At 42.5% G+C, this 144,179-nt stretch overlaps 5 protein-coding genes and 3 non-coding genes across 14 annotated transcripts; 3 read left to right on the forward strand and 5 right to left on the reverse strand.

The window, feature by feature from the left end:
* Positions 1-9,900: 9,900 nt before the first annotated feature.
* On the reverse strand, positions 9,901-11,405 carry LOC121553554 (otoraplin). The gene is made up of 4 exons (XM_041866742.2): positions 11,216-11,405; positions 10,833-10,972; positions 10,288-10,404; positions 9,901-10,111 (listed from the first exon to the last, which is right to left on the reverse strand). The coding sequence occupies exons 1-4, from the start codon at positions 11,340-11,342 to the stop codon at positions 10,088-10,090; spliced, it is 408 nt and encodes a 135-aa protein (XP_041722676.1). The 5' UTR covers positions 11,343-11,405; the 3' UTR covers positions 9,901-10,087.
* Positions 11,406-20,470: 9,065 nt separating this feature from the next.
* On the forward strand, positions 20,471-53,277 carry LOC121553766 (GTP-binding protein 2). 2 transcript variants are annotated; one of them, XM_041867144.1, is made up of 13 exons: positions 20,810-20,857; positions 23,924-23,950; positions 24,092-24,220; positions 26,586-26,770; positions 26,890-26,998; positions 27,158-27,355; positions 27,480-27,654; positions 48,613-48,832; positions 49,014-49,149; positions 49,240-49,298; positions 49,963-50,134; positions 50,312-50,476; positions 50,953-53,277. In XM_041867144.1, exons 4-13 carry the CDS (start codon positions 26,637-26,639, stop codon positions 51,136-51,138), a joined length of 1,554 nt encoding a protein of 517 aa, XP_041723078.1. In that variant the 5' UTR covers positions 20,810-20,857; positions 23,924-23,950; positions 24,092-24,220; positions 26,586-26,636; the 3' UTR covers positions 51,139-53,277. The 2 variants fall into 2 exon arrangements, with proteins under 2 accessions (XP_041723077.1, XP_041723078.1); XM_041867143.1 differs by lacking the exon at positions 24,092-24,220 and having other exon boundaries at positions 20,471-20,857.
* On the reverse strand, positions 42,184-42,266 carry trnal-cag. Its single transcript has one exon. It is a non-coding gene; the product is annotated as a tRNA-Leu (tRNA).
* trnal-cag lies at positions 42,559-42,641 on the reverse strand. The gene has a single exon. It is a non-coding gene; the product is annotated as a tRNA-Leu (tRNA).
* Positions 43,539-43,621, reverse strand: trnal-cag. The gene has a single exon. It is a non-coding gene; the product is annotated as a tRNA-Leu (tRNA).
* A 2,589-nt stretch (positions 53,278-55,866) lies between the features above and the next one.
* Positions 55,867-66,013, reverse strand: polh (polymerase (DNA directed), eta). Of its 2 annotated transcripts, XM_041866466.1 has the most exons (10): positions 65,562-66,013; positions 65,077-65,211; positions 64,732-64,964; positions 59,105-59,271; positions 58,775-58,878; positions 58,465-58,584; positions 58,122-58,245; positions 57,892-57,957; positions 57,549-57,721; positions 55,867-57,333 (listed from the first exon to the last, which is right to left on the reverse strand). In XM_041866466.1, exons 1-10 carry the CDS (start codon positions 65,696-65,698, stop codon positions 56,226-56,228), a joined length of 2,367 nt encoding a protein of 788 aa, XP_041722400.1. In that variant the 5' UTR covers positions 65,699-66,013; the 3' UTR covers positions 55,867-56,225. The 2 variants fall into 2 exon arrangements, with proteins under 2 accessions (XP_041722400.1, XP_041722401.1); XM_041866467.1 differs by lacking the exons at positions 58,122-58,245; positions 58,465-58,584; positions 58,775-58,878.
* Positions 66,014-104,676: 38,663 nt separating this feature from the next.
* LOC121553730 (polymeric immunoglobulin receptor) lies at positions 104,677-117,603 on the forward strand. Of its 4 annotated transcripts, none has more exons than XM_041867077.1 (11): positions 104,677-104,800; positions 105,582-105,902; positions 106,252-106,599; positions 106,969-107,104; positions 114,269-114,357; positions 114,507-114,547; positions 114,929-114,997; positions 115,137-115,208; positions 115,376-115,447; positions 115,601-115,654; positions 115,837-117,603. In XM_041867077.1, exons 1-10 carry the CDS (start codon positions 104,743-104,745, stop codon positions 115,652-115,654), a joined length of 1,260 nt encoding a protein of 419 aa, XP_041723011.1. In that variant the 5' UTR covers positions 104,677-104,742; the 3' UTR covers positions 115,837-117,603. The 4 variants fall into 4 exon arrangements, with proteins under 4 accessions (XP_041723011.1, XP_041723013.1, XP_041723014.1 ...); XM_041867079.1 differs by having other exon boundaries at positions 115,840-117,603; XM_041867080.1 differs by having other exon boundaries at positions 115,379-115,447.
* A 9,600-nt stretch (positions 117,604-127,203) lies between these two features.
* Positions 127,204-135,520, forward strand: LOC121553615 (transmembrane domain-containing protein TMIGD3). 2 transcript variants are annotated; one of them, XM_041866865.1, is made up of 5 exons: positions 127,204-127,283; positions 128,061-128,381; positions 128,946-129,284; positions 129,412-129,484; positions 134,694-135,520. In XM_041866865.1, the coding sequence occupies exons 1-5, from the start codon at positions 127,232-127,234 to the stop codon at positions 134,737-134,739; spliced, it is 831 nt and encodes a 276-aa protein (XP_041722799.1). In that variant the 5' UTR covers positions 127,204-127,231; the 3' UTR covers positions 134,740-135,520. The 2 variants fall into 2 exon arrangements, with proteins under 2 accessions (XP_041722799.1, XP_041722798.1); XM_041866864.1 differs by having other exon boundaries at positions 134,711-135,520.
* The last annotated feature ends 8,659 nt before the right edge of the window (positions 135,521-144,179 follow it).

Consider the following 144,179-nt stretch of genomic DNA (forward strand, 5'->3'; position numbering starts at 1 on the left):
AATTATGGTCAAATTGAAAAATCATTAAATGAAAAAAATAACATTACATCTCACATTCCAGTGTTCAAACTTGTGAACAATGCTGTATGGGATTGACTCTGTGCAGCCAATGGCAATGTCTGCTTTAGGTATAATGCCAGGACCCGCTTGTGGATTTGACAGCTCTAACACAGTTCCACCTCCGACATGTCAAAACAACCGCTATGCTGATGTTGGCTAAAGCTGATCTGATTGAATTGAGCCCTAACAAAGGTACACATATAACCCATGGTATACAAGGATGTACCCTTATTCTCTTGGGACATTCATTGGGACATTTTCATCTGCAGACAGGGTTTCACAGCTCTCTGTATCTGAGGACAGAAAACATCACAAAGAAACAGGCTTCATTATACTCAAATTAGACAGCACTGAATATTATGTTGCTATATCTCTCTGTCCTTGTAGTTTTTATCGCTAGGGACTGGAACTGGAGAATCTTTTCATAATGTCCTCCCACAAATGTACTTGTCCTATCCTGAGTAGCCTACTCTCTCCCTTCTCTGACAGCTGGAGCTGCTAATCCTTTCACCATCTTCCATGCCATGGCTGTTAGCTAGCTAGCTACCTAGCTACAAATGCATTTTGAGTTTGTGTTTTTAATTTACAATGATAAATACATCAAGATAGCTAGCTAGCTAGCTGGTGATATTTAATTCACTTAGTTATCTATCTAATCAAATCAAATCAAGCTTTATTTATACAGCACATTTCAGACATGGAATGCAATGCAATATGCTTTAGAGGGAAAAATTAATAAAAAACTATGAAAATAAAAGCTGAAATATTTACTACACAACAAACATAAGATAAATAAAACAAAAGAATGACACAAACTGAATGACTAAAAAGCAGCCTGAGGAAAAGAAAAGCAAAAATATGTGTTTTAAGATCTATTTGAAATATGTCCAAAGTTTTGGCCCCCCTCAGGTTCTCTGGCAGGCTATTCCAGAGGCTGGGGGCATAGTAACTAAAGGCTGCCTCTCCATGCCTCTTGGTCCTAGGCTTTGGGATGGTTAAAAGGCCAGTGTCAGAGGACCTGAGGGACCTACTGGGTACATAACTTAAAAGCATGTCTTACATATATTAGGGTGCACAATCGTGGATTGATTTAAAAACCAACAGAAGAATGTTAAAATAAATTCTACAACTCACAGGCAGCCAGTGCAGCTACCCTTTCTTGGGTAGACCAGACAGTAGAGCATTACAGTAGTCAAGCCTTCTTGTAATAAAAGCATGGATGAGTCTCTCTGAGAGAGTAACGGCCGCACCTTGGCAATGTTCCTCAGTTGGTAAAAAGCTATTTTGGTCACATTCCTAATGTGTGATTCAAAATTTAGTTCAGAATCTAAAATAACACCTAGGTTTTTTACCTGGTGTTTTATCTTTATTGCACATGAATTAAAATGTGTGGCTAGATTCTCTCTCTGTGCTTTGACTCCAACAATAAGTACCTTGACTGTTATCTTGATTTAGCTGGAGGAAGTTATGAGCCATCCAAGTATTTAAATCACTAATACAGTCTAATAATTTATCCTCAGAGCTAAAATCCTCCCAAATCTATACAGTATGTAAAGTTTGCTAGCTAGCTGGCTAATTATAAATACTTTTTAAAAATCATTTTCAAAATATATTTACTTCCACTGCCACAGTTTTCTGGGTCCTTGGAAAAATGCTCTGCTATAGATGTGTGAGATTATGGCCATTTTGCATTAGTCCTTTGCCTTAGTAATTTTGCTATTGTCTAAGTAAGTTTATTTGTTTTCAAATTAAATATTTCTGTCAACTATTTTTCTTAATTTTTCTTATGTATTTTGTAAATAATCTCTGGATTCAGTGTTCTCATGACTTGCACTGTAAAATTAATTCCACCTATTTTTGCACCTGATCCTCTGACTCCATCTGAACTGTTACTGCACCACACAAACTAAAAAGGCTGCCGGGTCCTCTATCTTAACAACTTCTTCATCTAATAATAATAATAATAATATGCCATTTAGCAGACGCTTTTATCCAAAGCGACTTACAGTCATGTGTGCATACATTTTTGTGTATGGGTGGTCCCGGGGATCGAACCCACTACCTTGGCGTTACAAGCGCCGTGCTCTACCAGCTGAGCTACAGAGGACCACTAATCACCTGAATCTTCACAGAGCACTTGGCTGATTTTATACCAGCCACGCTGTTGTTGCGCCCATATTGATGCAGTAAGCTATTTGAGGAGCAGAGGTTAGGAGGAAGACATATTTGAAGGAGATTTGTGCTGACATACCTGGCCATCCATGCAGGGGAGAGCTGACTAGTACTGGCAATACACACGCACGCATGCACACACACACAGGAAAAGCGAGAGAGGGAAACAAACAGAGAGAGAAACAGAGAGAGGGGGAGTGTAAAGAGAGAGGGGGGTGGAGAGAGAGAGAGATGAGATGAGAAACAAAGCACACACACACACACTTACTTAGAAATCAGTTTATCAGCCTTGTACCCAATGGGAACCTACAAATGGAGTCCTCTCCTTGCCATTGTCCTGGGTAAATATCTACTCTCCTGGGACAAAGGCAGGGATGTTTGCCCGTCCAGAGAAATGAGCAGTTTCAACAACAATAACACCCCCCGGTCATCTCGGGCCCAGGAACCAAAGTGTTTGCACTTCAAATGTTCTGCCCTACTGCTTTAGTCTTTTTCTCATTCCGACTTCAATTCCATCCAATCTGCAGCAAGTTAGGCTTTCATCAAAGGAAGACGTGACTCCCCACTGGGCAACAACTGGTTGAATCAACGTTGTTACATGTCATTTCAAGCCCCAAAAAATCTATGTGATGACGTTGAATCAATGTGGAAAACTGATTGAATTTGCAAAAAGTCATCAATGTAAGGGCATTTCGTATTTTTTTCACCCAACTTTTAACCTAAATCCAATGACATGGTGACAATTTTTTGTAGATTTCACGTTGAATTCATGTTAGTTGACAACTCAACCAAATGTAAATCAAAACTGATGTCTGTGCGCAGTGGTTCAGTTCTGCTCCCCTCTCTTTACTGTACTGAGAGACTCTCTGGAGTGGTCTTAGGTGAGTCCTCCTTTTGAGACTTCTCCCTTCATGAGTTTACATGCAAAGATGGTCTATAATTTCTTTCACATGCATAATATAATACCATAGTGCTCGTTTCATATAACATCTGTCTAACAAAAGTTGCTCAAATTGAATTATTGCTCGTACAATCTGGAACAGTTATAATATCCAGATGTTTATTACACTGCATATTTGATGTGATATTTTTGTGATATTACTTTATCTCTACTGCACATGGCAGGATCAATAACTTTCCCTGACTCCAGATATCATAATGTGGGGGTGAAAAAGCCATAGTCATGTTTCATTTCCCTCCTGTCACACAGTGAGAGACTATCCAGAGCAGAGGCCATTCATTGATTTGGGAGTGTGTGTGTTTCAGGTGGGAGCAGGGTTGCTGCCCGCACACACATACAAACACACACACACACACACACACACACACAATCAGTGAGGTTCTCCCATGACTCTCTGTCACAGCAGCCCTGCCTGTCACCATGGCAACCCCCCAAAGCTAATGTCGTCTGACTGGAGAGTAGAAATAGGGCCCGAGGAGACACTTGCTTTGACATACACACACACACGCATGTACACACATACACACACACACACGCACACACACACATACACACACCCACGCAGACACACACACACACGCAGACAGAGAGAGACACACACAGAAACACATACGTTCACATATTCCTAAAGGAGCACACTGTTTCGGAATAAAAACAACTACTACTTGCACTTGCAACAGTGCTGGTTTTATTCCAGACAAAGTCTATTAATATGTTCTGTAGGGAAATTGTGCTCTGGGCTCCAAAAACTCAAACCAATTTGCAGAACGATGTGGGGAATTATATTGTAGCGACCCTAACCCCACACCTAGTGACCTCACAAAGATCTCTTGGAGTAATGGCTAAGGTGTTGGGTTGACAGTCACGGGACCTGGGTTTGAGTCCCGGCCGGGGCTATCCCCCGAATTTGTTATACTATTAAAATATGTAGCTAGATTAACACACTTCAATCAAATTCACCTCCAAAATATGGACCCTGGTTTTTAACTGCACAAATAATATAATAGGACTCTGGCCATTTCTAAGGACGTAGCTGGAGATTCTTCAGTCCTGTCTTTTCTCATTCATGGCTTAGGCATACAGCGACAGTATGGTAGAAAAGAGACACAGGCAGTGAACAAAGACAAAGGTGCCTGGCCAGATGCTACATCACACCACTGGTACTACATGTACACTGAGTGTACAAAACATTAAGAACACCTTCCTAATATTGAGTTGCGCCCTCTAGTTTTGCCGTCAGAACAGCCTCAATTCATCGGGGCATGGGCTCTACAAGGTTTTGAAAGCGTTCCACAGGGATGCTGGCCCATGTTGACTCCAATGCTTCCCACAGTTGTGTCAAGTTGGCTGGATGTCCTTTGGGTGGTGGAGCATTCTTGATACACACGGTAAACTGTTGAGCATGAAAAACCCAGCAGCATTGCAGTTCTTGACACAAATTGGTGTGGCTGGCACCTACTAACATACCCTGTTCAAAGGCACTTAAATATTTTGTCTTGCCCATTCACCCTCTGAATAGCACACATACAAAATCCATGTCTCAATTGTTTAAGACTTAAAAATCCTTCTTTAACCTCTTGAGGATCAAACACTTTTTTTAAATTTTCGCCTAAAATGACATAAACAAATCTAACTGACTGTAGCTCAGGACCTGAAGCAAGGATATGCATATTCTTGATACCATTTGAAAGGAAACATTGAAGTTTGTGGAAATGTGAAATTAATGCAGGAGAATATTACACATTAGATCATTAGATCAATGCAAGAGAAAGGCCACAATATAATGGCCACAATATAATATTGCAGTTTAGGCACAGTTTATATTTTGGCCACTAGATGGCAGCAGTGTGTGCAAAGTCTCAGATTGATCCAGTGAAGCATTGCAATACTGGACTAGTTTGTATAAAGTCTGCCCAAAGTTGCCGAATTGGTAAATTGATACATTTTCAAGTACATAACTATAGAGAATATACAAAAATGATGGTAATATAAAATGTAAGTTTACACACTCCCAGGAATGTCATACATGATGGATCATTAGCTTATACACTAACTTTCACACATCTAGATGGCCGGGCGGGGTGGGTGTGGAGCCAGAGACAGCAGGGGTTCAAACTGTAGGACCCAGAATATAAAAATTGATTTGATCAAACAAAACTATGCTACATTTTATCTCTGGGGCCCTTAGGATGACAAATCAGAGCAAGATTACTGAATGTAAGTACATGATTTACCTTCAGAGGTGAATGTATCAAACCAGTTGCTGTGATACGTTTTTTGTTGCAGTGCACTCTCCTCAACCAATAGCATGGTATGTTTTCACTGTAATAGCTACTGTAAATTGGACAGTGCAGTTAGATTAACAAGAATGTAAGCTTTCTGCCCATATAAGACATGTCTATGTCCTGGAAAGTTTGCTGTTACTTACAACACTCATGCTAATCACATTAGTGCACATTAGCTCAACCGTCCCGTATACGGGACACCGATCCCGTAGAGGTTAACCTGTCTCCTCCCCTTCATCTACCCTGATTAAAGTGGATTTAACAGGTGACATCAATAAGGTATCATAGCTTTCACCTGGATTCACCTGGTCAGTCTATATCATGGAAAGAGCATGTTTTGTACAAAACACCATGTACTTCACTCACCCCCTACTCTGCTTAAGTGGCTGTTTGAGGTTTCAGAATGAAAGCAACCTATTTCAGTAAGGGATTTTATTTTAGGATGAATGTTTATCAAGACAAACAAAGAATATGGGAGAGTGCTGTTTGTTCTCCCAATGTCTAATGGTGTTGGGCAAATACTGCAGTTTTGAGAGCCATGGGCTATAGCTGTTGATGAATTGAATTCCTTCCCAGCTGTAACAGGGCGGTAGAAATGACGCAGTGCGGGATATGGAGGATTCACAGCCAATCAAACGGAGAGGAGAGATAAATAATGTCCACACATCCTGAGGAGGGAGTCTTAACTGAGAAAGGAAATATCAGGGCACGTTTAATCGTGAAGGAGGCCATTGTATGCAAAAGCATGTATTCTCTGAAAAACCTTTGTGTGTGTGCATGTGTGTGTGTGTGTGTGTGTGTGTGTGTGTGTGTGTGTGTGTGTGTGTGTGTGAGCGCGTGCGTGCGTGCATGTGTGTGTGTGTGCGTGCATGTTTCAAAAGTGAGTCACACTGAGCTTTCACTTTATAATTAGCTCATATATGAGAAATTTCGATCTCTGGTCACGTTACTTTCACATCATGTAAATGATTACCCACTGGGTGAAGATGTGTTCCTTAATAAACAGACTCATTGTCAAACTACTACGAGCATCACAATTTTCTTGTTTTTGAACATTAGAGTTAACTACATGATTGATTCATTTCTAATCTCATTTTTGATTGGAGTCGTCCTGGATGTAACAAGTCTCCGGTGTGAGAGTTCATCCTTTGAAATGTAATGAGGCCCCTGGACGAAAAAGAAAAAGCGTATTTTGTTTCTTAATGATGAAATAACTGCACAAATCCCTCCTTTTGGCCTGGCTCCAAACTGAATCATCAGATTTTCAGAGGTATAGGGTTGCATTTAATTTAAGGGGCAATCTGTGATTTCTACAATCAGTTTTTTTTTACTTTTAAATTAATTATGTATATTGTACATTGATTCTTGAAGAACATAACTTATAAATGCCTCATGAGCAACTCCATCATAACCCCAAATATAAGCGTGTTTAGCTCCGTTGTTTGTAAACAATGTAACTGTAAACAAACACTGTAAAACTTCAAAATATCGTTAAAACTATTGGGCTAATTGCAACCATTATGTGCCAATGTATTACCGCAAGCTCATCTCTTGTTAAACCATCAATACAGGCTAAGACCACCCACGCAGCTGATCTCAGTTGCAACCATTAGGCCTATTGGCCACCGTATTACCATTCCCACTAAAGCCGAGGTCGGTGTTAACTTAAAACCTGCTAATTGAGCAGACTAAGAACAGATGTACAGTATCTATTTGATAGTCATTCTGTAAAAATAAAATACAATATTTCCTTGTTTACCATGAAAATCTACTGCGGCAATTTACCCTACACATTGTATTAATTGAAAACTATTGTTGGTTAGCCTATATTTTTTTATTCAAATTAAATAAGTCTAATACATTTAATTCAAATTGCACAAAAATGGTATTCTATGTTGACATGAAACATTTTATGATGTACACTCCATTATTACAAGCATACAAGTATTTTACATTAATTCATTACAAGCCTTTGACGATTTTCAATGTTCCTAATGTTCGTTATTTAATTGGTGGCGGAAATAGAGAATCTAGACGCAGAACCTAGAAGCAGTTGTCTGGTATCAGAACCATAACAATGAGAGATCAGTTAATCTACTCGTAAATTGTTATGGGTTTTTCATTGGAATCAAGATTATTTTAGCAAGCAGGTGCATGTAATTTCCCATTATTATCGTTTTAAGAAAACCAGCGCTAATACACTGCAGTTGTTTGTTGCAATTTGCCAATCATTTTTATGCTGATCATATGGTTAATGGATAAATGTATGTATATGGAACATAGATTAAATACTCAAATATTAGATATAAGTTTAGCAAAATCGCACAATTTTTCCAGTTAGTATTAATTGGGACTTTATCAAACAGTATTCAAAAGAGGATTTGGGCACCCACTCTTGCTCTGATGCAAATGATTCATTAATAGTCACCAAGGTTTCGGCAGCTGCCTTCCTCGGGGTGTCATTACCAACCCATAAGCAAATGCATTAACATTAGGAAATGAAAAACATGACATTTCAAATTCATATCTTTCAAATTCCAAAGATGATCTGCATTCTCTCTCAAGGTGAGCATGTAGGCCTGGGTTCCATTGCCATGGCAGCAGATGGGTCATTACCATACCTCAGTATCTCACCTCCACCACACATCCCTGATGACCTTACACTGCGCTGCAAGCTAAACCTGCCTTCAACACTCATACACACTGCGAATGTTCATTCACTCTGAATAACACAATCAGTGTGTTCATTCTTTTCTGAGTGTAGGTATGTCTCTATCTGTGTGTGTTCGTGTGTGTGTGTGCTCGTGTGTGTGTGTGTGGTGTGTGAGTGCGAGTGTGCGTGCACAGTAGGTGCATGCATGTGTGGATGCATGCTTGCGTGTATGTGCATGTGACAGAGAGCGAGAGACAAGACTATGCAACCACATTTCGAAATAGCCTCAATGTAAAGGTATACTGGGAAAATTGGTTTTCATGTTTACCTTTCTCACAGTGTTTATAAAATATATGCAAATATGCAAATGTTTATGAAAGAGGAAAGGAAGAGGAAACAAATAATATTTACTACATTTTAAAGTGATCTAATCCTTTTTCCACTGTGACACACAAATATTTTGTGTAAAACACAGTATGCTTACTTTTTTCCGGGTTATGACGACCTTTGCTGGATTAAGTAAATGCAGGTTTGGCACTGCTACAAAGAGCTTCATTCAGGATAACAAATTGAATTAGGTAATATCCATTAATACCACTACAGCAGGAAGAAGAGAATGTGCTCTTAAACATAATTACCTTCAATTTTCAGCCATTCAACATCCACAGACCAGGATGCACCCCAGAGAAATTCATCACCACAGATAAATACACAATTTGTCTGGTGTTGACTCTCCATACAGCCAAACATCACCTCACCTTTCTATTTCCACTGCTTACCTGTTAAATATCTTCTTAACAAATCTTCACATAATATTTTTTCTTGAGGTATTTACTACTCTATAACCTAATATCAACTCATTAGGTTGTTTCTATTAAATGTGTCATACCCAGCCAGATGATGAGGTGTTGCCTCATCAACTGCAAAATCAATGTCACGCTTTCTCCTTCCTCTATCTGTTTCCAAGCATATCAAATTGATATAACCTTCCACTAACATTTTATCAGAATGTTTTCAGTGGTGCTTTTCATAACACCTAATCCTATGAAACAAGGTTTCTGGGCAGGCTTACTCTGCGATCCTGTTTACCAAGGATCTAAACACATCCAAAACATACAGGAGGCTTTCCAACACACACCAGCAGTATCCTACGCTCAACACTGTGACGCTGTTTTATGTTTGGGTACTTGGAAACATAGAATTTCCATTCAGTCAAACTCCAACAAGTGTAAGATAGCCTGTCACACCCTAATCTGTTTCACCTGTCTTGTGCTTGTCTCAACCCCCCTCCAGGTGTCGCCCATTTCCCCCATTATCCCCTGTGCATATATACCTGTTTTTTCTGTTTGTCTGTTGCCAGCTCGTCTTGTCTCATCAAGCCTACCAGTGGGTTTCCCATACTTCTGTTTTCGCTCTAGTCACTGTTTTCTAGTTTTCCTGGTTTTGACCATTCTGCCTGCCCTGACCCTGAGCCTGCCTGCCGTTCTGTACCTTGTGACACTGCCCTGGATTACTGACCTCTGCCTGACCCTGAGCCTGCCTGCCGTTCTGTACCTTTCGGACTCTGCTCTGGATTACTGACCTCTGCCTGCCCTTGACCTGTTACTTGCCTGCCCGTTGTTGTAATAAACTTTTGTTACTTCGAAGTGTCTGCATCTGGGTCTTATCCTGAGGTCTGATAATAGCCTACAGTAAGAAAATACCTTTTAGTCTTATTAGTGATAATTTGATCCCTGATTTGATAAGATACAACATGTACAGTACAGACATTGGGATAAAAGGGGATTTATTTAAACATTTTCTATATCAAAATACAAGAAAAGTATTTGAAATAATAAAAACCTTGCTCCGCAGATCATAGGGATCTCTATTTCCGCATATTTCCTTTGTAATTCTCAGAATAAAGTGAAACAGCTGATCAAAAAAGAGACCTTGTGGTCTACATCATCCAGAGATTCAAAAACAGTAGAAGTCAACATCCTGCAAGAGAGAACAAATGTAACAATGATCAAAACTACAACAATAAGTAATACTTCTGGAACTGTTGATCACCTGTGACTATGCAGCTACTGAGCGAGAAGACAAATGAATGGAGACAAACAACATGTTGTTGGTAGCTATAGTGTTGAATGCGTGGAAGTTGAGGTAATACTCACGGCCGTAGGGATCTCCACAGTATCAGTATCCTTCTTAAATTTGGTAGTCTCCTTCACCAGGTTGCTGGGGAAGTAGCCGAGGATGCCCATCTGGTCCACATAACGCTCACTGTAAACCTGCCAGAGAGAGGAACATGGTGCTAGATAAATGTGCTAAGGTGTTTCATCATGACAGAAAGAAAAAAAAACAGATCATGGGGCAGGTTTAGGAAGAACAGAATAGATGCATTTGTGTGATCGAGTCACATATCTGTGAGTTTCTGCCTGAATCTCACACATTCCACAGCTCGAAACGCTAAAGAAATGTGACAGGCACAGCAACATGCACCTCAACAGTTTTCCACCTCACTACCAACAAGATGGGGCATAGAATCACCTGATTTGGTTGGTTCATGGATCATGTGGAATAATTTCACTAGGTTCTTTACATTTCAACATGAATTGATGTAAAACGGTTTGCATGGACCATTTTCTAAAAACATATTTGAATCGTGATGAAAATGTTCCTGTAACTCTGGAAACAAACCAGTCATCACAGAACGTACACTTCCAGACCAGAAGACTCCAGTGCCCTCCTCTGGTGTGAGTTTGGAGTACACGTAGATCATCTGGCCCTTCTTGATGTTGATGAATCTGCAGTCAGGAGCAGTGAAGTCATCCAGACCCACGGCCATAGAGAGAGCATCTGAGAGGGAACAACAACAAAAACAACATGAAAGCAAATGACCTACAGTATATAAAATAAAACATTGACTGTGCACTCTTGTCAAATCACATATAAAGCCAGCATTGACTGGATTGATTGATGGGTGCATGGTATTGTCACACCCCTCAAAAAATCCAGAATGTCTGAATAGAGAGCACAAATCCATACTCCCCAACAATGGTCTTCTGATCGGTAAGGTGCATACAAATCTACTGTACTCACATGAGCACTCCTCATCTGCACAGATTTTGCTGTTTGCCAGTTTGTCCATAAGAACAGCACTGGTGGTGGTCTGGTCCAGAAATCCCAAGGAGAGGAGCAGGAGAGCGAAATGCAGTGGATGGTTCATCCTGAAGACTGTGTGAGAAAGTGAGTGTACTGACTGAGTGCGAAATAACTCACTACTGTAATCTTCCCCACACTTCTTCTCCTATGTCTGAATGGGCAGAACCCCTACATCACAGCCATTCTGACCAATCAGAGTAGACTGGCTTCACATTCCACATTCCACATTCCCCCCCAAAAAAGAAAACAAGTGGGCTGCAAGATTTATGGGAAAAACCAAAACCCTGCAGTGAGCTCTTATTAAAAACAGACACAGATATTTGTATGTTTTCTTGTTTGTTATTTTTATGTTTGGCAACATGCAGCTGCCTCACCAGGTATCTAATTAGTGCTTATTAGACATTTGAGATTTGAGTATGATTCAACCACATCCACTTGATTTCTCCAGAGTTCCTAAATCAGAGGGTGTTCAGGAAATCACTGCATGTAGGGAATATATTCTTTCTGCCCTTCATTTCCACTAGTTCCATTTAGGCTAATGGGTTTGTTGTTTTGCAGACTACACCTTGGTGATATCCCAGCAGGAGCCTACAACAGATGGGCCCTGTCTTCAAGTTTTACCTACATGGTGGCTGGAAATGCTGTCAGTAAAACTGGATTGATGATGCGTTCTAAAATATCGTAAATTCTTAAATACAACTGGGAAAAATTCACTTGAACGCTGGGAAACTCGTTATCATCTCTGAACTCTGACGTCACATACCAAGGAAATTACCTTGATAACAGTTTTTTCTGAAGTTAAATGCAACAACAAAACATTATTAATAAAAGACAATCTATTAATATACAGTGGGGAAAAAGTATTTAGTCAGCCACCAATTGTGCAAGTTCTCCCACTTAAAAAGATGAGAGAGGCCTGTAATTTTCATCATAGGTACACGTCAACTATGACAGACAAATTGAGAAAATAAAATCCAGAAAATCACATTGTAGGATTTTTAATGAATTTATTTGCAAATTATGGTGGAAAATAAGTATTAGGTCACCTACAAACAAGCAAGATTTCTGGCTCTCACAGACCTGTAACTTCTTCTTTAAGAGGCTCCTCTGTCCTCCACTCGTTACCTGTATTAATGGCACCTGTTTGAACTTGTTATCAGTATAAAAGACACCTGTCCACAACCTCAAACAGTCACACTCCAAACTCCACTATGGCCAAGACCAAAGAGCTGTCAAAGGACACCAGAAACAAAACTGTAGACCTGCACCAGGCTGGGAAGACTGAATCTGCAATAGGTAAGCAGCTTGGTTTGAAGAAATCAACTGTGGGAGCAATTATTAGGAAATGGAAGACATACAAGACCACTGATAATCTCCCTCGATCTGGGGCTCCACGCAAGATCTCACCCCGTGGGGTCAAAATGATCACAAGCAAAAATCCCAGAACCACACGGGGGGACCTAGTGAATGATCTGCAGAGAGCTGGGACCAAAGTAACAAAGCCTACCATCAGTAACACACTACGCCACCAGGGACTCAAATTCTGCAGTGCCAGACGTGTCCCCCTGCTTAAGCCAGTACATGTCCAGGCCCGTCTGAAGTTTGCTAGAGTGCATTTGGATGATCCAGAAGAGGATTGGGAGAATGTCATATGGTCAGATGAAACCAAAATAGAACTTTTTGGTAAAAACTCAACTCGTCGTGTTTGGAGGACAAAGAATGCTGAGTTGCATCCAAAGAACACCATACCTACTGTGAAGCATGTGGGTGGAAACATCATGCTTTGGGGCTGTTTTTCTGCAAATGGACCAGGACGACTGATCCGTGTAAAGGAAAGAATGAATGGGGCCATGTATCGTGAGATTTTGAGTGAAAACCTCCTTCCATCAGCAAGGGCATGAAGATGAAACGTGGCTGGGTCTTTCAGCATGACAATGATCCCAAACACACCGCCCGGGCAACGAAGGAGTGGCTTCGTAAGAAGCATTTCAAGGTCCTGGAGTGGCCTAGCCAGTCTCCAGATCTCAACCCCATAGAAAATCTTTGGAGGGAGTTGAAAGTCCGTGTTGCCCAGCGACAGCCCCAAAACATCACTGCTCTAGAGGAGATCTGCATGGAGGAATGGGCCAAAATACCAGCAACAGTGTGTGAAAACCTTGTGAAGACTTACAGAAAACGTTTGACCTGTGTCATTGCCAACAAAGGGTATATAACAAAGTATTGAGAAACTTTTGTTATTGACCAAATACTTATTTTCCACCATAATTTGTAAATAAATTCATTAAAAATCCTACAATTTCTAGGAGACAGAATGCGTCTCCTTCCTGAGCGGTTTGATGGCTGAATGGTCCCATGGTGTTTATACTTCCGTACTATTGTTTGTACCGATGAACGTGGTACCTTCAGGCATTTGGAAATTGCTCCCAAGGATGAACCAGACTTGTGGAGGTCTACAATTTCTTTTCTGAGGACTTGGCTGATTTATTTTCATTTTCCCATGATGTCAAGCAAAGAGGCACTGAGTTTGAAGGTAGGCATTGAAATACATCCACAGGTACACTTCCAATTGACTCAAATGATGTCAATTAGCCTATCAGAAGCTTCTAAAGCCATGACATAATTTTCTGGAATTTTCCAAGCTGTTTAAAGGCACAGTCAACTTAGTGTATATAAACTTCTGACCCACTGGAATTGTGATACAGTGAATTTATAAGTAGATGTCCCAACCGACTTGCCAAAACTATAGTTTGTTAACAATAAATTGGTGGAGTGGTTGAAAAACAAGTTTTAATGACTCCAACCTAAGTGTATGTAAACTTTCGACTTCAACTGTATGCAGCGTTTACCGTGAATGCACTCTCCGCCAATGCGGAACATCGCCTTTAAATTAGCGTGGATCTTCCGCGATATGGATTGAATCTAGGCCTAGATTTCACAGATATGACTTATTTGCATGTCAATAAAACACACCTTGCTATTGGATAATTGTCTTGTCATGAGATTGGTGCAATGTGTATTTAACAAATAGATGTTAAGTCCCCTATATAGGGGACTTTGAGCGGTTCTGGACTGGTTCCGTCCAATGTTTCTGTGTACAGTGTACACTGTGAACAGGGCAACATCAAGCGCTGGTTGTCCCGATTCATTTGCGCTATTGCAAGCACAGCTGTGAGGTTCACAGACACAGGAAATTGTCTATTTTTATAGGGAGCACGTCACATTTTCTGGCCTATCCAGACAAATGAACGATTTTCTGTGACTGTGAACCTTGTAGCTGTGCTTGCAATAGCGCATATAAAACAGGAGAGTCTAGCGGATGCAATAATAGCAGTTTCATCTAGCTGAGATGTTCTCAGATGGATTTATAGACCTCAACAGGAACAAATACAAAATGATTTTGTATAATTTATCATTTCGTACAAAAGTCTGTGTCATCAGTTATATGAAATGGTGCCAATATTGTACTGTAACTAAGAATGATCATATGTATTTTACAGTTATAAGAAAGGTGAAATTGTATAGTAAGTCATTTATAATTTGATTGTTACTATATTTAGAAATCATTTGAGTCATTTCAAACCCTATTGCCCGACTTTTGTTGAATAGGAAAATAATCACATATGATTTTTCATATTTTCATAATATTTGTACTATGTACTTGAGCTTGTGTCCTAAAAAGTGAGTACACCTCAGCAATGTACAACTATTTTGGTCAGAAAGCTGAGTTACAGACCTTTCTAAAGCTATGCACCATTACCAGTTATTGTTCATATTCTGTTAACTAAAACCCAAATAATGTTGTTGACTCATCTTATACTCGTATTTGTGGCCAAAGTATAAATTAGAGAAAGACAGCTTCAAAACCCTACCTCAAACATATGATTTAAAAAATGTTTGCTATTTCCTCATAGAGTATGATGTCATAGGGATCTCCACAGTATCAGTGTCCTTCCTAAATTTGGTAGTCTCCTTCACCAGGTTGCTGGGGAAGTAGCCGAGGATGCCAATCTGGTCCATATAACGCTCACTGTAAACCTGCCAGAGAGAGGAACATGGTGCTAGATAAATGTGCTAAGGTGTTTCATCATGACAGAAAAAAAAAAAAAGATCATGGGGCAGGTTTAGGAAGAACAGAATAGATGCATTTGTGTGATCAAGTCACATATCTGTGAGTTTCTGCCTGAATCTCACACATTCCACAGCTCGAAACGCTAAAGAAATGTGACAGGCACAGCAACATGCACCTCAACAGTTTTCCACCTCACTACCAACAAGATGGGGCATAGAATCACCTGATTTGGTTGGTTCATTGATCATGTGGAATAATTTCACTAGGTTCTTTACATTTCAACATGAATTGATGTAAAACGGTTTGCATGGACCATTTTCTAAAAACATACTCCTGAGGAGGATGAGCTGGCCAATCAGCGGTTTACTCGCATGACTATTTCTAATGACTGGTATATGCCCACACCTTTTTGTTGTTGGGGTGCACCCATACCATTCCAACACAGAAAAGCTGTTTTTTTACATAATTAATTATCATTTTTTTGGAAAACTATTTAACTCATATTGTAATTAATTATAGGTCATATTTCATAGAAATCTGGAAACACTGGAATGTTACTTTAAACTCGTTTCATGTTGTGTTCAAGGTGGCTGCCCACATGAGGTGATGCAGTCCAGAGGCATGGTGGATCCTTGGTTTCCATAGCACGTTGGCTACTGTGTTTGGTGAATGCATGGCTAATGGAGCTTGTAAGCTGAAATGAGAGAAGAAAATGGATGTGTGCCTCCTGGGCTACACTACTCGGTTTATTGGTTTTGTGTTGATTTTAAGTGTAGCAGATGGGAAAATGTGAAACTCACTCCTCAGCCTGAAGGATCACCACTTGCGCTATTAAATTCAGTAGTGCGAAGGGTTAAAACCTTTCATCAGGGTGTTCACGTGTGTTTGTGAGGCAGAGGTCCCAAGTTCGAGTCTCGATATGAGCTGGATTGGGAGGGAGCAGTATGTCTAAGCAAGCAGCGTGATGTCCTTTACAATGGTGCCATGACCCAGATTTGCAGTTGCGCTCAGCTCAACGCTAGGGTCGCTGTGGAGTGAGTTTGGGGGGTTAATCTAGCAGATGGGGATCTGTGAAACATAAGCAGTATGGTTTCAAAGTTAAAGTAAAACATAGAATTAGGAATTAGAATACTAGAATTGACATGGACCTTCTTGTGATGGTCCGAAGGTCAGCCATGTTGGTCAACCATGATTTGCCAGTTCTGTGAAAAGATATTGTGTAAAACAATGAATGTGAAGAATTGATCTGCACTGTATGTGTCTTAGCTAGCTAGCCAGACAGTTTTAGAGGAATGATTCCATTAATTTTTTCCAATTAACTGCCAATATGCCAACATTCCATTCAAACAATGCAGCCATACACTGGCTCAGATCAGTTGATGATAGGACTTAGACAAGTTGTAAATGCAACAAGTACTGCTATTGTATCATATAACAGCACTCACAGCTTTCCAAGAAAACAAAATCTGAGACATAATTGGTGCAATATATTTTGACTAATTATTTATGGAAATACGGTAAATGCAATAAAAATAGGGTTTTGTAAATCCTGGTGGATTGTAGTATGATATTGAAATAAAAGACATAGGCCTATGTGTTATTTGCTAAATTCTGAAAACAAATTGAGTTAGTCATAATAGAACTTCAAAACAGCATTCGTGGAACAGAAGAAAATGTGCAGCACAATAAACAGTGCCATTACACAGATACAATATTACCATTAGAAGCCAACACAGAGCAAGCTACCAGATATCATTAATTAAACAACCATTATTTCAATGTACTGCATTATTACTGCATTTTAACAGCACTGGATTTTTGTAAGGGTATCCTGTATTATCGGGCATGTTTATCTTTAATGCTGGTAGCCTAGAACAAATGTTATGGAAGTGAATGTGCACTTTTCAATTGGGTGGACTGCACTACGAAAAACACTGCCATAGCCTGTAGTAAAAACAAAAAAAATTAATAGCATTGGAGATTCTCTCAATTAGGGACCATCTCTGATAGCTATAGGACCGCAGAGACTGTCAAAAATGTAAGCTTTTAATGACCTAGCAAATACCCATTACTTGGGGGTGAAATATATCAAATTTCTTCATAAAAAAAAAAAAAAGGTATTTCAACACCTGCCAAATAAAAACCGCAAATGGCCCTACTCCTGAAAAGGTTAATCGGGATGGATAAGCTGAAGTGGACTCGGCCCGGGTACCATTAGCCGGAGCCCAGAGTAATATGATTCTGCCAGTAATAAGATTCGGCATGGATTCGGACTCGGGGGCTCCATGCCGTCTGAGCTCTTCCCGAGTCCGAATCCATGCCGAGTCTTATATGCAATGGGTGCATGGCCCACAAACACTATGCCTATGTTTATATAGATTGATGTCTATCAATTGAGTAGCATTTAGATAACTGGTCAGTAGTTCAATCAGATTTCAACCAAAAACCAGATATCAACCAAAACAAGGCGCATTATTCATGATGTCAAATCATGTCTTAATCTGGTTGTGATCTGGTTATAAGACGTTCTGACCAGATTTCAACCAGTAAAAGACGTCTTTATCATGTTGTATGCCCACTGGGTAGTGGTCAAAACCATTCATCTTTGGACGACTGGGGAGCGGGGTTCTAAAACTCAATCATATCACGCACTTTTACCATTTATAAAATTTTCGTTTTTTATGTACATATAGACTATCGCAAAAATAAGTGAAACTTCACAAATTACCAAATGGATTATGATAATTCGCTGGTAAAAAAGTGTAGGTGCAAAAACATAATTTGCACCATGGCTCAGACAGCGAAGTGTAGCCAGAGACTGAAGAGGAAGCGAGACACCCCACTCTCAGTTTTTTTCTGGTTCAATGAAAGTCAATGAACTAAGTAGACCAGACCCAGCTACTATTGCATTGGTGTCTATGGGAGACCCACCCCATTAAGTAGACCGGAACTGACCATTCTTTTCAATGGTAAACGGCCTGAGGGAACTATCTTAATTTATTCATCATATTTGTTGTAGCCAAAGATTATCTATTACATTGCTCAGCTCAGTCGTGACTAGCAAGCCTTGCAGGTGTTTATGATTAATAAACAATGTCATGCTGGTGGGTGGTACCATTAAAATAAAACCCAACCCTGAAACGAAACGAAACGTAGGCAAAAAATGATTTACACGTCATTTCATAGGAAAATACACGTAATTGGCACGAATTTGTCACTTCAAGCCCAAATACATAATACTTTGACTAAAAAGATGACTTATTGACTTACATCCTTGTTCAACACCATGTGTAAGCTCTGGCCATCGTCTTTCAGCTCAAAAATGTGGATTTCTACTGGTGTGGGCGTTGAAACAGGAAGCAACTTTGCCACAATTTACATGTATACAGTGGATATGTGAAAATGAATGTGATATTTGAGGCTATCCCTCCCCAACTGATAGTACAATGTACACACACACTCAGTGGCCAGTTTATTAGGTACATCGACCCGTTCACAAAAATGGTTCGCTCCTACAGTGAGTAACGTGGCTGTGGCTTGCTTTACTAAGCAGGCAGATAGGCATCGAGGCATTCAGTTACTGTTCGATTGAACATTAGAATGGGCAAAACAAGTGACCTAAGTGACTTTGAGCTTGGTATGATCGTCGGTGCCAGGCGCGCCGGTTCCAGTATCTCAGAAATAGGCTTTCATGCACGATAGTGTCTAGGGCTTTTCGAGAATGGTGCGATAAACAAAAAACATCCAGTCAGCAGCAGTCCTGTGGGTGAATACAGCTCATTGATGTGAGGTTGAAGGAGAATGGCAAGAATCATGCAAGCTAACAGGTGAGCCACAAACAGGCAAATAATGGCGCAGTACAACAGTGGTGTGCAGAACGCCATCTCGGAACGCACAACTCGTAGGTCTTTGTCACTGATGGGCTATTGCAGCAGAAGACCACACCGGGTTCCACTCCTATCAGCTAAAAACAAGAAGAAACGGCTCCAGTGGGCACCCGATCACCAACACTGGACAATTGAGGAGTGGAAAAACATTGCCTGGTCCGACGAATCCTGGTTCTTGTTGCGTCATGCTGATGGCAGTCCTTCACACTCTTCACATACACTGCTGCTACTCTCTGTTTATTATCTATGCACTTTACCCCTACCTACATGTACATACAGTATTGCCTCAATTACCTCGACTAACCCGTACCCCGGCAAATTGACTCGGTACCACTTCTATATAGCTTTGTTATTGTTATTTTATTGTGTTACTATGTTTCCTTTAGTTTATTTAGCAAACATTTCTTACTTATTTTTTTACAACTCTGCATTGTTGGTTAAGGGCTCATAAGTAAGCATTGCACAGTAAGGTCTATGTGACAAATAACATTTTATTTGAGATGGGTGTACCTTATAAACTGGACACAAAGTGTATATTTACAATTTGTGTGTGATATGGGGGTTGGAGACATGCTTGTTTCAACATTACAAAGAAAAACTTTTATAAACAATGACAACACTGCCATGTTGCACTGAGCCTTGCTGTTGGAAAACCAAATCAGTTCGACTTTTGGCTGTCACAGGTGCACCTCCCCGAAAGCCCAATATATTTTTTGGCGTGTGACCACATGGTGGTACTATTGAACAATATACATTTTCATACAAGTTGGTCCCTGCAGTAACAACGTACCTCATACAGTTTAGGCCTATTGGTTAGGTTAAAATAAATATCTTAACTTGTATTAACTCAATATTTCTAACAAATGGTATTGCTACACAATCAGTTGGAAAGTTATAAAAAAGTTTACTTCATCTTCAAATATAGGTAATATGAATGCACCTTTAAGTAGCTCATGCAAAAGACTTGAATCATTTTGGCTGTGTCAAAACCGTGATGTAGCCTATCATGGGTAAAATGTGATTGACTGACTGATCTAAAAATAATAATGAGTCGTTATTTATGATGCAAGGTGATTTGTAGATCAGTCAGTCGGCAGTTGCTTGCACTGTAGGCTGCAATGTCGAACAAGCCAAAATATTTGTATTGTTGAAATATACTGACGTGGCTAGCTACTTTAAATATGTAGGTCTGACGTAGATCCGCTGTCAACTCAAAACGAGTCAATGACGCGGAGTTGTTATTGTCCACTTTGTAGGGGGGGCAGGAACCCTAACCAGCAGGTAGTTGCGTTGGCGTTCTCGCTCTTTTTGAAACTCTCCCCATTAAAAATACGCTTGAATGTCTCGGTTTTAGGAAGTTTTATATTTCAAATCGTACATAGCTAGCGTACACACCGTTCCGAAGTAATGGATTCGCGGGTATCAGAGCTTTTTGGGTCAGGTTCCGGGCAGAAGTCTGGTTGCCAAGGAGTTGGATCTAACGTTAGTTCGGGGAATGGCTTCGTAATGGGTTCTAAAAAGTATTCTTTGAAGAATGCGAAAAAAGGAAAGAGTCGGTCATCCCGAAACTCCAAACCAAGCAATAACCCCCCATATCTTCCCCCGGCTAATCTACCCCCAGAGGTAAGCAGATATGCTCCCATTGAAGGTTCCGTAGCCTGCAGTTGTGTGGTAGCTAGCTAACGTTAGCTAGCTGGCTAACGAGAAATGTCTTGCACGTTTATAAGCCGCCAATTTTTTTTTCTAAAAACTCTTAAGTAGTTTGTGCAGACCATACTTGTATGCATGCATATTGTCCAAATACATGTTTGTAACCATCTTCTGTTGGAAGTTCTGGTGAACTGAAGCAAGTGATTAGCTAGCTTCCTGGCTAGAGGCAGTGACACGTATCAAGTAGCTAAAGCTAGCTACGTTGGCTAGCTCTACAAAATACATTATGTAGCATCGTTGGTTATTTATTTAACTGAATAGTTGCAGTAAAACTATACCCAAGTTAGCCAGATCGTTCCCTTTTAATGTTTTGTTTAGTTTTGTCCAATGGTTTGTTGACCAACGTTAACGTTACTAGCTAGCTAAGCTAGCGAGCTACAAAAACTGGAACAGCTGTGTTTGTAAATAGCAAGGGGACGGGCTTGACTTGCCTCGCCTGCTGAGTGTAGATGACTGAAGCGAATGCAGACGCCAGTTTGACCCTGAAATCCTCTGCAGAGCTGATGAGCTGCTTTCTCCCCCAGAGAGATTGAGAGATTTTGATAGAATAGAGCCTCCTCACAGAATAATTGGCTAGAGTTTATTACTTAGGCTTTTAGCTTTGTTTCCCATTGACTTTAACTTGGGCTGAATATATATATATATATATATATATATATATATATATATATATATATATATATATATATATATATATATATATATATATACGGTATTACATGCATACAATACCAGTCAAAGTTGACACCTACTCATTCAAGGGTTTTTCTTTATTTTAACTATTTTCTACATTGTAGAATAATAGTGAAGACATCAACACTATGAAATAACACATATGGAATCATGTAGTAACCAAAAAAGTGTTAAACAAATCTAAATATATTTTAGGTTCTTCAAAGTAGCCACCCTTGCCTTGACAGCTTTGCACACTCTTGGCATTCTCTCAACCAGCTTCATGAGGAATGCTTGTTGGCTGCTTTTCCTTCACTCTGCGGTCCAACTCATCCCAAACCATCTCAATTGGGTTGAGGTCGGGGGATTGTGGAGGCCCGGTCATCTGATGCAGCACTCATCACTCTCCTTCTTGGTCAAATAGCCCTTACACAGCCTGGAGGTGTGTTTTGGGTCATTGTCCTGTTGAAAAACAAATGATAGTCCCACTAAACCCAAACCAGATGGGATGGCGTATCGCTGCAGAATGCTGTGGTAGCCATGCTGGGTAAGTGTGCCTTGAATTCTAAATAAATCACTGACCGTGTCACCAGCAAAGCACCCCCACACCATCACACCTCCATGCCTCACGGTGGGAACCACACATGCAGAGATCATCCGTTCACCTACTCTGCGTCTCAGAAAGACACGGCGGTTGGAACCAAAAAATCTCAAATTTGAACTCATCAGACCAAAGGACAGATTTCCACCGGTCTAATGTCCATTACTCGTTTCTTGGCCCAAGCAAGTCTCTTCTTCTTATTGGTGTCCTTTAGTAGTGGTTTCTTTGCAGCAATTTGACCATGAAGGCCTGATTCACGCAGTATCCTCTGTTACTTGAACTCTGAAGCATTTATTTGGACTGCAATTTCTGAGGCTGGTAATTCTAATGAACTTATCCTCTGCAGAAGAGGTAACTCTGGGTCTTTCTTTCCTGTGGTGGTCCTCGTGATTTTGGTTACTACATGATTCCATATGTGTTATTTCATAGTTTTGATGTCTTCACTATTATTCTACAATGTAGAAAATAGTAAAAATAAAGAAAAACCCTTGAATGAGTAGGTAAGTCCAAACTTTTGACTGATACTGTATATTTCAAAATTTGAGGTAGGCTATATGATCGCACTGGTAATAGAACAGTTGTTGTATTACTTGTGCGGCACAGCTGAGTGAGCATACGTTTTAAAGAATTTGTTTTTATTTCTCAGTGGAGGGAGAGAGTAGCAGACTGAGGGTCCAGCTCCCTTTCCTCTGCTGACACTGACCAAAAAGCGACAGTCTTCCAGCTGATTGTGAAACTTGAGTCGTGCCAATTCATGTTACTCCTATGAACAGAGAAAGTGAAATATTCCTCGATATTAAAAAATACCCAAACCGCTAATAATAACAACGCAAACCTATCAATACACTTTCCTATTCATTCATTTCAGCTGCAGTGCTTGTTGTAGCGCGAGTGGAAGTAGGAAGAACGTGCATTTTATGACTTATAAAAGTGTTGAATATAAAGTGACAGTACTGAGTAAGAACAAACATGAACTCATTCATAAAAATACAGCAGCTCTTTGCTGTATTCGTTGACAGTCTTTCGCTATTCACGGTTATTCATTTATTTTTATCTCACAGTATCAACTTTGCTGTATTTTTATTTTACACCTGCTACGTTACTGCCGACACTGTACTCTGAGGCGGCCAGCGGTAGGCCTATAGTGCACTTAATTTGCTCTCCAGGCCCACCGGGAAGGCAGAGTTTGTACCTTCAGACACATGAGATGATTCAAAATGGAACACTTCGCCTACCCGGCCGCAGGGCAGCTGAATCGAGTGCACCTACCGCCAACAGCGCAAGAAGCGCTTTATCGTTGTTGTTTTTTACAGAAATATTTGGCGATCGACTAGGAATGCGTGATCGCCCAGTTGGTGACCACTGATGTTGGGCCTATTGTTTTTCATTGACTATGCTATTGGCTGCCTGTATGTGGTGTTTAGTTCACAGAATAATCAGGTAATCTCTACTCAAAGAGCAATTTAAGCCGAAGTTGCATCACCTTGCATCTACAGTTCTATTTGCATATAGACTATTTCATGGCTAGTTGAAACATTGTAGCAGCTTTAAACAGTTCTTCCAACCACCCACTCCATTCATTTACTGTTGGATACTGCTCTTTCAGTCAGATTGGGGTTCTTTGTGCCTTTTTAGAGAACAATAGGCACCATTGTCTCAGTTCTCTTCGGTTCAACATAACAATGCTGTCCTCTCCTCTCTTTCAGGCTGAAGAGGGGAATATAGAGTACAAGGTAAGCTGAAATACATTGTTAAACATGTGTCATGACACACACCTTTGCTCACTCATTACTGGGGAATAGCAGTTGTCAGCTGATGGAAGGCCTGCCAGTTTCCATTAATCTTGCCTCCACCATTGGTTGTCTATATTTCAGCTTTACTTCACAAGTGAAAAGCCTAGCCCTAGTTTATATCACTCCACATCGGAGTGATCTACTCAGGGTAAGGCCAAATGGGAACTTCTCAGAGACCTACAGTAACCAGTTAGTTACTACAGTAACCAGGTTAGTGATGTACAGTTTATTTCACAAGTACCTGGAGGAGCCAGCCAAATAGAAAAAGTGCAGAAAGACCGATATTTTGGTGGCCTCTGGTACATTCTAATGCGTTGATTCCATGCGATTTTACTTCCCAGATTGGAACAATCTGTTGTGGTACTGTGTAGAAGGACGACTATATGATCACAACTATTTTCTAAGAAAAATAACATGAAACCTTTTAACATTTAACCTGTCTTACATTTACATCATTTAGCAGACGCTCTTATCCAGAGTGACAAATCTTCTCTTGAGATCAGTTTTAATTGCCACAATTATTTTCTTCATATTATGGATTTTATTAGAACATAATAATCATTTAAATAGCCCACTGCCCACATTATCTTGAAAAATAAATGAAAGGTGGCTCCTGTATGAAACACGCGAAAGAAAATAAATGTGCCAGAAAACAATAATGTGGATTTTGACTCATCGTTACCACTTAGGCTACATTATATGGGACGTGCAAATTCAAGGCTCTACACTGACAATTTTTACAAGGAGCACATTTAGGAGCACACAAATACAGAATGAAAGTATTTCACAATGTTGACATCCGCAAACCGCTCGCCCACACGACGCTATACGTCTGGGGTGCCGTCCTGGGGTGGCGTGGTTACACATGGTCTGTGGTTGTGAGGCCGGTTGAATGTACTGCCAAATTCTCTAAAATGACGTTGGATGTGGCTTATGGTAGAGAAATTAACATTACATTATCTGGCAACAGCCCTGGTGGACATTCCTGCAGTCAGCAGGAATGTCCACCAGGGCTGTTGCCAGATAATGTAATGTTCATTACTGTGGCATTGTGTTTTGTGACAACTGCACATTTTAGTGGCCTTTTATTGTCCCCAGCAAAAGGTGCACCTGTGTAATGATCATGCTGTTTAATCAGCTTCTTGATATGCCACACCTGTCAGGTGGATGGGGCCCCATGACATGCCATTTTAGGAATTGTAGATTTTCCCTGACTGTTTTTATTTAGGTGATTTGTTAATTCTACATACTTTACACTGAAAACGTTCTACCATCCTGAAAATTATTTAAAATGAATATAGGGGAAACACTGGAAATGACTACAACTTAATGAATAAAAGGTTTTGGGGGTTTTCCATACTCAGTAAAGTACAATGTACCCTCAAATATTTGAGTCACTTGGGTGAGACAAATATTCAGCTGCCACTTTAAGGGCGGGCCTTTACCGTGGTAATGGTGGGATTCATCTGTCTGAGAGATGAGATTCTCCGACATCCCTTTGCTAGTAGCAGTTGAGCAAGCTCAAACTAACATTGGATAACAACCTAGTGTGTGAACAAAATGATGTAAATAGCCAAGAAACACGAGGACAAAGTCACACTTTAGTAGACATTTGGCTAAATTCTACTAACTTCAATGCTGGTGTGCTTCTAAAAAGGAATCTTTCAGCACTTCACTCAGTGCGCACATTGCCACAGGCACTGTTGCTGCACCTGAGGTGGGTTATATGAGACTCTACATAGTTCTTTGCATAGAAATAAGAAATCATTCTTATTTATATGGTTCTTTGTGTGATTAGCTTCCTGCTATGAAACAAAATGGCAGAAATACTTTGAAAATTGCTATGGCAGCAATTCATTTTGGCATAAACAACAACTTGCACATGCTCATATTTTACTTTTTCAGTTCGCACACATCTGTTTTTAGGTGCATATGCAAGTAAAATGGTCAGACTGTAGAGCCATGAAATTCACTCACAGAGAAGATAAAGAAGCATCATGCTCTCCCCCTCCTCCGTGTAAAGAAATTTGACTGCAACCAACCACAGCGCTGACAAATCACACAGGTATCGGGAGGCGGGACACAGTAGTGTTTCCCTGTCATCGCTCGCTTTCTGACTGACCGGCGCCTGTCCTATCTATAGATTGCTAGAAGATGTATATTGTTTCTTCTAGCGGGAGAGGGATCGGCTTACTTTTTTTTTTCTGACTAGCGAATTGAAAAGTAGCTTAGTTAATTTTAAGAGGAAAATTAGCCAGTGGCGCTAGTGGAAAACACTGGATGTAGCTTTGTTTCACTCTTCTGTTCAGTATGTAAAGGTGTATTATGACCGGAGAGCAGTGAATAGTCTGGCTGCAACCCAAACATGTTCATGACCTACCACAGTGGATTAACACTGCCGTTTTTAGGACCAGGAGCAGCTGCTGCCTCCAAACAAATGTACAAAGACATCCTGCTTACATTATCTGTTATTTTCACCACCTACAAAGTGCAAACTAGACATTAGCCTGAACCGAGGTATTAGCCACACCATTCCTTCAGCTCTTTAGTCTCAGCTTCCTCTCTCCCTCTACAGCTGAAGCTGATCGACCCCACGCAATACCGCTTTGAACACCTGGCCACACAGATGAAATGGCGTCTACAGGAGGGGCGGGGTGAGGCTGTCTATCAGATTGGTGTTGATGACAATGGCATGCTGGTGGGCCTATCAGAGGAAGACCTGAGGTCATCGCTAAAGACCCTAGGCAGGATGGCAGAGAAGTACGACCAACAAACCAACTGTTTAGATTGTAAATACACTGGCAGCCTTCTCGTATACTCCTTTTTAAAGATGTGATGAATGTTGTAATTGACTCTCTTCATTTACTTTTGACGTGAAGGGTTGGAGCTGACATCACCATTCTCAGAGAGAGAGAGGTGGACCACGATGCTGACATCCCCCGTAAGATCGCTGAGGTTCTCATAAGGAAGGTGCCAGACGACCAGCAGGTTAGTGACCTCATGAGAAGCTCATAAACCGTTAAGTGTGTTTACCTTGGCTGTAGACAGCGAGAGTCACTACTTGTACTACTACATTTGCTGATAAGTTGGCTATGTGTGACTAGGTCAACATTGATACTATGTTAATACATGTGTTTTTGTATTTAGTTCCTGGACCTGCGGGTGGCTGTGCTGGGTAATGTGGACTCAGGAAAGTCCACCCTGCTAGGCGTGCTGACACAGGGTGAGCTGGATAATGGGCGAGGCCGGGCAAGACTCAACCTCTTCAGACACCTCCATGAGATCCAGACCGGACGCACCTCCAGCATCAGCTTTGAGATTCTCGGCTTCAACAGCAAAGGAGAGGTGAGGGAAAGGACTGGCCATGTCCCAAACTCTCAAATGGCCTTTTCATGGCCACTAATAGATGAAAGGACTGGATAGGTTTGCTTGTGATTTCTAACCTTTGACCTCTTGTGTCACTACTCAGGTGGTGAACTACAGTGAGTCGCGGACGGCAGAGGAGATATGTGAGAGTGCCTCTAAGATGATCACGTTCATTGACTTGGCCGGCCACCACAAGTACCTGAAGACAACCATCTTTGGCCTGACCAGCTACTGCCCAGACTTTGCCATGCTGGTGGTCAGTGCAAACACGGGCATCGGTGAGTCTAACTGCAGCACTTGACCCAGACTCTGTGGTTGTTAGTTAAAATGGCTTTTTGTTGGTTTATATCAGGGGTCGGCAACAGGCTGCCCGCAACACTTGAGCATTGTTGTCTAGACTTGTGGTTTGACAGGTTTTTCCAGATAAGCCAGTCAGTGGAGCACTCCCTGATGAAGCAGGAGTAGGGCTGACCCCAATTAGTCGATTGTTAGGCTGTTGGTTGCCCGAGATTGTTTTAGTTGAGCAGTTTTTATTTATTTTTACTATTTTCTACGTTGTAGAATAATAGTGAGGACATCAAAACTATGAAATAACACATATGGAATCCTGTAGTAACCAAAAAAGTGTTAACAAATCTAAATATATTTTCTATTTGAGATTCTTCAAATACCCACCCTTTGCCTTGATGACAGCTTTGCACACTCTTGGCATTCTCTCAACCAGCTTCATGAGGTAGTCACCTGGAATGCATTTCAATTAACAGGTGTGCCTTGTTAACTTAATTTGTGGAATTTCTTTCCTTCTTAATGCGTTTGAACCGATCAGTTGTGTTGTGACAAGGTGGGGGGGTATACAGAAGATAGCCCTATTTGGTAAAAGACCAAGTCCATATTATGGCAAGAACAGCTCAAATAAGCAAAGAGAAACGACAGTCCATCATTACTTTAAGACATGAAGGTCAGTCAATCAGGAACATTTCAAGCACTGTAAAAAATGTATTCAAGTGCAGTCGCAAAAACCATCAAGCGCTATGATGAAACTGGCACTTTATCACAGGAAAGGAAGACCCATAGTTACCTCTGCTGCAGAGGATAAGTTCATTAGAGTTACCAGCCTCAGAAATTGCAGCCCAAATACATGCTTCACAGACTTCAAGTAACAGACAAATCTCAACATCAACTGTTCAGAGGGGACTGTGTGAATCAGGCCTTCATGGTCGAATTGCTGCAGGATCTCAGCGATCACTACCTTATTGCCTGCGTCCGTAACGGGTCCGCGGTCAAACGACCACCCCTCATCACTGTCAAACGCTCCCTAATACACTTTAGCGAGCAGGCCTTCCTAATTGACCTGGCCCAGGTATCCTGGATGGATATACAGTGGGGAAAAAAAGTATTTAGTCATCCACCAATTGTGCAAGTTCTCCCACTTAAAAAGATGAGAGAGGCCTGTAATTTTCATCATAGGTACACGTCAACTATGAGACATTGAGAAGAAAGAAATCCAGAAAATCACATTGTAGGATTTTTTATGAATTTATTTGCAAATTATGGTGGAAAATAAGTATTTAGTCACCTACAAACAAGCAAGATTTCTGGCTCTCACAGACCTGTAACTTCTTCTTTAAGAGGCTCCTCTGTCCTCCACTCGTTACCTGTATTAATGGCACCTGTTTGAATTTGTTATCAGTATAAAAGACACCTGTCCACAACCTCAAACAGTCACACTCCAAACTCCACTATGGCCAAGACCAAAGAGCTGTCAAAGGACACCAGAAACAAAATTGTAGACCTGCACCAGGCTGGGAAGACTGAATCTGCAATAGGTAAGCAGCTTGGTTTGAAGAAATCAACTGTGGGAGCAATTATTAGGAAATGGAAGACATACAAGACCACTGATAATCTCCCTCGATCTGGGGCTCCACGCAAGATCTCACCCCGTGGGGTCAAAATGATCACAAGAACGGTGAGCAAAAATCTCAGAACCACACGGGGGACCTAGTGAATGACCTGCAGAGAGCTGGGACCAAAGTAACAAAGCCTACCATCAGTAACACACTACGCCGCCAGGGACTCAAATCCTGCAGTGCCAGACGTGTCCCCCTGCTTAAGCCAGTACATGTCCAGGCCCGTCTGAAGTTTGGATGATCCAGAAGAGGATTGGGAGAATGTCATATGGTCAGATGAAACCAAAATAAAACTTTTTGGTAAAAACTCAACTCGTCAAGTTTGGAGGACAAAGAATGCTGAGTTGCATCCAAAGAACACCATACCTACTGTGAAGCATGGGGGTGGAAACATCATGCTTTGGGGCTGTTTTTCTGCAAAGGGACCAGGACGACTGATCCGTGTAAAGGAAAGAATGAATGGGGCCATGTATCGTGAGATTTTGAGTGAAAACCTCCTTCCATCAGCAAGGGCATTGAAGATGAAACGTGGCTGGGTCTTTCAGCATGACAATGATCCCAAACACACCGCCCGGGCAACGAAGGAGTGGCTTCGTAAGAAGCATTTCAAGGTCCTGGAGTGGCCTAGCCAGTCTCCAGATCTCAACCCCATAGAAAATCTTTGGAGGGGAGTTGAAAGTCTGTGTTGCCCAGCGACAGCCCCAAAACATCACTGCTCTAGAGGAGATCTGCATGGAGGAATGGGCCAAAATACCAGCAACAGTGTGTGAAAACCTTGTGAAGACTTACAGAAAACGTTTGACCTGTGTCATTGCCAACAAAGGGTATATAACAAAGTACTGAGAAACTTTTGTTATTGACCAAATACTTATTTTCCACCATAATTTGCAAATAAATTCATTAAAAATCCTACAATGTGATTTTCTGGATTTTCTTTTCTCATTTTGTCTGTCATAGTTGACGTGTACATATGATGAAAATTACAGGCCTCTCTCATCTTTTTAAGTGGGAGAACTTGCACAATTGGTGGCTGACTAAATACTTTTTTTCCCCACTGTAGATCTCATTCCGTCAGTAGAGGATGCCTGGTTGTTCTTTAAAAGTAATTTCCTCTCAATCTTAAATATACATGCCCCATTCAAAAAATACAGAACTAAGAACAGATATAGCCCCTGGTTCTCCTCAGACTTGACTGCCCTTGACCAGCACAAAAACATCCTGTGGCGTACTGCATTAGCATCAAATAGCCCCCGCGATATGCAACTTTTCAGGGAAGTTAGGAACCAATATACACAAGCAGTCAGGAAAGCAAAGGCTAACTTTTTCAAACAGAAATTTGCATCCTGTAGCACTAACTCCAAAAAGTTTTGGGACACTGTAAAGTCCATGGAGAATAAGAGCACTTCCTCCCAGCTGGCCACTGCACTGAGGCTAGGAAACACTATCACCACCGATAAATCTACAATAATCGAGAATTTCAACAAGCATTTTGCTACGGCTGGCCATGCTTTCCACCTGGCTACCACTACCCCGGCCACCAACTCTGCACCCTCCGCTGCAACTTGCCCATGCCCCCCCCGCTTCTCCTTCACACAAATTCAGACAGCTGATGTTCTGAAAGAGCTGCAAAATCTGGACCCCTACAAATCAGCTGGGCTAGACAATCTGGACCCTTTCTTTCTAAAACTAGCCGCAGAAATTGTCGCAACCCCTATTACTAGCCTGTTCAACCTCTCTTTCGTAACGCCTGAGATCCCCAGAGATTGAAAGCTGCCGCGGTCATCCCCCCTCTTCAAAGGGGGTGACACTCTAGATCCAAACTGTTACAGACCTATATCCATCCTGCCCTGCCTTTCGAAAGTATTTGAAAGCCAAGTTAACAAACAGATCACCAACCATTTCGAATCCCACCGTACCTTCTCCGCTATGCAATCCGGTTTCCGAGCTGGTCATGGGTGCACTTCAGCCACGCTCAAGGTCCTAAACGATATTATAACCGCGATCGATAATAGACAGTACTGTGCAGCCGTCTTCATCGACCTGGCCAAGGCTTTCGACTCTGTCAACCACCGCATTCTTATTGGCAGACTAAATAGCCTTGGTTTCTCAAATGACTGCCTCTCCTGGTTCACCAACTACTTCTCAGATAGAGTTCAATGTGTGAAATCGGAGGGCCTGTTGTCTGGACCTATGGCAGTCTCTATGGGTTGCCACAGGGTTCAATTCTTGGGCCGACTCTTTTCTCCGTGTATATCAATGATGTCGCTCTTGCTGCTGGTGACTCTCAGATCCACCTCTACGCAGACGACACCATTTTGTATACATCTGGCCCTTCATTGGACACTGTTAACAAACCTCCAAACGAGCTTCAATGCCATACAATACTCCTTCAGTAGCCTCCAACTGCTCTTAAACACTAGTAAAACTAAATGCATGCTCTTCAATCGAACGCTGCTGGCACCCGCCCACCCGACTAGAATCACCACTCTCGACGGGTCTGACCTAGAGTATGTGGACAACTACAAATACCTAGGTGTCTGGTTAGACTGTAAACTCTCCTTCCAGACTCACATTAAGAATCTCCAATCCAAAGTTAAATCTAGAATCGGCTTCCTATTTCGCAACAAAGCCTCCTTCACTCATGCTGCCAAACATGCCCTCGTAAAACTGACTATCCTACCGATCCTTGACTTCGGCGATGTCATTTACAAAATAGCCTCCAACACTCTACTCAGCAAATTGGATGTAGTCTATCACAGTGCCATCTGTTTTGTCTCCAAAGCCCCATACACTACCCACCACTGTGACCTGTACGCTCTTGTTGGCTGGTCCTCACTACATGTTCGTCGTCAAACCCACTGGCTCCAGGCCATCTATAAATCACTGCTAGGCAAATCCCCGCCTTATCTTAACTCATTGGTCACCATAGCAGCACCCACCCATAGTCTGCGCTCCAGCAGGTATATCTCACTGGTCATTCCCAAAGCCAACACCTCCTTTGGCCGCCATTCCTTCCAGTTCTCTGCTGCCAATGACTGGAACGAATTGCAAAAATCTCTGAAGCTGGAGACACTTATCTCCCTCACTAACTTTAAGCATCAGTTGTCAGAGCACCTTACCGATCACTGCACCTGTACACAGCCCATCTGAAATTAGCCCACCCAACTACCTCATCCCTATATTGTTATTTATTTTGCTCTTTTGCACCCCAGTATCTCTATTTGCACATAATCTCTTGCACATCTAGCATTCCAGTGTTAATACTAATTGTAATTATTTTGCACTATAGCCTATTTATTGCCTTACCTCCATAACTTGCTACATTTGCACACACTGTATATATATTTTCTGTTGTATTTTATGACCTTATGTTTTTTTTACCCCATATGTAACTCTGTGTTGTTTTTATCGCACTGCTTTGCTTTATCTTGGCCAGGTCGCAGTTGTAAATGAGAACTTGTTCTCAACTTTCTTACCTGGTTAAATAAAGGTGAAATAAAAAAAATAAAAAAATAAAAAGAAGAAACCACTACTAAAGGACACCAATAAGAAGAAGAAACCTGCTTGGGCCAAGAAACACGAGCAATCAGCATTAGACCGGTGGAAATGTGTCCAACATGACATAATACAGAACATTTAATAGACAAGAACTCTGGGACAGAACTACATACTTTTTTAAAGGCACACGTAGCCTACATATCAATACATACACACAAACTATCTAGGTCAAATAGGGGAGAGTCGTTGTGCTGTGAGGTGTTCCTTTTATCTGTTTTTTGAAACCAGGTTTGCTGTTTATTTGAGCAATATGAGATGGAACAGAGTTCCATGCAATAATGGCTCTATATAATACTGTATGCTTTCTTGAATTTGTTCTGGATTTGAGGACTGTGAAAAGACCCCTGGTGGCATGTCTCAAATCAAATCAAGTTTTATTTGCCACATGCACCGAATACAACAGTTGTAGACATTACCGTGAAATGCTTACTTACAGCCCTTAACCAACAATGCATTTTTTTCTTAATACAATTTTTAATTAAAACAACAACAACAAAAAAGTGTTGAGAAAAAAAGAGCAGAAGTAAAATAAAATAACAGTAGGGCGGCTATATACAGGGGGGTACCGGTGCAGAGTCAATGTGCGGGGGCACCAGCTAGTTGAGGTAGTTGAGGTAATATGTACATGTGGGTAGAGTTAAAGTGACTATGCATAAATAATTAACAGAGTAGCAGCAGCGTAAAAAGATGGGGTGGGGGTGCAAATAGTCTGGGTAGCCATGATTAGCTGTTCAGGAGTAATGGCTTGGGGATAGAAGCTGTTGAGAAGCCTTTTGGACCTAGACTTGGCGCTCCGGTACCGCTTGCTGTGCGGTTGCAGAGAGAACAGTCTATGACTAGGGTGGGTGGAGTCTTTGACAGTTTTGAGGGCCTTCCTCTGACACCACCTGGTATAGAGGTCCTGGATGGCAGGAAGCTTGGCCCTAGTGATGTACTGGGCCGTACGCACTAACCCCTGTAGTGCCTTGCGGTCGGAGGCCGAGCAGTGCCCTCTTCACGACTGCCCTCTTCACGACTGTCTTGGTGTGTTTGGACCATGATAGTTCGTTGGTGATGTGGACACCATGGAACTTGAAGCTCTCAACCTGTTCCACTACTGCCCCGTCGATGAGAATGGGGGCGTGCTCAGTCCTCTTTTTTTTCCTGTAGTCCACATTCATCTCCTTTGTATTGGTCATGTTGAGGGAGAGGTTGTTATCCTGGCACCACACGGCCAGGTCTCATCGTTGTCCTGGCACCACATAGGCTGTCTCATCGTTGTCGGTGATCAGGCCTACCACTGTTGTGTCGTCGGCAAACTTAATGATGGTGTTGGAGTCGTGCCTGGCCATGCAGTCATGGGTGAACAGGGAGTACAGGAGGGGACTGAGCACGCACCCCTGAGGGGCCCCCGTGTTGAGGATCAACGTGGCAGATGTGTTGTTACCTACCCTTACCACCTGGGGGCGGCCCGTCAGGAAGTCCAGGATCCAGTTGCAGAGGGAGGTGTTTAGTCCCAGGATCCTTAGCTTAGTGATGAGCTTTTGAGGGCACTATGGTGTTATAATAATATAATATGCCATTTAGCAGACGCTTTTATCCAAAGCGACTTACAGTCATGCGTGCATACATTTTTGTGTATGGGTGGTCCCGTCTGGCCCTGCTGCCTTGTGTATTTCCTGTTTAGTTATGGCCTTATACAGCTCATTGAGTGCAATCTTAATGCCAGCATTGGTTTGTGATGGTAAATAGACAGCTATGAAAACTCTCTTGGTAAATAGTGTGGTCTACAGCTTATCATAAGGTACTCTACCTTAGGTGAGCAAAACCTTGAGACTTCCTTAGTATTTGATTTTGTGCACCAGTTGTTGTTTACAAATATACACACCACCACCCCTTGTCTTACCGGAGTCAGCCGTTCTTTCCTGCCGATGTAGCGTATAGCCCGCTAGCTGTATGTTGTCCATGTCGTCGTTCAGCCACGACTAAGATATTACAGTTTTTAATGTCCCGTTGGTAGGATAAGCGTAATCGTAGGTCATCTAATTTATTTTCCAATGATTGAAGATTGGTTAATAGGATTGATGGAAGAGGCAGTTTACTCGCTTTACTTATCTCTTTCTCCTGCGAATGACGGGGATTTGAGCCTTGTCGGGTGTCTGTAGGATATCCTTCTCGGCTGCCTCGTTGAAGAAAAAATACTTGTCCAATACAAGGTGAGTAATCGCTGTCCTGATATCCAGAAGCTCTTTTTGGTTATAAGAGACGATGGCAGAAACATTATGTACAGAATAAATTACAAATAACGTGAAAAAACACACATAATATTACAATTGCTTAGAGAGCTGTAAAACGGCAGCCATCTTCTCCGGCGCCATCATCTGCACACTGGTGGGGTAAGTGTGTGTGTCAGAGCTGTGTGTAAGCTGACTATGCAAACCATTTGGGATTTTCAACACATTTAATGTTTCTTATAAAAAGAAGTGATGCAGTCAGTCTCTCCTCAACTCTTAGCCAAGAGAGACTGGCATGCATAGTATTTATATCAGCCCTCTGACCCTCTGATTATAATGAAGAGCAAGACGTGCCACTCTGTTTTTGGCCAGCTGCAGCTTAACTAGGTCTTTCCTTGCAGCACTGGACCACACGACTGGACAATAATCAAGATTAGACAACTAGAGCCTGCAGAACTTGCTTTTTGGAGTGTGGTGTCAAAAAAGCAGAGCATCTCTTTATTACGGACAGATCTCTCCCCATCTTTACAACCATTGAATCTATGTTTTGACCATGGCATGGTAGTTTACAATCTAAGGTAACACCAAGTAATTTAGTCTCCTCAACTTGTTCAACAGCCACACCATTCATTACCAGATTCAGCTGAGGTCTAGAACTTAGGGAATGATTTGTACCAAATACAATGCTCTTAGTTCTAGAGATGTTCAGGACCAGTTTATTAGTGGCCACCCATTCCAAAACAGACTGCAACTCTTTGTTAAGGGTTTCAGTGACTTCATTAGCTGTGGTTGCTGATGCGTATATGGTTGAATCATCAGCATACATGGACACACATGCTTTGTTTAATGCCATTGGCAGGTCATTGGTGTAAAGAGTAGTGGGCCTAGAGAGCTGCCCTGTGGTACACCACACTTTACATGTTTGCCATTAGAGAAGTTTCCATTAAAGAACTCTGAGTTCTATTAGATAGATAGTTGAAAAGCCATAACACATGTTTTTTCAACAACAGGTTATGGTCAATAATATCAAAGGCTGCACTGAAATCTAACAGTACAGCTCCCAGAATCTTCTTATTATCAATTTCTTTCAACCAATCATCAGTCATGTGTGTCAGTGCAGTACATGTTGAGTGCCCTTCCCTGTAAGTATGTTGAAAGCCTGTTTTTAATTTAAATACCATTGTATTTGGTCAAACACAATTTTTTTCCAACAGCAAGCTTATAGGTCTACTGTTAGATCCAGTAAAGGCCACTTTACCATTCTTGGGTAGCGGAATTACTTTGGCTTCCCTCCAGGCCTGAGGACAAATACTTTCCTCTAGGCTCAGATTAAAGATATAACGGATAGGAGTGACTATAGTGTCAGCTACCATCCTCAGTAGCTTTCCATCTAAGTTGTCAATGCCAGGAGGTTTGTCGTTATTGATCGATAACAATTTTTCTACCTCTCTCACACTAACTTTACAAAATTCAAACTTGCAATGCTTTTCTTTCATTATTTGTTTTTTTATGCATGAATATGATGGCTCACTGTTCACTGTTGGCATTTCCTGCCTAAGTTTGCCCACTTTGCCAATGAAGTAATCATTAAAATAATTGGCAACATCAAATGGTTTTGTGATGAATAAGCCGTCTGATTCAATGAAAGATGGAGTTGAATTTGTCTTTCATTTAAAGTACTACAAAGTTTTTTTTCCCATCATTCTTTATCATTGATCTTGGCTTCATTAATACAGTTTCTTCTTCTTTTTGTTGAGTTTAGTCACATTTCTCAATTTGCAGTAAGTCAACCAGTCATATGTGCAGCCAGACTTATTAGCCACTCCTTTTGCCCCATCTCTTTCAACCATACAGTTTTTCAATTCCTCATCAATCCATGGAGCCTTAACAGTTCTAACAGTCAGTTTCCTAACAGGTGCATGTTTATCAATAATCGGAAGAAGCAATTTCATAAATTCATCAAGTGCAGCATCTGGATGCTCCTTATTAATCACATCAGACCAACAAATACTTTTTTTTACATCATCCACATATGAGTCACAGCTAAATCTTTTGTATGATCTCTTATACACTATTTTAGGCCCAGCTGTTGGAACTTTGGCTTTCCTGTATATAGACCCAGAGTGAACGGATTATCTCCGCTTGTGTATTTCCAACCATACAGCATGGAGGAGGAGGTCTTATGGTGTGGGGGTGCTATGCTGGTGACACTGTCTCTGATTTATTTAGAATTCAAGGCACACTTAACCAGCATGGCTACCACAGCATTCTGCAGCGATACGCCATCCCATCTGGTTTGGGCTTAGTGGGACTATCATTTGTTTTTCAACAGGACAATGACCCAACACACCTCCAGGCTGTGTAAGGGCTATTCTACCAAGAAGGAGAGTGATGGAGTGCTGCATTAGATTACCTGGCCTCCACAATCCCCCGACCTCAACCCAATTGAGATGGTTTGGGATGAGTCGGACCGCAGAGTGAAGGAAAAGCAGCCAACAAGTGCTCAGCATATGTGGGAACTTCTTCAAGACTGTTGGAAAAGCATTCCAGGTGAAGCTGGTTGAGAGAATGCCAAGTGTGCAAAGCTGTCATCAAGGCTAAGGGTGGCTATTTGAAGAATCTCAAATAGAAAATATATACAGTGAGCACCATAATTCATTTGACCATGACCATTTTTTTGTTATTTTTGTTCTGTACTCTAGCACTTTGAGTTTGAAAGGATACAATGAGGGTGAAGTGCAGACTGTCATCTTTAATTTGAGGGTATTTTCATACATATCGGATGAACCGTTTAGAAATTATAGAAGCTTTTGTACATGGTTCCCCCCATTTTCGGGCATCAAAAAACATTGGACAGATTAAAATAATGTAGAATAAAGTAATCATTGTTAATATTTGGTCGCATATCCTTTGCATGCAATGACTGCTTGAAGTCTACGATGCATCGACATCACCAGACGTTGGGTATCTTCCCTGGTGATGCTCTGCCAGGCCTGTACTGCAGCCATCTTCAGTTCCTGCTTGTTTCGGGGACTTATTGCCTTCAGTCTCCTCTTCAGCATGTAAAATGCATGTTCAATTGGATTCAAATCCGGTGATTGACTCGGCCAGTCAAGGATTTTCCACTTTTTGGCCATCAAAAACCCCTTCGTTGCTCTAGCAGTATGTTTAGGGTCATTGTCTTCTTGCATGATGAAATGCTGTCCAATGAGTTTGGAGGCATTTGGTTTTATCTGAGCAGATAAAATATTTCTGTAGACTTCAGAATTCATTGTTCTACTTCTGTCTGCAGTCACATCATCGATGAAGACAAGTGAGCCTGTTCCACTGGCAGCCATACAGGCCCAAGCCATAACACCCCCTCCACTATGTTTCACGGATGAGGTGGTATGCTTTGGATCATGGGCATTTCTTTTTTTCTCTACACTATCGTCTTTCCATCACTCTGGTACATGTTAATCTTTGTCACATCTGTCCACAATACTTTTTTCATAACTCTTGGGGCTCTTTTTATGTGCTTTTTAGCAAACTGTAATCTCACCTTTCTGTTCTTCAGGCTTATCAGTGGTTTGCATCTTGTAGTGTACCCTCTGTAGTCCTGCTGGTGTAGTCTTCTACGTATGGTAGACTTTGACACATCTACACCTGCATCCAGGAGAGTGTTTTTGATCTGTTGGGCTGTTGTCAGGGGGGTTTTCTTCACCATAGAGAGTATTCTCTGGTCATCCACTACAGTGGTCTTCCTCGGTCTACCGGGTCTTTTGACATAATTGAGTTCACCGGTTGTTTTTTTCTTGTTAATGATGAACCAAACTGTTGACTTGGGCATGGCCAGGGTTTTTGCAATGTTCCTGATTGATTGATTTTAATTTCTGAGCCTTATGACGGCCAGCTTCATTTGCATCAACACTGCTGTCTTCCTCATGTTGTCACACCCCAACAACAACCTCCAAAGGCAATAGCAAAGTCTAGAATCAATACTATTCATCAACAGCTCTCCTGCATTCACTAACGACATAAATGAATACACCTGCCTAACAACACACATCTGTGAAGCCAATTTAACAAATACTTGTAGTACCTTAAAATGGGGGGACCAAAAGGTGCTGTCATTTCTAAACGGTGCATCCGATATGTATGAAAATACCCTCAAATTAAAGCTGACAGTCAAACTCAGTATCCTTTCAAACTCAGTGCTAGAACCAAAATAACAAAAAAATGGTCACTGTCCAATGAATTATGGTGCTCACTGTATATATATTTTTTGGGTTTAACACTTTTTTGGTTACTACATGATTCCATATGTGTTATTTCCTAGTTTTGATGTCTTCACTATTATTCTACAATGTAGAAAATAGTAAAAATAAAGAAAAACCCTGGAATGTGTAGGTGTGTCCAAACTTTTGACTGGTACTGTATATATATTTATTGGCGCCCATCTCAGTGAACTAATCCATTTCAGAGGCCTAGACTAAAAGCCAATTTATGCTGGAATGCGAAAATGTGGTCGGAGGCTCCATATGGAGGGTGTGACGCAATTGCGGAGCCTCCAGAGGCATGCAGAGGCCAAATCGAGCTCTGTACAACATCGCCATGCGCCTCCCAAATGTTATAACAATGTGGAGGGCTCTGTATAGCTTCGCATTGACATGATTGGTTGACGGTAGGTGGGGGCGGTACATCCTGTATAAACACAAACTCACTTCCTTGACAACAGCTCTGCACTGCTCTGCGAAGCGCAAGAAGTATGAATGCCCTGACTTCTGAGGCCATATCACCGTAAATGCTGCATGGCCAATGCAGACGTCGGATTGACCATGCGCCCAGATGCACAATGCACTTCTCTCTCCAGAATGTGCGCTCTCCCGCCAATTTGTGCACATTTGTTTCATAACTTCATTGTGTGAATTGTTTGTGTTTGATTGTTAGTGTATATCAATTCCCCATTACATATATCACCAGTAGTACATTTACTGTTAATTCCTATAATTTCTAAACTACAATGTTTGTTTCTTTGGTTACGGTCATTTCTTTTAATGCATTCAATATTATTCCAGTCTTCCTGTTCTCATTGTCAGAGTTTACACATTGTTTGCACAACCTATGCTACGCTTGTGAGAAACAAGTTTTGGTTTATTTAATTCCATTTACGAGTTCTGTCAATTTAGTCATTGTCTTTTGTTTGGAGCGCTCCTGTTAATGTTGAGTAAGGACGCGCACACATAGAAGTAGGCGTATAGGCTACCTGGCCTGCGCGCAAATGTAGGCATATAAATGTGGCCATTTGGGGATCTGATAGTATTTCTGATTGGCTTAATGCACCACCACTAATGACCTGTGGAGCTTCTCAAAATTAAAGTTTTCTTCACCTCAAATAGCAAGCAAACTAAGTCTGTTTTTACGTCCATTGAGTATTACAATCATTCCAGCTCTCTCCCTTTCGATAACCACTCAGCGTGAAAGGGAAAAAGGTCATGCTCTGATCCAGTGGAACGTCATAAAATAGGCTTATCAGTGCTTGACTTGGACTGAAATAGGTTCCGGTACTCATTTTGGGTGCTGGTACTGTTTATATTTAGGTGTAGGAGCTCCACAATACTTTTGCGCTAATATTCTGTAAGAGGAAAAGGAGCTCAAGCAGCAGAACATTTTGAGGTGCCGGTTCTCAGCTCCGGTGAGCTCCTGCCCAAGTCAAGCACTGCTTCTTATCCCTTGCGCAAATAGCCTACAGCTGTGTCTGTCCCGAGCTTACTGGCATGGGAAACTGAGAGCCCAGAATATTTTATACAATGTTGCAATTTCGCTAGTGCAAGCTTTGGGCCGGCCCAAGTTCATAGTTGATACAATGTGATTTATAGGATATTTATTTTTAATCAGGATATTTTCTACCTGCAGGATGCAATGTTTTTATTTGTTGGCTTTATGTAGGCTATTTTTACATAGTTGGCAAAATAAGTTACTTTTTAGGTTTGTTTCATTTAGATTTGGATATAATTTTGATTAACCACATGACCATGATTTTGAGATATGAAGATGTTATAAATTAAACTAAACTGTTTCATGAAAATGTGCATATGAAAACCAAAACTGGCACGCAGATCGGTAGAAATTGTAAAATAAATTGGCATTCCACATGAGAAAGGTTGCCGACTCCTCGTGTAGCCTATTACCGGCAACTTCAGGAGAGTAATGGCAGAAACTGCGAAAGCCAGCAGGAGCGGGAGGAGAATAGTTGGGTCAGGTTATGTTTTTTTTTCTCTGATCTCTGGCGCCCTCTTGAGGCATCAAACCATTAGCTTAAAGCATCAGACAAGCTCAATGCACATAGTTGATTTTATTAAAACGCATATATGGAAAAATACACATTTTAAAAAATGTTGAGCAATCGATTGGTCAAAAGAACAGACGACTTCCGGTCGATCCAATATATTTTTTTTAGTCTGGGACAGCCCTAAGCAGGAGGATCACACAATCTGACTCAAATCTACTCCAGTCCAACCCTCCTCTCTCTTCTGTAGCTGGTAGGCTAGCTAAGTTCCAAGCTGGGCAGTAGGGCTGTACAAACACACTGCAAAAATAAAATAAAAAACACTATCTGGGCTTATGTAACTGACTACCCCTGCCGCCCCCTACCCCAGTCCCAGACTACCCTGCGTTCCTCTGAGCCCCCTAACAGATGCTGGTCTGTAGCTCACCAATGAAACCTGTTGAGTTAGTAAGCAGACACTTGGGCCGTCAGTGCTGACGCTACAGGAAAGGTTCTGATTCTTAAAGTTCACCACTGGCCCAAGGCTTCCAAAGGCATTCTGCCCTTGTTTCTTTTCCGTTCCTTTGCTACTGATACTTGAAGGGACTGGATAGGGGTCCTTAATATTGCTTTCGCCTTTCAAGTCCTCCCAGATCAGTGGTCATGACCTGAGGAATGAGAGGAGACAGTCTAAAATAGCTTTATCGGGACACAGCTGAAATCTGAGCGAAGGAAGGATAGGATACCGTGACACACATGCAGCACCCTTGCTTAGCCTTCTTCTTTATTAAACTTTGGTTACTGAATAGCTCATTACTTTTTTCCTGTTTTGTAACGCTATCCATTTGATCTGTCATTTGCTAGGATTAGCAAAAAAATAGTTGTCAGAAATGGGATTGGAACCCACGCCTCCAGGGGAGACTGCGACCTGAACGCAGCGCCTTAGACCGCTCGGCCATCCTGACATATTTAGCTTAATGTGCAAATGTCATATCTAACAGTCACGTCCTACAAAGACTCCCTCTCTGGGTTTCTAACTCTATAGATAAGCAGTGTTATCTGCTAGTCTGCCAACACCATACTTTACTGCCTGGATATCAGAGTGAGCTTGAGTGCCTCAGGGGGCACGTAGGCAGCCTGCAGAGTTGAAGCCTCTAGCCCTGTTACAGGTTTTGGCTGTTACTAAATACCCTTTGTAAGTGTAGGAGTATGACACTATTGATTTGCACTCTTAGTTGCCGGGAACAACCAAAATGTTGTCAGAAGTGGGATTTGAACCCACGCCTCCAGAAGAGACTGCGACCTGAATGCTGTGCCTTAGACCGCTCGGCCATCCTGACATGTTTATCTTTCCTCCTAACTCGCCTACATGTCTAACAAACAGTCAGGCGCCATGGCTGCTTCTGGGATCTGAGATTATTTGAATACCTTAAGGCAAAGATTATTGACAAGATAGCCGAGTGACCTCTCTAACAATAGAAATACATGTCCTCAATGATTGAAATCAGGCGAGATCAGGTGGGACCATTCTAGCCAATGAGAGGGCAGATACGCTTGTGAACAACAGGCACAACTTAGTAGTTTTTCTCAAAGTTGCGGGAATGCCACGTGCATCCACTTATGTCATTACATTTGTAACAGCCTAAACATTACGCAACGTTTATTAGATCAAATAAGCCTCATGTAATTCGATTCTCTCTCGTAGACCAAAGGGCTTATATCATGTGGACAGATTTTGGGCGGAGTAAATCCTCTCGCTTCGCCTCTTCCTCTCTGCTTAAGGGTACAATAGGCAGAAATCGCTCTGCCATTTCCTGGTTGCTAAAATACGAATGGTTTGCCTAATTTCAGTTGATGTGTCAGAGAATCATTGTACCATCTAAAATGCTGTGAAATCTATTCAATAACCAAAAATATCGTATTTTCTGCTGTTTTGAAGCTGGTGTAAAAAGAGCAAAAACAAAACTTGCCCCCTTGCTTTCAATGAGAATGACAGATCTATAACTCATTTCTACGTGAATTTGTTCAGCTCGCCCATAAAGCTACCTACTGCTCCTTTTAAGTGCTCTTTTGACCACAGTTTTAATTTGTTCACATGTTCATAACTTTCCTGTATGTCAGACATCATGGCTGGTTCTGGGTTCCAGGATTATTGAATACCTTTTAGGCTGAGTGTTATTGTAACAACATTATTAATTTGTTCACCTATTAGTTGCAAGGGTTAACCAAAATGTTATTGTCAGAAGTGGGATTTAAACCCACGCCTCCAGGGTAGACTGCGACCTGAACGCAGTGCCTTAGACCACTCGGCCATCCTGACATGCCTCACCCTGCTTCTATTTCTTCCACAACTGTGACAGGTGGAAACTTTTCAGCTGCAGCTGGTGAATCTGGGCTCTCTCTTCCGTTACTGAGTTAATATGCATGAGATTTGCTTTTGTTGTAGACTGTTTATATGATTTCCTCTGAATTACTTCATTGGTAAATGCAGTGCCTTCTGAAAGTATTCAGGCCCCTTGACTTTTTCCACATTTAGTTAGGTTACAGCCTTATTCTAAAATTGATTAAATTGTTTTTTCCCCTCCTCTATCAACACACAATACCCCATAATGACAAAGCAAACACAGGTTTTTAGAAATGTTTGCTAATTTATTTCAAATAAAAAAACTGAAATAATATTTACATAGGTATTCAGACCCTTTACTCAGTACTTTGTTGAAGCACCTTTGGCAGCGATTATAGCCTGGAGTCTTCTTGGGTATGACGCTACAAGCTTGGCACACCTGTATTTGGGGAGTTCCATTCTTCTCTGCAGATCCTCTCAAGCTGTGTTAGGTTTGATGGGGAGTGTTGCTGCACAGCTATTTCCAGGTCTCTCCAGAGATGTTAGATCGGGTTCAAGTCTGTCTCTGACTGGGCCACTCAAGGACATTCAGAGACTTGTCGCGAAGCCACTCCTGCATTGTCTTGGCTGTGTGCTTAGGGTCGTTGTCCTGTTGGAAGGTGAACATTTGCCCCAGTCTGAGGTCCTTAGACTCTCTGGAGCAGGTTTTCATCAAGGATCTCTCTGTACTTTGCTCCGTTCATCTTTCCCTCGATCCTGAGGAGTCTCCCAGTCCCTGCCGCTGAAAAACATCCCCACAGCATGATGCTGCCACCACCATGCTTCACCGTAGGGATGGTGCCAGGTTTCCTCCAGACGTGATGCTTGGCATTCAGGCCAAAGAGTTCAATCTTGGTTTCATCAGACCAGAGAATCATGTTTCTCATGGTCTTGAGAGTCTTTGGGTGCCTTTTGGCAAACTCCAAGCAGGCTGTCATGTGACTTCCGTCTGGCCACTCTACCATAAAGGCCTGATTGGTGCTCCACAGAGGAACTCTAGAGTTCTGTTAGAGTGACCATCGGGTTCTTGGTCACCTCCCTGACCAAGGCCCTTCTCCCGATTGCTCAGCTTGGCCGGGCGGCCAGCTCTAGGAAAAGTCTTGGTTGTTCCAAACTTCTTCCATTTAAGAATAATGGAGGCCACTGTGTTCTTGGGGACCTTCAATGCTGCAGAAATGTTTTGGTACCCTTCCCCAGATCTGTGCCTCGACACAATCCTGTCTCAGAGCTCTACGGACAATTCCTTCGACCTCATGGCTTGGTTTTTGCTCTGACATGCACTGTCAACTGTTGGACCTTAATATAGACAGGTGAGTGCCTTTCCAAATCATGTCCAATCAATTGAATTTACCACAGGTGGACTCCAGGTTTGTAGAAACATCTCAAGGATGATCAATGGAAACAGGATGTACCTGAGCTCAATTTCGAGTCTCATAGCAAAGGGTCTGAATACTTATGTAAATAAGGTATTTCAGTTTTTTATTTTTAATAAATGTGCAAAAAAATGTAAACCTGTTTTCGCCTTGTCAGTATGGGGCATTGTGTGTAGATTGATGAGCGAAAAAAAAGGTTGCTGAGATTATAAAAAAACATTTTTTAGAATAAGGCTGTAACGTCAGCTTCCAGGAATTGTGTACAGATCCTTGAAACATTGGGCCATGCATTATCATGCTGAAACATGAGGTGATGGCAGCAGATGAATGGTACGACAATTGGCCTCAGGATCTCGTCACGGTATATCTGTGCACTCAAATTGCCATCGATAAAATGCAATTGTTCGTTGTCCGTAGTTTATGCCTGCACATACCATAACCCCACCGCCACATGGGGCACTCTGTTCACAACGTTGACATCAGCAAACCACTCGCCCACACGAGGCCATACACGTGGTCTGCGGTTGTGAGGCCAGCTGGACGTACTGCCAAATTCTCTAAAACGACGTTGGAGACTGCTTATGGTAGAGAAGTGAACATTAAATTATCTGGCAAAAGCTCTGGTGGACATTCCTGCAGTCAGCATGCCAATTGCACGCTCCCTCAACTTGAGACATCTGTGGCATTGTGTTGTGTGACAAACCTGCACATTTTAGAGTGGCCTTTTATTGTCCTCAGCACAAGGTGCACCTGTGTAATGATCATGCTGTTTAATCAGCTTCTTGATATGCCACACTTGTCAGGTGGATGGATTATCTTGGCAAAGGAGAAATGCTGACTAACAGGGATTTAAACAAACAAATTTGTGCACAAAATTTGAGAGAAATAAGCTTTTTGTGCGTATGGAACATTTCTGGGATCTTTTTTCAGCTCATGAAACATGGGACCAACACTTTACATGTTTTATATTTATGTTCAGTTTAGCTTGGTTATCTACATTGACACTTTTTTTACACTCTCTTTGACTATGCACTCACACTGGACGCTACTCACACATACTTACACTGACACTCCGACACATACACACACACACACACACACACACACACACACACACTCAGAACATGTACACACAGGCTCACATTAGCCACACACACACTTTCACACTCATCACATTCACTGCTGCTATTGTCTATTATCTTTCCTGTTGCCTACCTCAATTTCCTCATACCCTGCACAGTGACTCGGTACAACTACTCCATGTGTATATATAGCCAAGCTATCATTGCTCACTGTGTATTTATTCCTCATGTTACAATACAAATACAAAAAAGATATATATATATATAATTATTGTTATTCTGCATTGTTGGGAAAGGCCCTTAAGTAAATATTTCACTGTTAGTCTACACCTGTTGTTTACAAAGCGTGTGACAAAGTTTGATATGACACTGACGCACAGACTCGGACATGGATCAGCTGATCGGGGAAGCTGCAGGCTATCCAAGGCATGCCTCTCCATGCTAGTACATGCTCACACAGATACTTTCCACTCCACTCAGTGTTGAGGTATCATGTTGAGCCAAGACATGCCTCTTGATGGGGCCCATAAAAGCAGAGGCATAGGCTGGGTCATTATGACACCATGTAGCCTTGCCCCCTAACACACACACAGACACATACAGCGAAAGTAGTTATGTTTGTATTTGCATGCTGGCAAGCCAATCTATCTCAGCTGAGAGGGTAGGTTTATTTAGGTCCCGCCAGACTGTTGTGGGTCAGTGTCTCACGTGATGAGTATTTCTCATTTGCCAAGATAATCCATCCACCTGACAGGTGTGGCATATCAAGAAGCTGATTAAACAGCATGATCATTACACAGGTGCACCTTGTGCTGGGGACAATAAAAGGCCACTCTAAAATGTGCAATTTTGTCACACAACACAATGCTACAGATGTCTCAAGTTTTGAGGGAGCGTGCAATTGGGATGCTGACTGCAGGAATGTCCACCAGAGCTGTTGCTAGATAATTTAATGTTAATTTCTCTAACATAAACCACCTCCAACGTTGTTTTAGAGAATTTGGCAGTACATCCAACCGGCCTCACAACCGCAGACCACGTGTATGCGTTGTGTAGGCGAGTGGTTTGCTGATGTCAACATTGTGAACATGGTGGCTGTGGTGTTATGGGATGGGCAGGCATAAGCTATGGACAACAAACACAATTGCATTTTATCGATGGCAATTTGAGTGCACAGAGATACCGTGATGAGATCCTGAGGTCCATTGTCGTGCCATTCATCCGCCACCATCACCTCCTGTTTCAGCACGATTATGCTTGCAAGGATCTGTGCACAATTCCTGGAAGCTGAAAATGTCCAGTTCTTCCATGGCCTGCATACTCACCAGACATGTCACCCATTGAGCATGTTTGGGATGCTCTGGATCGACGTTTACGATAACGTGTCCCAGTTCCCACCATTATCCAGCAACTTCGCACAGCCATTGAAGAGAAGTGGGACAACATTCCACAGGCCACAATCAACAGCCTGATCAACTCTATGCGAAGGAGATGTGTCGCGCTGCACACTAGGTACTGACAGGTTTTCTGATCCACGTTCCTACCTTTCTTTTAAAGGTATCTGTGACCAACAGATGCATATCTGTATTCCTAGTCATGTGAAATGCATAGATTAGGAACTAATGAATATTTTCAATTGACTGATTTTTCTTTATGTAAACTTAAACTCAGTCAAATCTTTGAAATTGTTGCATGTTGTGTTTTATATTTTTGTTCAGTGTACATGGTGATAAGAAGTGTAGAATTGCGTACAAACAGTCTGGCTCCAGCCAGGTGATTTAGATTTGCTGTGTGTGTTTTTAAAAGCGTTTCTATGTGATGTGATTATCTAATGGAATCAGACTGAGATTATTTGAGTCTGCATGTAGTAGCATGTGATGGAATTCTCCAGTCTCTCAACTCAACTCTCTCACAGTCCCTCTAAAAGTCACTCCCAGCAAAAAAATATGCAGAGTGACCTCATCAACTTTATTGAGGTAGCCAACATATGGATAGGGTCAAAGTCATTGTGAAATATGTGTAAAACTTTAGGCTATATCCAAATCAGATGTCTGGGGATCTGAAATTGTTGAGTGCAAAGTAAAATGTGATTATTTCACTGCTCTCGGTTTTCTTGTTATCTGGTCTCACCTTTTGTACGCTTCTTTCCATGACATAACAGTCATAGCCTACGCCATGGCTTGTTTACCTGATGTCATCACCCTGGCCTCATGTCCCAGTCTCTTTCTATGGGATTTAAACACTAAATAAGCAGTGTCATCTGCTGGCCCTCCAACACTAATTTATTACATATAAGCTTCTGAATGTATGCTTTTTAAAATCAATGATGGAAACCCTATAGCTACACCATACATAAACACTTGATAAAACATACTTTATGATTAGAGGGTTAAGAGATCTGTGTTGACACATCAATGAAATGTATGGACAAAACCCATATTACCCTGCGCCCCTCTCTCTGTGTCCCCTTCAGCTGGTACAACGCGGGAGCACCTGGGTCTGGCCATGGCTCTGAAGGTGCCCATCTTCATTGTGGTCAGTAAGGTGGACCTGTGTAAGCGCGACACGGTGGAGCGCACGGTCCGGCAGCTGGAGCGCATCCTCAAACAGCCCGGCTGCAACAAGGTGCCTCTGGTGGTGTCCACTGCTGACGATGCGGTCACAGCCGCACAGCAGTTCGCTCAGTCACCCAGGTACACACACGTGCAGTGTCATGATCTATGTACATGATGAGTACTTAATGTACTGTACGTACACAGCCACCCAGGGTTCCACCCACAATGTTAGTGTCATAATTGGTCATTTGATGTTGGTCATGGTGTGTGTTGTCATGTCCCTGGTCATGTGACAGTGGTGGTGCTGTTTCCTGTGCAGCATCACTCCCATCTTCACCGTGTCCAGCGTGTCTGGGGAAAGTCTGGATCTGCTCAAGGTCTTCTTCAACATCATCCCCCCACTCAGCAACAGCAAGGAGCAGGAGGAGCTCATGCAACAGCTCACTGAGTTTCAGGTAACACACGCACAAACAGACACATGCACAAACTGTAAATAAATAGCATACATGTAAATGTGTGTTTGACAGTGTGTGCTTTCCCTGTAGGTGGATGAGATCTACACAGTGCCTGATGTGGGGACAGTGGTGGGAGGAACTCTATACAGGTCAGTGCACTGATATAGGAGCCCTTTGTCTCTGTCAGTGTCTTGTCCTCTCCTCTCTATAAGTCATGTTCCTTTTCTTACCTAGTTATCCTTCCTTGTAGAGTAGCATCTATCTGACCTTCCCCCGTCGTGTTTGTCTTAATACATTTCTCTCTCTCTCGTTGTAGTGGTGGTATCTCTCGAACTGTCCATCCATTGGTATCTGTCTAACTCTCATCCCTCTCTCCCTCTCCATTGAGATCGAACTGTCATCCCTCTCTCCCTCTCCATTGGTATCGAACTGTCATCCCTCTCTCCCTCTCCATTGGTATCGAACTGTCATCCCTCTCTCCCTCTCCATTGGTATCGAACTGTCATCCCTCTCTCCATCTCCATTGGTATCGAACTGTCATCCCTCTCTCCCTCTCCATTGGTATCGAACTGTCATCCCTCTCTCCCTCTCCATTGGTATCGAACTGTCATCCCTCTCTCCCTCTCCATTGGTATCGAACTGTCATCCCTCTCTCCCTCTCCATTGGTATCGAACTGTCATCCCTCTCCATTGGTATCTGTCAAACTCTCATCCCTCTCTCCCTCTCCATTGGTATCTGTCAAACTCTCATCCCTCTCTCCCTCTCCATTGGTATCTGTCAAACTCTCATCCCTTTTCTCTCCATCCATCAAGTGGTATCTGTCATGAGGGGGAGCAGCTGGTTGTGGGTCCTACAGACTCAGGTCAGTTCCTCAAGTTGACAGTGTGCAGCATCCAAAGGAACCGCTCGGCATGCAGGGTACTGAGGGCCGGCCAGGCCGCCACGCTCGCACTGGACACTTTCGACCGTTCACTGTTACGCAAGGTGAGATGCTCAAACTGTGTACTTGTATTTCACCCAAGCTGCTGCAACTGAGTTGTAAATCTCTGTCCATCCTGGTTTATGCAGTAGTGTTTGCCTTCAGTTTCTATTATCAACATGTTTTCCATTGTTCCGTTTCATTGTGTTTAATGACTGTACTTACTGTGTGTTCCCTCCCAGGGTATGGTGATGGTGAGTCCAGAGATGAACCCCACTATCTGTTGGCTGTTTGAGGCTGAGATCGTGTTGCTGTTCCACGCCAAGACCTTCCACAAGGGCTTCCAGGTCACTGTGCACGTGGGCAACATCAGACAGACTGCTACTGTGAAGGCTGTGCACGGCAAGGTCAGTCCTCTACCTTACCACAATCCTCTCTTTCTGGGGAAACCCTGCAGTCAAAGACAGAACATTTTATGAAGTAGTGTTGCACGGTATACCGAAACTTCGGGACTTTTTCGATACTAGAACATGAGAAGCCGTTTGGTACTATAATTTTTTACAACTTTCGGTACTTCACGGATCAAGCCTGTCTATATTGGCGCAGCTGACCCCTTATTATAGTGAAAACTGTGCCTGCTCCACTTACTCATTGCTAGCCTGCACTGGGAGTCTAGGCTGTATCATGTTAGCTCCCTACTCATGCTGCACATAAGTTAACATACTTGAATAATTCTGGTATTGTGACAACACTAGTTTGAAGGATTTGTAGAATGAATAGTTATGAAGTGTTAACATACAGTGGTAATATTCTATACAAGTCTTCCTCTATGAAATTAATACAAGTCTTCTATGAAACTAATCCATCTATCTGTGTACCACAGGAGGAGCTGAGGACAGGCGAGAAGGCGGTGGTATGTTTTAAGTTCATTAAGCACCCAGAGTACCTGAAGGTGGGGGCCAAGCTGCTGTTCAGAGAGGGAGCCACCAAAGGCATCGGCCAGGTCACCAAGCTACAACCTGTCTCCCAGTCACAGCCCTCACATAGTGAGGAGGAGGACGAGGCCTAGAACCCAGAACCGCCCAGTGGAACAGGAGAACCACAGCCGTCCCAGCTAGATCCCAGGATCTAGAACATCGGAGAAGGTTCCTTCTCTTTCTCCTGTAATCTTCAGCCTTCCTGCTTCTTCCAAAGCCCCTCTCCTGTCATCTCAGCAAAGAACCGACTTTTCCCTCACAACTTTAGTCTTTTACTTTGTTTTTCCAAAGCCGTTGTTGTCACTAAACCTTATCTCAAGCTTTTTCAAGAACTGCTTTTCCGATTGTTTCCTTTTGCTTTTCTAGATACTGAAGGGAAGTTTATTTTGTCTCCTGTGTCACCTGTTCACCTAGCAACAGTCACCACGGTGAGGTTGAGGTGTAAGGAAGACCTGGTTACAAAAGGCATAGAGATCTATCCAATAGTAACTATGGAAATATGAGTGTAAAGCAGCAGTCACCATAAACACATAGTTGATTCACACCTCTGGGTGAAGTGCATGCACACACTCGTCTCTCACTCAAACATACATACACACACTGAAACACAAGAACACAGGTGCGTCCACACACACTGAGACGCCTGTATTTATCACCTGAAAAGGCACTGAGTTCTGTTAACGCGTCTGGCATGTTTACAAACCAAAAATACAGACAGAGGACTGATGGCAGATTGATGTGAGTTTACTTCTATTGCAGCTACAGTACTAGGATGTCAGAGGTTAGAATTGTGATATCTCCTCTGTCAACTTCATAATCCCACATCTTGTTTTTATGACCTGCACAGTGCCTGACTGAAAGTGACAAAAGTCCTCTTATACCATGTTTGAATATGTCGTTCACAATGGCACTTTATGATGATGAGGCATTTCCTGTTAGCTTGTGATGTATGGGTAAAACTTGACCTTGTGATAAACTGGCCAGGATGGCCAATGATCTCACTGACATTCATCCCCAGTAACGTTCTCCTTCCTCTGGCATAGTTTGAGAATTATGTTTGTAACTCTCAGCAATGCCTCTCGATAGTCCAACTAACCAATTAATGGTGTTGCTACCTACTTTTCAAGTGCTTTAGTTACTCAGGTCAGTATAGTTCGTACAGTATAGACAGCATTCCACTCTCTCCCAGAACTACTCCAATGATAAATAGAGAAGGTTTTATTGATCACTTTGAGTATCTTTGAGGAATAATCAGCCATTTCTCCCATAGAGATTGTGACTGCTTTGTGTGTTTTTGATTATGCTTATTGTTTAAAAGCTGCCACTTTGTACTGCTATGTTGAAACTGCCCTGTTCGGCAATCGTGTCTGAGGTTGTCTTTTTCCTGTCGTCTTCTCCCTTATGTTACTGTTGTCTCTGATTATGAAGGGGTAAAACACAGTGCCTAGTGGAACTACTTTTGGAGTACCCTTCCATGACACCCCAAGGTTTTACAACTTTTTAGGTAAATCAACTTGATTTGGTGCTATTCCTTGAAACAACTTTTGATATCTAGAAGATGAATAGGGAAAGGTGTGTTTGTTGCTGAATTTGTTTGTTCAAGGCTGCTGTTGACCTTATAAACTGTCAAGTTATTGCATGTTAGAAAGAATGATGCAGAGAAATCACTCGCTCATTTATGCCACATTCACGTTCTAGTCGGAACTCTGAAATGTCCTACTTGCTAACTGGTTGAACGCGGTACATGTAACTACAACCAGTTAGCAAGTTGGAAATGTCAGTTTCCTATTTCCAACTAGCACGTAAATGCGGCATTAAAACTATTAAGAGGGGCAACTAAAATGTGCCCTTTTTGTTGCACATATGTTATGTGTGGTTCGTGTGCACTCATAGAGGGAAAAAATAACAATGTATTTGAACCAAAATATGAAAAAAGAGCTCATCAGATGTTGTAAATTGATTTTTGTATCTGAGGAATGTTTCTGTTTTTATAGATTTGTAGTGGTTTCTAATTTCAATCAATTATATATCACCTGTTGTTCAGACTGTTTTAATCCAGCACCAACACCATCAAGTGTCACGTTTTCTCTGCCGCGGATGCAACGATTGTTTTAGTTTAAAATAAATAAATGTAAATGCTATTTGAAATGTTTGGGGGGTGAAGTACCACATATTTATGTACAGATCCCGTTTGTATATTATGGTACACATAAATAAAAAGTTGTAGTCAATTTATTTTTGTCTGTGTTTTCTATAGATTCTACACCTCAATGGTGTAGTTAGGCTGTTTACCTGAAGGGTGCCCTGGTGAAAAGCTATAATAAATGGGTCCATGAAGTTCTCTCTCCTCCACCATTTGTTAGCCTCCTCCCTTTCTATTTCTCAGCTGATGCAAGACACTAGAAACTGTGAGTCAGACTGAAACGCCACTGTGTTATGAAAGGTATGATCACTTGATTCCTCACGTAAAGAGAATGTACATAAAAGCATGTGACCCCCAGAAATGGTGCAATGCCACTCAGAGGCAACCAGGACTGTACTGAGGTCAAAGACCTCCTGGTGCGACCTGATGTAAACAGTTGAAATAATGACATAAAACAGGCATTAATATTGAACCTCTGTATTAAGACCCCAAATTCTCATTCCAGTGTATGGGAATAGTTAAATCCACATAATGAAAGAAAGTAGTTGGTTCCCAGGCCTCTTCATTCACGGGACTGGCGCTCCGTGTCTGTCATAAGTTTAGGGCCTCCTTGTAGCACACAGTCTACCTCTGCCATGACCTAGAAGTAAAGCCAACATGAGGTTTACACTTGATTATCCTCTTTTGTTCAAAAAGATTAGGAAAAGAATCTGTGATATGGAATAGTTTTCAAAAAGAGCACTTCAGTATGAGCATTATAGGGTGTTTAATGGCTTTGGAGATGGTGACACTACAACCCAGTTTCTGCAATATAGGCTACTGTTTATACTGATTACACTGACCCATATACAGTGGGGAAAAAAAGTATTTAGTCAGCCACCAATTGTGCAAGTTCTCCCATTTAAAAAGATGAGAGAGGTCTGTAATTTTCATCATAGGTACACGTCAACTATGACAGACAAAATGAGAAAAAAAAATACAGAAAATCACATTGTAGGATTTTTTATGAATTTATTTGCAAATTATGTTGGAAAATAAGTATTTGGTCAATAACAAAAGTTTCTCAATACTTTGTTATATACCCTTTGTTGGCAATGACACAGGTCAAACGTTTTCTGTAAGTCTTCACAAGGTTTTCACACACTGTTGCTGATATTTTGGCCCATTTCTCCATGCAGATCTCCTCTAGAGCAGTGATGTTTTGGGGCTGTCGCTGGGCAACACGGACTTTCAACTCCCTCCAAATATTTTCTATGGGGTTGAGATCTGGAGACTGGCTAGGCCACTCTAGGACCTTGAAATGCTTCTTACGAAGCCACTCCTTCGTTGCCCGGGCGGTGTGTTTGGGATCATTGTCATGCTGAAAGACCCAGCCACGTTTCATCTTCAATGCCCTTGCTGATGGAAGGAGGTTTTCACTCAAAATCTCACGATACATGGCCCCATTCATTCTTTCCTTTACACGGATCAGTCGTCCTGGTCCCTTTGCAGAAAAAACAGCCCCAAAGCATGATGTTTCCACCCCCATGCTTCACAGTAGGTATCGTGTTCTTTGGATGCAACTCAGCATTCTTTGTCCTCCAAACACGACGAGTTGAGTTTTTACCAAAAAGTTCTATTTTGGTTTCATCTGACCATATGACATTCTCCCAATCCTCTTCTGGATCATCCAAATGCACTCTAGCAAACTTCAGACGGGCCTGGACATGTACTGGCTTAAGCAGGGGGACACGTCTGGCACTGCAGGATTTCAGTCCCTGGCGGCGTAGTGTGTTACTGATGGTAGGCTTTGTTACTTTGGTCCCAGCTCTCTGCAGGTCATTCACTAGGTCCCCCCGTGTGGTTCTGGGATTTTTGCTCACCATTCTTGTGATCATTTTGACCCCACGGGGTGAGATCTTGCGTGGAGCCCCAGATCGAGGGAGATTATCAGTGGTCTTGTATGTCTTCCATTTCCTAATAATTGCTCTCACAGTTGATTTCTTCAAACCAAGCTGCTTACCTATTGCAGATTCAGTCTTCCCAGCCTGGTGCAGGTCTACAATTTTGTTTCTGGTGTCCTTTCACAGCTCTTTGGTCTTGGCCATAGTGGAGTTTGGAGTGTGACTGTTTGAGGTTGTGAACAGGTGTCTTTTATACTGATAACAAGTTCAAACAGGTGCCATTAATACAGGTAACGAGTGGAGGACAGAGGAGCCTCTTAAAGAAGTTGTTATAGGTCTGTGAGAGCCAGAATTCTTGCTTGTTTGTAGGTGACCAAATACTTATTTTCCACCATAATTTGCAAATAAATTCATTAAAAATCCTACAATGTGATTTTCTGGATTTTTTTCCTCAATTTGTCTGTCATAGTTGACATGTACCTATGATGAAAATTAAAGGCCTCTCTCATCTTTTTAAGTGGGAGAACTTGCACAATTGGTGGCTGACTAAATACTTTTTTTCCCCACTGTACCTTTAACAATGTTATCACAGCAAAAGCCCAATAGCACATTGTGGCATTTTGCATTTTTGCCTTCTCTTAGATTTGCATTGGTAAAAGTAAGCAAACAATTTCCTTGAACGCAAATACTGTATCTAAGCTGAATAAGCATGAAACTGAGTGCCTTAACTTTGCCTGCGTTTGTCTTGTCATGTGTGATGCTACCATCTAGTGGCAAAAACACATTTCACATGGTTGATAAAAAAGGCCCACAAGCCCTATTTTCAATGTTTATTAAAACATGATCACAGAAATGTACATGCTTCTCAAGACAACATATCCCTTGAAATAGGACATACAGGAAAGCATGGCTTTACCAATATCTGTACAACCATCAAAATATGCTTCTTTTACATAATTAAAAAATATTTATTCTGTACAATAATTGCCATTACAATTGAACAACATCTGGCCATACAATCACAAATTGTTTTTGCAGTGAGTTTAGAATATTGTTGGTCAGTTTACCTAGCATCAGCGGTAGTAACCAGTCCAGCACAGTGAATTCTCTAACTCCTTTCATGGTCGGTCTCTTCTTGTCCTCCACTTCGTCATCAGCTCCTCTTGAAGAAGGAGTCCAGCGTACCAGTACTACCCCCTGTGGAGCGGAGCCGTTTAGACTTGGGTCCTGACTGGCCCCTGGCCCGCGTCTTCCCCTGGGACGACAGCAGGGCGCCTGCTCTGAGAGGTGGGCGGGAGGCGGTCGAAACAGAGGAGGAGAGAGAGGAGGAATGAAGAGAGGCATTGGTGGAGGAGAAAGAGTTCTGTAGGTCCAAGGCAAAGTGGTAGTCATTATGTTCAGGCATCTCCCAGGCCAGCACGTCCTGGCCACAGCACTCACAGGTCAGCAGGTCCTCTTTGGCCACACTGGCCAGGCACTGAGGCGGGTCAGAAGGGGGATAGTAGGGCAACTCTGACCCCCCAGACTGTTTTCCCTCTGATCGGGTACACGTTCCCTCCCCAGACCCCAGAGATTGGTCCTCTGCTTGGTTAGAACCAGTGAATTGAGTGTGATTCGTGTGTTTTACATTTACGTTCACAGTCTGCTCTTCACATGTTTTAGCTCCCGGAGCTGTGTAACTTCCTGCTATTTCACACTCAACTGTGTCTGTTAAAAGTCGGACACTTCCTATTGTATCATTTCCTACTGTGGAACATCTTCTTCTGCCTGTTGCGAAACTGTCGCTGTGTGAGGCTGCGGTTGCGAGCTGCTGGTTTCTCCCAAGAGTCTTCCTCTGAAAGAAGGAGGAAATGGCAGTCTGGGGGCTGGCTGATGAACTGACTACAGAGGAAGGGTGACAAGATCTACTAGGGACAGTTGAGGTTGGGGTTGTATTCTCAGACACACTCCTTTCTACTACAGAGAAAGACACAGGAAAAGATAAAGGCGGGAGAAAGGTTCCATAGCCCCTATCATTCTCTTCTTCATCTCCCTCCTCCTCCTCCTCCTTCCTCTGTTTCTCTGCAGCTCTTTGGAAGAAGGACTGGATGGCGCCGGATCTCTCGGGGGTGGAGTCCTTCTTTGAGCCAGAGCAAGACTGAGTGGAGGCCTGGGTGGAAGTGACATCACTGGACAGGAAGCCAGCGATTCCTCCGGCCCCGGATGAGGGTGCTTCATTAAATTTACTGGCCGAAAGGTGGAGCAGGGTGAGGGGAGGAGTCCTGGATAGAAAGAGACAGAAAGAGAGAGTGAGACAACGCGAACATACAAAAAATAAGAAATACTCTGGCCATGGGAAATCAAAGTCTCTGAAGGTTAAGATTTCAGGGGGTCTATAGCTGTAGTGTTCCAAATAATGGTGTTATATTTGCCATACTGTCTAGATTTGTTTGCATATATAGCTAATGTCACGGCAGACTTAATTTGTGCAACTTGCCATGCTGCCTGATGGTTCCCTGCTGTATTAAGACTCTTGATGATGGCGAAGCTGTCCGAGGAGATCTTGGTGGCATCGTAGCGCGCCAACGCGCAACACCGAGAGAAACTGCTGGGCCTCTTATCACCCAACTGCCTTACACCCACAGTCAACTGCTTAGCCACACGACCATTCTACAGAGAGGGAGAGAGATAGAATGAGTGACAGAAATGGAATGGAGAGGGAGAGGAGTGACATGTATGCAGGTAGATTATCTTTCCGTCCCTTAGTCTCACGAGGGCGTGACCCAGACAGGGAGGGATGAGACAAAGAGAAGATGGTGAGATGAGATGGAGTCCCTCACCATCTCTCTATCCTTTGTCAGTCTCTCCTCCAGCTCCAGAGCCAGCTGATAGAGCCAGTGCTGCACCTGCAGAGATAAGACAGAGGTTTTTATTCAGACATCAACAGACCTAGAAGGAATAGAGCTCAACAAGAATCAACACGGGAGACTGGCCATAATCTACTGAGATGCACCAGAGGAGGCAGACAGAAGAACAGATGGAGAGAGGGCATGAATATAGCTCTGAGTACCCGCTCTCTGGTAGCGAGAGATGTCTTCCCAGGGAAGTTCTTGCTGCAGCCGATGGATTTAGGGAGTTGTCTGGGCTTCACTGCCTCAAAGTCAAACCCCCGACACAGGTCGTACAGCCACTGGCTGAAGAGAGCAATATTTATTTATATCAATATAGGAACTATATTAGTCACCACTGCAAATAGTATAACTACTTTAAGAGAAGTTACTTTTACAACACCAGATTGCAATATAAAAAATTTGCTAATAACTTAAAATGATCCACAGTATTACCTAAGTGTGGTTCACTGAGAAAGAGTGGTTTATATACTTCATGACATGAAGGAAGTGTGTGGTGTTTACCCAGTCTTGTCCCCAAAGTGCTGTCCCAACTGGGCCTGAGAGAAGCGGGTCAGTTCTCCCATGTTCTCTACCTTTAGGGTCTCTGTGATGGACGCCCCCAGCTTACCCCCCAGGTTACGGCTGGAGAGAGGAACAACAGGACTGGATCAGTCTATCTCTGAGTCTGTAAGGTTGATTCTGTATTCATCTGCATAGTTTGTGGTCATGTAGTCCAGGAAAGATCGTATTGTCTGTTGCATGTATAGTGAAGGATATGTGTAATTGTGTCAATTGTCAGCACACAGTTAGTTTTCACTAGCAGTACACTCACATTTTGCTAATGGGAAGTGAGTTGAAGAGCTCTGGAACAGAGCCTAAAGGCAGGATTGTCTGGCGGTTGGGTTTGTTCAGACCACAGGCTAGTTTAGCCAGCACCTGGGGAGACATGATAAGTAAACAGACACTGCCCTAGAACTGACAGCTGAAAGGACTGGCCAAGTTTCCACCATGTTGCTCAGACCTGTCGTGTTCTGCCAAGATTCAGTGATCATGAGGGAAAGGACACAAGTAAAGGAAGCTAGTAGAACTATTGACAGAAAGCCCTATTGACAGAAAGAGGAAGAACACACTGGTTGTGTTGAGAGGGGAAGAGAGTACTGACCTTGTTGTGGGATATCCCTGCTGAGCAGCGGTAGCCTGTATGCTGCTCCACTGCAGCCCTCATCTCCTCGACGATCACAGCCCCCAGAGCCAGCCGCAGCTCTGCACAGCCAGAGCCCTCTGACACGGAGGACAGCCACTGCTGCAGGCCCCTGGACCTTCGCTCTTCTGGGGAAAACCATGGAGAGGAGCACCATGTTTACATACCGTTTTACCCACTTCATATGTACATACTGTATTCTAGTCAAGGCTTATCCTATTTAACTACTGCTGTACACACCTTTTCTATTCATATACTGTCCATACTGTCTATATACACCATCATATACATATACACTGAGTGTACAAAAAATTAAGAACACCTTCCTAATATTGAGTTGCACCCCCTTTTGCCCTCAGAACATCCTCAATTCGTCAGGGCATGGACTCTACAAGGTGTCGAAAGCGTTCCACAGGGATGCTGGCCCATGATGACTCCAATGCTTCCCACAGTTGTGTCAAGTTGGCTGGATGTCCTTTGGGTGGTGGACCATTCTTGACACACACGGAAAATTGTTCAGCATGAAAAACCCAGCAACGTTGCAGTTCTTGACACAAACCGGTGCGCCTGGCCTTTACTACCTTTACTACCATACCCCATTCAAAGGCACTTAAATATTTAGTCTTGCCCATTCGTCCTCTGGATGGCACACATACACAATCCATGTCTCAATTGTCTCAAGGCTTAAAAGTATTTTATTAACTTGTCTCCTCCGCTTCACCTACACTGATTGAAGTGGATTTAACAGGTGACCTCACCTGCACACACTCCGACTCCTTTTAGAAGTAAGAGTTATTTTGTACCTCCAGCCAATCGCAATCGTTCTATTGAGACATATTGCAGACTCGTTAAAAAAGATGTTGATAATCTCCTTAAGAACAAACATGAGTACATATCTTTCCATAATTTACCTAAGGATGAAAAACAAGCTTTGCTTGATTTACAATCCGATACGTCAGTCCTTACCCGCCCTGCTGATAAGGGTGGGTCGGTTGTACTCATGGATAGGACAGCTTATGTAAATGAGGGTCATAGACAACTGCTTGACAACACCTTTTACAAGAAACTCAGAAGTGACCCCACTTCCCAATTTCAGAACACTATCTTTACTGTCCTAGATGGGTATTTAAGTTCTGGTCAAATCAATAAAAAAAGAACACAACTTTTTGGCTATTCAACACCCTAAAATTGCCACTTTCTCTACCTTGCCGAAATTACACAAGAATGTTACAAAACCTCCTGGTCGCTCTACTGTAGCGGGCATTGATGCAGTAACGGCCCCATTATCAACTGTTGTTGAATGTTTATTAGACCACCCGCAGAACAGCTCCCCTCCTATGTAAAGGACACCAGCAGTATGATCTCTATCATTGAATCTCTTGATCCTCTCCCTGAGAATCCTTTTGTTAGTTACTTTTGATGTTGTCGTTATACACAAATATTCCACACGAGGCAGTATTGAAGCCATGGAAAAAATAATTCTGCAACGTGAACCCAATGAACTACCTTCCAGTGCATGCATTATAACATTGGCTGAAATTGTACTCACACACACACACACACACACACAACTATTTCTAAATTATTTCTTTATCCAGACGAAGGGTACTGCTATGGGATCCCCTATGGCTCCTAACTATGCTAATTTGTATGTGGGTTAAATGGAGAAACAGTCAATTCTCAATCCTCTCAAAAATGTTTTCTTGCCTAACATTATTATTTGGAAACAGTACATTGATGATATTTTTGTTCTATGGCGGGGTGATGCAAAACAGCTCCAGGAGTTCCATGCATTTCTTAACTCTTGTTCTGAGCACCAGAGATTTACTATGCAATCTGACACACGTCAAATCAGTTTCACTTTATTTTTATATCTTGTGTGAGGATGATGTTCTATACACTGATCTTTACAGGAAACCTACTGATCGTAATAGTTTGTTGAGGACTGATAGCTGTCATCTGCTTCCCTTGAAAAACTGTTTGCCATGGAGCCAATTCTGTCTAATCAAAATAATTTGTAAAGATCGATCAGATTTCCACAGAAATATGGCTGAGGTGCAAAGAAAGTTCAAGGAGAGGGGGTACAAAAATGGTCAGATTAATACCGCCATTGAGAAAATCCAAAACAAATCGAAACATGATCTCTTTCAAGGACAGTCTGGCAAAAAGAAGCATTCTTGCATTCTTACTACGCGCTATTCAAAGTGCTCTGAACAAATGAAGGGAATGGTTACCAAACATTGGCACATTCTAAGATCCGATGACAATATCGGTAATGTGTTTTCGGACCCTCCCTTGGTCGTATTCTCGCAGGGCAGAAATCTCAGAGATCAATTGGTAAACTCTGATTTACCACCCCAAAATACCCCCGCACAACGTCTATTTGCGCCTCTATTGGATGGAAACTGCAAGTGTAATAGCTGTGCTCAATGCAATGGCACTTACAAATGTAGATCCTTCAAACACCCTCAAACAGGGAAACCAATCCCAATCAAAGGTGTTATCACGTGCTCCACTAAGGCAGTTATTTATCTTATAACTTGTCCTTGTGGTAAAAATTGTGGGGGGAACGAAGCGCAAATTAAAAGTAAGAATCTCTGAGCATCATAGCACCATTAGGTGCAAAAACTCAACGTACCCAGTTGCGGCCCACTTCTTGGAAGCTAACCACTGTTTCATCCCTTCATTATATCGGCATCGAACACATCACCCTCCCTAGGAGAGGGGGTACCCTTGATCATTTATTGTTAAAACGAGAGGCTACCTGAATCTTTAATTTAAAGACCCTCGCTCTCTTCGGTCTCAACGTAGACTTTGATCTGAAGCCATTCTTGTGATTATTGTGTTTTTGCTATCCATTGTAAATGTTTGTTGGCCTATGTAGCCAAATTATATCCATGATCGTATGTTATTCATTTATGCTTTTTATATGTTCTATTTATATCTGTAAATTAACCAATGAAATCAAGCCACACCCAGCCATGATTACAGACACCTGTGTGTCCATTGAAACTACATTTAAGCAATAAGGCCCGAGGGGGTGTGGTATATGGCCAATATAACACGGCTAAGGGCTGTTCTTATGCACGACAAAACGCGGAGTGCCTGGATACAGCCCTTAGCCGTGGTATATTGGCCATATAACACAAACCCCCCGAGGTGCCTTATTGCTATTATAAACTGGTTACACATGTAGTTAGAACAGTAAAAATAAATGTTTTGTCATACCCGTGGTATACGGTCTCATATACAACGGCTTTCAGCCAATTAGCATTCATGGCTCGAACCACCCAGTTTATAAAAAACGAGTGAACCGCAGTGTTTGTCATTATACCCTGATGAAGACAGCTTGTCTGTCGAAACATTGGTTATTAGGTTATTAAATGATTGCATCTGAGCTCCTAGAGTATGCAGCTCTCCTTTTCTTTTTCAAGTGTTCTACTCCACTAGCCAGCACCTCACCTAAACAGGTGTGCGTTTCTTTCTCCTCCAGATTGACCTCAATAAGGGATCATAGTTTTCGACCTGTATTAACCAGGTCAATGTGTCATGGAAAAAGCCGGTGTGCCTAATGTTTTGTACACTCAGTGTATATTTATATTCCGAACTCTGACATTGCTCTTTCTAATATTTTTTTAATCTCTTTTTTTTGGGGGGATTTATATTGTCGGGTATTACTGCACTGTTGGAGCTAGGAACATAAGCATTTTGCTACACCCACGATAACATCTGCTAAATATGTGTATGTTAACAATAAAATGTAATTATACTTTTTTTTATGTGAAAATCTGAAATGACATGGTCTTTTATCAGAAACTCAGGGATGTGGACAGATATAGAATGTCAAGATACCATATACACTGCTCAAAAAAATAAAGGGAACACTTAAACAACACAATGTAACTCCAAGTCAATCACACTTCTGTGAAATCAAACTGTCCACTTAGGAAGCAACACTGATTGACAATAAATGTCACATGTTGTTGTGCAAATGGAATGTAAATGTAATAGACAACAGGTGGAAATTATAGTCAATTAGCAAGACACCCCCAATAAAGAAGTGGTTCTGCAGGTGGTGACCACAGACCACTTCTCAGTTCCTATGCTTCCTGGCTGATGTTTTGGTCACTTTTGAATGCTGGCGGTGCTTTCACTCTAGTGGTAGCATGAGACGGAGTCTACAACCCACACAAGTGGCTCAGATAGTGCAGCTCATCCAGGATGGCACATCAATGCGAGCTGTGGCAAGAAGGTTTGCTGTGTCTGTCAGCGTAGGGTCCAGAGCATGGAGGCGCTACAAGGAGACAGGCCAGTACATCAGGAGACGTGGAGGAGGCCGTAGGAGGGCAACAACCCAGCAGCAGGACTGCTACCTCCGCCTTTGTGCAAGGAGGAGCAGGAGGAGCACTGCCAGAGCCCTGCAAAATGACCTCCAGCAGGCCACAAATGTGCATGTGTCTGCTCAAACGGTCAGAAACAGACTCCATGAGGGTGGTATGAGGGCCCGACGTCCACAGGTGGGTGTTGTGCTTACAGCCCAACACCGTCCAGGACGTTTGGCATTTGCCAGAGAACACCAAGATTGCAAATTCGCCACTGGTGCCCTGTGCTCTTCACAGATGAAAGCAGGTTCACACTGAGCACGTGACAGACGTGACAGAGTCTGGAGACGCCGTGGAGAACGTTCTGCTGCCTGCAACATCCTCCAGCATGACCGGTTTGGCGGTGGGTCAGTCATGGTGTGGGGTGGCATTTCTTTGGGGGGGCCGCACAGCCCTCCATGTGCTCGCCAGAGGTAGCCTGACTGCCATTAGGTACCGAGCTGAGATCCTCAGACCCCTTGTGAGACCATATGCTGGTGCGGTTGGCCCTGGGTTCCTCCTAATACAAGACAATGCTAGACCTCATGTGGCTGGAGTGTGTCAGCAGTTCCTGCAAGAGGAAGGCATTGATGCTATGGACTGGCCCGCCCGTTCCCCAGACCTGAATCCAATTGAGCACATCTGGGACATCATGTCTCGCTCCATCCACCAACGCCACGTTGCACCACAGACTGTCCAGGAGTTGGCGGATGCTTTAGTCCAGGTCTGGGAGGAGATCCCTCAGGAGACCATCCGCCACCTCATCAGGAGCATGCCCAGGCGTTGTAGGGAGGTCATACAGGCACGTGGAGGCCACACACACTACTGAGCCTCATTTTGACTTGTTTTAAGGACATTACATCAAAGTTGGATCAGCCTGTAGTGTGGTTTTCCACTTTAATTTTGAGGGTGACTCCAAATCCAGACCTCCATGGGTTGATACATTTGATTTCCATTGATCATTTTTGTGTGATTTTGTTGTCAGCACATTCAACAATGTAAAGAAAAAAGTATTTAATAAGATTATTTCATTCATTCAGATCTAGGATGTGTTGTTTAAGTGTTCCCTTTATTTTTTTGAGCAGTGTATATAAAATGAGAACACAGCACTAAAAGAGATAGGCCTAAATATTTTTCTGAAATGCTCAAACTCGACACTCATATTTAGAGTTTTTGGGGTAAACGAACCCAATCCCAGCCCAATGACGACTGTGGTTTAAAACTCACCTTTATCAGTTGCGGTGTCCTGTGCTGCCCCTTCCTGGTCAAGAGGAGCCAGTGGGTAGCCCTGGATGTGGCTGGTCTTCAGGAGCTGAGGGTCTACCTGCTGATCAGTCATGCTTTTCAATCTCTGCTGTACCGCAGCAGTCAGGTCCATGTAGGCCTCGTCAATACTGGCCCTCTCGAGCACAGCGAAGCGTGACATCACCTCAATCACATTCACACTCGCCTCCCGGTAACTACACAGGGGGTGACAGTTAGCTGGTTAGCACTGCAGGCTTTCTGAAGGAGTTCCTGGGGATTTACATTTTGGTAACAAGTTACTTAAAATATTGTATAACGGACACGTACTGGGTGAGGTCTGCCTTCCCGTGTGACTCTCTGACCCTTGCAACCTGGAGATCTGGGCACAGTTTCTTGGCATCGTCTGCCCACATGTTCCTGGAGACACCATGGGCCCTGGCCTCGTAACTCACAGCTATGATACTGGGTAAAGATACAAAGTGTGAGTATCATAGTCCAGGTATGTTTTCTGAGCAGTCCATGCAAAAAAAACTGTAATGTATGGGAGAGACAAACGTTTTGTAGAGGTGAGAACCAGACGATGTAGGTATGCATCACAAGTCAGGCCTAGCCCAAGCTAAGGTTTAATTCCACTGACTGTCTCCATTACATTATAATGGACACTGGAGTTAAATCTTAGCCTGCCTGACCCATACAACGAAGAAACATGGGGTAATGGGAAGCACCTACGACTCACTCCCACTGTCTCATTGCCCCTAGGTCTACATATTTTATTCTGGATTGATGTGTGTATGTTAGCTACGTCGACTCACCCGCCTCCCTTCCATGTCTTGTACTGTGCGACCACACACGGGGTGTTTTTCAGCGCGGGGTTCAGCCTCTGTTCCACCTGCACGTAGAAACAGTCCATATCCACCAACGCCACAACCCTCTCCTTCCCATAATCCATACCAGAAGCGATGCAGAACGACTGGACAACACTGGAAGTTAAAAATGAATTGCTATGGTAGATAAAGCCCCAGACCTAGGTTAGATATAAGTTAGTTAGCTAATGGCAGTTAGCCTATCTAACGTTAGTAGCTATCTAGATAACGTTAGCTAACTGTATTGACAGAATAGATAGCTAGCTATAGTAGCTTGAAACACCCAACATTAGATATTACAGTAGCTAGATAGCGAAGTAGAAAAATATAAACAAATTAGATAACGTTTCATAATGTAACAATGCCGCACGACGAATCGTCTTCTTCTTTGGGTGAGTTTAATGGCGGTTGGCATCCAATATTAATGGTGCATTACCGCCACCAACTGGACTGGAGTATGAAGCCTTTATACTTTGTGATACAAAAATGGGAAAATGGAAAAGGAAAAGATTACCCTGCCAACTAACTCTACACTCATTAAAACCCACCACTACTTTGACCCTATCTGATCCTACACCAGGCTGACAGCCTGGGAGGACGGGACACTATCATTCAACACACCCTGTAACTCTTCTGCAGTAAAATATCGTAATCCCAAGTACTGTACTTCTCTGCAGCTGCCACCACAACACCTATTTTCTGTGACTTACGTTCCATTCCTGCGGTAAAGTTGATAACCATGGTAATGAACACTAAAAAGCCAACCTTACTGAAGCACATTTAATTCGTAGGCCTATCACTCTGTCCTGGCAAAAGTCTACTACTCACCAAGAGCCTCTTAGGACCCCTCACCCTTGAACCATCTTCCTTTACTTTCTTCACTGCCTCAGCATACAACACTTTCTGTAAAACTCTGACCCTGGCAACCTCAACCTGCCTCTCTCGCACCAGACACTTCTGATCCCCAGCAACATAGGCACCCCTACAGTTAACACATACCGCTTTCACCGGTACTACACATTCCTTTGTCCCATGCCCTCCTGCACACTTCTCACATCTAGGAATCTCCCTCCTACACACTGCTGCAACATGACCATAAGCTTGGCACCTGAAATATCGTAGTGGATTCGGCACAAAAGCTCTTACGGGATAACTGATATATCCTAACATTACTTTGTCGGGTAACGACTCAGCATCAAAACTAAAAAAGACAGACAGTGACTCTTCTGTTTCACCACCCTCGCCACCGTGTCTGCGTCGCGCCATATGGCGGGCATCACAGACACTGGGAATCTTCAACTTCAGTTCATCCACCTCCAACCTTACCACTACCCCAGTAATCACTCCTTTCAATGGTGCCCTATTCCTGACAGCAAAGCAAATAACAGGTCTTGTCCCCATTCACGTGACGCGGAGCGCCCGCTCCCTCTCGGAGGAAGAAACACAAAAAATCCTCACAAGTCCACTTCGGGTTACCTTCAACGATTCAACAGTACCCAACTGGGTCAGCCAAAAGGCAGGGGTCCACTTTCTCCCAAAATGTCTCTCCTGCTGGACCAGAGTCATCTTTATCATGACCATCATGGTGAGGCTTGAGCTCCAATATCTTCAATACTCCTGCCACCTTATTCTCTTCCAATTCACCTCCAGAGCTACTGGAGTACAGCTCATTCTGTTTGTACTTGACGCCAATCTTCCTCGACTCACCGTCTCTCTCATTGTTGCTAGCTTCATCGGATTCAAACTTGTAACCTACCTCCTTTCATCTCTTCATTGACCCTAAGCCTGGAAATATACTTCCATTAGAATCCTTATCACTTTCACTGTCAGACTCCAGATTCCATGTGTTTCCATCCTTTTCCACTACTACTTTTCGTTTGAGTCTCTTGACCGTGCCACCTGACTAGCCGGCTTTCAAAAATCTCAACCCACTGCACAGCCAGATGACACTTGCCGAATCACCTGAATCAACTTGACTTTTATTTCACGTAATGTTATCAAACATATGTACGGTAGTACATCATCAACAAGCGACGAATAAAGACGTACAAAGTCAGGTATATACAGTGCATTCGGAAAGCATTCAAACACCTTGACTTTTTACACATTTTGTTACGTTACAGCCTTATTCTAAAATTGATTCAATTGCTTTTTTTCCTCATCAATCTACACACAATACCCCATTATGACAAAGCAAAAACAGTTTTTTGTAGTTTTTTTCAAATGTATAAAAAAACAATGAAATATTACATTTACATAAGTATTCAGACCTTTACTCAGTACTTTGCTGACACACTTTTGACAGTGATCACAGCCTCAAGTCTTCTTGGGTATGACGCTACAAACTTGGCACACCTGTATTTGGGGAGTTTCTCCCATTCTTATCTGCAGATCCTCTCAAGCTCTCACAGCTATTTTCAGGTCTCTCCAGAGATGTTCGATCGGGTTCAAGTCGGTTCAAGTCCGGGCTCTGGCTAGGCCACTGAAGGACATTCAGAGACTTGTCCCGAAGCAACTCCTGCGTTGTCTTGGCTGTGTGCTTAGGGTCGTTGTACTGTTGGAAGGTGAAGGTTCTGAGCGCTTTGGAGCAGGGTTTCATCAGTTCATCTTTCCCTCGATCCTAACAAGTCTCCAAGTCCCTGCCGCTGAAAAACATCCCCACAGCATGATGCTGCCACCACCATGTTTCACCGCTTGGCATTCAAGCCAAAGAGTTCAATCTTGGTTTCATCAGACCAAAGAATCTTGTTTCTCATGGTCTGAGAGTCCTTTAGGTGCCTTTTGGCAAACTGCAAGCAGGCTGTCATGTGCCTTTTACTAAGGAGTGGCTTCCTTCTGGCCACTCTACCATAAAGGCCTGATTGGTGGAGTGCTGCAGAGATGGTTGTCCTTCTGGAAGGTTCTCCCATCTCCACAGAGGAACTCTGGAGCACTGTCAGAGTGACCGTTGGGTTCTTGGTCACACCTCCCTGACTAAGGCCCCTCTCTTCCGATTGCTCAGTTTGGTCGCGCAGCCAGCTCAAGGAAGTGTCTTGGTGTTTCCAAACTTCTTCCATGTAAGAAGGATAGAGGCGACTGTGTCCTTGGGGACCTTCAATGCTGCAGGATTTTTTTGGTACCCTTCCCCAGTTCTGTGCCTCGACACAATCCTGTCTCGAAGCTCTACGGACAATTCCTTCGACCTCATGGCTTGGTTTTTGCTCTGACATGCACTGTCAACTGTGGGACCTTATATAGACAGGTGTGCCTTTCCAAATCATGTCCAATCAATTGAATTAACCACAAGTGGACTCAAATCAAGTTGTAGAAACATCTCAAGGATGATCAATGGAAACAGGATGCACCTGAGCTTAATTTCGAGTCTCATAGCAAAGGGTCTGAATACTTATGTAAATAAGGTATTTCTGTTTTTTATTTTTAATACATTTGCAAAATTGTCTAAAAACCTGTTTTCGCTTTGTCATTATGGGGTATTGTGTGTAGATTAATTAGGATTTTTATTTATTTAATCCATTTTAGAATAAAGCTGTAACGTAACAAAAATCGGATAAAGGGAAGGGGTCTGAATACTTTCCAAATGCACTGTACAGAAGACACATATAGTACAATGGATTAATTATATAGATGCGGAAAAGAGGTCAATGGAACTCAACCAAAACAATGTTTATATGTGTATTTCACACAATGTTGAGGTAAAAATCGGAGTAGAACGCTTGTATGGATGTCAACCCCAATACATGTTCATGTTATCGTCACCAATCAACTGCATTACAGTTAAAAACGACTTTGGGACTACCACCACCGATTTCTCTATGCTAACTATGCTAACTTGTACGAATGGGAGTTAGCATTTAGCAGTCATTTCTTCTAAACCTGAAAAGGGACTACTTCTAAATGTTATGCAGCAAAAACAGCCAAATGTATCCAAATCGGACTTTAGTAAACCACATTGTGAGCCTGTTACAATACATCAATCATGACGGGTTAGACGAATATCCACTTTGTTAGATCAGTTGTAGTTATTTTTTACTTTGATTTAGACAAGAGGGGTCACCATTGAGACAAGGGTCTCATTCTTAAGAGAGCCATGTGAACATGAACACACAATTCAATATAACATAAAGCAAAATAACATCAACACAATACAATAAATACAACAACAATAAATACAACAAGATTAATCAAAACAAACACAACAATCACATTTCATCTCCCTCCAAATTGATCTAAACTGTCCAATGGGGACCAGCAACTCTAGCTTCAAGGTGGCCTGAAGGCTATTCCACAAGCTGTGGGCATAAAAACTAAAAGCATTTTTCCCCAGCTCATTGGACCTCCAGAACCAGCCAGCAGAGAACGGGTCTGAAAATTGCTGGATCTCCAATGAATACATGAGCTGAGGTAGTGGGGGAGTCTCTGAAGAACTGCTTTATATTTATTTTTTAAGTAGCCAATGCTGGGCCCTTCTGTTAGTCAGAGACTCCCAGCCAAATGTGCGCCAATCCGGCATCCTTCTTCTATCCCCCAAGGACTGCGTTCCATTGACCTCTTTACTGCATTTATTGATAAGGTCAATGGCATTTGACGACTCAATAAAATGCAATGTTTCATCTCAATCTCACAATCTCAGTTGGCAGTGAAGGGAAATCTTTGTTGTTGCATGCAGGCGGGAAAACAAAGCTTGACCTGCATTAATAAAAAAAAGATTATAATATTATAATCTAATAATCTAATCTGAGTCTGTTGTTCAAAGACACCTTCTCACTGACCCAGGGCACGGTAAACAGCAGATGAATTTGAATAAGACTATTTGGCCTTAATAGATGCAGTCACTTTATTTGAAATACAGTGAGCTCCAAAAGTATTGGGACAGTGACATTTTAGTTTTTGTTTTGGCTCTGTACGCCATGGTACATTGACTATGAGGTTAAAGTGCAGACTGTCAGCTTTAATTTGAAAGTATTTTAATCCATATCGGGTGAACCATTTAGACATTACGGTACTTTGTGTACATAGCCCATACCCCCCACCCCCAGATAGTAAAAAAAAAAAAATCAAAAGGAAGTTTTAAAGTGTCTGTCCTATATCTGAGAGATATAAGAAAGATCAGGACTTTTTGAAATATTGTTTTTTACCCATATTTAACCAACTTTTTTTGCCACTAAACTACTTCCATGTACACTGAGTGTACAAAACATTGGGAAAACGTCCCTAATATTGAGTTCCACAGGGATAATGGCCCATGTTGACTCCAATGCTTCCCACAGATGTGTCAAATTGGCTGGATGTCCTTTGGGTGGTGGACCATTCTTGATACACATGGGAAGCTGTTGAGTGTGAAAAACCCAGCATCGTTGCAGTTCTTGACACAAACCGGTGCGCCTGGCACCTACTACCACACCCCTTAAATAATTTGTCTTGCCCATTCACCCTCTGAATGGCACAAATACACAATCCATGTCTCAATTGTCTCAAGGCTTAAAAATAATGTTTTAACCTGTCTCCTCCCCTTCATCAGTGGTGTAAAGTACTTAATTAAAAATACTTTAAAGTGGGAAAAAGTAAGGAACTTGTCTGTTGGCCCTGTATTAAAGACCAAAATAGGTCCAAGGAAATTGTGATAAATAAAAAAGTATACCAGTTTCATTTAAGGACCAAAAAATTGACAGCTATGCCATATAGATTGCAAAGTAGTTGGGAAGAGATTTGCGATGTACTGAATCCATGGCACATGGTTTATGAACTGATATGCAAAACAACGCCGGATTCAAAATGTAGAATTTTACCATTTAAAATATTATACAAAATTCTTGCAACCAATAGAATGTTATATATATGGGGATACAACCATCCCAGCTCTCCAGATTTTGCTGCAAAGAGACCGAATCATTAGATCATTTGTTTTGGTACTGTCCATATGTAGCTTGTTTTTGGTCGCAGGACCAAGAATGGTTGAAGAAGTGCAACATTTACCTGGAGCTAACTCTGCAGATTGCACTACTGGGTGATTTGAAAAGTCATAGTCAATCGATCAATAATATAATAATACTTTTATGGATGGTGTTAAGAGATATATGGGAGGGGTTGAGTGGAGCTGAAGGGTGGGATTAAAAACAACAAGATAACTCATGTACAATATACTGTGTCCATAAAATTTATATAGGTTCAGAACTTTTGTGAAACAGCACAGTTAAAAATATATGGCAAAATAGAAATCAAACTAGATGGTCTTTAGAGATAGATGGGAGGGGTTGATGGTAGCTGAAGGATGGGATTAAAAACAAACAAAAGATAACTATTGTAAAATACATTGTGTCCATAAAATGTATAGAGTATGTATAAACTGGAAGTAGAAGCCTAAGTGTTGTTTTCCATTAGTTTACTCCAATTAGGGAGGGGTGGTAGGGTTAGGGGAAAATAATAAAGGAAAATATGTTTTTTAAAGATATGTGTAAATATTTACAAAATAATATATAGGGGATTGGAAATGATGCAGACAATTACATTGATGGAAGCTACAATCTATCTGCAGTATTAAAGCTAATCTACCCCCTAAAAAAAAAGACTACTTAAGTCGTTTTTGGGGGTATCTGTACTTTACTTTACTATTTATATTTTTGACAACTTTTACTTTTATTCCACTACATTCCTAAAGAAAATAATGTACTTTTTACTCCATACATTTTCCCTGACACCCAAAAGTACTGGTTACATTTTGAATGCTTAGCAGGATAGGAACAAGGTCCAATTCACACACTTATCAAGAGAACATCCCTGATCATCCCTACTGGCTCTGTGTGGCCCTGGTTAAAAACATTAAAATGGTGCAGTCTGGTTTGGTTAATATAAGGAATTTGAAATGATTTATACTTTTACTTTTGATACTTCAGTATATTTCAAACCAAATACTTTTAGACTTTTACTCAAGTTGTATTTTACTGGGTGACTTTCACTTTTACTTGGGTCATTTTCTATTTAGGTATCTTTACTTTTACTCAAGTATGACAATTGCGTACTTTTTCCACCACTTAATAAGGGATCATAGCTTTCACCTGGATTCACCTGGTCAGTCTATGTCATGGAAAGAGCAGATGTTCATAATGTTTTGTATACTCAGTGTATACTACCATTCATTTTTTAAACTGGTACCGGGCTAACTTCAGACGAGTCTTGTGAGCGTCCTAAAGCAAAACAACCGACATGTACGTGTTCTTGAGAGTCTCGCCTTTCCATAGAGTGTATAGCCTAAACTATTTGGACACTACAGACAGAAGTTGGCAGATCGGCAGTACCGACTTCAGACGCACAAATATCATAGAGCCCCCACCTAAAAAAATAAATATGCAAACCTCCCCTGTTATTTTAATGGTGAGAGGTTAGCATGTCTTGGGGGTATGATATTTGTGCGTCTCTAACTTTCTCACTCATCATTATTCACAATTCATTCAGGATTATCCGTAATCATGGTAGCATCCACGTTAAAGTAGAAGTGTTTAGAAACAGATTCCAAATGATACAATACATTATTTACCATAAATCTTTATTGGGCACATAATAATCTGAAACACAACCAAAACAAACAGCAATGCATCCAACAAATTTGTAGAGTCACAAGCTTGATGTAGTCATTGCGTGCGATGAATATGGAACCAATTACTACTTTAATACACTTAATTTAGAAGTGAATTTGTCCCAATACATTTGGTCCCCTAAAATGGGGGGACTACGCATAAAAAGTGCTGTAATTTCTAAACAGTTCACCTGATATGGATGAAAATACCCTCAAATTAAACAGTCTTCATAATCATTGGATCATTTCAAATCGAAATTGCTGGAGTACAAAACCAAAACAACCAAAAATGTGTCAGTGTCCCGATACTTTTGGACACAATATCACACAAATAGGAAGTCAAGTCAGTTTCAATTGCCTTGATCATCAACACATCTATAGACACATAGGCTTGTGTAACACACAGACAGGCACATGGCTCCTCATCTATCCCTCTCCCTCCTCATCATCATCTCCAGACTCTTACGTAAGTTAACATGCTTCTATGGAATGCTGAAGTCTATCTGGTTCAGAGCAGTGTTCTTTTAAGTCAGAGAAAAGGTACATGATAAAAGTCTGAAGGAAAGAACTGACTTCTACCTTCACGATTCATTCATTATAGACCAACTTACATGTAGTCTAATGTCATTGATTAACTTGTCTTCAAATGGTAGTAGTCTGTGAAAATGTCCAGTTGCAGTTTACTGCATTTCCTTCATTTCTGACTTATTGTGTAGTCTTGTAGACTCATTATAATTTGCCACTAAATGTAAATGGTTAGATTATCATAATCAGAACCTTTAATTTGACAAACTGTAATATTGTTTTATTTCTCAGATGTTTAGTGGTCAAAGTGCCTTCTCCATTCTCGTGGCTGGGTGTGGCTGTGAAAAACATCAGCGTCCAGCCCAGACACTTCTGCAATATAGTCAGAACCTTTGAATTTGACAAACTGTTTGAGCGTCCAGCCCAGACACTTCTGCAATAGCAATGTTTACGCAAGGACTTCTTCTTCTGAAATCTGGAAACATACTGTAACTGCAGATGTGTTTTCTGTTGTTCTTGTTCAGGTACACTCAGTGTGTCCACAGTAAGTCATGTTTCTGTGAGTAAAGGAAACTCCATCACCATCCCATGTCTCTATGATCAGTATTACATAAACCATGTAAAATACTGGTGTAGTGGATGTTATTGGAGTGAGTGCCTTTTTGTGGTACGCACCGACAATCCTATGAGCAATAGAATGGGGGATACAATTTTCCCAGCTCTGCAGATTTGGCTGAAGAGACAGAATCATTAGATCATTTGTTTTGGTACTGTCCATTTTTAGCTTGTTTCTGGACACAGGTCCAGGAATGGCTGAAGGATTGCAATATTTGCATGGAGCTGACCCTGCAGATAGCACTACTGGGTGATCTGAAAAGTCATTGTCAATTATTTATTTCAGCTTGTATTTCTTTTGTCACATTCCCAGTGGGTCAGAAGTTTACATACACTCAATTAGTATTTGGTAGCATTGCCTTTAAATTGTTTAACTTCGGTCAAACGTTTCGGGTAGCCTTCCACAAGCTTCCCACAATAAGTTGGGTGAATTTTGGCCCATTCCTCCTGACAGAGCTGGTGTAACTGAGTCAGGTTTGTAGGCCTCCTTGTTCGCACACGCTTTTTCAGTTCTGCCCACAAACTTTCTATAGGATTGAGGTCAGGGCTTTGTGAAGGCCACTCCAATATCTTGACTTTGTTGTTCTTAAGTCATTTTGCCACAACTTTGGAAGTATGCTTGGGGTCATTGTCCATTTGGAAGACCCATTTGCGACCAACCTTTAACTTCCTGACTGATGTCTTGAGATGTTGCTTCAATATATCCACATAATTTTCCTTCCTCATGATGCAATCTATTTTGGGAAGTGCACCAGTCCCTCCTGCAGCATGATGCTGCCACCCCCGTGCTTCACGGTTGGGATGGTGTTCTTCGGCTTGCAATCAACCCCCTTTTTCCTCCAAACATAACGATGGTCATTATGGCCAAGCAGTTCTATTTTTGTTTAATCAGACCAGAGGACATTTCTCCAAAAAGTACAATCTTTGTCCCCATGTGCAGTTGCAAACCGTAGTCTGGCTTTTTTAAGGCGGTTTTGGAGCAGTGGCTTCATCCTTGCTGAGCGGCCTTTCAGGTTATGTCGATATAGGACTTGTTTTACTGTGGATATAGATACCTTTGTACCTGTTTCCTCCAGCATCTTCACAAGGTCATTTGCTGTTGTTCTGGGATTGATTTTCACTTTTCGCACCAAAGTACGTTCATCTCTAGGAGGCAGAATGCGTCTCCTTCCTGAGCGGTATGATGGCTGTGTGGTCCCATGGTGTTTATACTAGCGTACTATTGTTTGTACAGATGAACGTGGTACCTTCAGGCATTTGGAAATTGCTCCCAATGATGAACCAGACTTGTGGAGGTCTACAATGATTTTTCTGAGGTCTTGGCTGATTTCTTTTGATTTTCCCATGATGTCAAGCAAAGAGGCACTGAGTTTGAAGGTAGGCCTTGAAATACATCCACAGGTACACCTCCAATCGACTCAAATGATGTCAATTAGCCTATCACATGCTTCTAAAGCCATGACATCATTTTCTGGACTTTTCCAAGCTGTGGACCAACAAGAGCTGACTGGAGTTGTAGGAGGGAGTGTCACCGTGCGCTGTTACTATAGTAAACCTGGAGGCAGCGGGAGGTGGTGCAGGATGGGTGGCTCTGACTCTTGTGTGGCTGTGGAACGTTCTAGGATTTTAGATGGAACATTTGTGAAGTTAGAGCAGGAGCAGAGAAAAACCACCAGCGGTTATGTCTTAATGGTGACTATGAGTGCATTGATGATGAAGAACACTGGCTGGTACAGGTGTGAAAAGGGAGACCTACAGATGCCTGTTCATATCACTGTCAATCAACCAAACACAACGCAGAGTAACACCACCACCACAAGTAAGTACAGAGCAATCCCATATAACCAAGTATAATTCCCTTTTTATTTTTCCAGTGTTGTTAGAGATTAAGAAACATTGAAAGGCCTTTTCTAAAACAAAGTGGAAATCTCTAGACCACACATTCTCTTGAGATTATTCTGTCAGTCATGTTAAAGATCATTAAGAAACGGAACATTCTTTATACAACTTTTTCATCAAATCTACCTCCTAGATTTGAAATGAATACTGAAAATGATAAGAATTGGATTTTAATGCGTGTCAACATTAACTAAAAAAGCATGATAGTGAATAGTTTCAATCAACATCACAATTACCTGGTTTTATTCATTTGAATGTCAATGATACACCAGTCAGTTTATTGGAGCTACTTTATAATTTCTGCCTCTCACAGCGACAAAAGCTCCAACTTCTCACCAAACCTCACTAACCAGAGCTGAGTCTAACACTTCTCAACCCAAAGACACCCCTTCTGTTACAATCCGCGACAGTGCGGTAACTGATGGGAACACAGATGATCATGAAAAAACAATTGAGTAAACTCCTGAAATAAAATAATTAACACACCTGTTTAAAAAACTAAAACTACAGTGAGGGAAAAAAGTATTTGATCCCCTGCTGATTTTGTACGTTTGCCCACTGACAAAGAATTGATCAGTCTATAATTTTAATGGTAGGTTTATTTGAACAGTGAGAGACAGAATAACAACAACAAAATCCAGAAAAACGCATGTCAAAAATGTTATAATTTGCATGTTAATGAGGGAAATAAGTATTTGACCCCCTCTCAATCAGAAAGATTTCTGCCTCCCAGGTGTCTTTTATACAGGTAATGAGCTGAGATTAGGAGCACACTCTTAAAGGGAGTGCTCCTAATCCCAGCTTGTTACCTGTATAAAAGACACCTGTCCACGGAAGCAATCAATCAATCAGATTCCAAACTCTCCACCATGGCCAAGACCAAATAGCTCTCCAAGGATGTCAGGGACAAGATTGTAGACCTACACAAGGCTGGAATGGGCTACAAGACCATCGCCAAACAGCTTGGTGAGAAGGTGATAACAGTTGGTGCGATTATTCGCAAATGGAAGAAAAACAAAAGACCTGTCAATCTCCCTCGGCCTGGGGCTCCATGCAAGATCTCACCTTGTGGAGTTGCAATGATCATGTGAACGGTGAGGAATCAGCCCAGAATTACACGGGAGGATCTTGTCAATGATCTCAAGGCAGCTGGGACCATAGTCACCAAGAAAACAATTGGTAACACACTACGCTGTGAAGGACTGAAATCCTGCAGCGCCCGCAAGGTCCCCCTGCTCAAGAAAGCACATATACAGGGCCGTCTGAAGTTTGCCAATGAACATCTGAATGATTCAGAGGAGAACTGGGTGAAAGTGTTGTGGTCAGATGAGACCAAAATCGAGCTCTTTGGCATCAACTCAACTTGCCGTGTTTGGAGGAGGAGGAATGCTGCCTATGACCCCAAGAACACCATCCCCACCGTCAAACATGGAGGTGGAAACATTATGCTTTGGGGGTGTTTTTCTGCTAAGGGGACAGGACAACTTCACCGCATCAAAGGGACGATGGACGGGGCCATGTACCGTCAAATCTTGGGTGAGAACCTCCTTCCCTCAGCCAGGGCATTGAAAATGGGTCGTGGATGGGTATTCCAGCATGACATTGACCCAAAACACACGGCCAAGGCAACAAAGGAGTGGCTCAAGAGAAAGCACATTAAGGTCCTGGAGTGGCCTAGCCAGTCTCCAGACCTTAATCCCATAGAAAATCTGTGGAGGGAGCTGAAGGTTCGAGTTGCCAAACGTCAGCCTCGAAACCTTAATGACTTGGAGAAGATCTGCAAAGAGGAGTGGGACAAAATCCCTCCTGAGATGTGTGCAAACCTGGTGGCCAACTACAAGAAACGTATGACCTCTGAGATTGCCAACAAGGGTTTTGCCACCAAGTACTAAGTCATGTTTTTCAGAGGGGTCAAATACTTATTTCCCTCATTAAAATGCAAATCAATTTATAACATTTTTGACATGCGTTTTTCTGGATTTTGTTGTTGTTATTTTGTCTCTCACTGTTCAAATAAACCTACCATAAAAATTATAGACTGATCATGTCTTTGTCAGTGGGCAAACTTACAAAATCAGCAGGGGATCAAATACTTTTTTCCCTCACTGAATACTGAAACGATTTTCTTTGACTCCAAAGCTAACTCAAATATAATAGAAACTATTATGATTATGTTCAGTTTTAGTTTTTGGGCAAACATTTTATGGGGTTTTCAATGTTGTTTAAAAGCTTCTGAATCTGACGGGTCACATTGAGAATGACTTTCATTTAAACCTATACTCAGCCAGATGTTGTTGCCACCAGCAGCACTGCAGATATTGGTCGCATTACCCTGCTCAGACTTTTATTGCATCAACCAATAGTTGCATGCAACGTCATCGACTGTGCAGTCAGGCACCATATTGCTATAACATGTTGGTCATATTCCTCTGCTCTGACGTTGCTGATGCCTGCCAGATCTTACAACACCTGGATAGTTATTTTACGTATCAGCTGACCACATCATATGTTATAGCAGTCTGGTGCCCGACTGCACAGTCGATGACGTGGCATGCAACCATTGGTTGATACATGCAATGTCTGAGCAGAGGAACGCACCCATTGAGATGAGCGCGATGCAAGAATTTGCTCTCACACAGTCACACATAGTATCTGTGCATGTGCACATGTGCGCTTCACGCTGTTACAACGTCGTAGGACTGACACATTACTACTGTTTACTTCGTGCATCTACGTCATCTCGCTGAGTCTACCTTTCAACACAACCTAACCTATGACCTGACCCATCACCTTGTGCATTACTGCCCCACAGTTGCAAGAAGTGACGTCCCCAAAAACCACAACAAGTATACAACACATAAATGGCTCCTGACCTCCCATGCATTGGCGACTTTCTGTCCCTAACACTAAAACTAAAACTGAAACTAAATAATATAAAAACTAAATATACAATAAACTAAATAAAAACGAGTAAATCAGATCTGAAAACTAACTGAAAGTAAACTGAATTTTAAATAAAAATCTTAAAACTAATAGAAATAAAGATGAATATAAAAACACAAAACTATAATAACCTTGGTGTGGAAACCTATGACTAGCAAGGCTGATCAGATCAGCGACAGGTGTCTGGGTTAACAATAATAACTTTAATTCCCCAAATTACAAAATATTAGGTCTAGTTCATTTTCAGATAAAGAAAAATGTATACAAAACTAAACATCTTCCTTAAATGTTCTTGCTTAAGCATTTACCACTTCCCCATGCATGTGATTGTCTATATACAGTGGGGGAAACAAGTATTTAGTCAGCCACCAATTGTGCAAGTTCTCCCACTTAAAAAGATGAGAGAGGCCTGTAATTTTCATCATAGGTACACGTCAACTATGACAGACAAAATGAGATTTTTTTTTTCAGAAAATCACATTGTAGGATTGTTAATTAATTTATTTGCAAATTATGGTGGAAAATAAGTATTTGGTCAATAACAAAAGTTTCTCAATACTTTGTTATATACCCTTTGTTGGCAATGACACAGGTCAAACGTTTTCTGTAAGTCTTCACAAGGTTTTCACACACTGTTGCTGGTATTTTGGCCCATTCCTCCATGCAAATCTCCTCTAGAGCAGTGATGTTTTGGGTCTGTCGCTGGGCAACCACGGACTTTCAACTCCCCCAAAGATTTTCTATGGGGTTGAGATCTGGAGACTGGCTAGGCCACTCCAGGACCTTGAAATGCTTCTTACGAAGCCACTCCTTCGTTGCCCGGGCGGTGTGTTTGGGATCATTGTCATGCTGAAAGACCCAGCCACGTTTCATCTTCAATGCCCTTGCTGATGGAAGGAGGTTTTCACTCAAAATCTCACGATACATGGCCCCATTCATTCTTTCCTTTAACGGATCAGTCGTCCTGGTCCCTTTGCAGAAAAACAGCCCCAAAGCATGATGTTTACACCCCCATGCTTCACAGTAGGTATGGTGTTCTTTGGATGCAACTCAGCATTCTTTGTCCTCCAAACACGACGAGTTGAGTTTTTACCAAAAAGTTATATTTTGGTTTCATCTGACCATATGACATTCTCCCAATCCTCTTCTGGATCATCCAAATGCACTCTAGCAAACTTCAGACGGGCCTGGACATGTACTGGCTTAAGCAGGGGGACACGTCTGGCACTGCAGGATTTGAGTACATGGCGGCGTAGTGTGTTACTGATGGTTGGCTTTGTTACTTTGGTCCCAGCTCTCTGCAGATCATTCACTAGGTCCCCCCGTGTGGTTCTGGGATTTTTGCTTGTGATCATTTTGACCCCACGGGGTGAGATCTTGCGTGGAGCCCCAGATCGAGGGAGATTATCAGTGGTCTTGTATGTCTTCCATTTCCTAATAATTGCTCCCACAGTTGATTTCTTCAAACCAAGTTGCTTACCTATTGCAGATTCAGTCTTCCCAGCCTGGTGCAGGTCTACAATTTTGTTTCTGGTGTCCTTTGACAGCTCTTTGGTCTTGGCCATAGTGGAGTTTGGAGTGTGACTGTTTGAGGTTGTGGACAGGTGTCTTTAATACTGATAACAAGTTCAAACAGGTGCCATTAATACAGGTAATGAGTGGAGGACAGAGGAGCCTCTTAAAGAAGAAGTTACAGGTCTGTGAGAGCCTGAAATCTTGCTTGATTGTAGGTGACCAAATACTTATTTTCCACCATAATTTGCAAATAAATTCAGTAAAAATCATACAATGTGATTTTCTTGATTTTTTTTTCTCAATTTGTCTGTTATAGTTGACGTGTACCTATGATAAAAATTACAGGCCTCTCTCATCTTTTTAAGTGGGAGAACTTGTACAATTGGTGGCTGACTAAATACTTTTTTCCCCCACTGTATATACAGTGCATTTGGAAATCATTCAGACCCCTTGACTTTTTCCACATTTTGTTATGTTACAGCCTTATTCTAAAATGGATCAAAACAAATCTTCATCAATCTACACACAATACCCCATAATGACAAATTGAAACAGGTGTTTAGACATTTTTGCAAATTTATGAAGTAAAATAAAACAGAAATACCTTATTTACATAAGTATTCAGACCCTTTGCTATGTTTCCATTGATCATTCTTGAGATGTTTCTACAACTTGATTGGAGTCCACCTGTGGTAAATTCAATTGATTGGACATGATTTGGAAAAGCACACACCTGTCTATACAAGGTCCTACAGTTGACTATGCATGTCGGAGCAAAAACCAAGCCATGAGGTCGAAGGAATTGTCCATAGAGCTCTGAAACAGGATTGTGTCGAGGCACAGCTCTGGGGAAGGGTACCAAAACATTTCTGCAGCATTGAAGGTCCCCAAGAACACAGAGGCCTCCATCATTCTTAACTGGAAAAAGTTTGGAACCACCAAGACTCTTCCTAGAGCTGGCTCCCCTGCCAAACTGAGCAGTCAGGGGAGAAAGGCCTTGGTCAGGGAGGTGACCAAGAACCCAATGGTCACTCTGCCAGAGCTCCAGAGTTCCTCTGTGGAGATGGGAGAACCTTCCAGAAGGACAACCATCGCTGCAGCACTCCACCAATCAGGCCTTTATGGTATAGTGGCCAGACGGATGCCACTCCTGAGTAAAAGGCACATGACAGCCCGCATGGAGTTTGCTAAAAGGCACCTAAAGGACTCTCAGACCATAAGAAACAAGATTCTCTGTTCTGATGAAACCAAGATTGAACACTTTGGCAACACAAAGTGTCACGTCTGGAGGAAACCAGGCACCATCCCTACGGTGAAGCATGAAAAGGGTATGAATAATTATATAAATGTTATAGTTCAGTTTTAAATTTCCAAACATTTCTAAAAGCCTGTTTCTGCTTTGTCATTATGTGATATGGTGTGTAGATTGATGAGGAAAAAAATTATTGTGTTTAGATTGATGAGGGGAAAAAACAATTTAATCCAAGTCTGTAACATAACAAAATGTGGAAAAAGTCAAGGGGTCTGAATGCTTTCCGAATGCACTGTAGATATAGGAAAGAGACTTCAAAACCTTATTCCTTATGATTTATTTTTTGACTGTCTGTTTTGCGGTTTATGAATGTGTTATTCAATGCGTTTCTATTGGCTATGGTAGCAAAGATCAAATTCAATAATTTATCAAATAATTGTTTAAAAGTTTTTTGTTATATATACCTAAAGGGGTCCTAAAATTCTAAATTAAATAGCTAGATGATCCTTGGTATGACCATCTTAAAACAATTCCATATGTTAGCTTAGTAGGAAATCTACACTGATGAAGTGGATTTAACAAGTGACATCAATAAGGGATCATTGCTTTCACCTGGATTCACCTGGTCAGTCTATGTCAATGAAAGAGCAGGTGTTCCTAATGTTTTGTACACTCAGTGTATGTGTAACCCATGTATCTGATGCGGTCTGGCCAAAAAGAGTATGGCATGTCATATCTTTTTGGCCAGACAGCATCAGATACACTACATGACCAAATGTATGTGGACACGTGCTCATCGAGCATCTCATTCCAAAATCAATGACATTAAAATGGAGTTGGTCCCTTCTTTGCTGCTATAACAGTCTCTACTCTCTGGGAAGGCTTTCCACTAAATGTAGGACATTGCTGCGGGGACATGCTTCCATTCAGCCACAAGAGCATTAGTGAGGTCGGGCACTGATGTTGGGCGATTAGGCCTTGCTCGCAGTCGGCGTTCCAATTAATCCCAAAGGTGTTTGATGGGGTTTAGGTCAGGGCTCTGTGCAGGCCAGTCAAGTTCTTCCACACCGATCTCAACAAACCATTTCTGTATGCACTTCGCTTTGTGCACAGGGGCATTGTCATGCTGAAACAGGAGAGGGCCTTCCCCAAACTGTTGTCACAAAGTTGGAAGCACAGAATCATCTAGAATGTCATTGTATGCTGTAGTTTTAAGATTTCCCTTCACTGGAACTAAGGGGCCTAGCCCGAACCATGAAAAACAGCCCCAGACTATTATACCTCATCCACCAAACTTTACAGCTGGCACTATGCATTGGGGCAGGTAGCGTTCTACTGGCATCCGCCAAACCCAGATTCGTCCATCGGACTGCCAGATGGTGAAGCGTGATTCATCACTCAAGAGATAGTGTTTCCACTACTCCAGAGTCCAATGGCGGCAAGCTTTACACCACTCCAGCCGACGCTTGGCATTGCGCATGGTGATCTTAGGCTTGTGTGCGGCTGCTCGGCCATAGAAACCCATTTCATGAAGCTCCCGACGAACATTACTTGTGCTGACGTTGCTTCCAGAGGCAGTTTGGACCTTGTTAGTGAGTGTTGTAACCGAGGACAGACGATTTTTACATGCTACATGCTTCAGCACTCGGCGGTCCTGTTCTATGAGCTTGTGTGGCCTACCATTTTGCGGCTGAGCCGTTGTTGATCCTAGACATTTCTACTTCACAATAACAGCACTTATAGTTAACCGGAGCAGCTCTAGCAGGGCAGAAATGTGACAAACTGACTTGTTGGAATGGTGGCATCCTACAGTATGATGGTGCCACATTGAAAGTCACTGAGCTCTTCAGTAAGGCAATGTTTGTTTATGGAGATTGCATGGCTGTGGGCTCGATTTTATACACCTGTAAGCAATGGGGTGTGGCTGAATTAGCCGAATACACTAATTTGAAGGGGTGTCCACATACTTTTGTTTACTGTATATAGTGTACATGAAGTACATATAGTAAGACAGAGGGGAGCTGTTTCGCTTGCTCGGATGCTTTCTCCGTTGAGATAGTTTCAGCCACAAGGGAAGTTGGCGGGTGCACAGTGCACTGTTCGGATGCTGGAGAAGGTGCGAAGGTAACATTCTTTTTAATATGATTTGTTTGACAATCAGATGAAAACAGGTTCATGGCACATTAAAACATTTTTACAGTTAAGTTACATGTCTTTACTATAAAACCCAGACTGGCCTATGTCTGGGGCCTTCAAATCTTTAAGTCTGCCCCTGCCTGTGACTAGCAAGGCTAGAGACAGGTGTCTGGGTTAACAAGAATACTTTTAATTCCCCAAATTATAAATAAATGTCTATTTCATTTTCAGATATAGAAGATTGTATACAAAATGAAACACTTGCTTTAAATGTTCTTGCTTAAACATTTACCACTTCCCCATGGTTAGATATCTTTGTGTGTGTCCTGTGACATATATAAGAATGTGTGGCTTTCTTCTCTTCTCTGGTCAAGTTCCTTAGTATGATACGATTAAAAGGGAAAGGGGTATACCTAGTCAGCTGCACAACTGAATGCATTCAACCATAATGTGTCTTCCGCATTTAACCCAACCCCTCTGAATCAGAGAGGTGCGGGGGGCTGCCTTAATCAACTTCATCGGCACCCGGCGAGCAGATGTTGTTGGGGTTTAACTGCCTTGCTCAAGGGCAAAACGGCAGATTTCTTAACCTTGCTGGCTCTGGGATTCAAACCAGTGAGCTTTTGGTTACTGGCCCAACTCTCTTAACCGTTAGGCTAACTGCCGTTATAATATGATAGGCCATTAAGTATTTCTACTCTATCGCAACAGTTAAAACAAAAATTATGCCTATGACATGTAGATCAATGACAGTGATTATCTAAATATTCTATTCTATTTTATTGTATTTTATATTCCAGTTTGCTGGTAGTCCTGCTCATTCCTCTGAGCCTGTTGGGGGTGGTGATAGCTGGTACCTTGATCACATGGAAGATGTTGAGAAAACATAGTAAGTATTTGTTTTAATTATGTAAAAATTTGTATAATGTTTACGACTGTGATTTGCAGAATATAATAAATACAGGACAGTTGCTACTACAAATGAAAGGTTTGACATCAAAGATCATGTCACGGTTTCGGCCGAGGCTGCTCCTTCTCCTTGTTTGGGCAGGCTTCGGCGGTCATCGTCTCCGGAGTACTAGCTGCCACCGTTCGTTGTTTCTGTGTTTGTTTGGTTTGGTCTGTTTTGGTACACCTGTTTCTCATTTTGTCTTGATTATGTGTCCTTTAAGTTCTCGTTGTTTCTGTCTTGTGGTTGTGTGTAGTTGTTCCTTGTCAGCTGGTGCTTCCAGTCAGTTAGTGCTCTATGTTGTATTAGATAGAGAGTCCGCACTTGTTGTGCGAGTTTGCTGTGTTTTGCATTTATTACGCTGTGTGCGTTATTTTTCTCGTGCCTCCGGCTCTGTTTTGTAGCCGTTCTTTTGTGGACTTTACCAAAGTATTTTTGGACTAGCATCTGTGTCCTGCATCTGATTCCTACACCACACCTACGCCCGCTCTGACAGAACTACACACCACCCATGGAATCAGCAGGAGCAGCAGCAGCGACCGAGTCTTGGGAGGAGCGCGTCCACGGACAGGACGAGCGGATAGCCCAAATCACCAACGCTCTGCAGGGAGTAATGAATACCCTGCATCGCCTGGAGACCAGTTGGGCACCCACGCCTCCTCCCACATTACCACCAGCACCGGTCAGTCCCTTTGTCCACGCTCCGGAACCCAGTGGGATTCGGCTCTCGCTCCCGAGGGCGTATGATGGTACCGCTGCCGGGTGTCAAGGTTTCCTCCTACATGTTGAACTCTACCTCGCCACCGTACACCCGGTGCCCTCGGGACACGAGAGCGTTTCCGCCCTCATCTCCTGTCTCACCGGCAAGGCGTTGGAGTGGGCCAACGCCGAATGGAGGAGAATAGACCCTGCGACGATCACCTATGCGGAGTTCTCCCGTCGCTTCAGGGCTGTATTCGACCATCCACCTGAGGGGAAGGCGGCGGGAGAACGTCTATTCTACCTCCGACAGGGGAGGAGGAGCGCCCAGGAGATTGCACTGGAGTTCCGGACTCTAGCGGCAGACGCAGGGTGGAATGAGCGGGCCCTCATAGACCACTTCCGCTGCAGCCTACGGGAGGACGTCCGTCGTGAGTTGGCCTGCAGGGACACCACCCTTACGTTTGACCAGTTGGTGGACATGGCCATTCGCCTAGACACCCTGCTGGTTACCCACGGACGTCCTGAGTGGGGGTCGTCAATTCCACCCTCCAGCACCTCCGAGCCTAGTCCTATGGAGCTCGGGGGTGCTGGCGCTAGAGAGGAGAGGAGAAGGAGCCCGAAAGGGATCAGCCCCTGTACCAACTGTGGCCGTGGAGGACACACTGCGGCTAGGTGCTGGGGGGGGTCTCCTAGGGGACGAGACGGCAGGCCCCGCACTGGGGAGTCCTTCCAGGTGAGTAGGCGCCCCACTTACCCAGAGCTCTCTGTTGTGCACCTAACCATACCTGTTTGTTTCCCACAGGTTGCACCTCGTTCCCAGCATAAGGCGCTAGTAGATTCAGGCGCAGCCGGGAATTTTATAGATCTGAGATTTTGTGTAGAGTTAGGGATTCCCCTCCTTCCTGTCAACAATCCTTTTCCTGTACATGCTCTAGATAGCCGTCCGTTGGGATTGGGGTTGATTAGGGAGGTCACAGCTCCACTTAGGATGGGGACGCAGGAGGGTCATGAGGAGACTATTCAGCTATATCTTATTGACTCTCCTGCGTATCCGGTGGTGCTGGGGCTTCCCTGGTTAATTACCCATAATCCCTCTATTTCGTGGCAACAGAGGGCTCTTAAGGAGTGGTCTGCCCAGTGTGTAAGGCGATGTCTGGGCATTTCCGTAGGGGCGACCTCGGTGGAGAGTCCAAACCAAGTGCCCGCATTGCACATTCCCCCCCGAGTATGAGGATTTAGCACTTGTGTTTAGTAAGGCGACGGCGACGCAATTGCCACCACATAGACAGGGGGATTGTGCGATAGACCTCCAGGTAGGAGCTGCGCTTCCGCGGAGCCATGTGTATCCTTTGTCTCAAGAGGAGAAGAGAGCTATGGAGACTTACATAGCCGAGTCTCTGAGACAGGGATACATACGGCCCTCCACTTCCCCTGCGTCCTCGAGTTTCTTTTTTGTGAAGAAAAAGGATGGAGGTTTGCTCCCGTGTATTGATTACCGCAGTCTCAATCAGATTACTGTGAAATACAGTTATCCACTCCCTCTGATTGCGACTATGACGGAATCTTTACACGGGGAGCGGTTCTTCACAAAATTGGACCTCAGGAGCGCATACAGCTTGGTGCGTATTAGGGAGGGAGACGAATGGAAGACAGCATTTAGTACCACCTCGGGTCATTACGAGTATCTCGTCATGCCATACGGGTTAATGAATGCTCCGTCAGTCTTCCAATCCTTCGTAGATGAGATCTTCCGGGATATGCAGGGGCAAGGAGTGGTCGTGTACATTGACGACATTCTGGTGTATTCTTCTACCCGAGCTGAGCATGTGCGCCGAGTGTTGAGGAGATTGTTGGAGCATGACCTATATGTCAAGGCAGAGAAATGTCTGTTTTTCCAGGAGTCTGTCTCCTTTTTGGGTTATCAGTTGTCTGCGTCAGGGGTGAAGATGGAGGTTGACCGTGTGTCGGCCGTGCGTAATTGGCAAACTCCAACCACTGTTAAAGAGGTGCAGCGGTTCTTGGGCTTTGCGAATTACTACAGGAGGTTTATCCGGGGTTTTGGACAGGTGGCAGCTCCCATAACGTCCCTTCTAAAGGGAGGTCCGGTGCGCTTGCAGTGGTCTGCTGAGGCTGATAGGGCTTTTGGGAGACTGAAGGACCTGTTTACCTCGGCGCCGGTGCTGGCGCATCCGGATCCCGCGCTACCATTCCAGTTTGAGGTAGACGCGTCTGAAGCCGGTATAGGGGCCATGCTCTCGCAACGGTCTGGCACGCCACCGAAACTCAGTCCCTGTGCTTTTTACTCTAAAAAGCTCAGTCCGGCGGAGCGAAATTATGACGTGGGGGACAGGGAGCTGCTAGCCGTGGTACAGGCCCTAAAGGTGTGGAGGCATTGGCTTGAGGGGGCTCAACACCCTTTCCTCATTTTGACTGACCACCGTAACCTGGAGTACATCCGGGCAGCTAGGAGACTGAACCCTCGCCAGGCTAGGTGGAACATGTTTCTGGCCCGGTTCATTTTTAAGATCACGTACATCCCTGGGTCCCAGAACGGTAAGGCAGATGCCCTGTCCCGGTGGTATGACACGGAGGAGAGGTCCGTTGAGCCCACGCCCATACTACCGCCGTCTTGCCTGGTGGCACCGGTGGTGTGGGAGGTCGATTCCCGAAATCGAGCGGGCGTTGCGTGCCGATCCTAGCCCTCCACAGTGTCCTGTGGGTCGGACGTACGTTCCGCTCGAGGTTCGGGATCGACTTATATATTGGGCTCACACGTCACCCTCCTCTGGACATCCAGGTATTGGCCGGACAGTGCACTGCCTTAGCACTAAATACTGGTGGCCAACGTTAGCCAGGGATGTGAGGGTTTATGTTTCCTCCTGCTCGGTGTGTGCCCAGTGTAAGGCACCCAGACACCTGCCCCGGGGTAAGCTACAACCCCTGCCCGTTCCACAACGACCCTGGTCTCACCTCTCTGTGGATTTTGTTACTGACCTTCCCCCCTCCCAGGGGAATACCACCAACCTGGTCGTTGTGGATCGGTTCTCGAAGGCCTGTCGTCTCCTTCCCCTGCCGGGTCTCCCTACTGCCCTACAGACCGCTGAGGCACTATTCACTCACGTCTTCCGGCATTACGGGGTACCCGAGGATATAGTGTCTGATCGAGGCCTCCAGTTTACCTCTCGAGTCTGGAGAGCGTTCATGGAGCGCTTGGGGGTCTCGGTGAGCCTTACCTCGGGGACCACCCGGAGAGCAATGGGCAGGTTGAACGGGTAAACCAGGATGTGGGTAGGTTTCTGAGGTCGTATTGCCAGGACCAGCCGGAGGAGTGGGCAAGGTATGTTCCCTGGGCCGAGATGGCCCAGAACTCCCTTCGCCACTCCTCCACCAGACTAACTCCCTTCCAATGTGTATTAGGGTACCAACCGGCTCTGGCACCTTGGCATCAGAGCCAGATCGAGGCCCCTGCGGTGGATGAGTGGGTGCGGCGCTCGGAGGAGACGTGGAACGCTGCTCACGTACATCTGCAGCGGGCCATCCGTCGACACAAGGCAAGCGCCGATCTCCACCGCAGTGAGGGACCGGTGTACGCACCGGGAGATCGAGTCTGGCTCTCGACCAGAAACCTGCCCCTCCGCCTGCCCTGCCGGAAGCTGGGTCGGCGGTTCGTGGGGCCTTTTAAAGTCCTGAGGAGGTTGAACGAGGTGTGTTACAGATTACAACTACCTATTGATTATAAGAATATTAACCCCTCGTTCCATGTGTCTCTCTTCAGGCCGGTGGTAGCTGGTCCACTCCAGGACTGTGAGATAGCATAGACTCCTCTGCCCCCGCTGGACATCGAGGGGGCTCCGGCGTACACAGTTCGGTCCATCCTGGATTCGAGACGTCAGATGGGGGGTCTCCAATATCTCGTGGAGTGGGAGGGGTACGGTCCGGAGGAGCGGTGCTGGGTGCCGAGGAGAGATATCTTAGACACGTCCCTTCTGACTGAGTTCCATCGTGGTCATCCCACACGCCCTGCTCCGCGTCCTCCTGGTCGTCCCCGAGGCTGGAGCCGCGCGTCAAGGGGGGGGTACTGTCACGGTTTCGGCCGAGGCTGCTCCTTCTCCTTGTTCGGGCAGGCTTCGGCGGTCGTCGTCTCTGGAGTACTAGCTGCCACCGTTCGTTGTTTCTGTGTTTGTTTGGTTTGGTCTGTTTTGGTACACCTGTTTCTCATTTTGTCTTGATTATGTGTCCTTTAAGTTCTCGTTGTTTCTGTCTTGTGGTTGTGTGTAGTTGATCCTTGTCAGCAGGTGCTTCCAGTCAGTTAGTGCTCTATTTTGTATTAGATAGAGAGTCCGCACTTGTTGTGCGAGTTTGCTGTGTTTTGCATTTATTACGCTGTGTGCGTTATTTTTCTCGTGCCTCCGGCTCTGTTTTGTAGCCGTTCTTTTGTGGACTTTACTAAAGTATTTTTGGACTAGCATCTGTGTCCTGCATCTGATTCCTACACCACACCTACACCCGCTCTGACAGATCATTAGTACCAACATCCTATTTTCTTTATTCCAGAGGACAAGAAGGCAAAGGGCCAACCACCAAACACCTCAGTAGTAAGCTATGATCATGTTATCTTCTCACTCATCTGTTCCTTTCTCTTCTTGATATTCTAGGGTTCTCTTTGATTAATAGTTAGTCATAACTAACATTTTAAATCAACCCGATCTCTTATGTGTAATATTAAAGTAAACAGTTTAAAGATCACTTTTATTTTTCATTTAGTCATGCACTAAGTATGCATCTTTGACCAGAACAGACTTCCTCAAATCTCACACCACAACTACTGACACTTGAACAATAACACATTTTGTGTTATCATTGGAGAAAAATGAAACTGCAAAAAATATTCTATTTCATGTCAGTATGCATGCAGTATCCTTCTATGGCGTATGGTAAAACAGTTTGTAAAGAAGGTTTGTTTCATTCCTTCAGCAGTCTGCTGACCCTGAGCAGGACATTACCTACAGCACTGTGAGTCACATCAGAGGAGCAACACAACAGGTTAAACCAAACCCCTTTGACCCAACCCCCCTTCAACACAACCTAAACCCTCTGCAAACCAACTCAAAGTGAAAGTCCACACTGTCTGTCTATCTCTGAGTTGATGTGATCATGTTGCTCTCGCTCCTCCATCACACAGGGCTTAAACCCTGAGAGACATGTTGACTTGTACAGCAATGTGATTCCTATGCAGCACAGGAAAGCACAAAGGGTAAACATTAAACTAAATGAACATATAAGCATGGTTAGTCTTATAGAAAATGTTTTCTGTCTTGAAAAGCAGAAATTGAATTTGCAGCTCTGATGTGTTGTAGAATGTACAGTGGATTCAAAATGAATGTAAATGTTTTCTGAATAACTCCCTGTGTAACTGTCTACCAGCAGGACCCATTTCCGGATGATGCAGTGACATACAGCACCTTGGTCACCAAGAACAAGACCCAACCAAATGTAGGCCTACATAAAAAGCTGCTCTATTGTGTTGATGATTTGCTTAACTTATTCATACCTGTATGTGTCTACTGTGTACTGTGTCAATACAGAAGGTGCTGTATATCAACATTACAACTGTGTGTGTGTGTGTTCCTCCTCTCTAGCAGGCAGCAGAACCAGATTATGTGGTCAACAGCACAGTGGCCCCAAACCAGAGATAGGTCTGTATAAAGCATAAACATAACATAACTCTTCAGTTATGCAGCATGTTCACCTTTTCATTTGCTGTCATCTTTTAACTGTGTCTGACTACATGTTGGATACCATACTGCACACAAATGATGGTTTTAAGTGAGTGACTGAAGGTTTAATTTCTCTCCAGCAGAAGGTAGCAGCAGAGCAATGGCGCAGGAGAAGATGGCTGCCGTTTTACAGCCCTCAAACCAATTGTACTATTATGTGTGTTTTTTCGCTTTATTTGTAATTTATTCTGTACATAATGTTTCTGCCACCGTCTCTTATGACCAAAAAGAGCTTCTGGATATCAGGACAGCGATTACTCACCTCGTATTGGACGAAGATTTTTTCTTCAACTAGTCGGACGCGAAAGATATCCTACAGACACCTGACAAGGCCCAAATCCCCGTCATTCGCATGAGAAAGAGACGGAGATATCGTGGACGTAGGTTGGGGTGCCTTGTAAGGATCCGAAGGTGAGCGAGTAAACTGCCTCTTCCATCAATCCTATTAGACAATGTTCAATCATTTGAAAATAAATTGGACGACCTAAGATTAAGGTTATCCTACCAACGGGACATTAAAAACTGTAATATATTGTGTTTCACCGAGTCGTGGCTGAACGACGACATGGATAACATACAGCTGGCGGGATATACCCTACATCAGCAGGATAGAACGGCTGACTCCAGTAAGACAAGGGGTGGCGGTCTGTGTATATTTGTAAACAACAGCTGAGGAAGTCTCAAAGTTTTGTTTGCCTGAGGTAGATTATCTCATGATAAGCTGTAGACCACACTATTTACCAACACAAACCGATGCTGGCACTAAGATTGCGCTCAATGAGCTGTATAAGGCCATAAGTAAACAGGAAAACGCTCATCCAGAGGCAGCACTCCTAGTGGCCGGGACTTTAATGCAGGGAAACTTAAATCCATTCTACCTCATTTCTACCAGCATGTTAAATGTGCAACTAGAGGAAAAATAACTCTAGACCACCTTTACTCCACACATAGAGACGCGTACAAAGCTCTCCCTCGCCCTCCATTTGGCAAATCTGACCATAACTCTATCCTCCTGATTCCTGCATATAAGCAAAAACTAAAGCAGGAAGCACCAGTGACTCGGTTAATAAGGAAGTGGTAAGATGACGCAGATGCTAAGCTATAGGACTGTTTTGCTAGCACAGACTGGAATATGTTCCAGGATATTTCCGATAGCATTGAGGAGTACACCACATCAGTCACTGGCTTCATCAATAAGTGCATCGATGACGTCGTGCCCACAGTGACCGTATGTACATACCCCAACCAGAAGCCATGGATTACAGGCAACATCCGCACTGAGCTAAAGGGTAGAGCTGCCGCTTTCAAGGAGCGGGACTCTAATCCGGACGCTTATAAGAAATCCAGCTATGCCCTCCGACGAACCATCAAACAGGCAAATAGTCAAAACAGGACTAAGATTGAATCTTACTACAACGGCTCTGATGCTCGTAGGATGTGGCAGTGCTTGCAAACTATTACAGACTACAAAGGGAAGCACAGCCGCGAGCTGCCCAGTGACACAAAGGGCCTACCAGACGAGCTAAATCACTTCTCGCTTCGAGGCAAGCTACACTGAAGCATGCATGAGAGCACCAGCTGTTCTGGATGACTATGTGATCACGCTCTCCGTAGCCGATGTGAGTAAGACTTTTAAGCAGGTCAACATTCACAAGGCCGCAGGGCCAGACGGATTACCAGGATGTGTACACCGAGCATGCGCTGACCAACTGTGTCTTCACTGACATTTTCAGCATGTCCCTGACTGAGTCTGTAATACCAACACGTTTCAAGCAGACCACCATAGTCCCTGTGCCCAAGAAAGCGAAGGTAACCTGCCTAAATGACTACCGACCCATAGCACTCACGTCTGTAGCCATGAAGTGCTTTGAAAGGCTGGTCATGGCTCACATCAACACCATTATCCCTAGACCCACTCCAATTTGCATACCGCCCCAACAGATCCACAGATGATGCAATCTCTATTGCACTCCACACTGCCCTTTCCCACCTGGACAAGAGGAACACCTACGTGAGAATGCTATTCATTGACTACAGCTCAGCGTTCAACACCATAGTGCCCTCAAAGCTCATCACTAAGCTAAGGACCCTGGGACTAAACACCTCCCTCTGCAACTGGATCCTAGACTTCCTGACGGGCCACCCCCGGGTGATCCTCAACACGGGGGCCCCTCAGGGGTGTGTGCTCAGTCCCCTCCTGTACTCCCTGTTCACCCATGACTGCATGGCCAGGCACGACTCCAACACCATCATTAAGTTTGCAGACGACACAACAGTGGTAGGCCTGATCACCGACAATAATGAGACAGCCTATAGGGAGGAGGTCAGAGGCCTGTCGTGTGGTGCCAGGATAACAACCTCTCCCTCAACGTGATCAATACAAAAAAAATGATTGTGGACTACAGGAAAAAAAGAGGACTGAGCATGCCCCCATTCTCATCAACGGGGCTGTAGTGGAACAGGTTGAGAGCTTCAAGTTCCTTGGTGTCCACATCACCAACAAACTTTCATGGTCCAAACACACCAAGACAGTCGTGAAGAGGGCACGACAAAGCCTATTGCCCCTCAGGAGACTGAAAAGATTTGGCATGGGTCCTCAGATCCTCAAAAAGTTCTACAGCTGCACCATCGAGAGCATCCTGACTGGTTGCATCACCGCCTGGTATGGCAATTGCTCGCCCTCCGACCGCAAGGCACTACAGAGGGTAGTGCGTACGGCCCAGTACATCACTGGGGCCAAGCTTCCTGCCATCCGGGACCTCTATACCAGGCGGTGTCAGAGGAAGGCCCTAAAAATTATCAGCAACCCTAGTCATAGACTATTCTCTCTGCTACCACATGGCAAGCGGTACGTCTAGGTCCAAAAGGCTTCTTAACAGCTTCTACCCCCAAGCCATAACTCATGAACAGCTAATAATGGCAACCCGGACTATTTGCATTGTTGGTAAAGGGCTTGTAAGTAAGCATTTCACTGTAATGTCTACACATGTATTCGGCGCATGTGGCAAATACAATTTGATTTGATTTGATTTGATCAGTGACTGAATAAAGTCCTTGGTCAAAAAGAACCAGACGAGATGTTGGGGAAAATACTGGAGGATCTCAGTGTACTAGGGCATCAGAACAAAAGTGTCCAGATTGACAGTAAAACAAATAATGTTATTTTATTTGTCACCCCCTGCCCCAACCCTTTGTCCTCATTATTTTAATGTTCTATCTATCTTGTTAATCTGCATATTTTATAGACTGAACGTCTTGTACTTACATTTTTACATTTTTACATTTTAGTCATTTAGCAGACACTCTTATCCAGAGCGACTTACAGTTAGTGAATACATCTTTTTTTTTAATACTGGCCTCCCGTGGGGGGGTTACATTTTCCCAATTATGCCCAAGTTGACACTTAACTGTCCATGTGTGTTTTCAATAAAGAATATAAACTAAATAAACAGAATAAACAGTACAGTATATAAACAAAAACTAGCCCACTGAATGCTATTGTTTCTATCTGCCACTGAGGGGGGCATTGGCACCCAAACAAAAGCAGGAAGAGAATTACAGATAATCAGTGATGTCTATGAAGATTAGGAAATAGAGTCATTTTATTTGGTGCCTCAGACCTTGAAACAGGATTGTGCATAGGTACCACAAGACATATAGACTCCAAACCCACAAATGGTTCCTTATATATATCCCCCTCCCTCCTACTTACCATCTTCTCCAGACTCTCAGGTAAGGTTAAAATGTTTACATCAATAAGAAGCAGTAGTGTTCTGCTCTATTCATTCTTTATGCAATGCATTTCTGTCGTTTTTAGATCTGAACACTGTTCCAGTTTTAGGTGGGAAATTAACATTGGCGAAAACACATTGTTTCTGTACTGAAAAAATACAGCAATCATTTATTGAAATCAGAAACAATTTGATTTTGTTTCTTAAATCAATGAATTGCTTAAACTAAAACTGAAAAGTAAATGGTTGTTTTTTATGTTGCATTGTCTGCAGGAAGCCATGATGTGAATGTGGTGCCTATGAAGACAGGAGGATCCATGACCATCCCATGTCTCTATGGTCAGAGATATAGAAACAATGTAATGGAACAGATTCTGTAATGTAGTATGACTGGGTGTCAGCAATATGTGCAAACTGTAGAGAAATGTGTGATTTCATGCATGAGACATGTTTTCCCCATTACAAAAGAGGGACAGTTTATCAAGCAACTCTTACTGTGTGGTTTGACTGTGGTATTGGTGTAACAGAACTAGCTTGGGGAGGTTGAGGCAGCAATTGGTGTAATCCCCCCCTATCCTTTAGTTGACCTTTTGTTATACCTTCAATATTTCATTCCCACTGATACCAACAGCTATACATCTTCAATCTTAAATGCAGATGCTGTGTGCCCATAAATGTGGGTTCTATTCCAAACAATGCATTGTATTTTTCCAAAATAGTTTTAACACCACACATTTGTACTGTACAGTGGCATCAATATAACTTGAATGCGCATAGCTATTCGACTTGAAACCATTTTTATAGTTTCTAAATATCAAAAAAAATGTATCCTAATTTAATATTGTATGTGTACAATGCCTTCGGAAAGTATTCAGACCCCTTTACTTTTTCCACATTTTGTTACGTTACAGCCTTATTCCAAAATGGGTTAAATCAAAACATATCCTCAGCAATCTACACACAATACCCCATAATAACAAAGCAAAAACTGATTTTTAGCATTTTAGCAAATGTATAAAAAAGCAAAAACAGAAATACCTTATTTACAGAAGTATTCAGACCCTTTGCTATGAGACTCGAAATTGAGATCAGGTGCATCCTGTTTCCATTGCTCATCCTTGAGATGTTTCTACAACTTGATTTGTCTCCACCTGTGGTAAATTCAATTGATTGGACATGATTTGGAAAGGCACACACCTGTCTATATAAGGTCCCACAGTTGACAGTGCATGTTAGAGCAAAAACCAAGCCATGAGGTCGAAGGAATTGTCCGTAGAGCTCTGAGACAGGATTGTGTCGAGGAACAGATCTGGGGAAGGGTACCAAAACATTTCTGCAGCATTGAACGTCCCCAAGAACACAGTGACCTCCATCATTCTTAAATGGAAGAAGTTTGGAACCACCAAGACTCTTTCTAGAGCTGGCCAGCTGGCCAAACTGAACAATCGGGTGAGAAGGGTGAAATTGGAGATTTCTGGTTCCAACTGCCGTGTCTTTGTGAGACGCAATGTGGGTGAACGGATGATCTCCACATGTGTATTTCCCACCGTAAAGCATGGAGGAGGAGGTGTTATGGTGTGTGGGGTGCTTTGCTGGTGACACTGTCTGGGATCTATTTAGAATTCAAGGCACACTTAACCAGAATGGCTACCACAGCATTCTGCATCGATATGCCATTCCATCTGGTTTGGGCTTAGTGGGACTATCATTTGTTTATCAACAGGACAATGTCCTAACACACCTCCAGGCTGTGTACGGGCTATTTGAACAAGAAGGAGAGTGATGGTGTGCTGCATCAGATGACCTGGCCTCTACAATCCCCTGACCTCAACCCAATTGAGATGGTTTGGGATGAGTCGGGCCGCAGAGTGAAGGAAAAGCAGCCAACAAGTGCTCAGCATATGTGGGAACTCCTTCAAACTGTTGGAAAAGCATTCCAGGTGAAGCTGTTTGAGAGAATGCCAAGAGTGTGCAAAGATGTCATCAAGGCAAAGGATGGCTATTTAAATTAAATATAAAATATATTTTGATTTGTTTAACACGTTTTTAGTTACTACATGATTCCATATGTGTTATTTCATAGTTTTGATGTCTTCACTATTATTCTACAATGTAGAAAATTGTAAAAATAAAGAAAAACCCTTGAATGAGTAGGTGTTCTAAAACTTTTGACCGGTGGTGTATATTAATTGATTTTGATCTTGTGCTATACAAAGATAAGCAAAATACATTTTTCTAAACGAATCCAATCTGCATGTGGTTGGATTTATTGCAACCGTTACTGAGATGGTTATTCCAATTTACTTGATGTAAACAGTCTCCAACAACAGTATTTCCCTACTTTGAAAGGCATTCTGAATCTGAATACTAGTTATGGATGCTGTAAAGTTTCTGGATATCCTTTAGCTCATTGGATTCGAACTGAGATTGGTTATCACAGGATTTTTCGTATGACTTATGTGTATAAAAGGTTGTTCCACCATTTTGTTGTAGAATTCTCAATGAATAAAGATCTCTGACTATGCAGATCGGGACTCTGTCCGTTACTTAAATCCCAAAAGACTTACAACCTTTTGGGAGACGCACAGAGACACTGAAATAGTTAGTTTAATAATTCACTTAACGCCACCATAAGAAATATGCAAATTAGACTACACGCCCTTATAACTCAAAGGAAGTAAACCGACACAAAACAACTACACTGACAGAGTTGATTGCTATTTCAAAACAACACAGAAAAGTGTAAAATGGCAAGTTAGTTTATAAAAAAATGACACTGAAAGGAGTAAAATGGCAATTGGAGTTATATTTTATCACCTGTCTGAGTGTTGGATATTTACTCAATTTAGTGGCGTTTTAACTCCAAAAATATCAACACCATGACTACAGTAGTTTTAACACAAAATGGGGGTGGGACCATATAAGCCCTGTAAAAGTGGTGCGTGCATATGTATTCACCCCCGTTGCTATGAAGCTCATAAAAAAGATCTGGTTCAACCAATTATCTTCAGAAGTGTCACGCCCTGACTCAGGGGACGTTTATTTGTTGAGTCAGGGTGTGTATATTCCGTGTTGTGTTCTTTCTAGTATGTCTATTTCTATGTTGGCCGGGGTGGTTCCCAATCAGAGGCAGCTGTCGCTCGTTGTCTCTGATTGGGGACCATACTTAGGCAGCCTTTTGGCACGAGTTAGTTGTGGGATCTTGTTCCGCGTAAGGTAGGTTGTGTGTATGCTACCTTGGACTTCACGTTTCGTTTGTTGTTTTGTAGTGGTGTTTATTCGTTAAATAAACATGTATGCTTATCACGCTGCGCCTTGGTCCGTCCAGTCTATAAACGATCGTGACAGAAGATCCCACCAAAATAGGACCAAGCAGCGTGTTCAGGAGGTTACGTTAGTAGATGTCCTCCTCGGTTGGGGGAGAATCACGGAGGAGGAGGCCGTCCGGTACCGGAAGGCGATGAAGGAGGATGCCCAGGTAGGAGAGGAGAAACGGCGCCAACAGTGCCGACGACGGAGACCCGAGAGGCAACATGAGGCTGTGACAGGGCGATTCTGCAGGTTAGGAGAAGAGGCCACCAGGTTAAGGGGTCTATTGGTTTATTTTATTTTTTGTTTTGTTTTTTCACAATTTTTTCTTTGATTTTTTTTATTTATTTATTTTTAGTCATTTAGCAGACGCTCTTATCCAGAGCGACATACAGTTAGTGAATACATATTTTTTTTATACTGGCCCCCCGTGGGAACCGAACCCACAACCCTGGCAATGCAAACATCTATCAACTGAGCTACATCCCTGCCGGCCATTCCCTCCCCTACCCTGGACGATGCTGGGCCAATTGTGCGCCGCCCATGAGTCTCCTGGTCGCGGCCGGCTGCGACAGAGCCTGGATTCTAACCAGGATCTCTAGTGGCACAGTTAGCACTGCGATGCAGTGCCTTAGACCACTGCGCCACTCAGGAGTACAGAGGGAGCAGGAGTTATTTGGTCAGAGGGAGGAGCTACAGGAGGCTATAAGGGAGAAGGAGAGTGTAGAGGCACAGCGAGAGGAGCTGGTTAGGCAGCAGAAGGAGCGGGGGTTTATAAAGGAATCCAGTCCCGCTCCTCGCACCAAGCAAGTGGTGCGTGTCGCCAGTCCGGTCCGGCCCGTTCCTGATCCCCGCACTAAGCCAGTGGTGCGTGTTCCCAGTACGGCCCGACCCATTCCAGCTCCCCGCACAAAACCAGTGGTATGTGTTCCCAGTACGGTCCGGCCTGTTCCTGCTCCTCGCATCAAGCCAGTGGTGCGCGTCGCCAGTCCGGTCCGGTCCGTTCCTGCTCCTCGCATCAAGCCAGTGGTGCGCGTCGCCAGCCCGGTCGTGCCTGTTCCTGTCCCTCGCACCAAGCCAGTGGTGCGCATCGCCAGCCCTGCCCGGCCTGTTCCTGCCCCTCGCACCAAACCAGTGGTGCGCGTCGCCAGCCCGGCCCGGCCTGTTCCTTTCCCTCGCACCAAGCCAGTGGTGCGCGTCGCCAGCCTGGTCCGGCCTGTTCCTGTCCCTCGCACCAAGACAGTGGTGCGCGTCGCCAGCCCGGTCCGGCCTGTTCCTGTCCCTCGCACCAAGCCAGTGGTGCGTGTCGCCAGCCCGGCCCGGCCTGTTCCTGCCCCTCGCACCAAACCAGTGGTGCGTGTCGCCAGCCTGGTCCGGCCTGTTCCTGCCCCTCGCACCAAGCCTGTGGTGCACGTCGCCAGCCCGGCCCGGCCTGTTCCTGCCCCTCGCACCAAACCAGTGGTGGCGTCGCCAGCCCGGCCCGGCTTGTTCCTGCCCCTCGCACCAAGCCTGTGGTGCGCGTCGCCAGCCCGGTCGGGCCTGTTCCTGGCCCTCGCACCAAGCCAGTGGTGCGCGTCGCCAGCCCGGCCCGGCCTGTTCCTGCCCCTCGCACCAAACCAGTGGTGCGCGTCGCCAGCCCGGCCCGGCCTGTTCCTGTCCCTCGCACCAAGCCAGTGGTGCGCGTCGCCAGCCTGGTCCAGCCTGTTCCTGTCCCTCGCACCAAGTCAGTGGTGCGCGTCGCCAGCCCGTTCCGGCCTGTTCCTGTCCCTCGCACCAAGCCAGTGGTGCGCGTCGCCAGCCCGGCCCGGCCTGTTCCTGCCCCTCGCACCAAACCAGTGGTGCGCGTCGCCAGCCTGGTCCGGCCTGTTCCTGCCCCTCGCACCAAGCCTGTGGTGCGCGTCGCCAGCCCGGCCCGGCCTGTTCCTGCCCCTCGCACCAAACCAGTGGTGGCGTCGCCAGCCCGGCCCGGCTTGTTCCTGCCCCTCGCACCAAGCCTGTGGTGCGCGTCGCCAGCCCGGCCCGGCCTGTTCCTGCCCCTCGCACCAAGCCAGTGGTGCGCGTCGCCAGTCCGGTACGGCCCGTTCCTGCTCCCCGCACCAAGACAGTGGTGCGTGTGTCCAGTCCGGCACGGCCCGTGCCTGGTCCGGCACCGGTCAGCTGCTCCACTCCGGAGCCAGAGCAATCCGCTCCACCGGGGTCCGGTCCAACTCCGGTCAGCGGATCCACTCCGGAGCCAGAGCAATCCGCTCCACCAGGGTCCGGTCCAACTCCGGTCAGCGAATCCACTCCGGAGCCAGAGTTATTCGCTCCACCGGGGTCCAGTCCTACTCCGGTCAGCCGCTCCACTCCGGAGCCAGAGCAGTCCACTCCACCGGTGCCTGATCCAGCTCCGGTCAGCGGCTCCACTCCGGAGCCAGAGCAGTTCGATCCACCGTCGTCGGGTCCAGCTCCAGTCAGCGGTTCCAGTCCAGACCCAGACGTCAGCCCCTCTCCAGGTTCGGGGTCTCCCACACCAGGGTCCAGACAGGGCTTGGTACGTCGTGGGAGGAAGGAGAGGGGAAGCAGCGCGCCGAGGTCCAGACCAGACCAGGGGCACAACAGGGAGGTGGAGAGTAAGTGGTGGTCACGCCCGGAGCCGGATCCGCCTCCGAGGCAGAATGCCCACCCGGCCCCTACCCTGTTATGTTTATGTGGTGCGGTCGGAGTCCGCACCTTTGGGGGGGGGGGTACTGTCACGCCCTGACTCAGGGGACGTTTATTTGTTGAGTCAGGGTGTGTATATTCCGTGTTGTGTTCTTTCTATGGTGTAGATTTTAGTATGTCTATTTCTATGTTGGCCGGGGTGGTTCCCAATCAGAGGCAGCTGTCGCTCGTTGTCTCTGATTGGGGACCATACTTAGGCAGCCTTTTGACACGAGTTAGTTGTGGGATCTTGTTCCGTGTAAGGTATGTTGTGTGTATGCTACCTTGGACTTCACGTTTCGTTTGTTGTTTTGTCATGGTGTTTATTCGTTAAATAAACATGTATGCTTATCACGCTGCGCCTTGGTCCGTCCAGTCTATAAACGATCGTGACAAGAAGTCACATAATTAGTTAAATTAAGTCCACCTATGTGCAATCTAAGTGTCACATGATCTGTCAATGATCTCAGTATATATACACCTGTTCTGAAAGGCCCCAGACTCTGCAACACCACTAAGTAAGGGGCACCACCAAGCTAGCGGCACCATGAAGACAAAGGAGCTCTCCAAACAGGTCAGGGACAAAGTTGTGGAGAAGTACAAATCAGGGTTGGGTTATAAAAAAATATCTAAAACTTTGAACATCCCACGGAGCACCATTAAAACCATTATTTTTAAAAATCGAAAGAATACGGCACCACAACAAGCCTGCCAAGAGAGTGCCGCCCACCAAAACTCACGGACCAGGCAAGGAGGGCATTAATCAGAGAGGCAACAAAGAGACCAAAGATAACCCTGAATGAGCTGCAAAGCTCCACAGCTGAGATTGGAGCATCTAGGGCCACTTTAAGCCGTACACTTCACAGAGCTGTGCTTTAAGGAAGAGTGGCCAGAAAAAAACCATTGTTTAAAGAAAAGAATAAGCAAACACGTTTGGTGTTCGCCAAAAGGCATGTGGGACTCCCAAAACATATGGAAAAAGGTACTCTGGTCAGATGAGACTAAAATTAAGCTTTTTGGTTATCAAGGAAAACGCTATGTCTGGTGCAAACTCAACACCATCCCCACAGTGAAGCATGGTGGTGACAGCATCATGCTGTGGGGATGTTTTTCATCGGCAGGGACTGGGAAACTGGTCAGAATTGAAGGAATGATGGATGGCGCTAAATACAGGGAAATTCTTGAGGGAAACCTGTTTCAGTCTTCCAGAGATTTGAGCCTGGGATGGAGGTTCACCTTCCAGCAGGGCAATGACCCTAAGCATACTGCTAAAGCAACACTTGAGTGGTTCAATGGGAAACATTCAAATGTCTTGGAATGGCCTAGTCAAAGCCCATACCTCAATCCAATTGAGAATCTGTGGTATGACTTAAAGGTTGCTGTACACCAGCGGAACCCATCCAACTTGAAGGAGCTGGAGCAGTTTTGCCTTGAAGAAGGGGCAAAAATCCCAGTGGCTAGATGTGCCAAGCTTATAGAGAAATACCCCAAGAGACTTGCAGCTGTAATTGCTGCAAAAGGTGGCACATCTTCAAAGTGGTAGGCATGTTGTGTAAATCAAATGATATAAACCCCCCAAAAATCCATTTTAATTCCAGGTTGTATGGCAACAAAATAGGAAAAATGCCAAGGGTGGTGAATACTTTCCCAAGCCACTGTACACTTAGTATTAATTTCTTAGCTACAGTATACATATCTCCCTTGCATATTACATAATTTATGCAGTAGCATACAATACATTTCTGGACTCAGTTTGTTGTGCTGTGCTCACTTGAACAGGAAGGTGGCATAGCTGTCCTTCGTGGGCAAATTTTGTCATCAAACTTTGGCATCAAATTCTGGCATTCTCTAGATTGATGGTGCTTTCATGACAACTGTGAACTCTGAAAAAAACAAGGTTGAATCCTAATGATGTCGTTGATCTTCAGGTCGTAGCTCTAGAAAGAGGCCCGAGTTCCGGATTTACAATTCCGAGTTGGATGACCGTTCAAAACGTATTTTCCCAGTCAGAGCTCGTTTTTCCGAGTTCCCAGTTGTCTTGAACTCACTGAAGTCAGATTTCGCAGTTCCGAGTTAACAGTTGTTTTGAGCGCGGCATAAATCATGCTTCATTGACAGCATGGCCAATGTTGAATGTTTATCATCTTAAGCTTGGTAAAGAGACCCTTAATCCCAGACTTGGGACAACACAGCCACTCCACTGAATAGCAGGCTAGTGATTGCTTTGCAATGCTTGTAGTTAGCCACTGATTCCTTCCAAACCACTCATTGTTGAATTTGCGATTTCCAACTTGTTGTGTAATGTTTATGTCCAATGGCCGATGAGTTTTATCTATAATTTCTCTTCATTATTTCTCTTAATATGACAAGGATTAAAAAGGATTTGCCAGTAGATTGTCGACTTGATTCATGATGATGACTGCTAGCTAAGATTTTGAAAGGATGATGTTGACATGATCAGTCCAATCAAAGCTACTGTAGACATAACGTGATTTGTTGTCATTTTATCTGTGGCCAATAACCTTGAGCCTTCTTGGATGGGCACTTCTAATATAACTCTACGGCAGCACCTAAGGGGCTTGAATTTTCGAGCTCTACCCTTAGACTTGGCAGTGACGTAGTGTCTCCATGAGTGACAAAACACTGAGCCAATCACGGCGCAACTAGAGAACATTACCAACACCTATGCTCTGTATTTTCCGCTGGCTGCCCCACCACCACAGAAAGCACTGAGCTAGGCTGAAACACCTGCATTTTGGAGCAGCCTTACTCAAGAAAGCAAAAAGGCGGCTTTATTAACTCAATTACTATTTATTTATTTACATTGTTTGCAAACGGATATGTGACACGTATTAATGCCAAAATAACATACAAAACAACTGGATTTTTTTTTTTTTTTTTTATGTATACAAATGTTTGGCTCTGCCCCACCTGCCCTGTATGACGGGTCGCCACTGGTTACATCTGAATTTAATAACCAGCAAAAAACACTAAACACTGCCTTATAATATCTTAAATATTAGTGCCATTGCAACTCATTCAATGACTACAGCAAGGGTGTAAAAATGGTTGAATGAAACAATATGACACATTTATCCGGATGTATCTCTGTCAGAATATGGATCAGCAATACTGAAAGGTTCTTCTAAGCAACAAGACCTGTGAAAGCTGCATCCATACCTCATTACTATGACACAGGACCAGACCAACACATGAGTGTATTGAGGATGGGGAATAAACTACAAATAATCATCATACAAAACAAGCCTATGTATTAAAATACTTTTTACAACATTTGGACCATATCAGCCTTGGTCAGGTTTTCAACAGTTCCACATCAGTGACTGTACAACGTCTTGCAAAGGGCACTGGTTGCATTATGTATTTAAAACAGGAAGGGTTAAAGAAGTGATGTCTATATGGATCAGGAAGTAGAGTCAGTTGCCAAGGGTGCCTTGATCCATGACACACACCAGTTTGCCCGTACAAACATAAATACTGTCAGACTTTCTCGCTCATCCACTCATGGCAACACATCACCTCCTTGTCCTGGACATCTTTTTCTTCCTCACTGGACTCTCAGGTAAGTGAGGGAAGACATTTTGTTGTTTGATATTATTAAACTCACTTCCTCTAACTCAGACACTGAGACTGAGTACATGCTGAAAGTCATAACACTTATAATGTTCTGTCTACTTTGCCCATAGATGTTGTAGTCACATAAAACATGTTCAGTATGTTGTGTTCAGATTTATTGAAGAGTTGTTTTATGATGTATTTGTAAAACAGTTGTACTTTTCAACAGTTCTCCAGTTTTAGTTTTTGCACAATACATTTAAATAAGACTGCCAGTAAAAAATAACTAAAATAATAAGAAATAGAAAAGAAAAACCTCTCCCATGTGTCTATCAATATGAAAAATGTATACTGTGTTTTTATCTATATGTTTTTAAGAAATGTGTCAAAACTATATTTTGCACAAAATCTTTTGTTCAACATTGTACTACAGTAGATATCAGCGCAACCATCCAGTCAATGATACAGTATAAAATAAAAATTCCATTAACTTCAACTTCTATTTTTATTTTTTTAAACATATATTTTAGTTGATTGAAACTAGAGATTGTCTCCATAGTTTAAGGATGCAGTATATTCCATGTCAAAGCTAAATATGAGTGTAAATTACTATGTGGTGTCACAAACACATGTTGTGACAACCACAGTTTGCCTCATTTTTCTACAGAGGTCACAAGTTCATGCATTATGTCAAGTTGTTTGGCTGATCATCAAGTGGGACTCTTGTGCAGCTGGGTAAAATGAAAGTACAGTATCTATCAATGTGTTCTCTGTTGTTATGTCTCCAGGTATACAGAGTGTGTCCACAGTGAGCCATGTGACTGTAAAGAAAGGAGGCTCCATCACCATCCCATGTCTCTATGATCAGAGATATAGAAACCATGTGAAATACTGGTGTAAGGGACGTAAGTTCTTGTATTGCTCTACTCAAATGCGTACTAAGCCTAAGAGTACATCTGATTGGTTGTCCATCTCTGATAATGTTACTACGAGTATCTTCACTTTGACCATGAATAATCTGCAACCAGTGGTCTCTGACTATTTCTGGTGTGCTGTGGAGAAATTTGGACCAGATGAAAAGACATATCTGTCTCTGTCAGTTACCACAGGTAAGATCCAAACACTACTCACCTCTCTGCTCATTAAAATACTATCTAGTGAGTTTAGTAATACCATGTATAATTGGTTTAGATTAGCAGCTGAATTTCCCCCAATAATCTGACACACACTGGCCTCATAATTGTATTCAAAACATATGTAAAATGTATGCACGCATGACTGTAAGTTCCTTAGGATAACAGTATCTGCTAAATGGTATACAGTATATTTTTATTATACTATATATGATCTAGATTTACCTTTTTAAGATGACCAAACATGTACTCAGACATACATCTTGTATGAGGATTATTTGACATTGACACAAATGTTGACCCTTCAAATCCCCTCACTGTCCAGGTACACCAGGACTCTATGTGGACCAACAACATGTGACTGGAGTTGAAGGACAGAGTGTCACTGTCAATTGTAGCTATATTAACACTGGAGATATGAGGTGGTGCAGGATGGGTGGCTCTTGTGTGAAGAAATCTGAGACTTTAGATGCAGGAGCATCAGTGAAATTAAAGCGGATTTCCACCAATGGAAAAAAAGTAATGATCGTGACTATGAGTGGACTGGACAGGGAGAATACAGGCTGGTACTGGTGTGCAGTGGGAGACCTACAGATGCCTGTTCATATCACTGTCAATCAAAAAACGATAGCACAAAGTACCACCACCATCACCACCACCACCTACATCAGGAGTAAGTACAGCGCAATCCCATAACCAAGTATGATTCCCTGTTATTTATCCATTGTTGTTAGAGATTAAGGAACATTGAAAGGCCTTTTCTAAAACAAAGTGGAAATATGTTGACCACGCATTCTCTTGAGATGATCCTATCAGTCATGTTAAAAGTCATTAATAAAATGAATCTTCTTTTTAGAACTTTTTCATAATATCTACCATCTACATTTGAAATGAATACTGAAAATGATGAGAATTGGATTTTAATGCATGTCACACATTCGCTAAGAAAGCATGATAGTGATTAGTTTCAATCAACATCCCAATTACCTGGTTTATTAATTTGAATGTATTGAAGCTACTATATCATTTCTGGCTCTCACAGCAACAAAAGCTCCAACCACTCACCAAACTTCAGTAACCGGTGCTGAGTCTAACACTTCTCAGCCCACAGTCACCCCTTCTGTTACAGACCAGAACAATGGGGGAACTGACGAGAAGCGACAGGAAAGGATCCAGAGGTCAGTATTCAGTCTGCTGCATATCCCTCACTTTAATGGTCCTTTGTAGCTCAGTTGGTAGAGCATGGTGCTTGTAAAGCCAAGTTCGATTCCCGGGACCACCCATACAAAAACTGTATGCACGCATGGATAAAAGCATCTGCTAAATGGCATGTATATTTAATAGTCATCCAAATGGTTGGTGACACTGCAAGGGTGTGGGGGCATCTGTGACAAGTGGCAAATTTACCATTAGGCAGAAGAGGCAATTGCCTCACGCCTCACATCATCAAGGGGCCTTGGTACAATTTAAAAAATATATATACTAAATATATATATATATATATATATATATATATATATATATATACAGTGGGGGGGAAAAGTATTTAGTCAGCCACCAATTGTGCAAGTTCTCCCACTTATAAAGATGAGAGAGGTCTGTAATTTTCATCATAGGTACATGTCAACTATGACAGACAAAATGAGAAAAAAAATTCCAGAAAATCACATTGTAGGATTGTTAATTAATTTATTTGCAAATTATGGTGGAAAATAAGTATTTGGTCAATAACAAAAGTTTCTCAATACTTTGTTATATACCCTTTGTTGGCAATGACACAGGTCAAACGTTTTCTGTAAGTCTTCACAAGGTTTTCACACACTGTTGCTGGTATTTTGGCCCATTCCTCCATGCAAATCTCCTCTAGAGCAGTGATGTTTTGGGGCTGTCGCTGGGCAACACGGACTTTCAACTCCCTCCAAAGATTTTCTATGGGGTTGAGATCTGGAGACTGGCTAGGCCACTCCAGGACCTTGAAATGCTTCTTACGAAGCCACTCCTTCGTTGCCCGGGCGGTGTGTTTGGGATCATTGTCATGCTGAAAGACCCAGCCACGTTTCATCTTCATTGCCCTTGCTGATGGAAGGAGGTTTTCACTCAAAATCTCACGATACCTGGCCCCATTAATTCTTTCCTTTACATGGATCAGTCGTCCTGGTCCCTTTGCAGAAAAACAGCCCCAAAGCAAGATGTTTACACCCCCATGCTTCACAGTAGGTATGGTGTTCTTTGGATGCAACTCAGCATTCTTTGTCCTCCAAACACGACGAGTTGAGTTTTTACCAAAAAGTTATATTTTGGTTTCATCTGACCATATGACATTCTCCCAATCCTCTTCTGGATCATCCAAATGCACTCTAGCAAACTTCAGACGGGCCTGGACATGTACTGGCTTAAGCAGGGGAACATGTCTGGCACTGCAGGATTTGAGTCCCTGGCGGCGTAGTGTGTTACTGATGGTAGGCTTTGTTACTTTGGTCCCAGCTCTCTGCAGGTCATTCACTAGGTCCCCCCGTGTGGTTCTGGGATTTTTGCTTGTGATCATTTTGACCCCACGGGGTGAGATCTTGTGTAGAGCCCCAGATCGAGGGAGATTATCAGTGGTCTTGTATGTCTTCCATTTCCTAATAATTGCTCCCACATTTGATTTATTCAAACCAAGCTGCTTACCTATTGCAGATTCAGTCTTCCCAGCCTGGTGCAGGTCTACAATTTTGTTTCTGGTGTCCTTTGACAGCTCTTTGGTCTTGGCCATAGTGGAGTTTGGAGTGTGACTGTTTGAGGTTGTGGACAGGTGTCTTTAATACTGATAACAAGTTCAAACAGGTGCCATTAATACAGGTAATGAGTGGAGGACAGAGGAGCCTCTTAAAGAAGAAGTCACAGGTCTGAGAGAGCCTGAAATCTTGCTTGTTTGTAGGTGACCAAATACTTATTTTCCACCATAATTTGCAAATAAATTCATAAAAAATCCTACAATGTGATTTTCTGGATTCTTTTTCTCAATTTATCTGTCATAGTTGACGTGTACCTATGATAAAAATTACAGGCCTCTCTCATCTTTTTAAGTGGGAGAACTTGCACAATTGGTGGCTGACTAAATACTTTTTTCCCCCACTGTATATACAGTGCATTTGGAAATTATTCAGACCCCTTGACTTTTTCCACATTTTGTTATGTTACAGCCTTATTCTAAAATGGATCAAAACAAATCCTCATCAATCTACACACAATACCCCATAATGACAAATTGAAACAGGTGTTTAGACATTTTTGCAAATGTATGAAGTAAAATAAAACAGAAATACCTTATTTACATAAGTATTCAGACCCTTTGCTATGTTTCCATTGATCATTCTTGAGATGTTTCTACAACTTGATTGGAGTCCACCTGTGGTAAATTCAATTGATTGGACATGATTTGGAAAGGCACACACCTGTCTATACAAGGTCTTACAGTTGACTATGCATGTCAGAGCAAAAACCCAGCCATGAGGTCGAAGGAATTGTCCGTAGAGCTCTGAGACAGGATTGTGTCGAGGCACAGCTCTGGGGAAGGGTACCAAAACATTTCTGCAGCATTGAAGGTCCCCAAGAACACAGAGGCCTCCATCATTCTTAAATGGAAAAAGTTTGGAACCACCAATACTCTTCCTAGAGCTGGCTCCCCTGCCAAACTGAGCAATCAGGGGAGAAGGGCCTTGGTCAGGGAGGTGACCAAGAACCCGATGGTCACTCTGCCAGAGCTCCAGAGTTCCTCTGTGGAGATGGGAGAACCTTCCAGAAGGACAACCATCTCTGCAGCACTCCACCAATCAGGCCTTTATGGTATAGTGGCCAGACGGATGCCACTCCTGAGTAAAAGGCACATGACAGCCCGCATGGAGTTTGCTAAAAGGCACCTAAAGGACTCTCAGACCATAAGAAAGAAGATTCACTGGTCTGATGAAACCAAGATTGAACACTTTGGCCTGAAAAGTGTCACGTCTGGAGGAAACCAGGCACCATACCTACGGTGAAGCATGAAAAGGGTATGAATAATTATATAAATGTTATAGTTCAGTTTAAAATTTCCAAACATTTCTAAAAGCCTGTTTCTGCTTTGTCATTATGAGATATTGTGTGTAGATTGATGAGGGAAACAATTATTGTGTTTAGATCAGGGGTGTCAAACTCATTTTAGCTCAGGGGCCACATGGAGGAAAATCTATTCCCAAGTGGGCCGGACCGGAAAAATCATGGTATATATAACTTAAAAACAACAACTTCAGATTGTTTTCTTTGTTTTAATACGATCAACATACAACATAAAGCTGGAGCCTGAGGACAGTGTTTCCAAAATAGTACAAGCACAACATCACTATTAATCATAAAACACGTCAAGTTTATTTGAAAATTCTAAAGAAAAAGAACACACAAACACACAATGCCTCAGTGATTAACAGAACTGTTTCACAGATCACAGAACTATATCAGGGTGTCATTTCTCAGGCAGAAATGTAGATAAAAATAATGAAATCCTGTTCCCCAAACAAGTGCAAGAACCACAGAGTCAAGAATAGGTTAAATATACAAATCAAATCAAATCAATTAAAAACAATAGCACATCAACATAAAAACATATAAACATAAAGCTGGAGCCTGAGGACAGTGTCCAAAAGCACAACATCACTATTAATCATAAAACACCTCAAGTTATTTGAAAGTTCTGAGGACAAAGAACACACAAACACACAATGCCTCAGTGATTAACAGAACTGTTTCACAGATCACAGAACTATATCAGGGTGTCATTTCTCAGGCAGAAATGTAGATAAAAATAATGAAATCCTGTTCCCCAAACAAGTGCAAGAACCACAGTCAAGAATAGGTTAAATATACAAATAAAATAAAATCAATTAAAAACAATAGCACATCAACATAAAAACACATAAACATAAAGCTGGAGCCTGAGGACAGTGTCCAAAAGCACAACATCACTTTTAATCATAAAACACCTCAAGTTATTTGAAAGTTCTGAGGACAAAGAACACACAAACACACAATGCCTCAGTGATTCACAGAAGTATATCACAGATCACAGAACTATATCAGGGTGTCATTTCTCAGGCAGAAATGTAGATAAAAATAATGAAATCCTGTTCCCCAAACAAGTGCAAGAACCACAGAGTCAAGAATAGGTTAAATATACAAATAAAATAAAATCAATTAAAAACAATAGCACATCAACATAAAAACATATAAACATAAATCTGAAAGCGTTGCTCAAACTCCCGTAACAGTCCAGTTATTTTATCTTTGAACCGCTTCATGTCTGCCACATGTTGGATCGCGCACACATTTTTCAGACAGGGGAAGTGAGCTGCATCACCACCGGCAAGTTGCGTCTCCCACAATGACAGCTTCAACTTGAAAGAACGTATGCTGTCATAATACTGCGTGACAACTTTGTTGCGCCCTTGCAGCTGTTTGTTCAAGTTATCCACCATAAATGCAAGGTCCGGCATCCATTCTGCGGAATGAAATTCTAACACTGGTTTGCCCTTTTCTTCCATGAACTGTTCAATTTCTTCTCGTAAATCAAAGAAACGCCTCAGCACAGCACCTCGGCTTAACCATCTTACCTCAGTGTGGTATAGCAGGCCATAGATGTGGTCTTTCTCTCTGAGAAGGCCGTCAAACTGACGGTGGATCAGGCTTCTGGATCGGATGAAATTAACAGTTTGGATGACCACCTTCGTGACGTTATCCATCTTTAATGACTTGCAACACAAAGCCTCCTGGTGCAAAATACAGTGAAAAGTCAAAAAATCACGTCCTCCATTTGCACATTGCACTTTCTCTCTGAACTTTGTCACAACGCCTGCTTTTTTCCCGATCATTGAGGGCGCACCATCTGTAGCCAGGCTGACAGCGCGGGACCAGTCCACTCCGACCCTGTCCAGCGCGCCGACGAGTGCGGTAAAAATATCAGCTGCTGTCGTTGTATCTGTCATCGGCACCAACTCCACAAACTCCTCGGTGACGGTCAATGTGTCATCAACTCCGCGGATGAAAAAATGGCCAGTTGTGCAACATCTGTAATGTCCGTGCTTTCATCAATTGCAACCGAAAACACAATAAATGACTTTACTTTTTGCTTCAACTGGCTGTCTAAATCCACTGAAAGATCGGAAATCCTGTCTGCAACTGTGTTTCTTGTCAGGCTGATATTTGCAAAAGCCTGCCGCTTTTCAGGGCACACAATCTCCGCTGCCTTCATCATGCATGTTTTTACAAATTCACCCTCACTAAATGGTTTTGAAGCCACTGCGATTTCATTAGCAATGAGGTAGCTAGCTTTCACTGCAGCGTCACTGATGTCTCGGCTGTGAGTAAACACAGACTGCTGTTTCTTCAGACCCGCCAACAGTTCATTCACCTTCTCTCATCTCCGCTGTCCTTGAAAGTTGTCATATTTGTCGGCATGAAGACTCACATAGTGGCGACGAAGGTTATATTCTTTCAGCACTGCAACATGCTCTGAACACACCAAACATACAGCTTTCCCATTCAATTCCGTGATTAAATAGGATGACCATTTTTCTTGGAACACTCTGCACTCTGCGTCCACTTTTCTCTTTTTTGACAGAGACATATTGGGGCAATGAGGGTGCCAAAGCACATAATGTTAAAAGTAGAAGCCGTAATAAATATCGCGGGCAAAACAAAGTAGCTCATTGGCTGCACGTGCTTGACCTACTTGCTCTGCCCCGGTATAAACAGTTTGCTTGCTTAACACAATAGCTATTGCGCCATCCAGTGGACGCAAATGGAACAGCAGTTTATTTTATTAAAATTATTATTTTTTATATATTTTTTTTCAAAATCATCTCGCGGGCCGGATTAAACCCGTTTGCGGGCCTGATCCGGCCCGCGGGCCGTACGTTTGACACCCCTGATCTAGAATGTCATTGTATGCTGTAGTTTTAAGATTTCCCTTCACTGGAACTAAGGGGCCTAGCCCGAACCATGAAAAACAGCCCCAGACCATCATACCTCATCCACCAAACTTTACAGCTGGCACTATGCATTGGGGCAGGTATCGTTCTCCTGGCATCCGCCAAACCCAGATTCGTCCATCGGACTGCCAGATGGTGAAGCGTGATTCATCACTCAAGAGATAGTGTTTCCACTACTCCAGAGTCCAATGGCGGCGAGCTTTACACCACTCCAGCCGACGCTTGGCATTGCGCATGGTGATCTTAAGCTTGTGTGCGGCTGCTCGGCCATAGAAACCCATTTCATGAAGCTCCCGACGAACATTTCTTGTGCTGACGTTGCTTCCAGAGGCAGTTTGGACCTTGTTAGTGAGTGTTGTAACCGAGGACAGACGATTTTTACATGCTACATGCTTCAGCACTCGGCGGTCCTGTTCTATGAGCTTGTGTGGCCTACCATTTTGCGGCTGAGCCGTTGTTGATCCTAGACATTTCTACTTCACAATAACAGCACTTATAGTTAACCGGAGCAGCTCTAGCAGGGCAGAAATGTGACAAACTGACTTGTTGGAATGGTGGCATCCTACAGTATGATGGTGCCACATTGAAAGTCACTGAGGTCTTCAGTAAGGCAATGTTTGTTTATGGAGATTGCATGGCTGTGGGCTCGATTTTATACACCTGTAAGCAATGGGGTGTGGCTGAATTAGCCGAATACACTAATTTGAAGGGGTGTCCACATACTTTTGTTTACTGTATATAGTGTACATGAAGTACATATAGTAAGACAGAGGGGAGCTGTTTCGCTTGCTCGGATGCTTTCTCCGTTGAGATAGTTTCAGCCACAAGGGAAGTTGGCGGGTGCACAGTGCACTGTTCGGATGCTGGAGAAGGTGCGAAGGTAACATACTTTTTAATATGATTTGTTTGACAATCAGATGAAAACAGGTTCATGGCACATTAAAACATTTTTACAGTTAAGTTACATGTCTTTACTATAAAACCCAGACTGGCCTCTGTCTGGGGCCTTCAAATCTTTAAGTCTGCCCCTGCCTGTGACTAGCAAGGCTAGAGACAGGTGTCTGGGTTAACAAGAATACTTTTAATTCCCCAAATTATAAATAAATGTCTATTTCATTTTCAGATATAGAAGATTGTATACAAAATGAAACACTTGCTTTAAATGTTCTTGCTTAAACATTTACCACTTCCCCATGGTTAGATATCTTTGTGTGTGTCCTGTGACATATATAAGAAATGTGTGTCGCAACAGTTCAAACAAAAATTATGCCTATGACATGTAGATCAATGACTGTGATTATCTAAATATTCTATTCTAATTTATTGTATTTTATATTCCAGTTTGCTGGTAGTCCTGCTCATTCCTCTGAGCCTGTTGGGGGTGGTGATAGCTGGTACCTTGGTCACATGGAAGATGTTGAGAAAACATAGTAAGTATTTGTTTTAATTATGTTAAAATGTGTATAATGTTTACGACTGTGATTTGCAGAATATAATAAATACAGGACAGTTGCTACTACAAATGAAAGGTTTGACATCAAAGATCATTAGTACCAACATCCTATTTTCTTTATTCCAGAGGACAAGAAGGCAAAGGGCCAACCACCAAACACCTCAGTAGTAAGCTATGATCATGTTATCTTCTCACTCATCTGTTCCTTTCTCTTCTTGATATTCTAGGGTTCTCTTTGATTAATAGTTAGTTATAACTAACATTTTAAATCAACCCGATCTCTTATGTGTAATATTAAAGTAAACAGTTTAAATATCACTTTTATTTTTCATTTAGTCATGCACTAAGTATGCATCTTTGACCAGAACAGACTTCCTCAAATCTCACACCACAACTATTGACACTTGAACAATAACACATTTTGTGTTATCATTGGAGAAAAATGAAACTGCAAAAAATATTCTAATTCATGTCAGTATGCATGCAGTATCCTTCTATGGCATATGGTAAAACAGTTTGTAAAGAAGGTTTGTGTTTCATTCCTTCAGCAGTCTGCTGACCCTGAGCAGGAAATTACCTACAGCACTGTGAGCCACATCAGAGGAGCAACACAACAGGTTAAACCAAACCCCTTTGACCCAACCCCCCTTCAACACAACCTAAACCCTCTGCAAACCAACTCAAAGTGAAAGTCCACACTGTCTGTCTATCTCTGAGTTGATGTGATCATGTTGCTCTCGCTCCTCCATCACACAGGGCTTAAACCCTGAGAGACATGTTGACTTGTACAGCACTGTGATTCCTATGCAGCACAGGAAAGCACAAAGGGTAAACATTAAACTAAATGAACATATAAGCATGGTTAGTCTTATAGAAAATGTTTTCTGTCTTGAAAAGCAGAAATTGAATTTGCAGCTCTGATGTGTTGTAGAATGAACAGTGGATTCAAAATGAATGTAAATGTTTTCTGAATAACTCCCTGTGTAACTGTCTAGCAGCAGGACCCATTTCCGGATGATGCAGTGACATACAGCACATTGGTCACCAAGAACAAGACCCAACCAAATGTAGGCCTACATAAAAAGCTGCTCTATTGTGTTGATGATTTGCTTAACTTATTCATACCTGTATGTGTCTACTGTGTACTGTGTCAATACAGAAGGTGCTGTATATCAACATTACAACTGTGTGTGTGTGTGTGTGTTCCTCCTCTCTAACAGGCAGCAGAACCAGATGATGTGGTCTACAGCACAGTGGCCCCACACCAGAGATAGGTCTGTATAAAGCATAAACATAACATAACTCTTCAGTCATGCAGCATGTTTGCCTTTTCATTTGCTGTCATCCTTTAACTGCATCTGACAGCATGTTGCTATGATTGTGAATCCAGTAGGAAACCATACTGCAAACAGATTGTGGTTTTAAGTGAGTGACTGAAGGTTGACTTTCTCTCCAGCAGGGGGTAGCAGCAGAGCAGTGACTGAATAAAATCCTTGGTCACAAAGAACCAGATGAGCTTTTGGGGGAAAATACTGGAGGATCTCAGTGTACTAGGGCATCAGAACAAAAGTGTCCAGACTGACAGTAAAACATATAATGTTATTTTATTTGTCACCCCCTGCCCCAACCCTTTGTCCTTAATATTTTCTTGTTCTGTTTTTATTTTTAAAGGATGAATCGTAATTTACATAATGGTTACGTGGAGGGAAGTGGGGGAGGGTTATGCTTTTTCAATTTCCGTCAAGGGGAGGGTTTAGTAATTTTTTTATCGAGTCCAGGGGAGGGTCATGTAATTTGTAATTGATTACATTTCAATATTTCACAGTGTTTTAGAATTAGTTGCTTATTAGGCTATATATCGTTGTGTGCCCGATGCCGCCCCTCATTTCAGTTTTTCCGCTGGACGCACAATATCAGGTGCTCTTATAGGCTATTTAGTGTAGTCTCAATCAAATTATCCATAGCATATAGGCCATAGGCTTTGAAGTGCATGCTCAGAGAAGCACAGAGCAAGATACCGCAGCTGCTCGGATGGTGTAAATAAAACTAGGCTGCATTCCACATTGCAATGGATATTCCAACCCTGAGACCCAGCATGCTCTGCTCTTGCTGATCAAATCATTTTTTTTGTGCTGCCTAACCAATGGTTATGCTGTGTAGGCCTTCAGTGGCAGTTCAGGAGGAGAGTCAAAGGCTTCTTCCTACATTTTTGTTTTGAATAGGCCTTTCTTTTTGAGAAGGAGAGCGCTAAGATGAGGAGGACCGGAGGTCAACTTTGATAGCTTGCTACTACTACAATTGATTTGATTAAAAACTAAAAGTTTCTTGCCCATTATATATTTATCAGAGTTATTGACCTCACAAAACCAGATTGGAGTATTTTACATTGGGCTGCTGAAACTTGAAGCAGATGCTGCGACACAAACAAACAGAAATGGACAGCTCATTGTGCTGAATGTAGGCTACTTCAATTCAACATTGTTCATTTTAATTAGACTTTACAAACAACAAGAGGGCTTTGTGTTGGAGCCTATTTCTTCCTAGTTTAGAAATAAGAGGTAGGGCTACCTGTTTGACAGACGAAATTAGGCTATATGCTGCTATATCCAAAGATTTGTCAGTCAATTCCTCCAACCACCATACGCTCCTTAAATAGCTTACCTCTGTGTCAGTGATTGACTGTTAAGTTAAAACCAAAACTCAAATTGAGGGGCTATGAGAGGGTATGCCATAGGCATAAAGACAATGGCAAAAAGCACAGGCCTAGCCCTTGTTAGCCTAAGTTTTTGAAGAAAATTAAACGGATCAGATTATATAAAGTGATCTATAACAGCGCTTTTGTCAGCAATGCTTTATCCTGGAAACAAGCTGTTAAATACGCGGGAAAGACGTGATACTGATGCATATGGGGATACTGTATCATTGTTTAATTTCTTTGACATTCAGAGGCTGAGCTACAACTTTCTATAGCTGAGGAGACAAAAAATAGACTTTGCTTGGTCATCTTATTCTATCACTATCAATTGAGTAAGCTATTCACTTTTTGTACAATAGAAGATGTTTAAACCCTTTAAGCTTTTAGGGAAACACTTCTCTCGTTGGGTTAATCCACTGAAAAAGAGTAGTCAGCAATTAAAGTTTTTCTGCGTTGGTACACACTTAGAAAAAAGGGTTCGAAAAGGGTTCTTTGGCTTATGCCATAGGAGAACCCTTTCTGGTTCAAGGTAGAACCCTTTTTGGCTCCAGGTAGAACTCTTTTGGGTTCCATGTAGAACCCTCTGTGTAAAGGGTTCTACATGGAACTCAAAAGGATTCTACTTGGAACCAAAAAGGGTTTTTCAAAAGCCGAATAACCCTTTTAAGTTTGAGATGGCAAAAGCAATTCTAAGAGTGTAGGCCTACTCTGTCTTAGGTGGAAAGGTGTGCCAAAGTTTTGAAACTACCATGCTCAGATTCCTGATTTAATTATTTGCAAACAGGGACAGTTTTGTTGCAAACAAGACCCACTGATTTGGCATTGGATAAATATGATAAGATGAACATTCTTATCCTTTAATTTCAGAAATTAGTGTGGTATTAAAAAATATTCTGCTAAAATGAAATAGAATTGCATGAAATATTTATAAAAGGCTACTTTTTCTACGGACCTGAAAATGCCATGATAGATTCATGTAATACTTTTACGATAAAGGAGATCTTTCCCCCCCTACACTTGTCCACAGTGGCCTGCGAACCCACAACCTTCTGGCCCACAGCCATGTATTCTATCAAACTTCCTGCATTGCCGTGTAACGCTTACAGTACGAAGAACAGTTTCTAAAACTGGATATCTAAGGCTCTGGTCTGTCCAAGAAGTGACGGTAAATGGTAGACATGTTCTCTGCTATCCACTTTGTTTTAATTATTATTTTGGTTATTGTGGAGGGTCACTTGTTTTCTTTCTAAGGTATAATATATTTAGCTGAAGGGAGGGCCATCCAATTTCATTTATCCGACAGGTCCGATTTTCTCCATGAAACCCTTATTATAATTAACGTTCACTCCCTAATCTGTATATTTTATAGACTGAACATCTTGTACTTGTATTAAACTGTCACAATCATGTCCATGTGGACACTTTAACTGTACATGTGTGTTTCTTGAATAAAAACTAAATAAACTGAATAAACCTGAATGTTCTATTTTAATTAAAGAATATTAAGTAAGAGCCTTATGTCAAAACTAGCCTATTGAATGCTATTGTTGCTATCTGCCACTGAGGGGGGCATTGGCACCCAAACAGAAGCAGGAAGAGAATTACAGATAATCAGTGATGTCTATGATGATTAGGAAATAGAGTAATTTTATTTGGTGCCTCAGACCTTGAAACAGGATTGTGCATAAGTACCACAAGACATACAGACTCCAAACCCACAAATGGTTCCTTATATATATCCCCCTCCCTCCTACTTATCATTTTCTCCAGACTCTCAGGTAAGGTTAAACTGTTTATATCAATAAGTAGCAGAAGTGTTTTGCTTCTCTCTTCTTTATTCAATGCATTTCTCTATATGTACACACTCCCCTATATACAGTTGAAGTCAGAAGTTTACATACACCTTAGCCAAATACATTTAAACTCAGTTTTTCACAATTCCTGACATTTAATCCTAGAAAGATTCTCTGTCTTAGTTCAGTTAGGATCACCACTTTATTCTAAGAATGTGAAATGTCAGAATAATAGTAGAGAGAATTATTTATTTCAGCTTTTATTTCTTTCATCACATTCCCAGTGGGTCAGAAGTTTACATACACTCAATTAGTATTTGGTAGCATTGCCTTTAAATTGTTTAACTTGGGTCAAATGTTTCAGGTAGCCTTCCACAAGCTTCCCACAATAAGTTTGATGAATTTTGGCCCATTCCTCCTGACAGAGCTGGTGTAACTGAGTCAGGTTTGGAGGCCTCCTTGCTCGCACACGCTTTTTCAGTTCTGCCCACACATTTTCTATAGGATTGAGGTCAGGGCTTTGTGATGGCCACTCCAATACCTTGACTTTGTTGTCTTTAAGCCATTTTGCCACAACTTTGGAAGTATGCTTGGGGTCATTGCCCATTTGGAAGACCCATTTGAGACCAATCTTTAACTTCCTGACTGATGTCTTGAGGTGTTGCTTCAATATATCCACATAATTTTCCTTCCTCATGATGCCATCTATTTTGTGAAGTGCACCAGTCCCTCCTGCAGCAAAGCACCCCCACAGCATGATGCTGCCATCCCCGTGCTTCACGGTTGGAATGGTGTTCTTCGGCTTGCAAGCCACCCCCTTTTCCTCCAAACATAACGATGGTCATTATGGCCAAACAGTTCTATTTTTGTTTTATCAGACCAGAGGACATTTCTCCATAAACTATGATCTTTGTCCCCATGTGCAGTTGCAAAACGTAGTCTGGCTTTTTTAAAGTGGTTTTGGAGCAGTGGCTTCTTCCTTCCTGAGCGGCCTTTCAGGTTATGTCGAAATAGGACTCGTTTTACTGTGGATATAGATACTTTTGTACCTGTTTCCTCCAGCATCTTCACAAGGTCCTTTGCTGTTGTTCTGGGATTGATTTGCACTTTTCGCACCAAAGTACGTTCATCTCTAGGAGACAGAACGCGTCTCCTTCCTGAGCGGTATGACGGCTGTGTGGTCCCATGGTGTTTATACTTGCATAGTATTGTTTGTATCGATGAGCGTGGTACCTTCAGGCGTTTGGAAATTGCTCCCAAGGATGAACCAGACTTTTTTTTCTAAGGTCTTGGCTGATTTATTTTGATTTTCCCATGATGTCAAGCAAAGAGGCACTGAGTTTGAAGGTAGGCCTTGAAATACATCCACAGGTACACCTCCAATTGACTCAAATTATGTCAATTAGCCTATCAGAAGCTTCTAAAGCCATGACATCATTTTCTGGAATATTCCAAGCTGTTTAAAGGCACAGTCAACTTAGTGTATGTAAACTTCTGACCCACTGGAATTGTGATATAGTGAATTATAAGTGAAATAATCTGTCTGTAAACAATTGTTGGAAAAATGACTTGTGTAATGCACAAAGTAGATGCCCTAACAGACTTGCCAAAACTATAGTTTGTTAACAAGGAATTTGTGGAGTGGTTGAAAAACAAGTTTTAATGACTCCAACTTAAGTGTATGTAAACTTCCGACTTCAACTGTATTTGGATAGTGAAGCTAAAACTTTTATTTTGCCTCTATACACAAGCATTTTGGATTTGAGATCACATTTTTGTGTGGCGACAGTACAGCATGTCACCTTTTATTTGAGGGTATTTTCATACATATTTGTTTTACCGTTTAGAAATCAAAATACTTTATGTATCTACTCCCCCCTTTTGAAGGTGTCATAAGTGTACAAAAACACCCCTAAAAGATCGCCACTAATGTTAAACTCAATTTAAATATAGATGCCTGAAAATTGGATTGATAAATGGCATGTTTTCTACAAATAAATTAAAAAAACGTTCTTGCCTGTACAAGGTCTGTGGATGACACTTCTAAGTTTGACACTTCTGAATTGAAATTATGAAAACTCTGATGTTAGTGGTTAGAAAATAAAAATTTGATATGCAATTGTATCCTGGAGATTGAAGGCATAGTATAGGTAAGTATGAAAGTCTTTAGGAATAGGAAGTGTCCCCTGTACACCTGCTCTCCAAAAACTGTCTTTCTGACTAAAAGTTTCAGAATTACATGTGAAAACAATGTTCTTTACACAGATTGGAACAAACACTTTTCTACCTGCTGAAAGCTGGTAATGCACTGCTCTTCCTCTTGTGCACCATCGTTGCTGTGGTGAAGTTCAGGGAAAGACAATGATGATGATGATGATACAGAGAGTGTGTAGAAACCAGAGAAGTCTGTTTGGAACAACCAAGGGACACATTTACCAATATATTGCAAAAGGTGCAATGCTTGCACCATTTTTCTCAGTAGGAGAACACACACAAAAAAAAGCTAAAAACTGTCATTATTTATTTGATATAAACCTTTATATTTCAGTGTTTCATTCCCGCTGGGACTAACAGCTATAAATCTTCAATCTGGCCCTTCATGTTGTATGGTCATACTGTACATGTATCAGATTGTATCACATTGTATAATTATATCTCCAAAATCTGTCTAAACATCACACATTAACAATAAAAAGACTTGATGTGTGTCTTTAACTATTTTATCTGTACATGATTATTCATGGTTTTATGTGAATTATACTTTCAGAAAGTGTCTCTAACCCTTTCCTCATGGTTATTTCTAACTTTAACATAACATTTAACTCATTTAGCAGACGCTCTTATCCAGAGCGACACAGTTAGTGAGTGCATACATTATTTTTCATACTGGCCCCCCGTGGGAACTGTAATGTAACAAGTCACAGCTTGGGTATACTGTTCCATTTATAATTCCCAGCTTTATAGTTTAAATATATTCATGCTTTGCTAATAAACATTTTTAAAGAAACTCTACTGTTCACAATATAATTTGCAACTCAATGCTAAATAGCATCGAATGACTAACTGAAGAAATACCTGATTATGCCTCACAGATATTCATGCGTTTTAAACCAGAGCGGTGGAAAAATTATAACTATGCTTGAAACATACAGAATATGACCTAATCATTAGAAGGATTTATCGCTCTGTCAGAATATTGACTTGAATTGAATTGATCGGCAGTACTGAAAGGTAAAAATAAGAATAAGCAGCAACACCTGTGAAGGCTGCATCCCTACCTATTATCATCAACTAGGAATATCAGATGAACACATGAACACAATATCCTAGATGGTACCTTTACATGAAGTAAAGTTGTTGGGCTTGAAATGTATTTTTGTGGTAGTGGAAAAAGTTTACAAAGTTTAACTTTGTAACAGCAGTTATAGTCAAAGTTACATTTAGTAAAATAATTGGTCTGATTACTTTGATATACTACTACTGTATATCAACCTTATTACTTTGGATTGTGTGGTAGTTAGATCACAAAAAAAATCAAAACTACAGTTGAGTGTAAAAAAATAAAAGGCAGGATCATGTGGACAACACTCTTAGGAAAGAAAAGCAACTTTGAATCATTCATGCTGTGTGTTACTTTGTAAAATGTTCAGTGTAAATTAAGTTAGATTTTAGTTGAATGATGATGTAATGATCAAACAGTACAGAGTATTGTAGGAAACTCACAGGTCTGGTGATCAAAGTCAGATAGAAACACAAATTGTATTAAATTGGACTCATCTTGTCGGCAGTATTCATATGGCCAGGCATTTTGTTTTATTTGTTTCCATATTTTGATCATCCAACCTCAAGTGGTAGATATAGTACCGTCTCACACCATGTGTTAATTAATTGTCATGGGTACATCTAACGTAATTATCCAATTAATCAAGAATAAATTCCAAACCATGTGGATTGACTTCTAGTGTATTGTTTGCCGACAATTATTGTCATCAGCAGCCTACACTTTAGCCTAATGCACCAAATTATTAGCCTATCTTAACCCATTTGAAACATTGTGTGTTTGAGCTACATACTTTTGGGTTATACCATTGTATTTGTCTATTTCCTCTACATCCGTAGATATCAGTGTGTGTGATTAATGGAGGCTGAGGTAGAGCAGTGTTTGTGAGACAAGGGCGGATTCCGAAGGGGCCCAGAGACGGGTCTGTTATACAAAAACATCTGTAGAGTCCGAATGGCTACAAACTATTAAAAGCTATCTATGGAAAGCTCAGACTTTCATGAACATGCACATGGAACATGTTTTGCTTTATGATGCTCACATGCTACACAAGTCGTTAGAGGGTAAGGGGTTATTCTATATAGAAGATCAGAGGAAATCCCAGGACTTAGTGTCTATAATAGTGTAATAAGCTCACATACAGTAGTTGCTGTCACAAACTCCACACAGTTGTCACTGACTAGTTGGTATTCATTTCCCAGTGAGCAAACAATTTCTGTACTTACAGCATACATATAAATTCATTTCGATTATGTTTTTGTTTTGGCTGAACTTATTTTTGTATTGATATTTGTCAATAAAACTCATGAATGAAGCTGTTTATGTAATTTTTTTAGGGGTGTCCTACTTGTAGCCCTGGTTGTTTGAAAAGAAAGTAACACTTAATTGTGAGGATAAATATAAGGGCTGGACATGCAGATAAACTAAAGTCAGATAAATGAAAAGCCCATTTTATGCTGGGATCTCGGGACTGATAAGGTTAAGGACATTATCAACGTCAATATTACATTTATTTATAGTCTGTTATAAATATTATATGGGAATGAAAGGCATTTTATCAAAAAATCTAGCCTAATTCTGAACAAAGTAGCCATTTCCATTCGCTATAGAAATACATGTTGAAACGTAAATGCTGAGGATATGGCTTTTGCAAGTGCCAACATCCCTCTCGAAAATGTTGACAATCCCAAAATGCTTGCATTCATTAACACACCTGAAGAACATAAGTGCAGTCTGGTAAAAAAAAACAGAACGCATTTCCATAATAACAGACTGACACACAAGACCAATATGTTCTTCATATTTTGTAGGAGAGCTGGGCGAAGACGTTAATGTTCTTGTGGCTGATACAGTGTATTTACAGGCAGTGAACTATTCAACAGTGTCAGAAAATCATTCAGAGTACCTGCTATTTTATGCGTGCTTTGTGGAGGCGCAGAAGCGTCTCTCTCAAAATACTGTAGTCTTAAAAGAGTTGGAAAAGTTGTTGGGTTGTTATTTTTATAGCGAATGAAAATAGGCTAGCCATTTATGTTCTGAAAATAGTCTACATTTCCCCCTCTACATTTTCTGACATAAAAATGCCTATCATACACATATGTTAAGAACAGACAATGAATACAATGTGAAATATTTTTGTTGATTGATGTTCTCTTGTTGTGTAAGGATGAGACTGTTTCGTTATATCCTCCACAACCTTCTAAGGTAGATGCATTCTTCTCAGACAGCATTATTTGTATTTAATTTTTTATATATATGGCTGTCTATACTATCTTTCCATTTATAATCTAATGATAAATTATAGGTTTTGCAGAATATATTGTTGTCTGCAAAGACCATCCCAGCGGGGTATTGGCACACTCTTTTTCCAAGCAATGTTGTGATTTTAAATGTTTGATCTTTTCTGGTTTGATTCATAGTCTCGTCCCTTTAACTTAATTGCTCCATATTTTGTAACCTCCGATGATCAGGGATTGAGTCTGTTGAAGAGCATTAGCTTGAGAAAAGTGTTGTAGAATCACTGATCTAGTATTCCCTGCCAAATAATGGGCTTTGTGCAAATAAGATTTGTATGCTATGATTCTCCTGGTTTGGCTATCCCCCCACCAAACACTCACGCACAACCAGACATTGAATGATTGATTGGAGACAGCTTGTGTCAATTAATGAGCATTTCCTAGTATTTCCTGCCTGAAGGAAACCCAATGGACAATGCTGGAAATACTGGTCAAAGAACACCCCCCCACTAAAAAACAACCAAAATGCCTGGCCCTAGTCAGATGCCCTGTCTTTTTCCCTGCTGCAAATCCATTCATTCATTCATTCAAGCTTTGTTAAAATCCTGGCTGCGGTCCAATCGAGTAATATTTACCCACTCAGCCCTCGCGTCAGCCACTTTCCCTCAGGGAAATCCCAGTCGAAACCGGATGCAATTTGATTGTCATCTGAAGTGGCGGTCCAATTCACAAAAGTTATCTCCTCGACCCTCGATTTAGCTCGAGGGAGCGAGTGAACAACTTTGATCACATGCAGGGTTGTTATGACCCACAATTCAATGAAAACTGTAGTCATGTGTCAAACTCAAATGTAATCAACATGATTGCATCTGTCAGCATGTGAGAGAAAATTAGTATGCTTGCTTGCTAACTAAAAAATTTGTATAGATGACATTCATTTTAGTGGTGTCAAATAGGAATATGACACTCAAAGTGGCAAAGACTCATAGTGAGGGGCCTATAAAGCATAGCTAGCTACTAGCTACATAAACATTATTTATTTTTTATTTTTATGCATTGGATTAAATAACCAAACTATAAAGCTAGCTAGCCAGCATGGGTAACTGTAGCTAGCTACCTTATAGCTTTAGGTTGGTTGTTATTAGGCACAATTTCCAAGCTTTCCCCCAAGGACATTGTCTATCACATCATCACTCTCCCTCGCTTGGGCAAGGGAATTTGAAGGTATACTCGGCTGTAATGATGAAAAAACGTCAAATTCAGTCTGTGTTGAAATTAGAGAAAATAAATCATGATTCTGATTAGTTGCTTTTGTGGTGGAAGGGAGGAACTCATAAGGAATTAAAAATTGTTGGGCTATTATTTGGGGAGAGAAAGATGATGGTGCATCTAGTGATGACAGCTCTTTAAAAGGGTTTTTGTGGTAGTTTAAAACTATGTAGAATAGGTTTGTATGTAGAACTACTGATAGCTAGCTGTAGTTCTATCAAATAAATACACTCTTTAGGCTAACAGTGATCACCATTTCAGCTTGAATAGCAGTGAAGTAGAAGAAAATGTCATACATGTCCTATGGAAGTTAGGATAGCCTGAAGGTGTGAAAGTTGGTTTGGTTTCTCTAGCTTGAACGGTTCACGAATTACTGTTGTTGAGTTATTTTCTGCAAATGTAAATAGTTACAGTTGATAAAGATTATAAAGAATTTTAGCATGAATGTTTTAAAGTTGATCTTCTAACTTAATTGGCCTATGAGCATATATGTATATATTTCTTAACCTTTCAAGTCTATGGCCCTTTTTTTTGCCATTGAAATGCATTGGTATTCATAGCAACGGCTCCGTTTGGGCTGCTCAATGACGAGACAACAAACAGCTGTAACTTTTGATTGGTAGAAGGTAATTATGTTCTGATTGCAAATCTAAAGAGCAGGGAAGTAGCACAAGATGTCATTCCATCTAACTTTTTGTCTAATCTGTTGGGAAAGTGGTAAAGATGTCAGTTGGTGGAGGAAATGTCGATGACCCAGTTAGTAAAACAGCTGTATCGTTTGATATGTAGACAATATATTTGTTTCCGATTTTGAATAGCAGAGAAGTAGAGGAAGATTTCATACACTCTAGCTTTTTGTCTAAGTTCTTTGAAGAGTGGTCAAAGTAGCTGATTTGTGTCATGAATTACATGGTTTACAGTGAATAGACTAAATTGTTGGAAGTTATGACATCACAATGGGGCCTTTAACATTTTGAGGAAATCCCATGAAAGTGGATGGAGGACAAAAATATTAATAGTTTAAAAAGTATCAAATATATCAAAAAGTTGTGTATAACAACTCAAACCAGACCAGTCTACATGTTTTGAAATGTGAACGTTTCTAGCTTAAACGGTGTAAGAGGAGTAGTGTGCTATCTAGCTTGAATGGTGTATGAGGAGTAGAAGAGGAGTAGAATAATAATAAGAAGAAGTATGTTGAAGATCTAAAGTGGGGACTCTTGCTTCACAAGCACCATTAATTACTGAGTTTATCAGTGTATTGAGGATGGGGAATAAACCACAAACAAATTCAGATGTTAAATGCAGTCGTACAATTTCATATGAACCAACATGTGCATTTGCATCATTATAGAAAGTAATGTACAATCACTGGTTGATGCTCCCACCAAAAAAAAAGGTCATTTACAATGTTTTGACCATGTTGATATTCGTCTGGTTCAACCACTATTTCACCAGGATGTTGCACAGGGCACAGAGTTGCATTAAATACAGTGATGTCTATGTCTGGATCGGGAAGTAGGTGACACACACCAGGTCACCGTTACATAAACACACACGCTCTCTCTCATCCACTCATGGCTCCATATCTCCTCCTTGTCCTGCACATCCTTTTCTCCCTCACTGGAGGTAAGTGAGGGAACACCTTTTATTAATTGCTGTTAATATCAGGGCTCAGTTCCTCCAAGTCAGACACTGAGTACATTCTGACATTCATTGGACTTGTAATGTTCTGTCTACTTTACCCAAGGACATTATAGTCACATTGTACATTGTCATATTTGGTCTGAAGTGTTGATAAGTGCTGTTTTTAATGATACGTCTCCACATTCAACATTTGTATTTTTCAGCAGTTCTCTTATTCAATTATTTTTCCAGTAAATGACAACTGACTAAGAAATCTAAAAGAAAAAAGCTCCCATGTCTATAAATATCATTGTAGATAACAAATATTTGTACCTATATGATTTGTAACAAATTTAGTAACATATTTTACACAAAAATTTTATGCAGGAACATTTTCTTGACATGTTCATGGTTGTACTGCAGTAGTACAGAATCAGAACAACCATCCAGAGAATGTTACAATATACAAAATATTCCAATAAACTTCAACTCATTAATCTTTTCAATTGAAACTAGAGATTGTCTTCTTAGTTTAGGGGTGTAGTATTTCAAAGATAAGTGTGATTTTAATGGTCAAAGTGTTGCCTCTGATCATGGCTAGACTTGGGTGTGACAACATCAGCACTTACGATAGATATCTCAGTCATTCTCTGGTGTCACAACCACATTTGGCCTAATTTCCAAAGTAATTTGGCTGATCAGCTGGTGGGCCTTGTTGTTGTGTAAAATGTATTAATTTAAAACAGTTTTTTTTTGTTGTTGTTGTTGTTGTGTCTACAGGTACCCAGAGTGTGTCCACAGTGAGTCATGTGTCTGTAAAGCAAGGAGGCTCCATCACCATCCCATGTCTCTATGGTCAGATATATAGAAACCATGTGAAATACTGGTGTGGGGGATCTAGTTGGCTAGGTTGCTCTACTGTAGTACGCACTGACCATCCTAAGACCAGTGGTAAGACCTCAATCTCTGATGACATCAAACAGCGAGTCTTCACTGTGACATTGACAAGTATAAGTCCTCATGGAGATTATTATTTCTGGTGTATTGTGGAGAAGACAACGAAAGATGATGGGGTTCAACTGCAGCTATCTGTTACTCCAGGTAAGATGCACTGCTTGCGTGTCCAGTAATACAGAATGAAAGTGCTCAGTAATGTTGCATGGACAACCTGTCGATGAGTGTGTTACTTTTCCCTTTGTAGCTGTAGGAGACAATCACAAATACTTTCACCAAATAAATCCATAGAGGAATATTGCTATGTTATAAAATGGGATTTAACATATCAGTCACTGCTGGTTTTTCCAATGATACAGCAACGTGTGCTTTATCAAACATATCGTCTGTTCTGACCCAGGAGACCCACAGAAATAATTCATTTAATTTAATCTTGAATATATTATTTGATTATTGAAAATGGCTACAATGCAAAAAGGCACAAAATAAGTACATTTGTCTTACAAATTTCATTCAGCATTTGATTGAACTCCATAGACAGTTGAATATTGCTATTATGAGATAATTCACTTTTGTGTGTTACTTTATAGGGGCTAGTGTATCTTTAACAATATTTATAACAATGGTGACTTTAGGAAATCTCCCAATCATATGGGTGTGAGCTTTTATCTGACTCATCATATCACAACTTCTTATCTCCATTGTGTTCAGGTACTCCAGAACTCTATGTGGATCAACAAGAAGTGTCTGGAGTTGCAGGAGGGAATGTCACTGTGCGTTGTTACTATAGTGAACCCGCAACCAGAGGGAGGTGGTGCAGGATGGGTGGGGGTGGAAAATGTCTGCAGAATTCTGGAATTCTAGATAGAACATCTGTGACATTACACCAGCAGACCAATGTTGTCACCAATGGCAGTGTTTTAACGGTGACTATGAGTGCACTGAGGATGGTGAACACTGGCTGGTACAGGTGTGAAAATGGAGACCATCAGATGCCTGTTCATATCACTGTCAATCAACAAACCACAAAGCAAAATACCACCACCTTTAGTAAGTACTGAGCTACAATTATTGGTAAATAATACTTTACTTCCCACTTAGAAGCTAGTTTGAGAAATGATGAAAGTACAGTTTTTTTCTTCAACCTTGACACTGACAACCTTTCCAATGCCATCAGCCCAACACATCTCTGCTGGTATATCCGGAGAATCTGCAGTCTCTTCTCAGCCGCCAGTCAACAAAATCCAGACGTAAGTGTACACAAACACCCCTCAAAGATCACCACTCAATTTAAATGGTTTCAAAACATTGTTCTAACCTACAGAAGGTCTGTGGATGACTTTACAGCTAATTTTGACACTTCTGCATTGAAATATGAAAACGAAGATGTTGAGTGGTTATGAAACAGCTGCAAATCTTCAGAGGAAGGAAAGTATAGTATGATGTGTATGCTATCTCTATTAAAAATAAAATAGGGAAGTATCCCGGGGACTGTCTGACTACAATTTTCATAATGACATGACAAAATAATTGTATTCTTCTTATAGTGCTGAGCGATTAACCGAAATGTTGGTTATTTTTAGTTTTTTAAACAACTAATTTTACATTTTAGTCATTTAGCAGACGCTCTTATCCAAATCAAATCAAATCACATTTTATTGGCCACATGCGCCGAATACAACAGGTGCAGACATTACAGTGAAATGCTTACTTACAGCCCTTAACCAACAGTGAATTTATTTTTAATAAAAAAGTAAAATAAAACAACAACAAAAAACTGTTGAGAAAAAAAGAGCAGAAGTAAAATAAAATAATAGTAGGGAGGCTATATACAGTGGGGAGAACAAGTATTTGCAGGTTTTCCTACTTACAAAGCATGTAGAGGTCTGTAATTTTTATCATAGGTACACTTCAACTGTGAGAGACGGAATCTAAAACAAAAATCAAGAAAATCACATTGTATGATTTTAAAGTAATTAATTTGCATTTTATTGCATGAAATAAGTATTTGATCACCTACCAACCAGTAAGAATTCCGGCTCTCACAGACCTGTTAGTTGTTCTTTAAGAAGCCCTCCTGTTCTCCACTCATTACCTGTATTAACTGCACCTGTTTGAACTCGTTACCTGTATAAAAGACACCTGTCCACACACTCAATCAAACAGACTCCAACCTCTCCACAATGGCCAAGACCAGAGAGCTGTGTAAGGACATCAGGGATAATTGTAGACCTGCACAAGGCTGGGATGGGCTACAGGACAATAGGCAAGCAGCTTGGTGAGAAGGCAACAACTGTTGGCGCAATTATTAGAAAATGGAAGAAGTTCAAGATGACGGTCAATCACCCTCGGTCTGGGGCTCCATGCAAGATCTCACCTCGTGGGGCATCAATGATCATGAGGAAGGTGAGGGATCAGCCCAGAACTACACGGCAGGACCTGGTCAATGACCTGAAGAGAGCTGGGACCACAGTCTCAAAGGAAACCATTAGTAACACACTACGCCGTCATGGATTAAAATCCTGCAGCGCACGCAAAGTCCCCCTGCTCAAGCCAGCGCATGTCCAGGCCCGTCTAAAGTTTGCCAATGACCATATGGATGATCCAGATGAGTAATGGGAAAAGGTCATGTGGTCTGATGAGACAAAAATTGAGCTTTTTGGTCTAAAATCCACTCGCCGTGTTTGGAGGAAGAAGAAGGATGAGTACAACCCCAAGAACACCATCCCAACCGTGAAGCATGGAGTGGAAACATCATTCTTTGGGGATGCTTTTCTGCAAAGGGGACAGGACGACTGCACCGTATTGAGGGGAGGATGGATGGAGCCATGTATCGCGGGATCTTGGCCAACAACCTCCTTCCCTCAGTAAGAGCATTGAAGATAGGTCGTGGCTGGGTCTTCCAGCATGACAACGACCCGAAACACACAGCCAGGGCAACTAAGGAGTGGCTCCGTAAGAAGCATCTCAAGGTCCTGGAGTGGCCTAGACATTCTCCAGACCTGAACCCATTAGAAAATATTTGGAGGGATCTGAAAGTCCGTATTGCCCAGCGACAGCCCCGAAACCTGAAAGATCTGGAGAAGGTTTGTATGGAGGAGTGGGCCAAAATCTGCAGTGTGTGCAAACCTGGTCAAGACCTACAGGAAACGTATAATCTCTGTAATTGCAAACAAAGGTTTCTGTACCAAATATTAAGTTCTGCTTTTCTGATGTATCAAATCAAATCAAATCAAATCAAATTTTATTGGTCACATGCGCCGAATACAACAGGTGCAGACATTACAGTGAAATGCTTACTTACAGCCCTTAACCAACAGTGCATTTATTTTAAACAAAAAAGTAAGAATAAAACAACAACAAAAAAGTGTTGAGAAAAAAAGAGCAGAAGTAAAAATAAAGTGACAGTAGGGAGGCTATATATACAATAGAATAAAGTGACAGTAGGGAGGCTATATATACAGGGGGGTACCGTTGCATAGTCAATGTGCGGGGGCACCGGCTAGTTGAGGTAGTTGAGGTAATATGTACATGTGGGTAGAGTTAAAGTGACTATGCATAAATACTTAACAGAGTAGCAGCAGCGTAAAAAGGATGGGGTGGGGGGGCAGTGCAAATAGTCCGGGTATACTTATGTCAAGCAATACAATGCAAATTAATTACTTAAAAATCATACAATGTGATTTTCTGGATTATTGTTTAAGATTCCGTCTCTCACAGTTGAAGTGTACCTATGATAAAAAATGACAGACCTCTACATGCTTTGTAAGTAGGAAAACCTGCAAAATTGGCAGTGAGAATGCTATTCATTGACTACAGCTCAGCATTCAACACCATAGTGCCCTCAAAGCTCATCACTAAGCTAAGGATCCTGGGACTAAACACCTCCCTCTGCAACTGGATCCTGGACTTCCTGACGGGCCGCCCCCAGGTGGTAAGGGTAGGTAACAACACATCTGCCACACTGATCCTCAACACGGGGGCCCCTCAGGGGTGCGTGCTCAGTCCCCTCCTGTACTCTCTGTTCACCCATGACTGCATGGCCAGGCACGACTCCAACACCATCATTAAGTTTGCCGACGACACAACAGTGGTAGGCCTGATCACCGACAACGATGAGACAGCCTATAGGGAGGAGGTCAGAGATCTGGCCGTGTGGTGCCAGGACAACAACCTCTCCCTCAACGTGACCAAGACAAAGGAGATGATTGTGGACTACAGGGAAAAAAAAGAGGACTGAGCACGCCCCATTCTCATCGACGGGGCTGTAGTGGAACAGGTTGAGAGCTTCAAGTTCCTTGGTGTCCACATCACCAACGAACTATCATGGTCCAAACACACCAAGACAGTCGTGAAGAGGGCACGACAAAGCCTATTCCCCTCAGGAGACTAAAAAGATTTGGCATGGGTCCTCAGATCCTCAAAAAATTCTACAGCTGCACCATCGAGAGCATCCTGACTGGTTGCATCACCGCCTGGTATGGCAACTGCTTGGCCTCTGACCGCAAGGCACTACAGAGGGTAGTGCGTACGGCCCAGTACATCACTGGGGCAAAGCTCCCTGCCATCCAGGACCTCTATACCAGGCGGTGTCAGAGGAAGGCCCTCAAAATTGTCAAAGACTCCAGTCACCCTAGTCATAGACTGTTCTCTCTGCTACCGCACGGCAAGCGGTACCGGAGTGCCAAGTCTAGGTCCAAAAGACTTCTCAACAGCTTCTACCCCCAAGCCATAAGACTCCTGAACAGCTAATCATGGCTACCCGGACTATTTGCACTGCCCCCCACCCCATCCCTTTTACGCTGCTGCTACTCTGTTAAGTATTTATGCATAGACACTTTAACTCTACCCACATGTACATATTACCTCAACTAGCCGGGTGCCCCACGCACATTGACTATGCAACGGTACCCCCTGTATATATAGCCTCCCCTACTGTCACTTTATTCTATTGTATATATAGCCTCCTACTGTCACTTTATTTTTTACTTCTGCTCTTTTTTTCTCAACACTTTTTGTTGTTGTTTTATTCTTACTTTTTGTTTAAAATAAATGCACTGTTGGTTAAGGGCTGTAAGTAAGCATTTCACTGTAATGTCTGCACCTGTTGTATTCGGCGCATGTGACCAATAAAATTTGATTTGATTTGATTTGATTTGATTTGATCAAATTCTTGTTCTCCCCACTGTATACAGGGGTGTACCGGTGCAGAGTCAATGTGCGGGGGCACCGGCTAGTTGAGGTAGTTGAAGTAATATGTACATGTGGGTAGAGTTAAAGTGACTATGCATAAATAATTAACAGAGTATCAGCAGCGTAAAAAAAGATGGGGTGGGGGGCAGTGCAAATAGTCGGGTAGCCATGATTAGCTGTTCAGGAGTCTTATGGCTTGGGGGTAGAAGCTGTTGAGAAGTCTTTTGGACCTAGATTTGGCACTCCGGTACCGCTTGCCGTGCGGTAGCAGAGAGAACAGTCTATGACCAGAGTGACTTACAGTTAGTGAATGAATACATTTTTTTTTGTTTTTCATACTGATCCCCTGTGGGAAACGAACCCACATCCCTGCTGGCCAAACCCTCCCCTAACCTTGGACGACCAATTGTGCGCCGCCCATGGGTCTCCCGGTCGCGGCCGGCTGCGACAGTGCCTGGACTCGAACCAGGATCTCTAGTGGCACAGCTAACACTGCGATGCAGTACCTTAGACCACTGCGCCACTCAACCGCAGACCACTGCGACCGACATTGATTCAATAATTTGAATTCCATTTAATTCAGGTTTTTTTCTCTGAGCTCAATGCCCACATTGCACAGTTTCTCTAGAGATAAATCAGATCCAGCCTGAACTGTGCAATATAGTAGGGAGTTGTAGTTTCCAACAGGCCAATATTCTACACAGTTTAGCGCATAAAACGTGGTAATTAATTACAATGACAATAATCCATTGCACATCTACTTGTCCGGTCTGTGTTTCTTTTACGCCTGCTACAGAAGAGGCAGAAGAATACACAATCGTGAGGTGATATAGAGAGCAGATGTTGCTTTTCAAGGTATCTCTACCTGAAAATACATGATCTAAGTGATTAATAGTTGGTATTCAGCAGTCATAAATGTATGCCTTATTTACTTTGAAGAACTACAAAATAGTGATTTTGTCAGAAAGCATAGGCAGCAGCTCTATAGAGATGAGATGTTGACTTGGAATTAAATAAAGTCAGCAAATAAAAAATAAAAAATATGCACAACTGAAATATTTGATTAAAGTAAAGTAATGTGCATAAATTGTTAATAAGTGATAAGCAGTAATGGGCAGTCACTACCATCATGGGACTTTTATTAATAGTTTAATTCTGTGTTGTTACAGCATTCAAACCAAATAATAGAAAACGAAATCGAAAACCGTGATATTTTCTTATGAATTGAACGGTAACCAACCGACCTCAAAAGCACTAATTGCTCAGCATTAATTATTCTACAGATTGGAACGTACATTCTTCTACCTGCTGAAAGCTGGTAATGCACTGCTCTTCCTCCTGTGCACCATCATTGGAGTGGTGAAGTTTAGGAAAAACCGACATCAAGATGATACCAAGCATGTATAGAAACGAAAGAGGTATGTCTGGAGTGATCAAGGGCCAAATGTACCAATGGTTTGCACCAAATGCAAAGCTTGCACCTTTTTTTCCCAGTACAGGGAGGAAAAAAATGAACTACAATATGCCGCTGTCATTAGGCTTAACCTTAATGTATTTTTCTTTATCATAACCTTCATTTGACATATTTGTATACCTTAAATGTTTAATTCCCTTAGAATAAGAATAGGGTATCAGATTATATTCCCAACAACACATCGTACACATTGTATTTTCTATATCAGAAATCTGTCCAAACACCACACATTACCAATAGCAATATCTATACTTGATGTGTGTCCTCTAGCTTTATCTGTACATGATGTAAGATTCATTTTATTCTAATTATTATATTATTATGTGCATGTGTTGTGAAATGAAAGTCTTGTCCAATGTGTCTCTAACCCTTTTCCTGATGATTATTTCTTATGGTTTAATGTAACAAATAACAGCCTGGGTGAACTGTTCCATTAATAATTCCTCTAGCTTTATAAATTAAATACTTTATATCCATGCTAATGAACTAACTTGTTAATAAACATTGTGAATTAAGAAACTAGAACAACACAGGACTCAGAAGTTAATACATGACTGAGGTTATCAATGTGTTGAGGAAGGGGAGTAAACCGCAAACAATCATCAAATAAACCAGCATACAGTGCATTCGGAAAGTATTCAGACCCCTTGACTTATGTTACAGCCCTATTCTAAAATATATATTTTTTATCCTCATCAATCTACACAAAAAAAAACATAATGTCGAAGTGGAAACAGGTTTTTAGACATTTTTGCAAATGTATTAAAAATAAAAAAAGGAAATACCTTATTTACATAAGTCTTCAGACCCTTTGCTATAAGACTCGAAATTGAGATCAGGTTCATCCTGTTTCCATTGATCATCCTTGAGATGTTTCTACAACTTAATTGGAGTCCACCTGTGATAAATTCAATTGATTGGACATGATTTGGAAAGGCACATACCTGTCTATATGAGGTCCCACAGTTGACAGTGCATGTCAGAGCAAAAATCAAGCCACGAGGTCGAAGGAATTGTCTGTAGAGCTCTGAGACAGGATTGTGTCAAGGCACACATCTGGGAAAGGGTACCAACACATTTCTGCAGCATTGAATGTCCCCAAGAACACAGTGGCCTCCATCATTCTTAAATGGAGGAAGTTTGGAACCACCAAGACTCTTCCTAGAGCTGGCCTCCCGGCCAAACTGAGCAATCGGGGGAGAAGTGCCTTGGTCAGGGAGGTGACCAAGAACCCAATGGTCACTGGTAGAGCTCCAGAGTTCCTCTGTGGAGATGGGAGAACCTTCCAGAAGGACAACCATCTCTGCAGCACTCCACCAATCAGGCCTTTATGATAGCATGGCTAGATGGAAGCCAATCCTCAGTAAAAGGCACATGACAGCCCATTTGGAGTTTGCCAAAAGGCACATAAAGACTCTCAGACCATGAGAAACAAGATTCTTTGGTCTGATGAAACCAAGATTGAACTCTTTGGCCTGAATGTCAAGCGCAACGTCTGGAGGAAACCTGGCAATATCCCTACAGTGAAGCATGGTGGTAGCAGCATCATGCTGTGGGGATGTTTTTCAACGGCATAGACTGGGAGACTAGTCAGGATCGAGGGAAAGATGAACGGAGCAAAGTACAGAAAGCTCCTTTATGAAACCCAGCTCAAGAATGCTCAGGACCTCAGACTGAGCCAAAGTTTCACCTTCCAACAAGACAACGACCGTAATCAGACTGCCAAGACAACGCAGGAGTGGCTTTGGGACAAGTCTCTGAATGTCCTTGAGTAGCTCAGCCAGAGCCCGAACTTGAACCCGATCAAATATCTCTGGAGAGACCTGAAAATAGCTGTGCAGCGACTCTCCCCATCCAACCTGATAAAGCTTGAGAGGATCTGCAGAGATTCATGGGAGAAACTCCCCAAATACAGGTGTGCCAAGCTTGTAGTGTCATACCCAAGAAGACACGGGGCTGTAATCTCTGCCAAAGGTGCTTCAACAAAGTACTGAGTAAAGGGTCTGAATACTTATGTAAATAAGATATTTCCGTTTTTTTATTTTCTACATTTGCAAAACGTTCTAGTCATAGTGACTTATTTTTTTTCCCCTTTCTGAAAATGTTCTTGCTTTAGTACTTCTCTTAGCAGAGCTTCTAGAGAGCATCGGTCTACGTTTTGATCGTCATTGAACCCTTTGTTACCCTTGTTACCCTTGTGCTCTGACACTGTGTAGGTTGGGTGCAGGAATGTAGTGATCAGGTTGATTGTGGTGGTAGTCTTTTTGCTGGCGACATACTTTACAGTTATTTAGACAACGGTGGGAATTGGTATCGTGGTTTCATGGTAGAAACCGTTGTTGTGCGTCCTCTCTCAATGCTCCAATACCTGATTACGCACCATCTAACTGGAGTGAGTACTCCTGTACAATCTTCAAACCCGAGATGTCAGGGCTCTTAGCGCTGCACACTTTTGATGCCTCAAAAGCTGTGCTCGCAAGCTCTCTAAGTTCTGAGATTGGCAAACCAACGTGGGGTGTAGGGCCCAAGTAGGTAATGAAGTTGGGACACATGTTCGACAGAAACATTTGTTTGAATGGTAATAGCTCTTCCATTCCTGATTCAGTGAGTAGGCCAAAGTAAGCTGAACGAAGCCTATGATAGTAAGCTTGTGGGTGTTCATTCCGAGCTTGTTTGACAGTGTTAGCCAGCGAGCTGTCGTGTTTTCTAGTCGCAGAACCACAGAATTCTATTTTCAAAGCCGTGGCAAGTTTTGCTTAGTCGTTTTGCACATGTTGCTGTTGTAGACGGATTAACCTTGTCACATGTCTACTCAATGTTCGCTTTAACAGGTAAAGCCTGTCAGCACCCGTAGCGTTCGGGTAGCCATCCAAGGCGTCCTCTATGTCTGCCAAGAACGTCTCAGTGTCGTTTGGCTTCCCTGAAACAGGGTCAAAGGTGCAGAGGTTTTTGACGATTTTGTCAAGGCGTTCCATGCCAAGGGCGCAGAGAGGGTTGGCTTCATCCTGTGGGGAAATTTGGGCCGAAAGGCCAAGAGGAGATGCCAAGCTTTGGCTTTGTTGGCGAGGAGGCGTCATATTACCCTGTGCCGAATGGCCAAGAGGAGAAAACTGATGGACACCTGAGAGAGGCAAAGTCTGAAACCTCCTGTCATCTTCACTCCTTTGTGTACCGAGCTCCGGTTGCGAGCTAGGTTGCTTGGTTGGGTAGTCATGCTGTAGCGCGTGACTGTTCTGGAATTCCTCCAGATGGTACCTAAGGGTGGTATTCTGCTGAATAGCAGAGTCCACTTATTTTAGACACGTGAGTCTCGCACTGGCTCCATTCGGCCTCATAACTATCTGACATGGTTTGCAGGTAGAGGTCTTGAGTGCGGAGCGAGAGATTCAGTGATGAGATTTCCTCCGCTTGCTTAGAGATCAATTGATCCATCTTCATTATTTGGGTTCTCTCATCATTCATTTGGTCAGCAACTTCAATGAGTTCCGCTGTTTTGTCATCCAACTTGGTCATTGTGTTAATTAACTGATCATCTTTGGTCTACAGCATTTGGACTAGAACATATTTGCTTTGAGTTACGTTCATCAAAACCGCATGCATGTTATCAAGTTGCGCGCTCCTGTTTGTAGATAACTCGTCAGATTTATCTAGTTTGGCGTGGACCTCGTCATATTTAGTTTTGGCTAAATCGAGTTGTTCCTGTAGAAGACGATTTTGTTGAAGAGTTTGTGCTCGTTCGTCATCATATGTTTTTACCATTACTTTTAATTGTTACGTTTTCAAACGCAGTTCCTCGGCTAGCAGAAAGCTTTTGCCATTAGCTTCCTGGTTCTCTCCACCTGTCCCTTCAAATCAACCGTTTCTTGCTCGTGCTTCTGCTGTGCACTGCGGTACTGGACCGGTATCAATCTCTGATGGTGGCCATACATCAGGGCTAAACTGGAGAGAACCTTTACCAGGCCTGTGCCTGATGGTTTATTTTGGTGGGCGTTTGTCGCAATTACGGCAGTTTTTTCGCTAATGGCATTGTTAGGGTTGATATCGCTGCTGAGGTCAGCAATCAATCCTTTTATGGGTGAGGGTTCACAAATTAGCGGGATAATGGGGACCATCCCCTCTGATAGCTTGCACATTATTAAAAAAATATATATAATAATAATAATATGTTGTTGTTTTTTTACGTTTGGGTTTTGAGTCGTTGGAAGCTGCAAAACGATTTTAGCATGTATATAGACGTTAGTGAACCATCATTACTGGATCAGTAATGTGGGTGTTGGAGGTGAATGAATTTGCAAAGGCAAATTGAACTGATTAATTCATGTTAATGATTGTTTGGCAATTTAACATCCTTGCAAATTAAATTGAATGAGACAACGATATCCAATCAGTTGAGATTGGCTGGATATCATAAGTGTAACCAGTTGTTACAAATGTGAGAAGACGTTTTGCCCTCACATTGAATTTTATTTTATTTTTCACCCACATTTCTTTACTGCCGATTCTTCACCACCAGGGTTCACTTATACCTGAGGGCTGAAACCACACGGGATTCCATCAAGGACGGGACTTCCATCAATACTGGATCAGTATTGTGGGAGTTGGGCTTCAATGAGCTTGCAAAAGCACATTTAATGGATTAATCAATTTGAATAATAAATCAAACCTGTATAGGCTATCTGGGAATGAAACTTTAATTAACCTGAAAGCGTCGATGTATCTAGGTTAATGTGGAAAAGTTTAAAATGTCTCATTGGTTGGAACAAATTAATGGTCCTTATCCAAATGATCAACCTGGTAAAAGGTTTGTTTGGCAATTTAACTTCCTTGTTAAATTGAATGAGACGACGATATCCAATCAGTTGAGATTGTTTGGATATCATAAGTGTAACCAGTTGTTACAAATGTGAGAAGGCGTTGCCCTCACATTGAATTATTATTATTTTCACAAAAAACTATACTGCCGATTCTTCACCACCAGGGGTCACTGATCCCAGAAAGCTGAAATCAAACGTGAGTCCCGAGGAGCCGGAACTTCCGTTGCCCAAGACGCGGGATTTCACTGTGAAGAAAGGAAAATGGCTGCTCTCCCTTTGTTAGTTTAGCATCTACTGCAAAGCTAGCTGGTCTTGTACCGGAATGTTCACTTCCGAGCACACAGAGTCCCCTATAATATGGGAACGGGTTTACTAATGACGTCTCACATTCAACCCCATTGGCATTTCTTGCTAGAAATGTTTTGCGCGATAGACAGAGAGATAAAACTTTGCTTCGGCCAACAACTATATCTTCTCACATTTCTTTCATCGGCTGGCCCATATGTCCTCGCTCAATAAATTATGAATGCGAGAGACAGAAATAGCTTCGCTTTGGCCAAACAAATCTATTTCTCAGAATTCCTAAATTGGCCGGCCGTATGTCCTCACTCATAGGAATTCAGTAATTCACCCTACAGTCTGACTCTTCATCAGATATACAACACTGGAGGCAACCTCTAGTATCTTGTTCAAATGGAAACACACACACACCACTCGACAACAAATCCAAGCGTTGGCTGGAGTGGTGTGTCGTGACGTGACTTTCATTACTATGATGACTGTTATTTATCAAATCAACTAACTATGTTTAATTGTTACTCAATTAAATTAATCATGTAACAGTTAACTTATTAGGATTTGGGACACCACGGAAGAAGTTGTTTGTAGAGTTACCATCTCCCGAATTAAACTCAAAAAGTTATTTACCTATCAATATGTATAAAACAGTCAAGGTATCAATCAATCAATCAATTTTATTTTATATAGCCCTTCTTACATCAGCTAATATCTCGAAGTGCTGTACAGAAACCCAGCCTAAAACCCCAAACAGCTAGTAATGCAGGTGTAGAAGCACGGTGGCTAGGAAAAACTCCCTAGAAAGGCGAAAACCTAGGAAGAAACCTAGAGAGGAACCAGGCTATGAGGGGTGGCCAGTCCTCTTCTGGCTGTGCCGGGTGAAGATTATAACAGAACCATGCCAAGATGTTCAAAAATGTTCATAAGTGACAAGCATGGTCAAATAATAATCAGGAATAAATCTCAGTTGGCTTTTCATAGCCGATCATTAAGAGTTGAAAACAGCAGGTCTGGGACAGGTAGGGGTTCCATAACCGCAGGCAGAACAGTTGAAACTGGAATAGCAGCAAGGCCAGGCGGACTGGGGACAGCAAGGAGTCACCACGGCCGGTAGTCCCGACGTATGGTCCTAGGTGCTCAGGTCTCTCAGTTGGCTTTTCATAGCCGATCATTAAGAGTTGAAAACAGCAGGTCTGGGACAGGTAGGGGTTTCGTGAACCGCAGGCAGAACAGTTGAAACTGGAATAGCAGCAAGGCCAGGTGGACTGGGGACAGCAAGGTGTCATCATGCCCGGTAGTCCTGACGTATGGTCCTAGGGCTCAGGTTCTCAGAGAGAAAGAGAGAACGAGAGAATTAGAGAGAGCATACTTAAATTCACACAGGACACTGGATAAGACAGGAGAAGTACTCCAGGTATAACCAACTAACCCCAGCCCCCCGACACATAAACTACTGCAGCATAAATACTGGAGGCTGAGACAGGAGCGGTCCGGAGACACTGTGGCCCCATCCGAAGAAACCCCGGACAGGGCCAAACAGGAAGGATATAACCCCACCCACTCTGCCAAAGCACAGCCCCGCACCACTAGAGGGATATCCTCAACCACCAACTTACAATCCTGAGACAAGGCCGAGTATAGCCCACAGAGGTCTCCACCACAGCACAAACCAAGGGGGGGCGCCAACCCAGACAGGAAGATCACGTCAGTAACTCAACCCACTCAAGTGACGCACCCCTCCCAGGGACGGCATGAAAGAGCACCAGCAAGCCAGTGACTCAGCCCCTGCAACAGGGTTAGAGGCAGAGAACCCCAGTGGAGAGGGGAACCGGCCCGGCAGAGACAGCAAGGGCTGTTCGTTGCTCCAGAGCCTTTCCGTTCACCTTCACACTCCTGGGCCAGACTACACTCAATCATATGACCTACTGAAGAGATAAGTCTTCAGTAAAGACTTAAAGGTTGAGACCGAGTCTGCGTCTCTCACATGGGTAGGCAGACTGTTCCATAAAAATGGAGATCTATAGGAGAAAGCCCTGCCTCCCGCTGTTTGCTTAGAAATTCTAGGGACAATTAGGGAGGCCTGCGTCTTGTGACCGTAGCGTACGTATTGGTATGTACGGCAGGACCAACTCGGAAAGATAGGTAGGAGCAAGCCCATGTAACGCTTTATAGGTTAACAGTAAAACCTTGAAATCAGCCCTTGCCTTAACAGGAAGCCAGTGTAGGGAAGCTAGCACTGGAGTAATATGATCAACTTTCTTGGTTCTAGTCAGGATTCTAGCAGCCGTATTTAGCACTAACTGAAGTTTATTTAGTGCTTTATCCGGGTAGCCGGAAAATAGAGCATTGCAGTAGTCTAACCTAGAAGTAACAAATGCATGGATTAATTTTTCTGCATCATTTTTGGACAGAAAATTTCTGATTTTTGCAATGTTACGTAGATGGAAAAAAGCTGTCCTTGAAACAGTCTTGATATGTTCGTCAAAAGAGAGATCAGGGTCAAGAGTAACGCCGAGGTCCTTCACAGTTTTATTTGAGACGACTTTACAACCATCAAGATGAATTGTCAGATTTAACAGAAGATCTCTTTGTTTCTTGGGACCTAGAACAAGCATCTCTGTTTTGTCCGAGTTTAAAAGTAAAAAGTTTTCAGCCATCCACTTCCTTATGTCTGAAACACAGGCTTCTAGCGAGGGCAATTTTGGGGCTTCACCATGTTTCATTGAAATGTACAGCTGTGTGTCATCCGCATAGCAGTGAAAGTTAACATTATGTTTTCGAATAACATCCCCAAGAGGTAAAATATATAGTGAAAACAATAGTGGTCCTAAAACGGAACCTTGAGGAACACCGAAATGTACAGTTGATTTGTCGGAGGACAGACCATTCACAGAGACAAACTGATATCTTTCCGACAGGTAAGATCTAAACCAGGCCAGAACTTGTCCGTGTAGACCAATTTGGGTTTCCAGTCTCTCCAAAAGAATGTGGTGATCGATGGTGTCAAAGGCAGCACTAAGGTCTAGTAGCACGAGGACAGATGCAGAGCCTCGGGTCTGACGCCATTAAAAGGTCATTTACCACCTTCACAAGTGCAGTCTCAGTGCTATGATGGGGTCTAAAACCAGACTGAAGCATTTCGTACACATTGTTTGTCTTCAGAAAGGCAGTGAGTTGCTGCGCAACAGCTTTTTCTAAAATTTTTGAGAGGAATGGAAGATTCGATATAGGCCGATAGTTTTTTATATTTTCCGGGTCAAGGTTTGGCTTTTTCAAGAGAGGCTTTATCACTGCCACTTTTAGTGAGTTTGGTACATATCCGGTGGATAGAGAGCTGTTTATTATGTTCAACATAGGAGGGCCAAGCACAGGAAGCAGCTCCTTCAGCAGTTTAGTAGGAATAGGATCCAGTATGCAGCTTGAAGGTTTAGAGGCCATGATTATTTTCATCATTGTGTCAAGAGATATAGTACTAAAACACTTAAGTGTCTCTCCCGATCCCAGGCCCTCGCAGAGCTGTGCAGATCCAGGACAGCTAAGCCCTGGAGGAATACGCAGATTCAAAGAGGAGTCCGTAATTTGCTTTCTAATGGTCATGATCTTTTCCTCAAAGAAGTTCATGAATTTATTACTGCTGAAGTGAAAGCCATCCTCTCTTGGGGAATGCTGCTTTTTAGTTAGCTTTGCAACAGTATCAAAAAGAAATGTTGGATTATTCTTATTTTCCTCGATTAAGTTGGAAAAGTAGGATGATCGAGCAGCAGTGAGGGCTCTTCGGTACTGCACGGTACTGTCTTTCCAAGCTAGTCGGAAGACTTCCAGTTTGGTGTGGCGCCATTTCCGTTCCAATTTCCTGGAAGCTTGCTTCAAAGCTCGGGTATTTTCTGTATACCAGGGAGCTAGTTTCTTATGACAAATGTTTTTCGTTTTTAGGGGTGCAACTGCATCTAGGGTATTGCGCAAGGTTAAATTGAGTTCCTCAGTTAAGTGGTTAACTGATTTTTGTCCTCTGACGTCCTTGGGTAGGCAGAAGGAGTCTGGAAGGGCATCAAGGAATTTTTGTGTTGTCTGAGAATTTATAGCACGACTTTTGATGCTCCTTGGTTGGGGTCTGAGCAGATTATTTGTTGCGATTGCAAACGTAATAAAATGGTGGTCCGATAGTCC

This window comes from Coregonus clupeaformis, chromosome 37 (genome assembly GCF_020615455.1).
Source record: "Coregonus clupeaformis isolate EN_2021a chromosome 37, ASM2061545v1, whole genome shotgun sequence".
Classification (NCBI taxonomy): domain Eukaryota; kingdom Metazoa; phylum Chordata; class Actinopteri; order Salmoniformes; family Salmonidae; genus Coregonus; species Coregonus clupeaformis.

Coding starts and splice junctions, on each gene's coding strand:
- LOC121553730 (XM_041867077.1), top strand. CDS start 104,743: ATGGCAACACATCACCTCCTTGTCCTGGACATCTTTTTCTTCCTCACT. Junction 107,105..114,268: donor CGACAGGAAAGGATCCAGAG/GTCAGTATTCAG, acceptor TTTATATTCCAG/TTTGCTGGTAGTCCTGCTCA. Junction 114,548..114,928: donor AACCACCAAACACCTCAGTA/GTAAGCTATGAT, acceptor TCATTCCTTCAG/CAGTCTGCTGACCCTGAGCA.
- LOC121553554 (XM_041866742.2), bottom strand. CDS start 11,342: ATGAACCATCCACTGCATTTCGCTCTCCTGCTCCTCTCCTTGGGATTT. Junction 10,973..11,215: donor TGCAGATGAGGAGTGCTCAT/GTGAGTACAGTA, acceptor GTTCCCTCTCAG/ATGCTCTCTCTATGGCCGTG. Junction 10,405..10,832: donor GAGTCTTCTGGTCTGGAAGT/GTACGTTCTGTG, acceptor TCTCTCTGGCAG/GTTTACAGTGAGCGTTATGT.
- polh (XM_041866466.1), bottom strand. CDS start 65,698: ATGGATTATGGGAAGGAGAGGGTTGTGGCGTTGGTGGATATGGACTGT. Junction 58,585..58,774: donor TCACTTCCCATTAGCAAAAT/GTGAGTGTACTG, acceptor TCCTCTCTCCAG/CCGTAACCTGGGGGGTAAGC. Junction 57,958..58,121: donor CTCTCGCTACCAGAGAGCGG/GTACTCAGAGCT, acceptor TTATCTCTGCAG/GTGCAGCACTGGCTCTATCA.
- LOC121553766 (XM_041867143.1), top strand. CDS start 20,642: ATGGATTCGCGGGTATCAGAGCTTTTTGGGTCAGGTTCCGGGCAGAAG. Junction 20,858..23,923: donor CGGCTAATCTACCCCCAGAG/GTAAGCAGATAT, acceptor CCTCTCTTTCAG/GCTGAAGAGGGGAATATAGA. Junction 50,135..50,311: donor ACCGTTCACTGTTACGCAAG/GTGAGATGCTCA, acceptor GTTCCCTCCCAG/GGTATGGTGATGGTGAGTCC.
- LOC121553615 (XM_041866864.1), top strand. CDS start 127,232: ATGGCTCCATATCTCCTCCTTGTCCTGCACATCCTTTTCTCCCTCACT. Junction 127,284..128,060: donor CCTTTTCTCCCTCACTGGAG/GTAAGTGAGGGA, acceptor TTGTGTCTACAG/GTACCCAGAGTGTGTCCACA. Junction 129,285..129,411: donor GCAAAATACCACCACCTTTA/GTAAGTACTGAG, acceptor CAATGCCATCAG/CCCAACACATCTCTGCTGGT.